Genomic DNA, 144179 nt, shown 5'->3' with positions numbered 1-144179 from the left:
GAGCCGGCGTACAGCTTCTGGGTCATGTGGCCAGCATGACTAAGCTGCTTCTGGTGAAGCAGAGCAGCACACGGAAATGCCGTTTTATCTACTTGCACTTTGATGTGCTTTCGAATTGCTAGGTTGGCAGGAGCAGGGACCGAGCAAAGGGAGCTCACCCCAGCACAGGGATTCGAACCGCCAACCTTCTGATTGGCAAGTCCTAGGTTCTGTGGTTTAACCCACAGCCCCACCCGCACTGTGGGTTAAACCACAAACTTACGTAAGTTAAGGCAAACTTACGACTCCCAAATATTCCCACTCAGCCCTGCACAAGTCAGCTAGCAGAGCTTTCTCTGCCACAGGATGGTCAGGGTGGGATGCTGAAAATATGAAGATGGATGTATCAGAGGCTGGAGCCAGCCTTATAAGGTGAAGCACCAGACCTGACATGATTTGGGCCTTGCAAATCTTACTCAATTCTCTTGGGGGCAGATTTTCCCTATCCACATCAACAGGAATAGTCTTCTTCAGAAATAAAATGTAATAAAATATATGGAACTGCGAATGAATCAGACTCACAGGGCTCTGAATAGCCAAACCTCGGCTGTGACTTCATTCGTTTTGCCATTGCCTTAAAGCATTCCATTCTCATAGGGCCAAAGGTGACATTCCCAACAAACTCCACAATGAATCCACACTTCTAAGAAATCAAAAAGGCTAAAAGGGAAAAGAAGTGTCCTTTTCTTGATTTGTGAAAACATTTTGTTTGGTTTCAATATTATGTTTCCTTGGAGAAATGTTGGCACCACTTGAAATAAGAAATGTTAATTAATGAAGGAGGCACTTAATTTAGGCTTAATAGGATAATCCTTTGCTGTGTTACATAAATGCTAATTGAATACTAAGAACATATTAGTGGAGAATTAGCCGCTATGAAACAGAGGCACATTTTTATGGCATTGTTTTTAGTGACTGTGGCAGTCTGACATCTTGCCTCTGATGAAAGCTAAGAGGGGATGTCCACACTCTTCCTTCTCAGGTAAAAGGGGGAGGGGGAATCGAGAATGGTTGGAGCTATTTCTAGGGCCACAACATTTACTTGCAGGTTTTCCAAATTATTAAAAAGAGTCCCTGATTAATTGGACACCCTTGTAGAAATGGAATCCCTCTTCACTCTCCCACCTTCTGAAATGGCACCTTGCCTTGGCTTTCCCCAATCCTGCACTTGGGCAACAAAACAGAGAGAAAGAGTAACAAGCAACTCAGAGCTCTCCTGTGTTGTCTGCCTGCAGGGACAGCCCAAGATATTTTGATGCCAGAGGGAAAATGGAAGATGGCCGTCTCCCACAAGTCAAGTACTCAAGACCAGGCTATCCTTTTGGAATCTGAGGCAAAAAAAATCCCACAAACACCCTTTTCCCTCTGGGGCAGTAAAAATACAACAACAATATTTTAAATAATTGACAACGTATTGGTCTTTCATCATATTAGCCCTTCAAGGTATGACATCACACCAGGCTCTTCTGAGCAGGCTATAAGGCTGAAATTCTGCAAATTTTGTTGGGAGTACAGTGGTACCTCAGGTTACATACACATCAGGTTACAGACTCCACTAACCCAGAAACGGGTTAAGAACTTTGCTTCAGGATGAGAACAGAAATAGTGCTCTGGTGGCACAGCAGCAGCGGGAGGCCCCATTAGCTAAAGTGGTGCTTCAGGTTAAGAACAGTTTCAGGTTAAGAACGGATGTCCAGAATGAATTAAGTGCTTAACTCGAGGTCCCACTGTACCATCAAGATCTGTGGGGTGTATTCCTAATCAGCTTGATACAGAAAGTGTCTCCCCCCCCCTTTCCAGCTGCTTATGCATATATGTACAAATTTAATTGATTGATTAATTGACTGAGGCTCTCAATCCGCTACAGGTGTTATACTGATATTGAAAATGAACATGTCTGAACATGTCAGTGGTGGAGAGAGCTGGGAGAAGCATTTGTAAGTTTGCACCCTTTGTTTCCATCCCTGTCACCCTCCATGAGTTGGAGGACAAATTTCTGAAGCTTAGTGCCTCCTGTACTCAGAAAGCTCCCCAGGGATTGGAATGGTGCAAGGAATTTCTACTAGTCCTGAAGGCTCTCAGATTCACAAATAAGGATTTGCGGGGAGGGCAGCAGTTTCAGTTCAGTTCACATTTAAAGGCAACCTTACCCAATTTGCACTTTCTGAAACAAGATACCAATGAAAGCCATCCTTTGGAATTCCCCATTTCTGAATTTTGCAGTTCAGTTCTTCAGTCAAGTAATGTGTACAAAAAAGCAGATGCCGGTGTGCATTAAAATTCATATATTGGTGAGGGGGGAACCATACAAAATTGCATTATATTAGGAAAGCATGCTTTGGAAAACAATTGTGCACCTTCGGAAATAGTGGTGGATTTTTGTACTTAAAAAAATGAATTGCAAACCGACGTGGAAATCTGGAGAGCTGAACTTAAGAATGGAAAGAGTGACAAACTGAGAGAAAAGGATGCAGATATGACAGAGGGCAGAGCTTACTGCACTTGCTCCTGCTCAAATGTTGGTTTTACTCATAGGTAGAATCTTGAAGATGACTAAAGAGATGATTCCAAGGGAAGTGGCTTCCCCTCCCCCTACAGTTTCCAATAGGATTTCCTCAGGACACTGTTTTACAATTTATGCATCAGATTTTAAAATATGCAAAATAAATAAATAAAAGGATGTAGACCTTCAAGTTTCTAGACAAGAGCCAGCCATAAATTAAATGATGGTAAGGGGGGGGGTGAATATCTCTGAGGGCAAGTTATCTCCTAATTACTTCGTGCTGGTTTTCATACACCATCCTGCACAGAAGTTGGTATTGGCTGATGCTGAGACCAAGATCGTTAGGTGAGATGGATGAGGCTTTGACCCTGTCTGGCATTTCCTGTGCTTCCAACACTATGCAATAAACTGGGTCCCTGTATCTTACCCCTCCCACCCCCATCTACCACCTTATATTAGTATGAGATTTATTGCCACTTGCTGAATTACATTGCTGCAGAACCCAAGAGATAAAACCCTCAAATTACTCACAGCGCAACTTGTTTTCAAGAAATAATTACTGTGTTTCCAAACATGGAGTAATTCTTCACTAGGGGAAATTTAGGCTTGAATGATACCTTTTTTCCCAGTGATTTAGGCTATGTAATAAAATAATTACATAATTAGTGCCACATTATTTGAGCACTCAGTCTCTGCCTCTCAGTTTTCTCCATCCCACTCCTCCTTTCTGCCTTGCGGGCAGTTATCTGTCATTTGTATAATGTATTTACTGCTACCACAAGCAGTGGACCAAAGGATGCCTTCAAAGCAGGACTTTGGGAGAGATGTCCAGGACCACCTGCAGCAAAATGAGTAAGAAGTCTCCTAATTGCTGCAGGACATATTGAAATAAGGGGCATAACACACATGACCATCTAAGGAAGGAGAGCTTACAACCATGAAGTCCAGTGTCTAAATTACCCAACAGCAACACTGCAGTAGAGTGTGGCTTTCTTTATGTTTGTATTTATAAAAAAATATTCATGTACCACCCTTTTATATAAATACCAAACATACAAAACCATATGAAAATTAAAATCAGGCATCAATTAACTACTGGGGGAAGATGTATTCTCAATCACCTGCAAAAGCCTGATGGAATCAACAAGGTTTCAGTAGGTGTTTAAAGTTTAATACAGAAAGCACTTGCTGAAACTCTATTGGCCGAGTACTCCACAAGACTGGACCAATGATACTAAAAGCTCAGTTCCTTGCTGTTTGGTGAGCCTTGCCAATTTGGGAAACAACTAATGATGCTCCTGAAGATGATCTCAGTGATCAGGCTGGGATATAAGGATTCAGATTTTCCTCGGTTTTCTTAAACTGGTTGGTTTATTAAGTGAAGTTTTGCTGCTGGCAGCAGTTTGATTGCCTTCTAAAGTTCTGTTACACCTTCAACGGTGCATTTCCCTGCAACTCTGAGCAAGTCCTGAGTTGAGAATGGCTGGCCTATGTAGAACCTTCTAACATTTCCTGTGATGAATGGTAGATCCTGTTTCACTTGGGTTGTGAACTGATTTTGCTCATGAGCAGGGTTTAATGCTCAGTGTTTAAAATAAAAAACCAGAAGCCTTTTTATTGCGTATAGTGGGTAGAGAGATACCCAGACAAGATATAAAAAAAATTCTTATATGCAACAACTGTGGCAAGAATTTTGTTAGCCCAACGATGGAAACAACAGGAGTTAGCAACCAAAGAAGAGTAGCAGATGAAGCTGGTGGACTTTGCAGAACTGGTGAAACTGACGGGAAGAATCCAGAACCAGCGAGACCAAGCATTCCAAAAGGACTGGAACAAATTTATATTATATTTGAAAGACAACTGTAAGCAATTAACACAATTAGCAGGGTTATCTGAAGATTTGTAAGATGAAATTGCTACCTATTCAGGTTGAGTAATATCATACTTTAGGTAATGATATAACAAAGATAGGAAAAGAAGAGAAATGTAAAGATGTAAAGTTTAATTTTGTAAACCATCTGACGGGTGGGAGGGAAGTTGTTAGGCTCAGTTGAGCCAAAGAGATAAAATAAGAAAGTACGAGGTTACATAATGTGATTATATGTAAAACCAGGGGTAGGCAACCTAAGACCCGTGGGTCAGATGTGGCCCAATTGCCTCTCAATCCAGCCCATAGACGGTCCAGGAATCAGTGTGTTTTTACATCAGTAGAATGTGTCCTTTTATTTAAAACACATCTCTGGGTTATTTGTGGGGCCTGCCTGGTGTTTTTACATAAGTAGAATTTGTGCTTTTATTTAAAATGCAACTCTGGGTTCTTTGTGGGGCATAGGAATTCGTTCATTCCCCCCCCCCAAAAAAATATAGTCTGGCCCACCACATGGTCTGAGGGGTGTAACGGCCCATGGCTGAAAAAGGTTGCTGACCCCTGTGTAAAACCAATAAAAATCATTTATAAAAAAAGAATGATGCTCAGTGTTTCGTGCAATTTCATTCCAGCTACTACAACCTCATGATGAAAGTACGAAAGTGGTGTAATTCTGTAGCTGAAATTTCTCCTCTGCATGGTGGTTGCTTCTCCACTGCTCACTGCCGACTTGCCGGGTTGCTATACCTCAAAGATGTTTGTTTTCTCTATCCCTCCATTTTGGTACCACTTTGCTGGTATTTTATTCATGGAAACAAATGGTTCAGTAGAATGCCATAATTAATGCTGAACTGGTTTCAAAACAAGCAACATGTTAAGTTGGACATCCAGGCTAAGTCATACTTCAAGTAGGTCCATTGAAATCAATGTGACTCAATAGACATGGCTAACTTAAGTCACATTTGTTTCAATGGGTTTCCTCTAAGTATGTCTGGTATGGTTTCGAATTGGATGGGGGGCTCGTGCATTGAGATTCCTGCATTGCAGGGCGTTGGACTAGATGACTCTTAGGGTATCTTCAAACTTGACAATTCTATGATTCTATGAATACATTTGGATCCAACCCACAACTTTTCTAATTAAAACATGTTCTTTTGGGCAATCTGTCTATTTAAATAGAGGTTAGCAAGAGTTTCAGTCTTTTAAATAAAGTTGGATAATGAATCGTTCCAGTTTTAAAATAAAATAAATATCATGAAGACAGAGTTTTCTGGGTCTTCTCCTACACCCTTACATCTCATTCAAATGTTATTAGTGATGCTGCTGAAGTTCAGCAAAAATGGGCATGGAATACAAATTTACTCAGCTCGTAAAACGTTGGTGTATTCCAAAAGAAGCTAGCTCCCTTGCCCCTGGTGAAAATGGTCTTCTGCTAGTAATTTGAGCTGAGAATATGATAGGCTTATGTGCCTGTTTTGCACTCAAGTAAGTGCTCATAAGGGCAACTGCCATGTTGACAATCGGTGCGTGTTCACTGATTGCTGAAATTGACTTGAACTTCTTTTAATGGGTCTATGCTTTACAGAATGGTACCCTTGTCCTGGAGTCTTGGCTCAATTTGGCTGGGGATTTCCAAGTTAGAAAAACTCAGGCATACTGCAAAGATGGGGCATACATTATGCAAATGTGACCTTTTTTTAATAATAAAAAAGGAGCCTGACTGTTTGGAGTGATGGGAAAGACCCCATGAATCATATCTTTTCTAAGGGGGAGGGGCAGATAGCTTGCATCATGAATAATTAACCAATTAAAAAAAAACCCACACACAACCAAATAAATCGATTAGAAAATGTTTGCTGGGCAACCAAAGTAACCTCCCACACACTGTCATATGGGAAGCATCACTCAAACAAATGTAACGGCAGCAACCTATCAAATTTTAAAATCCCATCTTTTGTGACATCTCTTCTCTTCTGTTACACCTTTCTGAAGGATTACATTCCATAGGACGAGTGCAGAATGCACCTATCACCCACCTAGAGTTGGGGAAGAAATCTGATTTGCTTAGCATTTAAAGTCAAATTAATGAAATTCGCACTTTCCAAAATAAGATGAGAACTAAAACAGAGCTATCGTTTGAAATTTCCACTTATCTGAATTTTTCAATGTGCTTCTCCAACCAACCAATGTTTACAAAATTACATACATTAGTTTGAAGTGTGCATGAAATGAATATATTAGTGAAATAAAATATTTTGAACTGCATTCTATTAGGATAAAATGCTTGAACAAATATGTACATTATTTAAGTCTACGTATAAAAATGTGTTTATTAGAAGAAATTTGCACTAGAATGCTGAAGAATTTTCATGAGGATTTTAAAAAAATGTAATTTTGAAAATTCCTACAGAAATGTGGAGAACTGAATTTAAGATAGGAAAACTGAAATTGACAGGTCATTTGTGAATCCCTCATTTGACTTCAGCAGACTCCTTTGGAGAGGAAGTCTGGATAGCAGCCAGCAGGAGGCAGTATTTGTGCCTTTCAATGAATCATTGGGGAGCCCCAGCATTTAATGTTCCAGGGAAGCAAGTACATTTTAGGGGTGAGCACAAGATTGCTCACCCACTTTTATCTACCTTCATATTTACTTTCCTCACTGCTTGCAGCCCTAAACACTTTTGTTTTCCTGTAAAGTAAAATTCCAATCCTTTTAACCTTTTTTGAGGATCCACTCCAATATACTGTATTTTTTGCTCTATAAGACTCACTTTTTCCCTCCTAAAAAGGAAGGGGAAATGTGTGTGCGTCTTATGGGGCGAATGCAGGCTGTGCAGCTATCCCAGAAGCCAGAACAGCAAGAGGAATTGCTGCTTTCGCTGCACAGCAATCCCTCTTGCTGTTCTGGCTTCTGAGATTCGGAATATTTTTTTTCTTGTTTTCCTCCTCCAAAAACTAGGTGCGTCTTATGGTCTGGTGCGTCTTATAGATTGAAAAATACGGTAACTCCTGTACTCAGTCCGTTTGTAATGACTGTATATGTGGCAGGATTTTAACTATAGACCAAGCCACTGGCAGGCAGAGTTTTGAATGAGAACTGATGGGCAAGCCCTGCCTTCCTATAGCACAGCAAACACTCCCGAATTTGGACAAGTAATAAAGATGTAGGGAGGCCAGGAAGAATAGGTGAGATGGACCCAATAGGAAGAACATCAGCCTGGAGACATTCTTGACATGTCAAGCAAGATTTCTCAGTTTGATTGTCATTTTGCAATGAAAAGATTGGTAGTGTTTTGCAATGTTAATTCCATGTGACAAGTTCTTTTTTGGCATCCATTTCCCTGACAAAATAGATAAAGGCTGCTTATTGCGACCAACCATTTGATTAGGAGACCAGAAATAATGAGGCAAGACACAAGGTATGGGGTAAAACTAAGGCCACTTTATTCAAGTAACATAGGAACATCATCAACTTATGCAACTGCAGAGTGGGTAAACGAAAACCGTGTGCAGGAAAGATTCTAAGCTCTGCCAGGCTCCTAAGCCCATTGAATGGGTGAGTCTACCCTGCAGGGAGTAAAGTTAGCCCTAAATTCCAACTACGGTATTTTCCCATGCCCCACCCTTAAGGTGAGGATGGAAGTCTTCTTTTGCCTAGGGCTGCAAAATCCCAGTTGAGTGGCACGGCCTTACCTCACGAATTATCAATACCCTGGGTTATGGTTTGCAGAGTTCACTGCACCTGTCTCTGGCATCACCACTCACCTCATCTTATCATTGGAATGTTATTTATTTTTAAATAAAAATGTATTGCAACCTCTCAAATATACATTATTCAAAAGCAGACCCAAAGCCGGGGTGGGGGCAGGGTTAGTTATCAGAGATTAAGAAAGCAGTCTAATCAAAAGTGAATCCCGCTTATTTGATGGGTCTTACAGCCAAGTAATCATGCAGAACTGGCAAAATGATTTGGTGAAACGAAGTTGGGAGGAACCATTTCACAAAACTATTACTCTTTGAATCACTGGGTCAATTCCATGCATTATTGATCAAATCACTGCTTCTCCCCAACTCTAGTGTGACTCAACCACAACTCTGCAATAGCAGCAAAGCCCACTTGATAGATATTCTGTTTCTGAAACAACAGGACACTTAGCACAGGATTGGAGGATCTGTCAATCTGGGTTCTCCCCGTTTCTAATTTTTCCAATTTTAAATTCAGTTCTCCACATTTTGAAACAATTTGATTTAAAAAATAATAATTAAGAATGATCCTTATGAAAAATTATTTGGGGGCAAATTTATCCTCTTAGACATATTTTTGTATGCAGTTTAGATTAATGGACACATTGTTGCAAGCAATTTTCTTTAATATAATGCACTTTTATGTTAATTTGACTAGTATCATTTTCGTACACACTTGCCTATAATGTGCATTTTTGTAACCATTGTTTTGTTGAAGTACTGCACTGCAAAATTCAGATAAGTTTGAAGGAAAGCTGTGTTTCAGTTCACATATTGCTTCAGAAAGTGCAAATTTGATAGATTCTGCTTTAAATGTACGCCGAATCAAATTCCTCCTCCATCCCTACTACGGTTAATGGACTGGGGTCTGGGAGATTCTGGAGCACTCCTTTTTCTGCATGTCCAGGATCTGCCTCAAACCTTAACCATTTGCCTCTGTCACTTAAATATAATCAAGGTGATTTATGCAGCAGAGCAGAGGGAGGTTATTTAGGCTGTTGTTTTAAAAACAGGTGCTGGGAAACTGGAGGGGAACCTAGGAGGAAATGGAGACATATTTCATTTGTAATTCAGATCTTGCCACCTGGGAGAGTTTAGGTGACAGGCATAGACTGAGGTAATTAATCTCCTGGGCTGGGAGATGAGGACAAGAGCAGTGGTATTTTTATGCATTGGTTTTGCCAAAAGTTTAGTCTTTCTTGGCTGACATGTTACCTCTATGCTGATCAAGATCACAAATAGCATCAGAAGCTGCAAAGATTGACAGCAGTAAGAAGTGATTCATTGATTTGTTAGGGACTGCGATGATGGTCTAATTTGACAGCATGCATAATGCAGCATCTAAGGATTTTTGCATTTGTGCTGATGAACCAGGCTGTGAAGTCTGCCCACCATTCTAATTTTGTCCAGCCTTTCCGGAGAATACAGACTCAACATGGTTTGGGTTTCTCCCCTGCCGTGTACATGCTTGTATCTTTATTAACAGAGAATATAGAAATTTAGCTTAATCAGGAGACCAAAGCCCATGGTGTCCTCAAATTCTTCCAGGGACTGAAGCAGCTGGAGTACCATCACCAACTCCCATGTTACAGATGAGACTTTCAACATTATTGTTGGCCAAAACCTTTGCAACTGGACAAGGCCAGAAAGGCTCAGCATTCATTCCAAATGCTTTGATAAGGGCACTGGTTTGTTCTCCATGATGGTGACCTCACCACAGGGTGATGGGTGGTGGTAGTCACCAGCTGAGAATTGGACTTAGCTTTGGCTGAAAGATGGAGAGCCTCATATGCCTCATATGCCACTGAGGGAGATTTGAAAAAGGTGTGACAACTAGAACACTGTCCAGCCCTGTCTCTCCACAATTACTATCCCTTTGTTTCAGCCCTGCTTTGGCCACTGTCTGAGGGCTAGGAATTGAGTGCATGAAGGGCTGACCATACCAAATCTCATCTGGGAGAATATTCTTTCCTGATTGCAAAGCAGTTAACCCCTAGCCTGAACCTGAGAATAACCCATCTACTGAATCACCCTTACATGATCCAAGAATGATTTTTTGCTTTCTTTGCAGGAATCTCACACTGAGGGCTCAGGGTTATCTTTTGATTAGTCAGTGCACTGACGTCTTTTCTTCTCCTTTCATCCAGCTGATGGCTCCCTAGCCAAGCACAGTTACTGAGGCTGATGAACTGAGGCTATCCAGTTCATCTTGCATCATGTTGTGATCCTTCTTCATATTAACAACAGAAGCAACTGTTGCTCAGTAGGCCTGAATGCAGGAAACCAAGGTGGGATAGAAAGTGACTTTCATGTGTGTTAGACTTACTCCCTCTGGCTGTGGGGATCTTTTGTTCCTGAGCAAATAGATGAACAGATGTACTTTTATGTTGTGAACCACCCTGAGATCTATGGGTATAGGGTGGTATACAAACTTATTAAATGATGATGATGATGATGATGATGAGGGGGACTTGGAGAGCCATATTTGAGCAGATTTATGAGGAAACAGGATTCCACATCTTACTTAGAGCAAGAGTCCTGGAATGCTGCACAATTCCCTTCTACAATAACTTACGTTGTCAGACTATCTGAAGCATTCAAAGAGCAGAGTTGCCGCAATCATTAGGAAATCTCACAGAGAAAATAATAGAATCATAAAGCTGTGAAGAGGATGACTGAAAATGACAGTATTGGGTTCTCTTTGGCCACATTCACACTATGCATTTAAAGCAGTATCATCAACAGTCATAGCTTCCCCCAAATAATTCTGGGAACTATCATTTGTTAAGCGTGTTGAGCATAGGATATCTATATCCCTCTCAAAGAACTACAATTCCCAGAGTTCCGTGGCAAAAGGGATTTATAATAAACACAACTAATGGGCCTACTCTAAGTAAAATTTAGTTGGCTACATCCCACTCATTTCCTGCAACTTTTTTGTGTCCTTATTATCTAGAGGTCTCTCTCTCTCTCTCTCTCTCTCTCTCACACACACACACACACACACACACAGAGAGAGAGAGAGAGAGAGAGAGCTTACCCTGTTTCCTTGCAGTTTTAATTAAACAGGACAGGAACATTGAAACCAATTCTTGGTAATGAGAAATCAATATCCTAGTACTGGCATTTTGGCAGCTACAGCAAATAGAGTATATATCCATGGTTTTAAGAGGATGAAAATACAAAATAGCAAGGAAGGCTCAATTTCTTAAATATCAAGCCCAGCAGCCTGCCTCTCCGCTCCCACCAGCAATAGATGCCGGAACAAAAAAAAAACCCTGATGTTAGAACAAAAGAATTCAAGTGGAGATGCATGAAATGGAGGATAGGCTGCATAGTTAGATAGATAAGGACAACAAACAGCTATGACTATGAATGAATTAGAAGTGTTTTCCATTCCATTCATTCATGCATGCATGCATGCATTCATTCATTCATTCATTATATCCTACCTTTATTCCATTCATCTCTAGGTGGCATACCTGGTTCTTCCCTTACCCTTTTATGCCCACAACAACCCTATAAGATAGGTTAGGATGAGAGAAAGTGACTGGCTGCAGGTCAGCAGAATGAACTTCATGGCTAACAGGAATTTGAAGGTAGGAATTGATTTAGACACTAGGAGAGGACATATGGTTTGATTATTATCCTTCCTTGCAGTCTGCCCCACTGTGATGAGATTATCATGTTTCAACTTCCATTATAGTATTTTTTAAAATAAAATTTCAACTAAACATATGAATTATATTCAAATTGTACGCAAATCCATCTCCTTTTCCATGATGCCCTTCCCCTTTTATTTTTGGCATCGTAAATTGTCATCCTAATCCAGGCATTTGATTTCGGGGTCCCTGAGCATCGATTCATAATAATCCTGTTGCTCCTGAATCCCAGGGAAACTCTCACTTGCTAAACATAAAGGGAAATAATATGCTCGAAGAGCTTTGCCGATGCCCAGACAAAGGATAAGGAAGATGTCAGGTAAGGCCAGTTTTGTTGAGTGGTCTCAGGAGGGAAGAGGATGTAGGCAGCAGTAATGGAAAGTGAAAGGCAAACAAATCCCAAAGCAGGCCCGGTGGAGCCATAAATATCAGGGATGGTTGGGTGACCAGGCAGAGATTTGGGGATCGTTCAAAAAGCAATTAAATGCTGTCCTGGGGGAACCAGTGCATCAGAAAGAATGAGACACTTTGGACCTTTTCTAGTTCCTGCTATCTTTAATAATCTTCCAGGAGTGTGTCCCAGCCAGCAGCTGGCCTCCAGGAGTTTTCAAAGAAGTAGGGCAGTTAGAAGACAGGAATGGAAGGGGGAAGAAAAGGGCAGGAGTAGTCTGTTTCGATAGAACGTAGGGTGGCATGAAGCAAGTTGCGTATAGAGGTTGATTCAGGTGAAGTCAAGTTTTTATTTTGAAGGCAGGTGCTTGTCATAGGAGCAGAGGAAGTCGTCTCATACCTCCAATCCTCCAGTCTGGGTTTCTTTCTGTTTTTATTGCGCTACAGCTCAAGTGCGCCCCTACATACATCAATAACGCAGTAACATTTGTGAAGCGTTGCAGGCCAATTAATAAAGCAGAATGGTGAGTGGATGGTCCATACAAACCCCCCACTAAGGCACTATTATAGCATCAATGGCATGTTGCAGAATATTGTACATACATGAGGAAAGCCCAGTCTGAAGGGGCCCACACATAGGCAAGCTTTCTGACTTTGAACTGTTTAGTCTGATCACAGAATTTACATTCCATAGTGCAGAATTTGGGGGGTTTTTTAAATTAAAAACAGAGAGCTATTTTGAACAGACTTAGCTCAGTGTGTCCACAAGGCTAATTGTTCATCAGCTTCTCGCATGTATTATACTTATAATTAATCAGGCAGCTGCTACTGGCATCAAGCAGGAACCGGGAGCACTTTGTGTGCTCTAACCTTGAAGAAGAAAAATGTTGATGCTATACTTTTGTAAGCAGGGACAAAGAGAACAACACAGCCTATATTGACCCAGCAAGAGCAACAAAGACAGTGCAGCAAGGTCAACCTGCAGCTCATTGAAACTACCCAATCCCCTGAAGCGGGAGAGAGATGATTAGGTGTGCTCTGTGCCTCTGCATGTGAATAGGGGGATTAGGTGCTCCTAGATGAAGCTAGTGATGTCATCCAACTTCATAATTACTTGGGTTGGAATACAAATTTGTCCAGCTTGTAATGCTCAACTATTTCTCCCCAAATCCGTCTTTGGCTTGGAATGTAAAACAACATTTTGTAAGATTCTGCACATGCATGGCCAAGATTAAGCTGATCTAGTGCCCAAGGACAGCTGTTGTATCAGTGTGTGCACAAAAGGTCTTTGATGTTCAACCCTTACTTTCACTGAAATTATCCCTGGTAATTACACACCAGCTGCATTATGGGTTCCTGTGCAGAGGTTCTTTAACGCTAAACCCCTTATTCTTATAGGAATATAGAAACCTGCCTTATATCAGCCAGATCATTGGCCCATCTAGCACAGGATAGTATAAAACTCTGACTGGCAAGTGACTCCCCAGGCTTTCAGACAGGAATCTTTCCTGGTCATATGTGATTGCTCTAAAATGGTGAACTATTGATTTTTTTAAAGGATATGTGGGATTTTGATAACATGGTAAAATGTCTAGTGCCTTTCAGTGGAACCTTCCTTAGGGACACATGAATTCAAAGTATTGAGCACTAGTAAGCGATACCTACATACCTTTTCCAGCACCATTTTGAGGCCTGCTTTTATTCTCTTTGCTGTGGTGGCTTCTAAAACTTAACATAATTTGCTGGTGCACCATCCATTCCTGGCAATCCATTTCCAGAGACAGGAATCTGTTTGGAACGCAAGCAGAATAGCGCATCCTCATCAAAATTCTGCAAATAGCAGGTTAATATCTCCCCAGCATTAAGAACATAAGAAAAGTCTTGCAGGGTCTGGCCAAAGGCCCATTAGGGCCCAAAATTCTGTTCTCACAGTAGTCAACTAGATCAGTGTTTCCCAACCTTGTGCCTCCAGCTGTTTTTGGCCTACAATTCCCATCATCCCTTGCCACTGGCCTTGCTAGTCAGGGATGATGGGAGTTGTAGTTCAAAAACAGCTGGAGGCACAAGGTTGGGAAACACTGAACTAGATGCCTATAGGAAGTCCAAATAGGATCAGAGGGCCATAGCACTCTCCCCACTTGTGATTCTCAGAATCTGGTATTCAGAGGCACACCAACTCTGACAGTAGAGGTAGAACATAGCCATCATGGCTAATAGCTATAGATAGTCTTGTCCTCTTCTACAACCATTCAAGTTGGTCGCCATCTCTATGTCTTTTGGAAGAAAATTTCATCATTTTATTATACAGTGGTACCTCGGGTTACATACGCTTCAGGTTACATACGCTTCAGGTTACAGACTCCACTAACCCAGATATAGTACCTCGGGTTAAGAACTTTGCTTCAGGATGAGAACAGAAATCGTGCGGCAGCGCGGCGGCAGCAGGAGGCCCCATTAGCTAAAGTGGTGCTTCAGGTTAAGAACAGTTTCAAGTTAAGAATGGACTTCCAGGATGGATTAAGTTCTTAACCCGAGGTACCACTGTACTCTTTATGAAGAAGTGCTTTGTTATGTCTGCCTTGAATCTTTTAACATTCAGCTTCTTTGGATGGCCCCGAGTTGCCAGTATTACGAGAGAGGAAGAAAATTACCAACTAGGGTTCTTGTACTACAAAACTGTTCAAATCAGACAGAGGTCCTGAACAGCTCTGAGAGATGGTGAGAAGATGCAGGCATTGATTCCCAGATTGTTGAAACCCCCAGCAAGGGGTTCTGAAGCAACTCTGCTAGAGCCTTCAGATGCAGGCTCATTTATATGCACATGTAAGGATCTTGATTTGCCATTGCAGCTGCCACTACAGGGATCTGAGCATCTGGTTCTTGGCAGGTTTGAGTCCTATTACTCTGGCCTTATAGTGATTGATATTCAAAATTAATCGGAAGATGGAATGTGCTGGGCTAGCAGGAACAGAAATGTCTTGAAACATCATTCTCTTGTATTTGCATATAGAAGTCAGAGATCATAAGGGGATTATCTTTCGTCCCATTCTTGAAGGGTCTTTCAGAATTCTTTGTAAAGGTCAGCCAAGGGTCATTTAATTCAACTCTCTACTGCAAGAAAAAGCCATCTACTCCACCCAGGAGCAATGGGGATGCCTTATATGACTCAGAACCTTAGTCCATCTGTCTCAATGTTGTCTGGCTGTGATTATCTGGGGTTTTCAGATAAGATTACTTCCCATATGTACCTGGAGATATTGGGGACTGAACCTGGGACATTCTGCGTGCAAAGATTTAGGCCTGAACAGCCTGTACAGCAGACGAAATTCCTCTCGGAATAAGGACCAGAACCACCAAGAAGAAGATGGTAGGGAATTGTAATAACATCATTGGCTTCCAAGATTTGGGGCCAGAACTTCAAACCAAGTTAAACATCTTTGCATACAATAATATTTTACTCCTCAACCCATAGGCTGATGCAACATTCACACTTATCCTTGCCCATAAACAGCATTGCCAGTAAGTTATTTTCCACATTAAAGGGAAATCTTCTGCTTGGCTGTCCTTTGCAGTGAGGAGATATGGGTGAGGAGCCAAGCTTTTGGCACCTGTTCTGACCATTATTTTCCTTCTTTGGTAGAAAATTGTTTTGAAAATCTCCTGGAAGGTAAAACAATAATTATTCATTTCATAAAAAGCAGCTCTGTGACATTGGATCTCCAAATCTTGTTATGAAATTAAGCTCTTAAGACTGACATCTTTCACAACACAAATCTCAGAGGGATGTAATTGGATTCAGAAATGTATTCACTTACGAAGCAGACATACACACCCCGCCTTCTCCCTCCATTCTTTGATTCCTCTAGCAAGGATTCAGCACTGTTCTTATTTGCCTTTCTAATGACCGCTGCACTTCGCCTTCCCGCTTCCTTGTCATCAGACCAAGACATTCACTTGTATTGCTGCCCTCTGGGGAGTCCTGGGGCTTAGTTTCAAGGTGTAGTCAAAATAGGTATGGACACACACAAGCTGTGTTACTTGGGATCAGCAATTTGCATTGTAACAAAGGAAGTTGTATCTTTACAATTTGCATTTAAATAAGCTGCAATTCATAGCCATGCACATTTGCAAGGCTCCACTACGCTTTACCTGGATAAATGAAAAGGATCTAGGGAGCTGTCAGCAATGCAATGGAAAGTGTGAAGAAAGGCTGAGGCTGTAACTCAGTGGAGCTCAGTCCCTGACATCTCTATAGAGAGAGCAGGGGACGAAAAAGATGCTGGAGGGCTGATGCTAGTTAGAGGAAGGCAGTACTGGGTTTGATGGACAAATAGTTCATCTCTGATCTGATCTAAGCAGCTTCCTGTGTGACATTTATTTATAAAACTCTTTGCACAAGTATAATGTACTCGTAAAATGGGTCCTGTTTGGACACAGAGACTGGGATCCAAATATCTACTTTAGAAAGGGTTGTGAACACCCAGAAGGACTTTTGACTTTTCTCAGGGTGGTACTGATGGACTCTGGCTCTTCTTTCAAAATGTCCCTGCACTGAAGGCCTGTGGCTCTCGTTCCTCTAAGCCTCAGTTTTCCCTTAAAGAAAGCACCATACAAACCCACCATTCTCAATTCCATGACTCTCAGGCTGGTTTAATGTCTAATATGATTCACAGAGCCCTGGCAGCTTTTCCAATAGCCTGGAGTGTTTTTCATTCTCTGCCTTATGCCACATTTTGACTCCACCACTGAGGACCCTGCAGAATTCCTTCTGGGCTCCAGTCATATCTGTTTGCTAGGCATGGATGGACCAGCCTATTTTCAATCCAGGTTATTTTAGCGTGTCCATAATCACAGGTACGCTTTCAATTACAATTATTATTTTAAACTGCACAGAAATTTGTTCATGTTTTTCTATGCATTGTCCACTAAAATACACAGTTTTCTATGCATTTTTCTATACAGTTTTAGCAGACATGCAAGAGGGAGGGGGATATCCCATTGTGTAAGTGGAAATCCTTATACTGATTGGATGCGTCACTTAGCACTACTCTGGATACAACCCATCATTGCAAAGCAATTTTCCCCAATATAATACATTTTTGTATATTATTTCCACAAATATATGCATTTTAATGCACACTTTACCATAATATATGCATTTTTATAACACATTTCTTGGGTAAATAACTGCATCGCAAAATTCAGAGAAGTATGAATATTGGAGGGTGGATGTGTTTTTGGTTTGTGTATTGTTGTAGAAAGCGCAAATTATGTAGGTTTGCCTTTAAGTGTGAACTGAATTAGCTTTCTCCCCCATCCCTGCAGGTAACACCAAGGGGAAACTTGCTAACCGTTGCAAGTTTAAATATAAGTTTTCTATTAGAAATGGAAGACAGCAATGAAAGGTTTGTGGTGGTACACTTTGCACATGCACAGTTACCTAGTGCACACACAAGAGATTGACACCTGTCTATCTGAACTACTACTAATAAAATAATAATAGTAACAACAGCAACTAGTGGAAGCCCATAGGAGACTACAAACATTTCACAGGATGTACTGTAACTGATATGGCCTTCCAATATGCCTTTTCCATCAAGTCTTCTCCCAGGTTTCTATGGAGATTCCCAGCTTTGATGCAACTTTTAACCAGCTGCACAGAGGCGAGGAAAGGATATATTTAAAATACAGCCCCCAGAAGGGCATTGGAATTACCATACTGGTCCAGCCTAGCTCAGCATCCTGTCTGGCAAGAACCAGATGCCCCAGGAAGGTTTACAAGCAGATGACAATGGTAACAAGGCAAGCTGCCTTTTTGCCAGCAGCATAGAGGGAAATGAAAATAATTAAAAGTAAAGATGGAAAATGATTCACCAGAGAGATGTTTGAGCCAATAATTAAGAAATAAGAATTAGCACCAGTAGTAACAAAAAAATAAAGTTGTTGGCAAGCTCATAGAGCTTTAAATTGCAAATGGTTTAGCATGCTCATTATATGAGTATTTCCATGATTTCATATTAAAACAATACTTCAAACTCTGGATAGATGTAATAATTTGAAGCAAACTGAAGACTCTGTCAAGCCCTGAACTTTCATCACTTGCTAGGCTGGAGCATCTTTGTGACAACTCCTACCCTGATTTAGCAGTCTTTTGCTAATTTCTTCATTATTTCTTCCTCTGAGCTTAAAGCAACAACACTCCCCTCTCCACACACCCCAGTCTTTCAGCGACAAAGGGACCACACAGCCAGAAGAGTCCCTGAGAGCATTTCCACTTCCTTAATGCTAATTTAAAACATTTACATTCTTGTCTCACAGTATGGTCATTAAAAATTCCTTCCAGTAGCACCTTAAAGACCAACTAAGTTAGTTCTTGGTATGAGCTTTCGTGTGCATGCACACTTCTTCAGATACTGAGAACATGTACTCAGTGAGCTTGAGAAGGGGTTCTGTGTGCATATCAATGTGCATGCAGTTAGCTCCTCCTTGTAAGAGGTGTTTCTGAATAGCCCAGGATGCTCCCTCAGGTATGCATGCCAATGGTGGAGGTCATGGATGCTGAGTACAGTCCTGCTCCCCTCCTCAATGTGTGAATGGCGTTCACTTGGGAGGAAATTAAAGGAAACCCACATGATCCAACATCATGTAGTCCAGCAACACCTGGGGAGCCTAGAATTCAAGGCAGGCAGTATTAGAAGATGCAGAAAACCAGAGCTGTAACTGGAGATGGAAGCAACCTCAAGCCTTCACTCAATAGATATGAATTTGAGGCATGCACATCCCAGCCAAAATCCAAATATCCATTTGAGCTCTGGTACCTGGTACCTGGGACGCGGGTGGCGCTGTGGATTAAAGCCTCAGCGCATAGGGCTTGCCGATCGAAAGGTTGGCGGTTCGAATCCCCGTGGCGGGGTGCGCTCCCGTTGCTCGGTCCCAGTGACTGCCAACCTAGCAGTTTGAAAGTACCCCCAGGTGCAAGTAGATAAATAGGGACCGCTTACTGGCGGGAAGGTAAACGGCGTTTCCGTGTGCTGCGCTGGCTCACCAGATGCAGCTTTGTCACGCTGGCCACGTGACCCGGAAGTGTCTCCGGACAGCGCTGGCCCCTGGCCTCTTAAGTGAGATGGGCGCACAACCCCAGAGTCTGTCAAGACTGGCCCGTACGGGCAGGAGTACCTTTACCTTTACCTGGTATCTTTACAGACCCCTACATACTTTGCAGATCAAAAGTGCTTTGGCTCTAGGGTGCTCATAGCCTCTGGCTGACACACCTCTGGCTGCTGCACAATAAATAACTCCTTCCAGCAGATCTGTCTTTTCTATAGAGATTAATTTATTATTAGGGTAGGGTGGAGTGCAATTGTTTTAATGAAACGTTTTGGCTGGCTGCACACCAAATGTATTCATCTAATAGTGCTATTATTCCTTCTGTGCAGCAAGCCAATTTTTCCATTGTTTCTTATATTTTGCTGCATTTGGAAGCTTCGTCCTCACTTTTCATTTCACACAAAATGGGGTTCCTAATTTGAAACACAAATTCAAATGAATATGTGCTGGCTGGGTGGAGTTCCTCCTCGTCCCATAATCAGCATCCATTCTGGTTTGTATCACCCATATGTTGTGCAGAAACAGGGTTCTAGAATCAACAAACAAGATTCTTTGAGAAAGGGCCAGAGCTCAATGGTGGAGCACGTGTTCTGCATGCTAAAAGACCCACCCAACGGGGGGGGGGGGGATCTCTATCTGAAATCATGGAGAGCTGTGTGCAGACAATTATATACCCCTGGACTTTGTTCTCCATTATATAAGTCCTATTCATTTCTGCACACTTTCACTGCAAGCACATTATCATGGAGTTTAAGTGCTCTGTTCCTACTCAGTTTTAACTAGGAATGCCTGTGATTCATCATTAACAGCATCAGGCTGCACACCTCACCCAAAATTCTTAATCCAAGAAGCTGTTACTAATACATAAAGATAGCCATAAGCATTGAATGGGAGTCAAAATGAACTCCTCTGCCCCGCAAGCTGTTACAAGAAGGTGGTGCTTGATTCCTCAAGACTGTACACTTTCAAAGAAAGAAAGAAAATAATCAGGACTACATTTCATATCGCTAGCTAGAATGTTCATACAAAAGGCTTACATATTCAAGCACACAAACTTCTGCAGAGATGTCTGCATGATGGATTGTAGGACCACACACATTTACCTTGAACTTTTGCCTACCTCTCCTGCATACTGTCTCATTTTTTAACTTTTCTGAAGGTGACATTTTTAAATAGTTTTTCAGCTCTGAAACCATGCCCATTACCTTCTACCACACATTAAGTGACAAAATTGCATCCACTTGCAGTATCATCACTATCCACCAAACACAACGAGCATCATAGAATCACAGAACTGTTGGAAGGGACCCTGAAGATCATCTAGTCCAAACCCCTGCAATGCAAGATTATGCAGCTGTCCCATACAGGATAAACCTGTGACCTTGGCATTATCACCACCATGCTCTGACCAACTGAGCTATCTCAGAAGCATTTACACTTCTCAGCTTATCAGTGATAGCTCCCCTACTGTAGAGTAGTAACAAAAAAAGTGGACTTTCAGTCTGGTTTTGACCTATTTTGAGTTTGCAGACTTTAGACTTCAAAACTCAAGAGAGGTCAAAACGAGACTGAATTCAAATGAATGTAGCTAGAAATTATTGCTGTGTCTTTATTGCAGTTTTGGGCATTGCAAAAGTAACTTGTCTTTAAGAACCCAGGTCTAGTAGGTTAATCTCAAAAATGGCCTCCCTTCACCCAACACGAGCTCAAGAGAAACCTATAGCACAAGTCAATGCAGTTAAAAAAATATACTTCCCTCATTCTCCCCTCCCAGAAAGCAGATTACTTATGTCAGGAAGACAGAATGGGAAAAGCCTTCTAACAAAATCATGGACGAACTAGCAGTAGGTGACAAGTAATTAAGGAACAGAAAAATGTATAGGAAACTCATTTGGATGAGCGCTGGCTGATTAATATAGTCACAACATTTATTTTCTTTATTTATGACATGCTGCTGCAGTAGGTTCATGTGCAATACCCCCGTATACTAAACTGCTGGTGACATACAAGGGGAATGAGGAACCCTGAAAGAAATCAAGCTGAATTATGTGGTTGTTATTCAGTCCCTCCATCACAGCTCCTGTGTTTAGTTCTTCTATATAAAATGATACTGCAGCTAAGAAGCCTGTAAATATCAGCTAGCTAATGACATGCAAGAAGCTAGGAGACAATCCGTCATATTTCGTCATGAGCCATCCATCAGTTTTAAATGGCTTGAAGACGGGTGTCAATTACCAGTTACTACAAATGGCCCCTAAAAGTGATCAGAATTAGGGCTTCATTGTGCACAGTGCTGTATAAATAATATCAATCATTCAAATTTAAATCTATCAAGTAAAGTAATGCTAGTCCTGCCAATTACCTGGAAGCCTGACAATCTTTTCAAATCAAAGAAATTAACTCTGATCTGTGGCCCTTCCCAGTAAGAATACCACCTCATGCCATATCAGCTACATGAGCAAGTTGATTGTGCCTTGGGTTTGTGTGCTTACAAGGGTAATATTGACGAAATTTGGTGCCCTCCTAAATATAATAAATGAGATGATGATGATGATTATTATTATTATTATTATTTTGTGCCCCCTCAGCTTGATACCCTGTTTATATGTTCAGATTACTGCTATATTTATTCTGTCTTGTTATTATTATTACAGTGGAACTCTGCATAATGGCTGCAAGGGCAGGCTTGGTAGAACAAGCCTTTCTCTGAAATTCAGGATGCAACACAATCTAGGGCTAAGCCAATATCACAGGCATCAACTCCTAGGGGCTCAGGTCCCTTTATTCCCCCAATACAATATTTGGAGGGGCAGATCCCCCCCCCCAAAGTTGATGGGCATTGCTGCCTTTTTTTCTTTTCCATGTTTGAACTCTGTTTCCCAACAAGCCCTGTAAAAGGACTTGTAAATGGGCTGCTGCATGGCAAGAGTTTGGGCAGACACCTCCACCATTATTTCTCAAGGCCCTTGTGAATGGAGTTAGAAGGGGCATGTGCGCTAGGAGGGGCGGAGCAAGCAGAGGAAATCCCAGCACCTCAATTTCCAAACAGGAAAAGGAAACTGAGATTTGCATTCTTAGCATTTTTACTTGGTATTATAGGCGAGGATATAAATAGACAAGATGTTAAATTGTTATTATATGCAACAACAGCGGCAAGAGTATTATTAGCCTAGAGATGGAAGCAAGAAGAAATTCTGACAGAAGAAGAATGGCAGACAAAATTAATGGACTACGCAGAACTAGATAAAATGACAGGAAGGATCCGAAACCTGTGGGACCAGAGATTTGCAGAAGATTGGAAAAAATATACGAACTATTTGAAGAGCAACTGTAATCAACAAATTACGTTAGTAGGACTACAGGAAGTTTTGTAAGGAGAAATATATGAAATATTGCAAAATAGAGAAAGAAGAGAGATTAATTATGAGATTTAAAGGTAATAGTGAGAGTAAGAGATGTATATTAAGTGATTATATTGGAAAATTTTCAGATGTGATTGATGGAAGTCCAAAAAATATTGTATAAGAAGTAAAAGTATGTTTAATTATTTGAAAATGATATGTTAAAAAACTAATAAAAAATTATATATAAAAAAAGAGATTTGCATTCTTTGGCTACTTCTGCAAAGTGTGTGTGTGTGTGTGTGTGTGTGTGCTTGTGTGTGTGTTGCACAGTCCCATCTGCAGGCTTCTCTCCATTAAATCCTTCCTAGACTTGCAATTTCAGCCACATGCCGTAAGAGCCAGGGTAGGTGTGGGGGGAACATTGTCCAGAGCTTCTCTATTTACTTTCAGGTTTCTTTTCTGCCATCCCATCCTCCCTTCCATATCACCACCCTAGTCTGTCCTCTCCCCCCAAAAAATCTTCTTCCCCTGGCCAGTATGCACCCCACTTTTTGCTGCTCCATTTGCAGCTGGCAAAATAGGTGGTGACAGTTTTTCACAGGTGGGTGGTGTGCAAAATGAGTTGGCACATTTGTTGGCAGTGGTAGTGGCTACAGGGCTCATCCTGCGGACTACCAGCCCCACCACCATTCCCATCCCCACACAGTTTCCTCTCCGAGTCACACTCCATGGCGTCATTCTGGGGTGGCCGCTATGCAGGTGGAAACAGGAAGTGTGTCACCACTCATTGCTGTGAAGCAGGCAGTGGCAAGAGGCAAACCCCTGGGCTGGTTTTATCCCTGATTTCACTCCACAAGTTCGTCTCCCCCAAATTCAAGCTACAAGTTCTCATGAGAGAACTTTCAATTCAGCCTTAACTAGAGCTTCAATAAATTTGCTCTCAGGAGTGCCGCTTTGCAAACTTTGCCATTGAATATTCTGCAGCAATCCTTTGAATGGCAGAATATCTTCCTAGAACAATTGGTATCCACCTAATGGTATCCAATGACATTTTATATCTAACCAATGATATTTTGGTAGCATTTGATAGCTGATATACAATGGCGTTTCATATTTGACAGTCCTAAGAGTGTATATGCAATCATGTGAAACAATATTTGACAATCTTGAGAATGTATATATGCAGTGGCATGGAAATAATCTTTATACAGTCTACTTTAGGAAACACTTACCATGTCAGCATCAGCCTAGGAAATTATCTGTGTCTGCTATGGGAAGAATTCTAATACTACAGTTGAATTTTTCATATTAAAAATACAGATGTGGCTCAGAAATTTTTCATTCAGAAATGCCTGGTGAAATTGGAATATCCAGAAACTTTCAAATATTTTTAGCTCTGTTATGAATTAATTGCTTTGGAATCTGGAGCTGTGTGGGCTCCACTCTTTGATTCCCTCTGAATTTATTGTTTTGCAAGTTCTCAACATATCACATGAAGCTTCATGGGTGACACTAGGTACAGCAGGGCCACCAACTGTACAGGGCTCTGGGTGCAGAGCACCCACACTGCAGGACCCCCTATGCAACTTCCAGTGCCTCACAAAGCACCAGAAGTCATGTCTGAGGCCTCACGAGGCCTCAGAGATGTTGTCCGAGGCCTTACAAGACCTTGGAACCTGACTTCCAGTGGCACCAGAAATCAGGTTCTGAGGCCAGGGAATGCATGCTGAGCACCCATAACCTGAGGCCCAAGTCGGCTCCCCTGAGGGACAGTGATACAGTATGTATTTTTTCCCAACTTGTTAAGCCCCCACATTAACACTAATCTGAGGTTTAATACCTGATTTATAAAGACCTGCTGAGTTGCCATGTATAACTGACCACTGCTGGATTTAAGGATCTTCATAGTTCAAAACACATTATCAGCATTTTACATTAATCCAGGAGTCTAGCTTGCATATAGAATCCCCAGGGCGACACTAGACTTTCCAGTGTTTTGAGAAAGACCAGGTAGGGATGCTTTTGCTAATTTAAAGAAAGCAGCATGCTTTAACCCATACAGCAGACCAAGTGCCACGATGCAAGGTCAAACAGAGAAAACAGGCTTTGAACCCTGGATTTTCTAGGAGCTGAGATGGAACTCAAGAATTTTCAGTCAGTGACACACTGGTTATGAAATGCCTTCCCCAAAGACTTTTGCCTTGTGCCTAAATTCCAGTCTTTTCAGACCACTGAAAAGTTTTCAGCAAGCAAAAGCATTTTCATTTACCTGGGCACGTTAACTTCTTGTAAATCCTAGCAGTTGAGTGGTATTCAATTAAGTTTTACTCATAAGTTACTGGACCTAACCCCTGGGGTACTGGGAGTGATTTATCAGTATCTGTGTAATAATTACTGGTGGTTTTTAAGGAAGGCTACAAGGAGATTGGTGGTGGCCCTTATTAGAAGTTGGATTAATATGCAAATTTATATTTCTCCTAAGGTTCAGGGCCATTTGGTTGTAAAAACATGAGTTGGACTCATGACCCTGATTAAAATGTATTGGAAAAATTAATAGGCCAAACTCTCATCTGGAAAATGTCATCTATTATGGCAAGAGATGGCATCAGTGGCATTCTACCACAAATGAATCTCATCTCTGTTGCTCTCCCAATCCTTGTAACATTGAACGTCTTGCAAAAGCTTAAGGGGCAGTGCAAATTAGGTTTCTGCCTGTGCCTGAGCATCGTAATACAAGTCCCACTGCAAGGGGAAAGTAGCAAGTAGAGCCGACAGTCTAAGTTTGAGCTGCAGCATTGCTCACAAGGTCCCTCCAGATCTGAGCTCAGCAGGAGGCATGAGGATGTCAGCTGCCAGCCCATCTGGCAATGCAGCTGGTGGCTGGGGGGCGTCGGGATTAAAACACACAAACAGCTAGAAATAGAATCGAAAATCGAAAAGATTCAGAAGAGTCTCGCTGTCTGAGGGGGCAGGAGGAAGCACTAGGAAGGCACAAATGGTGCGTGACTGGGAGAAGTCCTTGTTTCACTAGAACAGGTAGATCCCCACTTAGCTAAGTATGGTGTCAAATTATCACAGAGTATGGCTTGTGAGACCGCCTTATCTTTTCTGCACCCAGTAGAGGAGGTAGTTTCTCCTGCAAGTTCAAAGATCTCACATACCTCATATGTTGTTCTGAGAGGCTTTCCTAGCTGAATAGATAGGTCTTTACCACTAGTTCAGGTTTTAGTCCCTTTTTAATTGCATTTAATTTTATTATATATACTTCAGCAACATCTGGAGGGCCAACATCTGGTCTACACCCTTTGAGCTATAGTATGCTCAAGATAAATAATGTCATTGTGTGGGCTATGATCTCCTGTCCATTTACATCTTGTAGGGCAATTAAGAGCAGCTCTGAACCCATCCATTGAGGCATGCAAGGCAATCCACTTCTCCAGGTTCAGAGACAGGCACAGCTACTCCTAAGCAGGAAGCCTGGGCTGAGCTTCCCCCTCCTTCCGTCTCCCAGGAGGCCATATCCTGACAAGCATGAGCAGCCCAGTTTATAGAAACTCACCAGATGCATTCTGTTTACATTGAATGCCATTCTGCACAGACTCCTCCAAACCTCTGCTGAGTGATTGAAATAACCAGGTCTATGAAGGCAACCTGCAAAATGCCAGCCATGTACATTCTCAGTCTGTTTCTCCTTTCCTCCAGGATGTCACTGGAGATCCAAAGGCCCAGCACTTCAAGGGGCTTGTGTCAAATTACCATGACAGTGTGTGTGACAAGGGTGCTTGCTAAGAAGGGTCTCTTTCTGCAGAGCTCAGACGGAACATGGCAGGCAACAGCCCTGTCAAAGCACTTGGGATTAAAACCTGTCATACCTGGGCTTTGACATTTCTATTTCGTGCCGATTTCTGTATTCCCAGTCTCTTCACCAGTGAGCTGATGACTCCATTCTTTTATTTTTTTAAAAATGTTTCCTCCTCTGCTTCTGTGACAGTTCCCGGATCGGGATAACCTAGCCAGAGTGATCCAAGCTCTTCTTGTCTCATAGGTACATTACTGTAATGTGCTCCAGGCTGGACTGCCTTTGAAGACTGTTCTGCTAGTGCAGAATTCTGCTGCATGATTATTGATTGACTATATAAGATCAGTTTTGCAGGATCTGCACCGGTTGCCTGCTTGTTACCAGGGCCAATTTAAGGTTTTGGTCTTTGCAGCCCTTGATGGTTTGGAACCCAGTTTTCTGCTCAAAGCACCTTCTCCCATATTCTCCAGTCCTGAATTGCTGCCTTGGAGCTCAGCTGACTCTGCTCTTGGGTTTGGCCCTTTGATCGGCATCTGCCTGATTTGCCTGTGACCACATGCTGCTTGTTTGCCCATTCCAATACTGAGCCCCAGTTGCATCCTCTCTAGAAGTTGGGCAAGGTCCGCCACATTTTTCCTACAGCTGCAATCTTCCATACTGCTTGGCAGGATGACATTTGCAGACAGTTTACTCTGGAGTGAGACAGCTGATCCCTGAGGCATATGTCTGTCTTCTATGGGCTCTTCCTGCCAAATGGTACAGAAGATTTTGGCACACAACAGGTACAGGCATGTCATAAAAGCCCTATGTGGCTGAGGACCCTTGTACTTTCAGGACCACCTCTCCTGGTATGTCCCGCAGAGGACCCTAAGGCCCATGAATAATAGTAGCTTAAGAGTCCCAGGCCCCAAAGAAGCCAGATTATCCTTCACCAGGGCCAGGGTTTTCTCAGTGATGGCTCCGACCTGGTGGAATGTTCTGTCCCACAAGACTAGGGCCCTGCAGGACTTGAATTCCTTCTGCAGGGCCTGTAAGACAGAGCTATTCTGCCTGGCCTTCAATTTGAATTAGCCTGACCCTCCATTCCCTTTTCCCTTTCCTTTTTTTATGAAGAAACCCTACTGGGACCCCACATTTAAATTCTTCCCTGGTCTCCTTGCTGGCCCTAGTAGGACCAACTTGGCTAGTTAGCCCTGGTGATCGTTTGATGTTTACTGACTGGGTTCTCCCCCCAAAAAAATGACCCTGAATTTTGAATTTTATTGACATTGATATTGCATTTATGTTGTATTTTGTGCTGTTTTTGTGCTGTTTTTAAATCACATATTAATCAATGTTTTATATTTGCTGTTAGCTGCCCTGAGCCGGCTTTTTAAACCGGGAAGGGTGGGGTATAAATAAAAAATTATTTATTTCTTTATTTCGTCATAAAATCAGGAGGATTGAACACACGTTATAGCTCTTCCCAAGTGATTATCAGAACCTTTCTATGCAGTTGCACCTACTTTGTAGTTGAGACAGATCTAGAGAAGAGGAAAATTGTCTTCAACCTAGACAGAGCATTTCAGAGGACCATCTGTCTATCACAAGTGACTTTACAGTGGCCATGTGCCCTACTTTACAGAATCTTCAGTTTGAAGGTTTGGCTGGTCCAAGTCCACTTTAGAGATAAAGAACCATGAGATGGGAAAGTGTTCTCAGTAATGAGCAACTAGTCACAGTCTTTCCCACCATGGTGAGATGTGTTTGCTTAAATGTTAGTAATTATTTCTACATAACTACATATAAATTAGCACATGTAAAGTTTATGCAAATCTGCATCCACCTTTGACCGCTTTCTTGTGATGCATTTCCATTATATTGTATTATAATTGCTATTACTATTAGAGTATATTAACTCAGTGGTGAACTACCATTTGGTATATAATTTAGTCCAGTCACATTTCTCATTCTGTTAGTATAACATGGGTGGGGTAGATCTCCACAATGCTTGAATACGTACAGTCATCTTTCACTTGGCTCTCATTCTTGCATATTCATGCCATATGCAGAGTTTGGGGCTGCAAGGTTTCTGTGGGGAATCCCGTGGTGAGATGCCGGTTGCCATTCATCATATTGAGTACCACTTATCTTCTGAAGTCATGTGTCTCCCTTTTAATAAGTCTTCACCGCTCAGGCATGTTGCAAATAGCTCCCTTGCTACTGAAGCATTATCCTTCCTAATGAGCAGGGGAACACCAGAGAAGAGAATGACCCATTTTTCTCTGTCACTGCTGGTAGATCGGGACATGCCAATTTGGTAAACATTTTAATAAATTGATTCAATTTGGTGTGCAGAAAAGAGGTGGGGGATCTAAAGAAGCCAGTGGGAGAATAAAAGGGGGGGGGGGGAATCATATGAAATGTTTCTGGAAAAACTGGTAGATGCTGAATCAGTACATTATAGTGGTTGCCATTCAATCTGAGAGTGAAGACAGACATAGCATTCAATGCATGCTAAATGTGGAACATTCAACAAATCAAGAGGCATTTGTGGGTTGGTTTTGGGGGGTGGGGTGGGGGAATGTTCAAACCACTTCCACCACACTTAGAATGACTGTCCTCACCTAGAGAAGGGGTCTGCAACATAGTACCCATGGATGCACATGAGCCAATGCATTTCCTGCTACCCACTGGGTTCCCCCTCCCCTGTTCCTCCCCCTCCACTGAAATTATGCATGAAAGAAGCCTACTGTAGCCAATCAAATGGTTTTTTCCTGCAGGGGAGAAGAGTAAGTGTGCATGTGTGCAAGGTTGCAAAGTGTACATGCACGTGTGGCTGTGGATTGTGCATGGTGTCTGCAACAGTTTCTTCGGTTTGCTAGCAGGTCCCTGAGAGGTTGCAAATTTCTGGCCTAGAGTATAAATAAATCAGTAGAATAAAATGATGGATGAATTACCCTTTCAATTCCTTGTTTCTCAAAGGACTATAAAAGGTGGAGACATGAGGAGGGCAGGTGCTGGTATTTATTCTCATCCTAATTGAAGCTACATTGTTTTGGTAGTTGCATTGGCTTTCTATTCCCATGCTATTGGCTTCAACACTATTTGAATGCAACATTGAATTACACCAGCTGAGGACCTGGCTTAGTGACGTGAGGTAGAAAACATGAATTGCTACATATGTGCTCTCTCTAGAGCAGAAATCGGCTCATTTTCCCCACTAAACACACACACCCCAAACCAGTCTTTATCATTTAAATGCATTTCTGACAACCCTGTTCAACATAAACACTTTTTAGGAGCTTAAAATTGGCAAACATCTGCAGGCTTCCAAGGGGAACTTGTTATGGCAAGGTTGTTGATGGCTCACTTGGGGTTTTTTGTTGGGTTAGCCAAGAAAATAAAAGGACAAAAATGTGGATAGAAGGAGCAAAGAGTTAGGCAAAACTGGACTGTGCTGTATTGACTAGATTGACCGTGGACATTTTTCAGGGACAGAAAATTATACTGTCAGTCACAGAAGGGAAGATATACAAATGGGCTTAAAAGTAAAGGTTTTGTCTTTCATTCTTTTCACATCCACAATAGCCACCTTGCCTATCCAAGGAGATCCTGCCTTCTCACAAGTGACAGGCTGAAAAGTATCCAATAGTCCTTTTCTCTTACACTCCACTAGAAGCTTATATTGTAAATAGTGATGGGCAAATCTGTCAGTTTTGTCCCCCAGAGCCCAAAGAGGACACTCACACACAGTGAGTCAAAAGTTCAGGGGGAAAGGGCTCCAAAATTGTGTGCGGGAGCTCTTGCAGCTGCTGCGCTACCCCGCTCAACAGCTGTGGGGTGGGAAGTTGTATGTACTGCAGCAAGCTTGCCACTTACGCACATTTCACTTATAAGCACACAGGCCTGAAATATAACCCCCATGTTAGTGGGGAGTTGCCTGTAATTTTTATTGCTGCTACTACTACTACCACTACTATTATTACTATTGACAGATGAGATAATAGTAAAGATGATGGTTATGTGCCTGTCCTGCAGGGCAGCAAAGCAGAGTTTTCCACAGATGTTGGTGGAGGAGATATCTGTCTACCTGGGGAAAGCCCCAGGCCTGCAACAAACTAATATACATTCTAAAAAGAGAGCCAGTGTGGTGTAGTGGTTAAGAGCGGTAGTCTCATAATCTGGGGAACCGGGTTCGCATCTCCGCTCCTCCACATGCAGCTGCTGGGTGACCTTGGGCCAGTCACACTTCTTTGAAGTCTCTCAGGCCCACTCACCTCACAGAGTGTTTGTTGTGGGGGAGGAAGGGAAAGGAGAATGTTAGCCGCTTTGAGACTCCTTAAAGGGACTGAAAGGCGGGGTATCAAATCCAAACTCCTCTTCTTCTTCTTCTTCTTCTTCTTCTTCTTCTTCTTCTTCTTCAAAGGAGAAGAAATAATTTCAAAATGCAAACACTAAGGACCATTCCATCCTCATGCTGCTAGGGAACTGTAGGATGATGCCTTATACTGTGTCTGACTGTTGGGTCCATCTAGTTCAATATTGTCTACACTGGCTGGCAGCAGCTCTCCAGGGTCTCAGACAGGGGTCTCTTTCAGCCCCACCAGGAGATGCCAGGGACCTTCTGCATGTAAGGGTACTGGACAATGACACTTCCCCTTCAGTGTGCAAGTCTGTCATTTGCTTCTCTTGCCCAAAAGGCCTCGTGGATAAAGGGAAACGTGGTTTTAGGGGTGTGTGCAAGATTAACAGTGTATGATCCCAGCCCCAATTCTACTCCCAGCTCCAGAATTACAACATGGTGCCTGCACCTTTCACACTTGAAAGTGTCCTCTGTGGTTCTCAGTAGGGATCAGAGGAAAATGCTTCTTTCAATCAAAATTAACCTCTCCTGCATATGACTATATACACTACAAAGGGGAAGAGCCTGTGACAGCTTAATGGATCCTAAAGGAGAAGAAATTGGAACTAGGGATGTAAGACGTGAGTCGTCAATGATGTTCCTTTAGTTTAATACCAAGCACAGTATTTGGCTGCTTTTATTCAATCAAATAGGCTGGGCAAATATTAGATCCTCATTTGAAGTGGGAAATACAGTACAGTAAGATGTACACGATATTTTTTTTAAAAAAATGCTCTGTTTTGCAACTGTACAGACATGCCATCACCATGGGTATGGCCCTGAGTATAAAAGACTAAATACTCCATCTAGAAGGAAGGGGAAATCAAATGAATGGAAGAGCGATGGAGAAGAACACAAAATGGTGAAGTGATGAAAATAAAAGCTGTGATTGAAACCACACATGGACAACAGTGGGACCAATTACAAGGAACCACAATTAGGAAGATTCAACCTGTGTATGCAAATATTCAGCTAGGGACTCTGAGGGTCCATTTGAGAATTCTGATTCAGCATGCATAGCACATGAATTAAAAGACCCCTGGAAGCAAAGGAGAAAAAAATAATATGAGAATACCTTCACTAACTGGTCTTGTTTCTGCATTAAAAACCAATTAGAGCAAAGACATTGCTATGGCTGAAGTTAATGCCAACGGGCACCAGTGCTAAAAACATTGTCAGTTTCAGAAATTCGTAACTTAGCCATATCATTTTGCTCCAGGCTACATCATCTATCTCATTGTTCAGAGTCTCAGCTTCAGATAGCATTCTCCGTGTCCTCCCCCCCCCCCCCCGCAAAGAGAACGTTTGCATCGGATAGAGGCCTCCGTGTTTGAGAGGCAAGGCTTTTCACACTATATAGATGGGAGAATGGGATTCAGTTCATGAGGACCAGAAAATTAAATAACAGTAGTGGGAAAGAACCTGGATGAACAGTTCACATTTGCTGCTTTTTCAGGGTTATCCAGATATGCACTCATTAGAGCAGACACAGACTTTCATGAATATTTGAAATTCTGAAAATTCAAATTCAGAATTCCATATTGGCATCTCTTTGCTTTGGATTGGCATCAAACATGAAATCTCATTAGCTGGCAACTGCCAGACATTAGATGCCTTTACATGACATCTATCTAATGCTGTCAGATGCTAAAAAAATAAATAGCAATCCCTGTGAACTGTCAAATATTGGGGGAAAATATTAAAAAATATTGCATGTCCACTATCAAATGTGATGTAATGATTTCAAATTATTTTCCAGGGTGGGTTTTTTATGTTTTTGGGTTTTTTGAAGCTTATTAAGAGATTCTCACTAAGAAGCCGTGTAATGGCAGGTAAGCTTCCCTGAAAACCTGTTTACCAACCAATAATAGTGATCATCCTCTGCATGTTCAGCCCAGGGAGAATGTTAGGTGCACCCAAGGTTGTATCCAATATAGCACTAAGTAAGGTGTCCCATCAGTGCAAGTGTTTCTGCTTGTGCAACAAGACTCCTCCCCCTGAACTCCCTAAATCTGTTCTAGGGATTCCGCCAGGGAGACTTGGGGTGTATTTGGGGGAAGAGAGAGAGGAAATCCCATTGTGCAAGTCCTTGCACTAATGAGGTGCTATTGTTGGGTGCCACCCTCAGTTCACAATGGGATGCCTAATCACGAACTGAGCATGTAACCTGGAGCAATATTTAAGGCATGGACGGAGAAATCTGTGGCCCTTCATGTATTGCTGGATTTATTATTATTATTATTATTATTATTATTATTATTATTATTACCCCACCCATCTGGCTGTGTTTCCCCAGCCACTCTGGGTGGCTCCCAACCAAATGTTAAAAACACAATAAAGCATTAAACTTTAAAAACTTCCCTAAACAGGGCTGCCTTAAGATGTCTTTTAAAAGTAAGATAGTTGCTTATTTCCTTGACATCTGATGGGAGGGCGTTCCACAGGGCAGGTGCCACTACCAAGAAGGCCCTCTACCTGGTTTCCTGTAGCTTCACTTCTCGCAGTGAGGGAACTGCCAGAAGGCCCTTGTTGCTGGATCTCAGTGTTCAGGCTGAACGATGGAGGTGGAGACGCTCCTTCAGGTACTCAGGACCGAGGTCGTTTAGGACCTTAAAGGTCAGCACCAACACTTTGAACTCCCATCATACCTGGTCATTGACAATGCTGTCTAAGGTTGATGGGAGCTGGAATCCAACAACATCTGGAAGAGCAGAAGTTCTGTATCCCTGACATAAATGTTCTGTGACAGATGTGCAAGAACTCCTTGGGAAATGAGACAGAAAGTATTTCTAAAGAATATTTGAGATTTTTGTGTCAAACCTTCAATGCTAAATACCATTGCTTGCCAATTAGCAAAACATTATCAAATATCAATTACGGTATGATGATGCCAGCACTGAGCATCAGGCAAGACACATACATAGAAGATGAGGAGCCAGACATATCCATGGGACATGCATCACCAGCAGAAGAGCAATACCCAGTTCCTGAAACTTAACCTCAAGCTGAAGCTCCCACAGCCCCCTGCCCCCCCAAAAAAACACTCTCTCACACACAATTGGGACCTCCAGAGGCAGGTTTTGTTGGTTCAAGGGGAAAAAAATGGTATAAGAGGAGAATTCCCTGGGTGTATATATCCAGGTTTGGGGCAAGAAACCTTTGATAAGAAAAAGCTAGTACAGATTTAAAATCACAAAATATGCAGCAAAGTAAAGATGGAAATATAGACTGTAAAACCTCAAAAATGTCTTCTTAAAAGGTTTCCTTCTCAAGTTTCACACTTCCTCTAGCACGGGGGGGGGGGGGTATGTTTGGTAAGTTAAACATGTTTTACCTACAAACTCTCCAAAGGTCAGATTCATGTGCTTTTCCATACATCATTTTGAAAAAGTTGCACAGGCAGTAAAACTTGTCTTAGTTACAAAGTGGTGATGGTTCACCAACAGCATACAAATCAGTATGACTAACCTGATCCAAAACACACACACACCCCACTCACACATGAAAACAAAGCTCACCACAGCCAATCACAAACAAACAACCACACCGTAGGCCAACCCCAACCTCTCTCACCATCAAAGGAACAAAAGTGAACAGCAGAGAACCTGCACAAGCGACGCTGACACAAAACCCCACATATATTAAGTAAAATAGAAACATCGCCACCTGATCTCACCCCCACTCACCTTTCCCCCCTCCACCTCTTTCCCCCTTTTCTTCCTAATGTCTCAACAAATGAAACTGATCTATAAAAAATGTTACTTGGAAAAAAAGAGAAATTGCTTTTGTAAACAAAGAAAATCTCTAATAAAAATACATTTTTTAAAAAAAGTGGTGATGGTTCCTAAGTTATTGGTGTAGGGAGTCAAGAATAGCTTGTGCTGTCTGAACTGGAGCAACTAGCTGAAACCTCTTTACATGCTGAGCTTCTGAGACAGACTAGAGGGTGAACAATAGGTTGATTACCCATTTCCTCCCAGGGTAAGGGAAATGGACATAGCCAAGCTTGGCAGGACAATTTACTCTATGGTACTGTTATGAGTTGGGGGGGGGGCAGACCCAGCCCCAGTCTCTACATTCAGTCACCTATTTTTCATGGCACCATCAAAAACCCCAGACATCCCTTGATGTTCTCCTCACCATTGAGAACAAAAGATATCTGTGGAAGTATAGTGCTAGCCAACCAAGGAAACTGTATCCCCATTCAGTATAGATTTTCATCTAGTATCATCTGGCATTCAGAGAAAGCTACCCATTGTTAGTGAACTCTGAACATGTTCCTAAAGCATTAGCAAGCTTCCTGTTGCAGCATTTTCCAAGCTCGACATCCACACAGATTATTGAGAACTGTGCTTAAACCACCAATCAGCAATCCTGAACAACTGGTTGTAAAGCTCTTTAATTCAGATAATTATGACCTTTCTGTTTGATCAGCTATTGAAACAGAGATGTCATCTGATCCAAGAACACTGGAAACAAAAGAAAACTTCTGGATCTTGACATCTTACATTACATGGTCTCAGCCTGGAGGACAACACCTGACATCAATCAGCTATGGTAAATGCGATACTTCTTAATATCTCAATCTCAATGTTCTAGAATTGCCACCTTGGACACAGCACCCTTTGATTCACATCAGAGAAGCTGAAGAACATGAAAGCCTGCCTCTCTCTCTCTCTCTCTCTCTCTCTCTCTCTCTGTGTGTGTGTGTGTGTGTGTAACAGCAGCATGAGCTGCTTGAGAATCAGGTGTCAAGCAAAGATTTCTCTCTGCTGTTACCACCACCTTTATTCCAGCTTGCCCTCCTGTGAATGTAAAGGGACTGACACTCCTAAGCTTTTCAGGTTTTAACTCTGAGTGGTTAAGTTTCTAAGAGCTGCCATTTCCAGAGAAAGAATGCAGTCAGTGTTACCAATTTAACAATTTGTCCCAGATCAGCACTCCTGTAAAATGCAGCACTTAAAGTCCAATTGTGCTAAGTATACATTTATTAAAGAAAGACTATCAGAATCAAGGAGGTGAGAAAAGAGAGAACCACCATTAGTTACTAAAGAAGGAAGTATGGAAGTCAATCTCACATTGTTGTTGAAGTTGTGCTGCATCCTATCATAAGGCAATGCCCCTTGGCTTTGAACAGATAACCAGCCTATAAAGAACTCTGCCATACAGGTGGCAAGTGAATAAGAGGTTTTAAAACACCAGGAAATACCAGTCACTTTCTTTAGATGATTGGAGGGTCTGTGTCGGTTCATTTGGAGAGAGGCAGGCCTTGAGATACACCTGTTCAGTAATAATAATAATAATAATAATAATAATAATAATAATAATAATAATAATAATAATACTGGAGCAGCTTGCAGATCACTAGAAAGACAGTCTCTGTCATCAGGCTTTCAAATGAGAATGGAAAGGCATGGCACAAAAGTAAAATGGATTGGGAAGGAAGAGGAATTAAGCAGTGGTAATCCTTAGTTGCAAGTTTTTCTCATGAACAGCTGAGGTAGAAAACTTCAAAGACAGGAGGTGCCAAAAGTTGCTTGTCTCTCAGTTGCTCTGTACCCAACACATTTGCATTAGTTTGTTACCCCCAGGTTGATTTGCTTCCTCTCGGACTTGTGACTTGGCTTTCTTGTTTGAGTGAACCAGAACCAATATTAGTTGGTGCTCCAACTCCATGACTCTCTGCTGTGGTCCATGGTCAAATCTCACTTGGGCACTTGAGGCAGAAAGGGGTGTATCACACAGCTGAAGAATGTAGAGACAGAGAGAGTCCTCTAATTTAGTACTGTCACTGCAATCATCTTTTTTACCTACAGGAAAAATCATTTTTATTGCACTGATTTCCTGCCTTTCTCCTTATGGTAGTGTGCCGATGTTCTCACGTCCAGACACTGACCAGATCTGGACCTGCTTAGCTACATCAATATTGCTGCATCTTGTGCCTAATTTCAGATAATGCCTAAGGATCACATTTTGCTTCTGAGTTGTGCATTCCCTGCCTGTGAAACAAAGTGGGACTCTAAGAAGCTTACCTTTATAGTCCTCATGATGCAAGGAATAGCTGTTTATTTAGTCCACTGAATGCCTCTAGGCAAAGCCCACCAAAGCACAATCACCCTGACCATGAATTCAGCTGCTGACAACAGATGAAATGAATGAAGGCTCACTCCATTTTGGAAGTTCTTTTAAGATACAATTACCAGTTGTCTAGTTGTTTTGCTACTATGCAGACACTTCATGCCAGGAAATAGGTAGTTTTAAATTGTGTGTGCAACTGAAAGAAGTTGACACAGGCAATTAAACCGTGGCCAGTTTCCTTCCTCCTTTCCTCACTTCCCCCACCTGTGCCATGAGATCATGGTACTCTGTAAGGGATGTGTGTGACTCACAATGCCCTATTGCCAGCCTAGCAGTACACCTTTAAATTCTGTGATGGAGATAGCTTGCAACCCACTCCTAGCTCCTGGTGCATTCAGTAGGCATAATCCCATTGACGTCAGCAATGGGAACGGGATACAATGCAGCCGATACAAGCCAACTGGTGCTTTCTAAACTATAAGTAAATAATAAATAGGGGCTATCACTAGTCTGAGTTTCCCAATACCATGTAGATAATATTGCTGAATGCTCAGACTGTTTGTCTGACCCTGGCAGAGTTGCTCATTTAGCTGCTATGTTTTATTCATGTGTTTATTTATACATTTATGCTCCCCAGGATAGTGTCTCTGAGATACATGTCTCATTTCCATGCATGGGGACGAGGAGGGGAGCCATCAGACAGCCACTCTCAACCAACAAACTTCAGAGTCATACGGATACGATAATGCAATCGGGCACAGTGTCAGTTCATTTCACGCTGATGAGATTTGTTTAAGAGGAAGCATGCAACACTAGTTAGAACACCAAGCGGTGCTGCTGGTGTTTTGAACAAAGTGGAGCTCATTCCATGGACCCTAGGGCTGCAGACTTATCCAAAACAAGCCCTCCAAAATCCTACCCAGCGTTTCATTTCAAGACCAATAGCCTAAGAGAGACTTTCCTTGTCCATTCTATAATGCGCTTATTTAGTTGGGTTGATCCCATAGATTCCAAGATGGGATTTGGGGAGTCCTTGAATTCCAAGGATGGGTAACCCAGAGCCAGAAGGGTATTTCAAAGGCTATATCTTGGGCTGAAAAGAAAATCACCACTGACATGGAAAATGGGGATGTTTTGGTGAAGAAACAAAAGTGAAGGGGAAAGCCACTAAAAGCTTTTCAATCTTTCAGGCCAAAGCTTCCTTGACATGTTTTGATAAGCCCTTCCCTAAACTGCAGAAAACACAGAAAGCATTTTACCTTTCTTAATATGCTCAGGAGAGTGTGGTCAGTTCTTAATGTCACTTCTAGTGCTTATAACAAGTTTAAATATATTGCAGGTATGAGCAGCAAATGTCAACTTCCCCTTTTTAACTGAAAGGTTTTGAAACCACCTAATTGATCCACACATCATTAAAACAAAGAAACCCTAAAACCATGGTGTCCAGGCACTGATAGAACTCTTCAAAGATTGTTCAACATGGGCTGTAGACTTCTTATTTAAGCAGTTCCAAATATCCCTTAATAAGGTCACTAGTCCAAGACACAACCCCTCTGCCTACAAAGGCCTAGTGCAACACTGCAGGAAATTAACCAACAGCATCACAAAAAGTAAGGCAGGTGGAGAGCACTGGTGGAGGAACAGGGGTGTGGAGGGAGCAGACTACCCCTGGCACCACTATTCTGGTAGGGTGCCATCACGGCACCACCACCCCGACATGCGCAGAGCACCCCCTGTGCGTTGGGCACCACGCCCCCACAGTTGGTGCACCACGCCCCCAAAATGCGCTCCATGCCCCTGCAGAAGGCACGCCGCCATGCTCTTGCGGGCAGCGTACCACGCCCCTGGGATACGTGCCATGCCCCCGACTGCTCTCCGCCCCCAGTAGCGGAGCATGCAGTGGGTGGAGAGGTCAAAGAATAATTCTGTTGTGAGCAATGACTTCAGGAGAAGCAAAGCAAGGCTATCCTGAACAGCTCCATGTAATGTACAGACTGGAGACCTCAGGAGAGCAGGATACAGATGCTACTTCAAACTGAGCAATACATAGTAACTGCAGCTTGGTCTCAATACGAAGAAGGGGAGACTATGGTTGCACTAGGGCTTCTGAGCTGGAATTCCCAGTCAGAGGAGAGCAATACAACATTCTCAGGTCATAAGAGTATTGGCACCACAGGCTCTTTTTGAGAAAGTGCTTGCAGGTGCTTCTGGGGCTGACCCTGAGGGCAATTCCTTCTCCCACTCTGAATCTCCAGGCTCATCTCCTGAAGAAGTTGAGTCTCAGACCAGGATTGTGGTACAATAAAGAGTTGATAGAAGGGAAATACAATATGGACATCAGATTCACAAGTAGAAATAGAGCACTAATCAGGACAGAGTACAAAATAAGGTGAATCAACAAGCTGTTTGTTGTACATTCAGGTACAAACTATGACCCCTTCCAAAAAAGATCTGGTGCAGTATCCTTACAAAATCAAGTAGTTGTTACTTTTAATAATAGTTAAGGACCACTACATATTTCATGCTGTAAACACTGCTTATCATTACTTGGAGAGGGAAGATGCCATCAGTCTGAGCATGTATGTGTGTGATACCTATGGTGGGAAACATGCTGATATTATGCACAGATATTTTGTTTTTACATGCACAGCAAAGCCTTTTTTAAAAAAATGCTGACAGGCCTTTGCAGTTGTTTAAAATTTTCTTGAGTATCCATTCATTGTAATTATTATTCTGTATTGTTTTCTGTGGCTTGTATGACCTTCCAGTTTAAGCAGAAGCTGGAGAGCCACCTATCAGGGTTGCTGGAGTAGTGTATTTCCTGCACTGAGAACTCTATGATTCTATGAAACTCTCTTGAATATCTAATACCCCCAGATTTTTACAAGATGATGGAGGATAGATACCTGTGGTATGCCCTGGCTACTATGAAGTGGCTCCTGCCAGGAGCTCTGCCAACACTTGAAGCATTGTCATTCTCCTTTCTGTAAAATGGGATTAAGTGCTTTCTTGTGGTTTACAAAGTACAGTGGTACCTCAGGTTACAGATGCTTCAGGTTGCAGACTCCACTAACCCAGAAATAGTACCTCGGGTTAAGAACTTTGCTTCAGGATGAGAACAGAAATCGTGCTGGGGCAGCAGGAGGCCCCATTAGCTAAAGTGGTGCTTCAGGTTAAGAACAGTTTTAGGTTAAGAACGGACCTCCGGAACGAATTAAGTTCTTAACCCGAGGTACCACTGTAGTGATGTAAATATTACAAGAATACATGCAGTTCACTTGGTCTGCAGTCCTACATATAGTTGAGCAGGTGCTAAAGGGGTCCTTTTAAGTAAGGGGGGGAGGAACCTGCACCCTGTTGCTGAATCCCAACTCCCATCAGCCCCAGCTGGTCAGGAGGCTGATGCGAGCTGTAATTCAGAAGCATCTAGAAGGCCACAAGTTCCCCACTCTGTTTTCGAGTTGTGAGTAGGTCAATTGTATTTGGTCTGCTTTTGGCCATGTGACCTCCTAATTGCCAAAGTAGCGGTAACTTATCCATAAAAAGAAAATAGCAATGCAGGACATCTAAGTGGAATGACCTGCTTTCCCACTTTATTGGGAGTGAGCAGAACCTGCTCCCTGATTACTGCTGACATTCCAGAGGAGTAAAGCTATCACAAGGAGCAAGGAGGTCTTCTCTCTGCCGCTGTGCCATTTGCAGACCTCCACATCGCCATTCCCAACGTGAAGCCTCTACAGGCACCACGCAGCCCAGCTATAATGAAGTGATCTAAGAGCTGACACTGGTAGCATTTTGCTAGCCCACAGCAGAGCCCTTTTGCCCCTGGGAAGTGCCATCTAATTACCAGGATAGAAGTGGGAAGCAAACTGCCTTCTTCGTAGGTTAATAATATTTGGTGACTTCATTATTTCTTGGGAGATCAATGAGATTTTGCAGAATGGGAGAAGAATCGTAAGAGGGGAAATGTGTGACACATTTTCAAAAACTAGCTCTGCAAAGGAGCAAATGCCTCATCTGCTTTACTGTCACAACCAGTCTGTGAAACAAGAGGGGTCATAGACACTGGCTACCATTGGCTTAGCTTCTCTGATGTCAGAGAGAAACTCTGCAGCCTCCTTGGTCTAAGCTGCTCTCCGCCATGGGGTGGGAGGCCTGAGGAGACCTTATAACTTAAATTCAAAGGTACACCAGCAACTTTTTAGCAAATTAAACCATATCATTATTGCCTACAGACCATGAATTTCCAGGTGACTCCTTGTGTGTGCAAATCAGCTGAGTGGTTTCAATGTCTTTTATTAAAACCAAGCAGGCAGATTACACATGCTGCTTATGTATGTGATGGGAACAAGAACAGCTTTGGCACAGAAACAGTGTTTTTAAGTGCTTTTGCTGAACACTTTCCTGCCTAAATTATATAGCTTGGTAGGAAGAATAATTGCAATGTTTTTGAGTGGTATAATTTAGAACGATGAAATGGAAAAGTTTCAGTCGCAGGTGCTGTACCACAATACATTGTGCAAAACTAGGACAGACTCTCACCAAATATCATCAATGCTCACAAACTAGAAGTTTCAAAGGGAAGACACACATCTCTCTCTCTCTCTCTCTCTCTCTCTCTTTCTCACAAACAAACACAAAGTAAGAAGAACAAAACTGCACTTCACAGGGTATGAGAGGATTTTTTAAAAGGCCTTTCCTGAATAAAAATGTCAGTGATGTGGAAATGTGAGGAATTTATTGAACTGTCAGGCAGCAGAAACAATTCCCTGTAAATGATATGACAAAGAGTAAAAGAGAGAGCAGGCACGATGCTATACAACTCACTGCAGTGGCCCCACAAAATTGACTGGGATAAACAACAATTCTCTGAATACATTTGAACTCTGAAGGGTTACAATCATCCAGATGTGCCCTGCTAGACTCTCCTCAGGCTACACACCTGCCCAGAGGCCACATATTATTTGAGTGTGTCTGCATGTCTGGAAGTGGTTCTTGAAGTGTGATAATGCCTCTAGATAGCTTGGAAGTGTGGTGGTGGTGGTGTCTGTCTGTCTGTCTGTCTGTCTGTCTGTGTCTGTGTAGAAATGAAGATCATGCAAGTCTCCCCCTTCCAAATTTAGTTTGGATTGATGTAGACCAGATCAGACTCAATTTGCACCCTAAATCCAAATCAAGATTTCAAAATCTGAATCCTTGGTCTTCTCATTTATGCACTGGGAAACCAAAAGGGTCATAGACTTTTTTTCCCTCACATAGGTAAATGAAATCTGGGGACATGATAGCTGCTCAAGAGGGGATTAACCCTGCCACAGGTCAGATAGGTAGTTCCATAGGGCGTTGTACTAGCCACATTTAACGTCTGTAATTTTCAAAAGCGTTATTTACTAGAAGACTGTGGACTGCTGCTTGTGCCCTGCTTGTGCTCAATGTACTCACAAGACTCACACACACACACACACACACACACACACACCAAGGTACAGTGGTACCTCAGGTTAAGAACTTAATTCATTCTGGAGGTGCATTCTTAACCTGAAACTGTTCTTAACCTGAAGCACCACTTTAGCTAATGGTGCCTCCTGCTGCTGCCGCGCTGCCGGAGCACGATTTCTGTTCTCATCCTGAAGCAAAGTTCTTAACCTGAGGTACTATTTCTGGGTTAGCGGAGTCTGTAACCTGAAGCGTATGTAACCTGAAGCATCTGTAACCCGAGGTACCACTGTAGTAACAAAGGCAGAAATGCAAGAATTCTGAATTCAAGATTTAGTCAAATTGGATCACAGCACTAGAAAAAAGCTTGTTCCTTTTGCATGGCTAAAATATAACCTATTGCTTGAAGGGAAGAGTTAAATTCATTACTCTACCAATGTTTTCAACTGCTCTATGGCCCCCAGAAACTTGCCCACAAGAGAATGTGGCCCTTCAGCTGAAAAAAGTGCCACCTCAAAATTCCTAATTTTCACTGCAGCTCCCTCCTTGCTTTGTTTGTTTGTTTGTTTGTTTGTTTGTTTTTGTTTGTTTGTTTGTTTTTACCACCAGGTTGGGATCTGCTTTCCTTTTGGGTGAAGACAAAGGCAAAGTAGGTGTTGAACAGTTCTGCCTCCTCTCTCTCACCCAATAGCATCTATTCATCTTCTCCATGCAGAGGACCTATCACTTGCTTGTTCTTCAATGAACCACAGAAAATGGTGGCTCATTGTACAAGTACCACCAAATTCAAACAGTAACCTCCAAGGGGCAGCTGGGTTTGTTGGCTGTGACAAAAAACATCACCACTTTAATGGCTTAGTGCATTTGTTGTGGCATAAGCTTTCCTGGACTACAGTCAATTAGGCATTCCTCCCTTGTTTTATTCATAGCAAGGAAACCTGAACCCAATCATATACAAACACAAATAGCACTACTATGTATACTTGGCCCAGGGAAATGGAGTTTTCCTAGTGACTTCCCTAAAATACCCATTGGTGGGTGGGAAGCATTACCTCAACACTTGTACTTTTGTGTGTGGCCATTTCCCACAATTTGGGCATATCACTAAGTGAAAATAACCTTTTTTTTTGTGCCACACTAGATTATTTTCTGGAATATCTTTCCTTCACAACTGCCAGTCAAAATCTAAGTTAGGTTTTATCAACTAATTAGAATTAAAATGTGAAGTTTTTGATCTTTATCTGTGAGGGTTGTCACAATGATTCCCATTACACAGATGGGGAGTGGAGACTGGGAACCTGGGGCCACAGAGTGAATCCACAACAGAGTCAGGCTTGATGAATCCTTTTGAGATCCAAGTTCAGATTTTTATCCACTTTGCTATACTTCGGCGAGCCCAATGTTTCTCCAAAATGCATTTCACACATGGCCAAGTAAGAGTTATGATAATCTGGCCAGGGGAAAAGTTTTTGTCATCATTAGTGATTTTGACCCAATGGGCCGTTAGAGCATAGAATGAGTTTTATGGACCTAAATTGGAGGAATTTGTGGTTGGAAAGGCAATGAGATTTAATGAGGATAAAGTACTAAATCCCTGTACTGGAAATAAAATTCACAACCACAGATGTGAAGTGAAGAACCACAATGTGCCCAGGAGCAGAACAGAAGACAGACGTAGGCCTACTACCTATTGAAAAATTCAGTACAATCATTTGATTATGTTGCAGTGCCTAAGAGGTAAACACAGTCTTGGGATATATAACTAGAGGCATCGTATCTACAAGCTGTAATCCAACTCTTGTTAAACCTCTTCCAAAATAATGTTTATAGTGTGAGACACAACTCTAAACAAAAGGAAGAGGCGGGAGAGCAGGCGAGAGACTGGTGGCTGAGTGAACAGGTCAGAGTGACAAGAATTGTGTGATATTATTGGGAAAGGCTATCAAATAAAGAGACTGAGGGACGCTGAACATGTACACAATGGGGGGGAAATGGCTAGGAGGGAAATAGGCTGTAGCCTATAAATACAGAGATTCATTGCATTGAGAAGAGGGTGAGAAATGGTCTTGTTACTTAACAATGTAGAGCCTAGGAATGACGCAGTTAAAATGGAACAAGGTGCAAGGGGACATTTTAAAGAGTGAAAAAAAGTAGATTTGTAGAATGGTCAAGACAGAACCAGAACTGAGAGATGCAAGAAGGTCCTGAAATCATTCCGTGTATGTCTTGGCAAATATACGGTATATGGCAGATGGTCAACGCTACTGGATCATGCAAGCAAGGCTCTTGGAGCAGTAAGGGTGATTCTGGTCCTGCTCTGAATGGGCTGCCAACAGGCGGTGCTGTGTTTGATATACAGTCTGTGTTTGATATACAGTATTTCATGGATGGGGAAGTGTATCTAACCATAGAGAGTCAGATCCTTATGTCCCTAAACCCTTTGGGCCAGATTTGACAGATGAGCCACCCACCTGTAATCATCAGATATCTCATTTTCACCCATGCAGTTTGAAATTAAGAAGTGAAGCCCTGACCATCAACTGACCACCAGGGCCCCCATCCCACCCCACCCCATCCCATCCCATCAGGGGCTTCCCTTAAGGGTTCTTGGAGAGGGGTGCTTCCTCTCCAGAAGCCCAGCTCGTGGGCTAACGGGCCACAGCAACCCCTCCTAGTGACTGATTGGGGTCCACTGGTAGTGGTTTGCACCACAGGGGACCCCAAACATTGGTCAAACCCAGCTATCAATCAGCCATGTTGGTTTATCAATCAAAAAAACACATTGCGTGTGAAGACCCCCAAAACCACCCCCAAAATAAATTAATTTTGACCGCGACTTTATTGATTACAGCATGTGAGTGGTTGCTTAGGCATTGGTTCCAGACTACCTGAACCTGCACAGTGGCAGGAACAGGACTGACAAGTGGACGCCACCAGAGGTCAGTAAGAGAAAGCATCCTGGGGGAGCGAGAAGCTGGCTTCGATCTCACAGCTCACCCCAGATGCTCCCAGGGGCTCTGGCATGGCCCTGGCCCCTTGACAGGGTTTGGACAAAAGCAAGGCAAGCCCCTGAATTCCTTTAGTAGAATTCTCTAGCAGCAATGGAGGGGCAGGCACAGCCAACCACCTCCCCTGCACAAAACATTGAACCAATGACTATTGGCCAACCTTACAAATTTGTGACAAATTGCTACACGGTAGGCAAAAAACCAATGGCACCAGCCAATCAACCAAATGGCAAAATTCCTACCGGGCCTGTGCTCCAAACCCCTAGACAGGCATAGCAAGGCCAAAGAACAGCCCCAAATATAGGGTGGGAGGGTGGGTGATCCGATACATGTCGCAGAGAAGAGAAAGCTCCCAGCAAAGCGCAGCAGCTTAAATAGCCCCTCGGTAGCCAATAAATGACCTAACAGGCCAAATTTCTGCCTCAGCAACCGAGGGGCAACCAATAGGGTGTTGTGGCTATCCAAATGGTCCCACCCCACAACACGGAGGCAGTTTAGGTGATCTCACCGCAACACATGCCCTCCATGATGGAGGACACGATCTTCCATAATGCAAGAGATAATGCAGTGTGGAAGTAATGTTAGAATCTGGAATAGAAACACCAGCATTATAATCAGGAAAACTAATACAATGAAATCCACTTCTGAATGTGCCCAATTTCCATGTATATTTTTGTTCCTTTGTACATTACTCATAGAACGCCAGTTATGGAACTGTTAGATCCTTACATGAAGGAGGGCTGTTATCTCCTAACACATTGGTTCATGTTGACACAAATCAGGCAATTGTTTTAGCACACCAAGACAAGTCTTTCTTTGTGGATATTTGCCACAGCATGGTAAATTAGTGCAGCATGATGGACATCACTCAGTCCATGTGGCATGCCATTGGTGTACCATGCAGTGCTCCTAACATGCAAATGGGTCTTTGATATTAGGGTTTGAATGGGCTGAGTCATTCCCAGGCTGTGCACAGAAGCTGGTAACACTTCAGAACGCTAATAGAGATCCTAGCCAAGATGCTATGCAGTGCTCTCTGATGGTGCTGGTAAGAGATTAGAAGATGGCAATTTTGTGTTAATTGATACCCTATTTGGTACCTGGCACTCTGAAGGAATGTGCATGGGGGTAATGACCCAGGCTATGTAAACAAGCTTAATCTATTATGTTATTATAAGAAATGTGGATAGCAATTACTTACAATTAATCAAGGTGATCAGTCATTCAGAGGACTTGCCTCAACTCTAAAGCATTAGAGACAAGCCGTGACTCATGTCTCACACTCTGTCCAAGTAGCTATTACCTGTTAGTGAACACCAGCCTCCCTTCAGCCACCATTTTCCCCTTTTGCTATTAAGGAACCATAAAGGCTTGTTCAGTGGGGATCCATTTACTCTGGAAAGGAGGAGGGTGGCAGGAACAGAAGGGAATGGATGCTGGCGGGAGGCAGGAGGGGGGATACCTGATGACTAAATGATTGAGTTGCCTTTTACCTGCAGTGAGCTTGTTCTGCAGGCAGCATGGGCTAAGTACCCTCTTAATGAAAGAAGTCTGTTAATGAGGACCATACATCTTGGGAAGGATTGCAGGAGCCAGTAGGATGAAATTGCTTGCTGGCCTGATCTGGGGGAGAAGTGGGGATCATAAATCAGGTCAATGAATCTGACTCTTCTTTCCCATCCCCTGCAGGGTCTCCTTAGGACACTGAGTGCTCCACCAGCCTTTTCTAAAGTGCTAGGGATAATTCCTTTCTTGCAGGGTGGCTGGGAGGCCAGCATGCCATGAAGTCGAGCTTTAAGCAGGATGCCCAAGGTTGAAAGCAAACTTTGCACAACTTTGGAATTCATCAGACCTTTAGTATTCAAAATCTGGCTTTTCAAATTGAGAAATCGATCAGGAAATTTGAAAGAGGGAGATGATAGAAAAAACTGAAATCTTGACACTGTTTCACTTTAAGGCAAGGATGTTACATAAGAAGATTCCCTCCCATGTCATACCTTGCAAGTGTTTTATTTGACATCCCGTTTCTTATTGTGAGAGAACGGCAGCCATTTTGGTGGTCGTGATCTTGTGCGATTTCGTGGTCAAATTCCCTCCTGGGGGGAAAAAATTCTGGGTAGGGGGAAGCTTGGCACAAAATCACAACAAGATCACTGCAACCAAAATGACTGGTGTGCTGTTGCAATAAGAAACAGGAAGATGGCATGCAGGAAGATGGAGTCCCGGATTTTGGCTTCAAAGTGTTGGAGGGTATGCCATGTGCAGAAAAAAATAATGTGACTAACATTTGAATTGCAGGAGGACTGCCAGCTTTTCAGTCCAAGATTTTTCCTCTTCCTCTTGCAGTTGTGAGGCCATTTCTAGCCTCAGCGTAGGACTAGTAGGGCTATCTTGAAGTGCAGATTAGGCATACTCAGGGCTGTTTCCTTGAAAACCACACCCACACAGCCTTAATTAGGCCCCAATACTGTATTTGTCTTACCTAATCAGCCTTCCCTGATCAGCTGTTTGATCATTTTTATTGGCTGAATTTTTATTTCACTGAACTGCCTATTTGTGTAAGTGCCTTCCAGATGTTGCTAGATTACAACTCCCATCCTTCGGTGACCCTTTGTCATGTTGGCTAGGGCTGGTGGGATGTGGTGTCCAACAACATCTGGAGAGGGAGCAATGTTGGCTCCATACCTATCATCTGTCTAGGTGACCTGGGGAGGGAGCTTGTTAGTGCAGTGGTGGCTATCTTTTAAATTTTCCTCTGCCACTGAAGCCCATGAGAGTGAGATTTATTCTACCAGTTCCATGGTTGCTATATGTGCCATGGATCAAACATGTATAGAATATGGCATAAGGGTGTTCCAGTCCATGCAGTGCACGTCTTCCTCACTTTTGACTGTCATATCTTCCATTGGCATATCTGACGTGCTCTGCCAATCTGTTTTTCATGACAGAGGTGTGACTAGTTTTCTACGGGCATAGCAGAGCTTCCTACAAATTCCACAGCCCCTCAGCCAGTGTATCTTGAGTATAGGATTGTGCCCTTAATTACCATATTCAAATTATAGCCTGGCTGGGGATTCTTGTTATCTTGTCCCTCTCTAAGAAAAGAATTAAATTTAGCCAGCAGAGAAGAGCTTTTTTAAAAAGAAAATCAGCCCCAAATATCTCTTATTCAATTAGAATCCTATTGATTTTGCAGCCATCTGAAGGCGGATTGATCAAAAACTTAAACAGATGCTCTCTCGGGCTAGACGTTCAATTAATACACATAAATGGACAGCGGAGATGCAATTTTCAGAGCAAGTCAAGCACAAGATCAATTCCATTTTGTCCATAACAAAATGCTTGAAGATGGGGTTTTTCCCCTGTTCCTTGTGGAAGGAGCATCAGTGGAAGGCAATGAGCACACGGATCACTTACTAAACCTCCAGTGCAAGGAATTTGCTCCCCATTGTGTATATAACACCTTTCTCATACCAGGGTTCTGTCATGGACTGGGCAGAATCTTGGTGGTACAGCACTTGTATTGCACACAAAAGGAAATGTGGGGGGAGGGGGTTAGCCCCTGGCATCTCTTCAGAAGATTGGGAAGAGTCCTTGTCCTAAGCTCTGGACAGATCCTGCCAATCAGTACAGACATTATTGAGCTAGATGAACCAATAGCCTGATGCAGCACTATTCAGCTTCCTATGTTAGAAGGGAATGCTTCTGACCACATGCAAAGTTACTTTCCTTCCAAACTGATTAAGCTTTCCATGCCAGGATCATAAAGTACCAGACAGGAGCAGCAGCACTTCCTGATTTTGCCTTGGGCTAGCTTGGCAATTTTCAAACTTTCTATCACAGGAAACCTTTTCTTGCCTGCTGAGGAACCCCCTGAGCATATACCACAGAATCCCTCCATGTTCCAGAGATTTCTGGGATATATTCCAGGGTACATGCTCATTTCATGCTGGGCACTGGCCATTTTAACTAGCCCTCTCCATTTCACAGCATCATACCAGAGAATGTCCAGAAACTCTCCTCTGTGGGTGTGCAACGCAGAGGAAGGTGGGTAGTGACAAGCAGACTACCTTTCAGCCAGAAAAGCTTGTCTTCCATTACTAACCTCAGTGAAGAAGTCCTAATACCAGTGCCAGTCAAAGACTTCCAGCCGCCTGAGGTGGCCCAGTCAGGGCCACTCACCACTGCATCCCCAAATCCCCATCCTTGGGTTTTCACCCAAGTGGTGGCTGCACAGGTGAACCTACAAGCTCTCAACATGCAAGGCCTCATTCTGATCTCTTCATCCCTTCACATTGAGGTATTGGAATGACTGGGGCAAAATGGCCTCAGAGAGCCCTGTGAAAACCCAATCAGCTGCTTTACTGTGATGAAAAGCACTATCTAAAGTTTGAAGTTTTTCAGTGGTGGCATGGGAGTACTCTGGGACCACATGCTCCATAATGCTTCACTCTGAGGAAGGACTATTCCTTCAATAAATTGGGGCAGTAGGGCAGGCACAGTTAGACAGTAGTGGGCTGGGAGCACAATCTGCAACTCCTCCTGGTCTACCACCTGTCTCAACCCATTGAGAGTTGGTGACATGGAGATCTTTACAAAGTCAATTTAGATTAATTAATCTCTGTGTTAGGCACCTCAGGCTGATAAACCTTTCATGAGCAAAAATGACTTTTCTTCAGTAGTTTAACTTGGTTACATGGCACTAATTCTTAACCCATTAAAAGAGTATCCACATGGGAGTTTAAGATTAGCAAGTCTTCACTGACGAGTTATGAATGAGCTCATTACTGCAGAAAGCCTAACACACGGAGGACTTTTTTTTTTTAAGCATAGTGAGATATACAATTCTCTTTGGCTGTAACCCTTGCAGAACTTACAAAAGTGTCCTGGAAAACAGAGCTACATATTTGATAGTTGCCCACCAAGCTACTCTCATTCCCATAGGTGAAATCAGGATAGAAAAATAAATAAATTCTAAGTCCAGAATTTACTTAGAATTTCCCCAAAGCCAAGTGTTTTGTCTTTAGTGTTCTAACTGGGGTTAGCAGTTTGCTTATATAGCCAACTACATTATTTGAGAATGGCTATTACTGTTACTTAAGTGCTTTTGCTAAAAATCAGGATTCACTTGAATGAGTCTCCAAGTATGACTGAAATAAGTATATTATCCTCAGAAACATTGTGAAAGACTTGAGATTTGCCATTCAGTTCTGCAGGCTCAAAAGACTTTATTCTGATTTCATTTAACAAGGTATAAAGCTCAGTGTAACTGCAGAGGTTTAAATAAGATTATTGTTTATTTACACTGAACTCAACCAGCCTATAGAGGTTTGGCTAAACCTTCAGATTTCTTAAAGCACATTTTAAGTGGAAGCTTGATATTATAATGTCAATTCAATAAGCATCTGTTGTGGATCCTAGTTCTATTCTGTGATTCAAAGCAATGCTCTCCGGGTTACAATCGTCAGTTCCAGCAACCTTGATCAAAAGTCCAGATATGAACCATTAACATGTGACTCTATGAATTCAAAAGTAGAAACACTGAAATCATCTAACCTATCTTCCAGAAATGCTGTGAAGAGATCAGCAAGACACATAACCATTCACAAAGGGACCAAGAACTCTAGAAATGGTGGAAGTTGCAGAATACTTCATTTAGAGGATTCCTAGCTAGGCAGCCAGATAATGCACTGGGGGAGGGGAAGTGTTCGAGACTATGCAGGATGTCACTGTTGCTGATTTAAGAGGAATGATACAACATTTTGGCTCTCAGTTGCATGCTGCAATCAGTTTTTTAAAACAACAACAACAGTAGCTTGCTGCCTTCCAAATGATGGTTATAACTCCCATCAGTTCCTGTTAGCATGGCCAATGCTCAGATATGATGGGTTGAGGTCCAGTGACATCCAAAGAGCACAGCATTGGCTACTCCTGTTTTAAAGTCTGTTTTAAGTCTCAGAAAGCTTTGCATTGCAAGGAAGCCCTATGCAGATGTCATGTTCCTAGTCAATAAGGAAGGGCCTGCTTCGTTGGTTCTGTAATTGTTTGTTTGTTTCCTCATATTTCTATCTGGGTTCCAATGGGAACACAAGGAAGCTAACAATTCAAAATGTCATAATCATAAGCCACAACAAAATATAGCTAAAGCGTCACATCAAATTTGTTGGGATGATTTTCGATGAGTTTTTAGATAGTTCTTATTTTTGAATGTGTCTTACGAGTCTTCCTTGTTATAAACCACACTGGGATTGATTTTAATGAAGAGTGGGCTAAAAAAGTGACTCAAACAAAGAAATCCAAATAAAGAACTACAGTAAAACAATAATGGCAGGATTATTGGTTACATCCTAAAGGCCTGTACAAAGAGGTTTTTTTTTTTTACTTTGTGAATAAATTTGCCCAACTGCATCATTATTTGGAAAGAAGTCTCATATTGAGGGAGCTGCCACCAAGAATACTCCATCTTGCATTGCCACTCAGCTAACAGAAGTTAATGCTGAGATAGGTAGCATGGCATTTCCAGCTGATCTTAATAGCTGAATCAAACAATGATGTATAAGATAGTGCAGGTACCTGGGACCCAAGTCATTCAGGGCTTCCTACACTAGTACCAACACCTAGAATTGAAACTGTACTAGGGTGGCCAGACCTCCAGATCTGACCTGAAATCTCCAGGTGTGCCTAGGCCCCTCCAGGGCTTGAATCTCTAGCTGGGTGAGAGTGCCTTTAATGATAATGATTATTAATAATAAACAAACAAACAAACAATATTAAGGAGACTGTCCCTGCAACTTGCAAGCTTCAGTTTGGCAGGAGCTTGGAGTAAATTGCAACATAAACATTCGGGGTGAGAGGGTCTGTCCTTCTTCACTTTTCTTTCCCAATTAACCTGTCTCCAGGACTCGCCTTCATGTCATCACTGGGGCCCAGCCCTGGGTCTCAGGTTTGGGCCCTGAAATCTCAGGGGCTTCAATGCTCCTGACCCGGCAAGCCTAGCTTGTTCAAAGACTTGAGGGTTTGAATAATGACTCCTGCTTGCTGCCACACATAGCAGCAGCATTCTGCACCAGCTGCAGCTTACAGTGCATCTTCAAGGATAGCCCCATGCAGAGTTAATTGCAGTAATCTTATATAGCAGGTCATTAGCACAGAGGTAACAGAGGCTGAGCTGTCCCAATCCAGGAATAGCCATAGGTTGACACAGACAGTCCTGGTCACCGAAGCCACTTGGGCCTCCAGCAGCAGTTCAGAATTGAGGAACTCCCTGGTGTTACAAACAAAGTCCTTAAAGAGGAGTGCTACTCCATTCAGAGCATGCCACCTCCCTAATTCCAGAACCTGGTAACTGCCAACCCAAAGAACCTCCATTGTATTCAAACTCACCTCCATTTATTGCCATTCATGCAGTCAGTCACTGACTCCAGATGCTGGCATTACCTCTTCACACATTGAGCTTCTCAGGTGGACTGAGGTACAACAATAGGCTTGAATACCCAGTTCCTACCAAGGTAAGGGGCCTTGCTAAGCCTGGCAGGACAGCTTACTTTACTGTATTAACCCTTTCATGCATTAATTAGACTTAAGCCTGTTGGTTATATGAGGCTAATTAGCCCACATATATCAGGGACAATATGTCCCACAATGCTATTCTTTGATAGTAGTCCTGTAGACAGGAACAGAACCATTGTAAAACAGTGCCCCCCCAACTTCAACCCTGCTGATGGGCAGACTGATAGCACTGACTGGAATGAGGAGTAGACAAATCAGTCTATTTTTGGTCTATGCCACTCTTGTATGTGTTCACCCATTGGACTGTTCCATCCTGTTTTTGCTTTAATCAGCAAAAAAGACAGTTTTAAAGCCACAAACAAGTTTACATATAAATGCATACTTTTAAATATATTTTATTGCCAAATGTACATCTTTGAACACATATTATTTGAAAATACAAATTTTTATTTTTATTTTATTGTCTAGCTAAGAACTGCATCAAAACACTGAAGAAGTGTGAAAGCCGGTGGATAGATAAGGTTTTGATATGCACATTACTCTGGAAGAGATATTTCTCAGTCTGCATCTGTACTGGAAATGTTTTTAAGGTGCTTTTATCATTTTTATAATTTGTTGTTTGCCACCCTGGGCTGCTTTGGGAGGAAAGGATAGAAATACAATAAAGGAGGCATGGATTAGGTCAGTAAGTATCAGAATTTACAAAGAGCAAATTCCTCAAGCTTCTCTATCTGGAAGATGCTGCATAGAATCAACTGGTAGACATCATATGCACATTGAGCCCCTGAAAAAGAGACAGGGGTCATCATCATCCGGGGTAGTTGTGCCCCTGCTGTCTCATCCACTGCATTCTTGATGAGATCATCTTTGGCTGTGAGAAAGGAACTGGGGGTTTTCTGTTAAGTGTCTTAGAGGACTGCTGGGAAACAAGGAAGCACTGCTTGCAAGCCAATACTGCAGATGAATCAGGCGAGCAGATGGATCCTTTATTTCATTACTGCCCTGACCATGGCATTTGTGTTCATTCCACAAAGGCCTGCCAGTGCCAAGCGTGGGTGGGGAGGCATGTGCTTCAAAGAATGAAGCCGTAATTAGTGGTGGATCATTGCAAACACTGGGACAGAGAGGCTTTCCCTGTTTGTTTTATACCTTCCAAATGTTCTCATTATATATGTTTTAAAGCATTTAATCCCGGTTCTCTTCCTTCCGGCACACTGCAGGAATGAGATTTTTGTTTTTCATGTAAGCCAGGCTTCTGGCAGAACAGAGGCAGCAAAGCTTAGAGCCACTCACAGAGGGGGCTGAGATTTAGGAAGTGTCAGGGACCAACTAGACATGCATCAGCTTGGGAGTGGGTGGGTGATAATTAAGGGGATCAAACATGGCACGGATAATGAATTTAACCCTCTCTTCCCTTGCTTTGGTCCTGAGCAAAACCCTTTCCTCTGAAGCTAGTATTTGCACTGGGAGAAAACCTGTCGTTCATGCCAATGAAGGATTTCAGACAAAAGCAAATAACCTGCTTTTGAAGAGGGATTTTCCTCAGGACCACTGCAGGGGAGGAACGTGTTAAATTCCCTGCAGGGGAGAGCATCACAACTGGGGGCTGTGCATACAGAAAAGGCCCTCTCATGTTATATCTAACCTAGCACCAGCCCATAATGGGACACAGAAAAGAGACTTTCCATCAGAAAGTGCAGGCAAGATAACATGAGAGGTGACAGTTGTTTAGGTACTCTAAGCTCAAGACATTCAGGGCTATACAGGTATTAAACAGCTCTTTGAACAGTGTCCAAAAGCATACAAGGAACCAGTGGAGATGTTCGAAAGTGGGCAAAGTACAGTCGTCCCTTGGATCTCGAATGCCTTGGCTCCCAAACAAATCAGCTCCTGAACAATCAAAACCCAGAAGTGAGTGTTCCAGTTTTCAAATGTTCTTTTGAAAACCAAATGTCTGACAGGGCTTCCGAATGGCTGCAGGAGCTTCCTGCAGCCAATAAGAAGCCACGCTTTGGTTTCCAAATGTTTTGGAAGTCAAATGGACTTCCAGAATGGATCCCTTTCAACTTCCAAAGTACAAATGTATGCTCAGAAAACTATGTGCTGGTGAGCACCCTGGTGCTGCATTCTGGATCTAAAGAAAGCTCAAAATATTTTTCAAAGGCAGCCCCATGTAGGGACTTCACAGTAACCCAGGCTCAATGCAACCAAGACACGTGTCACTGTGGCTGTAACATATATGGAGTATTGTAGTTTTTGACAAGACTGCAAATCACCAATTTACCTCTGAGGAGGGGAGAACCACACTCTACTCATAGAGAGGGCATGCCAATGACTTGTGCTTTTGTAAAAACGTTCTGGACATTCATTCATTCATTCATTTAATATAATGCCCTTCATCTGAGGATGGAGTTAATACAAACAGTTCACATTCAGTCGATGCCTAGAAAGATACCTGCACTCATTGAAAAATTCACCCAGATTGCAGCAGTGTTCATGAATCCGTTTTCCTCATTTGATAGAGAATCTCCCCGTAAAGCAATTATCTGAGGAATAGAACCCAAAGTACTTTTAGAGCTGCTAACTCCTTTTTGGTGTTCAACTTTCTTTCTTGGGAGAATTTTATCTGACTGCCCAGCATGCAACTTAATAGGCCAAGAGGAGATAAATAGATAGACATGGTTCCTATCTCCTTACTCATCTCTATTGTGTAATAATGTTAAAGGAAGATAAATTATTGAATGGATGAAATATTTTACATCCCTCCAGACTGCAATAAAAAAACATCTTTAATTAAAATGAGGAAAGAACAGGGAAGAAAATTTGATAAAAGTGGGACCCAAAGAAAAAAAAAGGTCTCCTCCCACAATGATATTTCTTTCTCTTCTCCCACCTTTCCCTTGGGGAATAGCAGAGCAATGATATATATATGTATCCTTAGCGATCAGCATGAATAATTGCAGCAGCAACAGAGATGAACAATTCAATTTTAAATTGAGAACTGGTCAACGCTGAGGAGTTTTAATAACTCCCTTCATCATAACAGGGATCGTCAAGCTGGGAAAAATCCTCTGTCGGTGTTAAGCCAATATTCCATAGCAGCTGGGTTTTTTGCCCCCAGTAGTACAATTTGTAATTTAATGTGATTCTGTGCTAATAAAGTAATATACTTTTTTTTTTTAATCAAATAGGCACAGTTTGTTATTAAAGGGTCTGTTAGTAAAGGTTGCTCTCTGGCTGTGTAAGATGGAGAAGGCAGCTTCACATTATCAGAGGATGTGGCAAGAATTCCTTCCTAGAGGCACACTGGGCCCTCTGCATTTGAATACACAGACATCTTCAGAGTCCTCATCTTGTGTGGATTGCTAGTGCTTGATCTGCTGCTTTGGATATGTGATTCTGAATGGCCTTGATTGTGATGCCATGTCTGGATATAATGACCCCTCTATGATAAGAGCAGGAGCCATTAGGATGGACTCATTCATGAAACAAGGTGTGCTTGTACTCCAAGTTCCTGGACTGGAACACCAAAGTCTATCAACTCAGTACTTTCTCATTCTCAATCAATTGTTCTCTTTCAGATTCATAACCTTCTTCTGTCTGGAAGTTATCAGAGATGTCAAGAGAGAGTTAATTATTTTTTCAGTTGTGTTATGTCAAAACCACCACACACAAATATAAAAGATTATTTAGCATAAAAAGGGCTATATGTCATTTATGCATTATTTCTATCATGCACAAATATAGATGTACACTGCTTGCAAACATTCTTATATGTGAATGTTTGGCTCAACAAATAGGGCAAAAAACTCTCCCTTAAATTCCTCCTTTGCACCCAAATGTAGGGCTATGAACCTGGCAGTCTGATCCTTAACATGCCTAAGAGTTCTACTAAAGGCCCCCTCTGGACTGGTCTTTTATTGCAGATGTAGCCTTGACACAATTATAGTGCATTACCAGCAAATTTATTCTGCTTTAGATGCTCCCCCTGTTCTGCACAGCTACTCCAATGCTACCACATTATTGGTGTCAGGAGGGCCTACAGCACAACAAAAGCATGTGTGTTTATGAGAGGAATAAACCAGAACATTTATAATAATAATAATAATGATAAAGTTTCAGGATTTCAGCAGGAAGTTGTAGGGTGTGCACTAATTGGAAATGAAGCAGTGTGACCACCCCAAAACCTTTGCAGTATCAAAAGTTGGATTGTGTGTTACATTCTGAAAGCACTGTGAGCACAAATCAATATGAATGGCTAATAAAAAGGATGTCTGGAGGGGCCCTAAATTCAATGGAACACCCTTGAGAGAATTGACAAAAGAGCTCTACTTGTCATGCACTTTTCCAGTGCTGGAGCCCACAAGGGAAAGCAGTAAGGCAAGGCAAGTCAATGAGTGCTGGCCCACAGCTCTGAGTGGGTAACTTGCTCCACAAAAGTTTGGAGTAGATTGAGACCTTTTATGCTTCCATATCAAAAATACTTCATCCAGGCTTCATGCCCTTGAGAAAACTTCAGAGCACTGACTAAAAGGCCAACCACTGGCCTGAAGATGGGCACTTCTGCTTCATTCCATAGCCTACCACTTGGTGCTGCCCAACTGGTGATATGCTATGGGAGGTATCCAGTTCTTCAGGCTCAATGGAAGGTGTCCATGGTGGTCCAGGCTCTGGCCCTATAGTCCTCAGTGTAATGGGAGTTTCCCCTGGGCATTCTTGTCCAAATGCTTCAGACACAGTCGTCTCCCTGTCTTCTACAGTCACCTCTGAGCCCAGACTCAGACCCTCCCCTCCCAATCTTGTGTCCCTGCAGCCCTCTAATTCTGTGTCCAGATCACTACTGGGTACAAGGGTGGTGGCACAATTTCTAACTGGTCAGTGGAATCTAATTGTTGCCCCTGTACTCACAAAAGGGGTTGTGATCCAGAAGAAGTGTTTGCAATGGAAGGGGAGGGGATGTGGTTTCTGCCAGTTCCCTTCCCCTGCTTTGAAACTTGTGGGACCCTTATGCCACCGTGTTCTATAGGGTCACCCAGCTTTCTGGAGCTTTTTTTTGGGGGGGGGATGCTGCAGATGATAAGGAATTGCCAAAAATGGTCTCTCCTCTTGCATAAGGAGGCATTTCCGTTGGATCAATAGCTTTTCAATGAGTACAAAGACACAGATTGGATCCCACCCATTGTAACTGCATTTGTATCTCTATCTAATAAATGTATCTTATTAAGCAACCTTTTTGTTATAGGGACCCCCTCTTTTAGACCACTCTTTAGGTTTTTTTACTTAGTTAGTTACCTCTTTTTCTACTGTATTTATAGAAGTCCATCTACTAATATTGTTCTCCTGGCTGTTCTTGAGCAACCTTTAGTTCTCAAGTATGATTCCTTTGCGACCCAGTGTCCCAACTATCTAGACACCATGCATACAAATCAAGCTTATGGAACTGAAAATATTTGCATGCAAAATCTGCATCTAAAATTTTGAATAATACCAATGGTGCGTTTTAATCTTCAAAATATACATTTCAATCATCAGGTTTTAGCAAATGAGTCTAATGTTTGGGGCAAAGCTTGATATTTAGTCAGTCTCAATGGCAGAGCAGAAAACGTAATAGAAATTATAATTTTGCACCAAGTTTGAGGAGAGGGGATGTCACTCCTGACTTTTAACTATGCCTACCTGTGCTCTAAGATCATTGTCAGATGCTCTCCTCCAGGTGTCCTTGCCTTCTGAACTTAGATAGATGGTGATTGGGGAGCGGGTTCTTTCAGTGGCAGCATCCCTCTCTCTTTACTGCATTCTGTAGGAATATGGTGCTTATTACCATATTGTTCTCAGCCCTTTTTAAGTTAGCTGGGTTGGTTTTATTGCATAGGCTGTGTTTATTGTTTTTCTGCTGTTTTCAGTCAGTTGTTTTAACTATGCTGTTTGTAAATTGCTTTCTTTGACTGTAAGCCTTCTTGATGTCTATGAAAGCAGAATTCATTTTGGGTGAGAATCAAAAGGAGATGGACGAGTGTGCAGTTCCAAGAGATATGGCTCAAGTGTCATAAGCTGTTTTGTACAGCCATTGTTCTATCTATGCAGCAGAAGTTCTTCTCTATAAGTTGTTCTGGATAGGGTCTTTCGGGTACATTGGATGTCACTTTATGTCAAAGCATCACAAGGCTCTGCAAAAAGCATTGGAATGTTATTCTGCACTCTTCACTATATTGGGACATCAGGGGAAATAAACAGAAGCCTATGGGTGGCTGGGAGCAGGGCAGCTTCCCTTTGCTTTTTCCTTAGTCTAAAAACAAGCAATCTGATGTTGCCACTTTTAGAACTCTCCTGGGCCTTCAAGCATTGCTGCATTTTATAGCACATGACACCTGCCGTTCAAAAGCCTATGAGCACATGGCCCTGTGTGACAAGTTGATTCTGGCACAAAGCTGAAAGAGGCCTTAAGCGGAAGGTGAGTGGGAAAAGACATTGCCAGCCTTCAGAGCGAATTTTTCCCTTGGGCTCTGGTTCCCCTTGGACTTTGGGGGGCGGGGGAGAGAGAGAGCGCGCATTAACTTGATGGCACAAAGTCTCTTCATCTCAATGTACAATATTGCTGATGTTCACGTGGAAAACCGTCATTGACCCTTTGGACCAGATCTCTTCCAAATCTTATTGCCCTTTTTAGCATTGCTGGAGAAGATTGTCTGAAGAGTAGAGTAGCCATCATCACCTGCAGCGCCTCTTTTATTTTTATTTATTACATGTATATACAGTGGTACCTCGGGTTACATACACTTCAGGTTACATACGCTTCAGGTTACAGACTCCGCTAACCCAGAAATAGTACCTCGGGTTAAGAACTTTGCTTCAGGATGAGAACAGAAATCGTGCTCCAGCAGCGCAGCAGCAGCAGGAGGCCCCATTAGCTAAAGTGGTGCTTCAGGTTAAGAACAGTTTCAGGTTAAGAACAGACCTCCGGAATGAATTGCGTAAGTACTTAACCCAAGGTACCACTTGCCATCCTTTATCCACAGATCTTGTGGTCAGATTACCAGGAGTTCAGAATGGTGAGAAATCACATTTGACCTCTTCTTTCCATCCCAACCTATTCCAGGGGTGGGAAACCTGTTTGCCAGAGGATGTTGGACTGCAGTTCCCATCAGCCCTGGTCAGTATGGTCAGTGGTCAGGGATGATGGGAAATGTAATATTTAACAGCCAGAACTCCCCAAACATGTCCTTTTCTATTGATATCTACCAACCGGGGCTGGGGCGGGGGGAGAATCTAACTAGGCCTGCTTTAACAGCAACTTGATCTGCAGAAATCAGCAGGTGAAGCTATTTACAGCCTGGAAATAAACATTATTACCTGAAAATGCCTGCACATTTGGCTGTTCCTAAAGGTATAACCACAGCGACCAATTGAAAAAGTCAGCAGCCCTACCCTATTCATGGGAGCTGAAATACTTTTTAAAAAATCTGGCTTTTTTGACAGTAAATTTTGGGAGGGGGGAAGTGATTTATATGTCTAATTGGGTTTTTATTTGCATTTTAAATCACGCTCTTCTGCTAAACTAATGGACCCCCTATTTATAGATGACTCCAACATAAAGTGACTGCTAATTACTACAATTAATATAGCGTTAAAGGCTTGCCAGCCAACTCCACTGCAACTTGTATCGCCTACTCATTTTCAATTAAGGCACATTGACAAGTAAAATACGCAGTTATTAAGAGCAGAACTCTGTTGTGTAATTACATTTTGCTAAGGTCATTAATCTGCTGCAATACCAAGTTTTCCACCAAATGCATTTGGGGGTGGAGGGGCTTTGTGGGGAGATGCCAAAGAGAGCAAGGGTTGTTCCAGGTACTGCACTGGATGTTATGGGCCTGGGATTCAATTGAAGTAGAGAGTTTAGCAGTTTTCTGGGGGTCTCTGGAGGTATCCAGAGAGCTAAAATTGCCACCATTTCCCTAATACTGTGGCTTTAATGAACATATGGCTTGCAGAAATCCAATGGATCCAGCTTTTTACAATACTGCATCTCCATGAGAGAGAAAGCTTCACAGGTGAATTTTTGACAGTTTTGTAGTTGTTAGATATACAGCTTCTAGAGAGTGTTTCTATTGGACCTACAACAACCACCTGTCCATACATGCACACCAATGTTGCTGGCTTGAAACAGTGGATAAGAGGGGATGACAAATGGTGGGTGATACTTTCTCTATGGCCACTTTCATTCTTTTCTCCACACCCCACTGTAAGCACACATCCAGAGCCCCATCTGGGGGGAGTTGCAAGAGATAATCGGCTGATAGGAAAAGAGTTAAACACTTCTTACCACTCACCAATTTTTCAGTGCAAGCTACTCCTTAAACCACCATTTGCATGTGATTACTTGAATTCCACTTTCCCCAGACCTGACCAAACATGGAGTTCCAGTCTCAGAAAGACAACAATGGGATTTTACTTTAAACTCAAGATTTTGTGGTACCATTAATAGGAGCAAAAGGGTAATTCCATATACATTATACATGTATTAACATGGTAGAATCAGTGGTGTAGCGTGGGTTGCCAGGGGCCAGGGCCACGTGGAGGGGATAGGTGAGAGGGAAGAAAACAGAAGGAGTATGCATGCACATTCAACTGCCTAATGTGTTGTAGTTTCATTGCTGAGCAACAACATGCAGAACTCAGTGGGGTGAGAGGCCACCCAACCAGAAGAGTCTCTGAGGTGTACTTGCTTGGAGGCAGAGTCAGCATCCGAAGTCAGGTCCAGTCCTAGGGCAGGGCAAACAGCAATCTGCATGATCAGATGGTCCAGGGGTCAGGGAATCCGAGTATCATGCAGTCAGGGGTCAGGGGTCAAGATGAGCAGGATGCAGCAAGGTTGGGCCATCTAATTACTGCTGGAAGCTCTGCTTAAGGAGGCTGAAACCAGCTGGTTCTCATCAGTGCCTTCTCCTCTGTGTCCTTGAAGGCTGATTAGCTGCAGGTGGAGTCACTCACCCTTTTCCCCCTTCAGGCTGCTGTTCAGCAGGTGAAGATGACTCCTGGCGCATGTCAGAATGGTGTCCATTGTCACCCAGGAGATCACAGCCACAGAGATAAGAAAAGAAGATTAATTCCATTGTTTGGAGAGGTCACTTCCTGGTTCACATAGAGCCCAGTGACGGGAATGTGAAGGCAGCACCTGGTGTTGAAATTTTGCGCCCCTAACAATTTTGCCTCATGCAGCTAGCAAAATACTTCAAGCAACCTTAAAATGGAAGAAATTACTCACCATCCCTTCTCCTCAGATAACTTGGACCAGAGGATTGCCCACTGTGATATCAAGCATTCATTCAGATTCAAATGTGTGACATTTCAATGCACATAACCAAATCCAATCTACCTTAGGGGCACTCATTTCTCTCCCTCAAACCCCCACCCCCGGCCTGCTCCCCACCTTCCTCAGCTTGGTTTGCTCGATGCCATGGCCCGGTGCATTGTGGGTACTCCCTTCCCCGGGTTCTGCCTCAACATCCTACTCAGGAGCCTCTTGCCCCTTGGTTCCCCTGCAGCCACCGCCATCACGGGAGAATGCAAGGTGCCCCAGCTGCTGTCTCTGAGAGGCAAGTGCAAAAGTTGAGCTGAGGCCCCGCGTGCATTCTCTCTCCCTCAGCCTGATGAAGCTTGTCTCTCGCCTCAGCTGCTGCCACCTGAAATGCACGCTGACCTCTTTTGGCAAATTGGCCTTCTTTTGGAGCTTATTTTCATCACTTTGGGGGCTTTTTTAAAAAAAGAAGAAGTAGGGGGCATTGCCATACGTCCAAGTTTTCCCAGACATTTTGCCACGAACTGGAAATTCCCCCTGGACATGATTTCCAAAGTCAAAATCCCGGATATGTCCAGGAAACTCTGGACGTATGGCAGCCCTAGTCTCAGGTGCCAAAATGTCTTAGTTCATTATACAGCATTCAGCAAATGATGCTGACTCACCTCTTCACTCTAACTTTTGACACTTGAGATGTATATTTTTAGGGCCCACACTGCTTCTGTAATTTTAAACTGTTTTTAATATTGTGCTTTTAGTGTTGTGGCCCAACCCATGACAAAGTGTAGGTAATAAACTACAAGAACAACAACAACAGCAACAACAACAGCCAGATAATAATTTGTTAGCCAGCTGATGGATTCTACCTCTAAACACATGCAGGGAGTCAACCCAATGAAGCTAATAGTTGCCATGAAGAATGAAAACGTCTTTTGAGACAGGAATCTGTCATGCCTACTTGCCATCAGGATCTTGCTAAGCGTATCTGGGCATTATCAGCTGGGTATTTGCCAGAAATACAAGGAAACCGTGCAAAATCATGTTTTAGCCACTGCTGCTAGGCTTCATCAGAGGAGAAGGAGAGGTACAAAAAGAAGATTCTTGGAGAGTTAGCCTTAAAAAACAAACAAGAAACAAGCAAATAAACACCCAAAGCAGCAAAGAAGCAATGAATCCCAGTTGCCTTGAGCTGCAGCCAGTGAAATCATGTGCGAAATATCACAACGTTAGGGCACAAGCAGTGACAAGGTGTAGTGCTGTGAGTATAATGAAGACAGACATGGGTCTTTAACACATTCCGACTGACACTTTGACTGTTTCAGATTTAGCACTGGGATGGTAGCGGGAGTCAGGTGATTGCCAGAGTTACTTCTTATCCAGGGTCAAGCACAAATTAGCACTCTGCCCTCTAGCTATGGGATAGGTACCTTTGAAGCACAACAGAATTCACAAACTACTGGAGTCTGGAGGACTCCATGCGCAGAGCACAAAAGCTTTTAAAATAGTCTACATGGGTATGTATTGCTCTTTGTTCTCGATCCCCCTTGAGAAATGATACTTCATAGCTTTTGCTCACTGCAAAATAAATGATTTGAAGCTACCGTCCTCACTCAATATTCCTCATGTTAGTGTCCCCTTGCCATTGGCTCAAAGCTTACCATCTCAAAAGAGAGTGGCATCTATGGAGACAAGTGGTGAAATGAAGAAATGATACTTGGTGAAAGCACTGGAGGTGAGGTTCAATGGTCATCTCAGTATAAAATGAGGAAATTCCCAGTGAATTGTAAATGTGTGCTCAAGTAAGTTTTAAATAGTACTTGTACATTTCATAGTGATTCATACACAAGCAGGAGACACCACATATAAAGATGTTCCTGAGAACCTGTATTGGCTGCTGATTCTGACAACCATTACTCTTTCCAGCCCTCCTTTTCCTGATGAGCAGTGCTTTTTCCCCCTGGGGGTACACAGGGGTACGCATACCCCTAAACATTTTGTGAATCTAAGTTTGGCCTCATTGAGGGGCAGTATTTCAATATGAGTAGGAAAATGAGAGTACACCTAAATATTTTTAGGGGGGGGAGCACTGGCAATGAGAGAACTGCCCCTGCTTTCCACTAACCTACTAAAGAAGCCTTGCTTATTCTTGCAGAAACAGAGAGAGAGGGAGAGAGGGAGGGAGGAAGAGAGGGAGAGAGAGAGGGAGAGAGAGGGGGGAAGGAAGGAAGGAAGGAAGGAAGGAAGGAAGGAAGGAAGGAAGGAAGGAAGGAAGGAAGGAAGGAAGGAAGGAAGGAAGCTAGCTCTCTTTCCTGATTTATCCTGCAATCACTGGCTTCCTCCTGCTCTTCCCACTGATCTCTACTAGAGAAAAAAGGGTATCTGCAAGAAAAAAGCAAGGCCAGTGTAATAGCAAGTAGCATAGAAAGAAGCCAGTTCGCTTCCTTGTTGCCGAAAATCTGCAGCAAGGAAAGAGCAGAAGCACTATGGCCACAGGTGCCTGCCATGGGTTTCAGAACTGGTAACCACTACAAGCACTTGGGGACTTCTTTACAAAAGTTGAGTGGGGAGGGTAACATGTGAATCAATCAACAGTGCTGTCCTTTTATTGAAATAAAATTACTGACTGTGGGATTGGGTTTGTCAACTGTCTGATGGGCTGAACCAATCAGTATTGTTCACCCCCATGCTATTCAGCACAAGGCTAGAAAGCTTGAAGAAATCCTGAAAACAACAGGATATAATATGGAATACTTCTACAGTGGTACCTCCAGTTAAGAATTTAATTCGTTCTGGAGGTCCATTCTTAACCTGAAACTGTTCTTAACCTGAAGCACCACTTTAGCTAATGAGGCCTCCTGCTGCCGCTGTGCTGCTGCTGTGCGATTTCTGTTCTCATCCTGAAGCAAAGTTCTTAACCCGAAGTACTATATCTGGGTTAGCGGAGTCTGTAACCTGCCTGAAGCCTATGTAACCTGAAGTGTATGTAAACCGAGGTACCACTGTAATGGTAGCAGCAAAGCCCTGAGATTCCATGTGGGAGGAGAAAATAATATTTCCCAGGAATCCCTTCTCTCCCACTTAACTACCAGAAGATGAACAATGTCATTTAAATATTTTAAGATGTTTAACGATTAAGCTTTAAAGTTATTCTATCTGCTGTCTGCTAGTGACATGGAAGGTGTTCAGAGCTGGACCTTGGGCACTTTGTACTGCCTTCATGCATTGCCGCTTATGTTGTGTCATGATATTTTAACCCAGTTAAAGGCTATTCTTGTTCTCCCTTTGGGAAGCCCACTTAGCCTTGATGACTTGCTCCTACTTGATTTCACACTTCCATCTAACACTCACTCTTCAAGAACTAGGTCCTTGAGCTGCTTCTTTGTCATTTTTTCCCCTAACAAAAGAATCATTTCACAGCTTGCACGTTGTTTGTACTTAAAACTAAATCAATTTACTTGAGATTCCTGCAGGGGGTTGGACTAGATAAGTCTTGGGGTCCCTTCAAACTCTACAGTTCTATGATTCTATGAGCATATCTTTCATATAGCACTTTAAAATGTTTTCATGCAGATACTATTTTCCGACTTCTCCTCCGGTTCACTGTGAGTAGAATATGTTCCCCCTAAGCAACCAGAGAGGCTTTGAGAAGCCCCTAAAGCAGCTGCATGAGATCTCTGCCACACATCCTGTATAATACAGAAGTGTCCTGTCTTTCAGTGTAAAATGCTATGTCCTCTTTTGATTAAATACAGGCATAGGAGGCAACTCCTAGGCACCAAGGTCCCTTCAGCTTCCATGTGCAGGGATTCTAAATTCTCCAAGATAAACGAGACGTAAAGCTCTGTAAGTTTCAGTTTTAAACACTAAATTAATATAGGGAAGTAAACTGGGAACCAATGAAGGTATCATAGCTAATGTTACGTGCTGCCAACACACTTGCCACCTTTTGAACAAACAGCAGTTCCAAACTCCTCAATTTGCAGGTGCTGCTTTTTGTGTTTCCCTCCCATAAAGGTGCTTTAATGCTATGCTTTGAAATGCTCTTTTATGACCAATTAAGAGAAAAAGCCATGGTTCCATCAGGAGAGAATGAACATTTAAAAACAAATTCCCTAGCAATCTGCTCCCAAACCCACACAGCCGACTACAGAAATATAAAGATACACATTGTCAGTGTAAAGTGGGAAATTCATAGCTGAGGCTATTGCGGCCTGCATTTCAGCATAGAGAATTCCAAGCAGACAGCCAGAACACAAACAGGCATTGCACAGGGGGATTAGTCATATCTTCTAGCAGTAGCTCATGTTGGAATCAGACCCACCAAAGAAGCAGAGTTAAGCTGGATAGCTGAGTTGGTTAGAGCATGGTGCTAATAACGCCAAGGTTGCAGGTTCAATCCCCATATGGGACAGCTGCATATTCCTGCATGGCAGGACCAGATGATCCTCGGGGTCTCTTCCAACTCTACATTTCTGTGATTCAGCAATTCTATGATTAGGGGAGAAAGAAGGGAATAGAAAGAGCATGAATGATAGTTTCCCTTGTGGGTGGTATCTGGAGCAGTTAGATTTAGAACAAAGAGGATGATTCCAAGTGAGCACTGAGCTCGAATCCTTCCTTCCCCTTAGCAGTAGAAGAATCAGATCAGTATGTAACTTCCCATCAGTTCCTGGTGAGTCCTAATTTACATGTCAAAGCTGGATGAAAAGGGTTCCATGCTGTGGCCATCTGCATGCCATAAAGTATCTTTAGGGTCCCAGCAGTGCATCCACCCAGAATACAGATCATTGGCTTGCTAATACATTACAGTGGTACCTCAGGTTAAGTACTTAATTCGTTCTGGAGGTCCGTACTTAACCTGAAACTGTTATTAACCTGAAGCACCACTTTAGCTAATGGGGCCTCCTGCTGCCACCGCACCACCGCCACGCGATTTCTGTTCTCATCCTGGGGCAAAGTTCTTAACCTGAAGCACTATTTCTGGGTTAGCGGAGTCTGTAACCTGAAGCGTATGTAACCTGAGGTACCACTGTACATGCACCTGATCATTCCTGTACAATATGTCATTTGTACAAGATGGCAGCTGTAGGAAACAAGTATACTGTTGTGAATTAGGGCAGGGCCAGGCTGTATGCCAGAGACCCTTTCCTGGATCCAGCAGGGATTCCATTGCTGGAATAGACAGGCCAGCTCCTTTGTGAACTAATGGTCCCTTAAGTATGGGCCATTAGGGTAACAAAGGAAGTGGCTTTGCATCAGATAGCAAATGGGTGGGAACAACAAGGGTCAGAGCTGAAGTGTGTGTGTGTGTGTGTGTGTGAGAGAGAGAGAGAGAGAGAGAGAGAGAGAGAGAGAGAGAGAGAGGCAGGCAGGCAGCAGCTGGAAAGACAGAGCCATGCTTGATTTTTGTTTGAATCCAAGGCTGTGGCTATGGGAGAAGCAAGACCTTCTGAATTGTTTATGCTTTGAGTCCCTCCACTATAGTCTCACGTTGTATATATGTGTAAATAAACCATATATAATGAAGACACCACAGCCTCTGCTGTCCTTCATTCCAAGGAAAACAAACCCTGGGTAAGAACCTAGAACCCCAGAATTTCTCACTGCTTGGAGATTGGAGTGACATGCAACAATATGTGGTCTCTAATCCTGTTTAAGACCGTGCACATGCTCCCATTTGCTCTCCAGTGCACTCCTACCACAGGTATTGGAAGTAGTGCACAATCCACATCTGTCCTGTTGTTTCTTAGGCAATGCTACATTCTTCAAACCAGCAACAATATGAATTAAGAAAAAGAATCATTTGGCTGTCTTTTAAGCTGGCAATGCATGCACAGCCTAAATCAGGCCCTGGTGGGAAGTGGGGACATTCTTTCCAGGGGTTACCCCAAAAGCCATTGTCCTTGAGACATCTTCTGCACAATTCACAGGTTGTGAATTGTAGTGAGCAAGGGACAGGACTTGTTTTTGTTTGTTAAACAACAGCAACAGGAAAGGCTGTTCCTCCTTGCAATATATAATTCAGAGGACTGTATATTATCTACCCAAGGCTACAATGCATTATGAATTGGGTGAAGAAGAGAGGGTGCAATGTCCAGCGTTAATCATTCTTGGGAAGGTTCATATCTTATGGATTTCCTTCTTGGCATCCTTCCTGCTGCAGTAGCTTTCTTGGACACATTTGCACTCAGAGCTGTAGGCAAGGATCGCTAAGCAACAGGCTGAGGCAAACATGGCATCCTAGTTGAGAAAGTCTTGCTGTTAATTGGATGAAGGGGGCAGAGGAGGAAGCAGAATAGGAAAGGTTCGGACTACGTGAGATGGAAGCCAGGTCAGAAGGGGAAAATAAGCAAGCAACAACCTGTAACATCCAATTTGGAAAATATAACTGCAGGGCCTTCAGAGTTGACCAGGAAAGGTGAAGAAGCCACGTAAACAGCCCAGCTATGACCCTGAATTATAAGGGTGCTGTTTGCCATTGCTTTGCCCTGACTACAGCCAAGTGCATCTTTTCTTTCCCTAGTGACCTATCCAGCCAGAAGGTTTCTGCTGAAAATATATATTTTTTTACAACAACATGTATTGCAGAGCAAGGTTTTCATATGGCTTTACACCATTTCCAAAAGATTTCAAGATGTGTGCTAATAAAATCAATAATCATTTTTTTAATTAATTAGGGCCAAATTAGACAATACATTAGCTTTATATATGTGACATTAAATGTGTGGGGGGGGGGGTGTCATACAAATTGTCAATGCAGAGATCCCATCTCACTCAGGACCCTAGTATATGGGGGTAGCTGGGGTTAAATCTTTCCCTTGCTTTGTCTTAAATTCAGATTGTTGGGGCATAGTGGCAATTTGCAAAGGGAGAAAATAGCTCCCATTGAATGAAAAGCTTTTCGACCAGAGAAACTGAATTCCAGCATTCTGCTATCATGCCACAAACCCTAAGAAGGAAAAACCACAGACATCAATGGAGAGCACATAGACAGCAGACTAGGCAGGCGCACAGGTTACCAGGCCATAGCCTTCTGCCCTAGAGTGTGATGTATCGTATTTCTGTTTAAATTATAGTAATTATATCTAAATCCGCATCTATATGTATATGTTGGCATATGCCAATTCCATGCAAATCTGTGTCCTCATTTGCCTCTTATTTGAGGTGATACACCACTAACCCCTCCATGGAAATTTGTGTCCCCCTGTAGGTAGCCCACCCATTGCCTTAAGCATTTTGGCCCCACCATGCCCAATACAGTCAAAGCAATATTATGCTACTTCAAACAGTCAAGGCTTCCCCCAAAGAATCCTGGGAACTGTAGTTTATTACAGGTGCTGAGAGCTGTTAGGAGACCCCATTCCCCTCACAGCTACAATTCCCAGAGTTCCCAGAGTTATACTGCCCTGGAAATTATAGCTCTGTGAGGTAAATAGGGGAAATGTTATATATTCAGCAGAGGAGGGAGAGATAAGACCAGTGATTTCCTAGGTAGTTTTATAAAGGAAAGAAGTTAATACTGAGGCTGCAATCCTATACTCCTTTTACCTGAGACCAAGCACCCATTGAACTCTGTTGGACTTATTTCTTAGTAGGCACAATAGGATTGTGCTGACAATTATTCTAGAGGCATGGAACATATTGTTAACTAATGAACATGCCTTTCTCCTTTCTGCTTCTTTACTTTTCCACCCACTTTCTCCAACAGTACTTAAGAAGATATTTATGACCTATTCCTGAGATATTTCTTTTTGCCCACCAGATTACAACTTTCTCTTGCCCTCTTTTTCTTTATCTCTTCCTCTTTCTTGGGGCTCAGATTCATGACTTGATTGGCACTAAAGTTTTGTGAACTTCAAGGCACTGAAGAAGATGAAGTAGCAATTCGCCAGGAAATTAGTACCAGGGACCATTTCTGTCCCTGCTCCATTTGACAGAAGAAGCTCAAGGGTGACGTATAATTGCATTTTTAAAGGAGCAAACTTCCTCATTCATCTTCTTCCCTTCCTTCCTTTCTCAGTGTGATCCCTAAGCCAGTTAAACTGAAGCACATTAATTAAATCCTACCTAACTCATTTAAGTTCAACAGAATTGAATGGGCAGCTTCCATTGAAACATTCCAGCTTAACGGTAATGCACCAAGCTCTCTCTTCCTCTCTCATTTACTGCCTTCCAATCCTTCAGCTTTCCTCCATTAATCTTTTTTCTTTCTCTGTGCTATTTGAACATTTCCCCCAATAGCTCTTAAAAGTGGTGACAAGTTAAAAGCTGGAATGACGTGCCAGTTTTTAAACCAGGGTTGCAGGTGACAGTCTTAAGAATTTGCAAAGCAACGATCAATTTAGAACAGGAACCACTTCCCTCAAATTTGTGATGATGGCAAAATTGGTGATACATTCACCCCAAGTGCCATATCACTATTCTGCACATCAGTTTTATAAACTTCCACTTAGATGTTTGATTTGGTATACATGGTGCAGGGCTGGCATTTGGGTTCTGTATGTAACTGCACATTTTGGTGACTGTCTACAACTGTTCCTGCCAGTTATAAACCATTTATTTGGCTCTAGTATCAGAATTGCCTGCTTAGCCACTAGAGATAAGTGCTGATATATGGTGTACCTTCTTAAGATGAATAATAGATTCAGGCTTAATCATATGAAAGAACGACCCCTTCTCAGGCAGCTCTTGAAGAGGGAATGGTTGCCATTTGCAGAGAGCATGACTGAAAAGCTTATAGTAGTATAGCTGCTGATGTAATTGGATTGTCAACTGGGGGTGATGGTGGGGGATTACATAGCTTAAAAAACCACACACACAATATTGCAGCAATCTTAATTGGCAAGTATATCCATCTCATCCAAGAACTCCTGGAACAAGGTGACCACTTGCTCAAGAACCTTGCCTAGAAAGAGGACTTCATTAGAAGAGTTTGGAAGAGTTTGGATTTGATATCCCGCCTTTCACTGCCCTTCAGGAGTCTCAAAGCGGCTAACAATCTCCTTTCCCTTCCTCCCCCACAACAAACACTCTGTGAGGTGAGTGGGGCTGAGAGACTTCAAAGAAGTGTGACTGACCCAAGGTCACCCAGCAGCTGCATGTGGAGGAGCGGAGACGCGAACCCGGTTACCCAGATTATGTGACTACCGCTCTTAACCACTACACCACACTGGCTCTCAATAGTTTGCCATTTGCTTGACTGTGGGAAACTGTGGTTTGTGTAGGTTCAATGAAAATCTGGACGAGCTTCTTTTCTTTCCTTTTTCTTTTTTTGGCCATAGTTTTGCACAAAGTTGTTGAGGTTTTTTGTGAAATAATAATAATAAAAATCTACACTACCGACATGGGCTGCCATATGACTGGATTTTCCTGAACATTTCAGCAGTTTTCGCTGTTTAAGAGGACTGAATACCGTCTATATCCGGGAAATTACGGGTATACAGAAACCCTAGGTTTGTGCCCCTCAACCAGGATCAAACCATGCTTTGGGATCCTGATATGTGGCCAAACTATAGTTTGAGGAAATGGCAAACTACAGCTGGCCATTAAACTGGAAGTGGAAACTTTTAATCTCCACAACTTCCCTTTACAAACAAGGGAAGAAGGAATGTGCAAGCTCAGGGCTGGCCACTGCTCCTACCCTATCCTCCATGCTGTGGTTACAGAATCATCTGAATGAAGCCACTGGGTTCCTGGCAGGACTGGAATGAACCTGCTCCACTTGCACTTCCTTATCTCCCAAGCCATTTTAGCAGTTCCTGTGCCTCATTGTACAATACCTTATTTGCAATAACTTTTACAGCGCAGGGGTCTCAACGTCAGGAATGCATTTCACTTTTTTTTTTTTACAACATTTTCAGCAAAAGAAGAGGTGGAGACAGCCTTCTATGTTTGGGAATTTGATGGCCTGCAAAGTGCAGCTGAGGAGCTTTTGAAATATACATATCACAAGAGTGAGCGCAGAAGATAATTAAAAATGGCAGCCAAAGTCCAAATTCTGTTTGCAGTAAATACATAAACCAGTTAAAATAAATTGATTAGCAAAGGATATCCTCTTAACACTCTTTAAACTCAAACATCTGTTCTAAATAAATAATGCAGGCGGTAGATATTAATTAGAAAGATTGGAGATCCGTGGGAGGAAAGGCTGCTCCGAAATTCCACTGAGGGGCCTCTGTCTGCCAAGAAAGCAGGGCTGGAGGACTCTGCACAGATGAAGGAACAAGCATAGGTTTCCTCTGCCTCTCTGCACATACGTACATGCCTATGGGTCATAGTCAGGCAAGATCATACTTGTATACATAGTCATTCACATATAAAATTTCAAGTGTGTCCTCAGTGCCAGATATGTATGAGATTTTAGCCCTGTATTTCCGCATAAATCTCCACAAACTAGCAGGCCCAACATAAGCCATTCAGCAGAATACATACAGATGCATCCACAAGTTATTTATTTACATTAGGAGTGGGGAACTTCAGTCCAAATGCATGGCTGGATACCGTTCCATCTGGCCCCCAGGACTCTCCCCCAGGCCACAATCCACCACTACCACCTGTCACCAAGCCACTCACATCACTGGCCTTGCTCTCCACTGTCCTCAAGAATTCTGCATGGCTGGATAATACCTTGGCCTCTGATAATACCTCTTGCTTGCATTCATGGATGATAAATTGCTGTGTGAGAGTCTGGGTACAAATTAGCCTACTGCACTAATACCCCACCCATTTTTGCATCTGGCCCTGCCAACCACTGGCCTGTAGCCCCTGGAAGGCTGCCCACAAGGGAATCCAGCCCTTTGGCTAATATACCGTGGGTTTCCCAGCTCTGATTTACATAGTCACAAGCCCAAAACTATGCACACATGTTTCCAGTTACACACAAGATTCATGAAGTTTTGTGTTTCCTCAAGCCCTACTTTACAAAGCAACTTCTCTTGTTAAATTATGTAGGCATGTGCACATTTCCTCAGAGAGAATTTAGAAATGCTTTTTTTTCCCCTGCACATAACTTTAATGTTCATAGCTTCACATCTGACACATTTTAAGGAGGCTGATCTAAGTCAATTACTACTACTACTACTACTACTACCAATAACTAATAGTTTATCTAACACTGGTGAAATGATAGGTATTCTTCTGAACCTAGAATGACATAAGCCCTGTTTAGGTGTTTGAAATTTTCAGTCTTGAACAGAGCTGTGGTGCCTGAAAGAGGACTGTCAGTGAAGGGTTAGCAGTCTACATTAGCTGAAGAATAAAACTAGAATGGAAGAAGTGATCCTCTAAAATATGTAACACTAAAATATTAAATAAAGGGGATTCAGAGGAAAAGCAGGAAATCACAGGCCTGTTAGATTACTGTCTGGAATGAGAAACTAGTGGAAAGCATTATTAAAGAATTACCAAGCATACAGAAGAACAAGTCTTGCTGAAGCAGAGCCAGCATGGCTTCTGCAAGGCTAAGTCCTGTGTTCTTTGAGAGTGTCACCAAGCGATGACAGTGTATGTAGACTTTCAAAAGAAAATTGAGAAGTCCCTCACCAAAGACAAAGCTAAGCAATCTTGTCCTCTTATGGATCAATAACTGGTCAAGGAACATGAAACATAGGTCAGGATAGTTCTCCCAAAAATTGGTATTGGGACTTGTGCTTTTTAACTCATTCATAAATGATTGGAAGTTAGGAGTGAGCAGTGAGATTGCCAGGTTTGCTGAGGACACCCAGTTGTTCAAGGTATCATCAGGCTTCTAGATTGTTGTACATTTGTGTGGATTTCTCATACATTCAGGCAGATACGAGCATATGCGCTTTGTTGGAAGTGACCACTGTCACATTTCTTTCGGACTGTAAGGTGGAATCTACACACATATTTAAAAGAAATGCTGTGAAAATGTGTTTTATTAACGTTTTGAAAAATACATTGAATTTGGCATAGCTCACTGTCGCCATCTAGTGTCACAGTTGTATATTGCACTTTACAACATATTTAAAACATTTTATTTGCAGCTGTATAACTGAGTCCTAAGTGAAATGCTGGGAGTGACTTCTGCCTCTCAGCAAGCCACTGATGAGTAGAATTGTTACCATCATTTTTCCCATTTCCACAATCTATTTTCCTTATGGTAAAGATTTTAAAAATTAGCCTTTGCTGATTGCAGAACTTGGGTGGACGTGCCTTATGCGAGCAGGGGAAAGATGTCAGGGTTTGTGCTCATAGATGGCAATGACAGAAGCCAGATAATAAGCACGGCTATTAGAAGACAGTTTGGCAACAGCCCAGGCTGAAGAACCTATAGAAGGGAAGAAATGTTCCTGAAATTAAATGAACATATCGGTCAGTCACAGTGATTTAATCAGAGCTAACAGCTGAATTGCACGATCCATTTGGGCATTCTCTAATACTTAATAGCAAGGCGTCAAAAAACAAAATCATCCTTCAAATGTATGGAGGTGCCAGCTGGAGTCACGTCAAGAACTCAACTAGGAAACAAGCCTGAGCTACAGCTAGTGAACTGCATGCTGAATAGCTCTGAAACCTAAGCAACGTTGTCCATGTTGACCTTGTATCACCATTGTGCTGCTCCTTAGGCAGCCAACGTGGGCCAGAAATCTCTGAAACCAGCTCCTGTGTTAAACGCTTGTCAGCCATGCATGAACAGAGATCACATCCTATGCAGGCCATAGACCTTCGAGTTCATTCACTTCAACACAAGGTGGCGTATCATGTGTCCTACTTTATTTTAAGGACTGTAAGAGGTCAGTCCATTAGTTGAAGGCCTTCACTACTTTAAGAGCTGATTGGTCCAAATCTAAGGTCAAGATAAATAACAAGAAAAAGGAAGAGCAGGAGCCTAGAATTCACCCATAACCAGTTGTTATATCTCTTATTATGCGGTGACACCGTGTGTTGATTTGCAGTTACAAGTCACAGCAGTTGTAACGTGTGTGTCCATGTATTTCACATCACTGGTGCAACCATCTCTCCCACATAGTGCCATCCACTACGGCAGTTCACATACAAATCAACAACAGACGTTTCCTGGATTAGAAGGAGCAACAACATGATCCAACTCAATCAGTGTTGTCCTCATCTGTGGCCAATTCCAAACCATCTCTACTTCACATGGAGATTTTCACAAGCCCCCTGCCCCCTCAGCAGGCTGGCATTTTTGTTGTTACAGTAAAATAGCTGGCAATTATTGCAATCTTAATCAGGCATTTTATGATCCTCCATCAAGTTGTATCAAATGAAATATTCTCCCTCCTTGTTTTTCTGGATGTTGCAGCTGCGGATCTTCCTCTTCAGAGAGTAATATGGTCTCCAGTAGCCTCTGGAAGAGACAGCAAAGGAAGTGGGGTGAACTTTTTGAAAGCCAAGCCCATTGAAAATGCAGAAATAATGGGAACTAGGGACTCACGAGAAAGACAAGCAAGGGAGGCAAATCAGAAATGCAGCACTTGGCTTGCATTAAGGTCGACTCTCTGACAAATGCCTTGCTCTTTGTGTCTCAGCAAAGACTAGGCTTTGGGGATGATTCCTTTATGAATATACAGCCTCTGGAACTAGAGGTAATATTGCACCATTGATAGCCTTTTCTTCTATGCATTTGTCTAATCCTCCTTTTAAGCAATCCAGATTGGTGGCCATATCTTGCGGTAGCAAACTCCATAATTTAACAATGCGCTGTGTGAAAAAGCTCTTCCTTTTGTCTGTTCTTGAACTCATAGGATTGGATTGGATTTTGTCTGGAGAGAGCAATTGAGTGTGAGAGGGGAAACTTAACCAATGCTGTAGTCCATATATTTAAAAAACAGCTCAAAAGGCAAGCCAAAAGCCTAGCATTCCAACTTTCATTGTCTGAAGAGCCTTGTAAACACAGAGACTCTAGTAAAATTAAACAGCTGCCTGGGATGGTTGCACACTGAACAAGCTAGGAAGGAAGGAAGGAAGGAAGGAAGGAAGGAAGGAAGGAAGGAAGGAAGGAAGGAACAATGTTTGCCAAGGGGTCTCTGCAGCATGACTTTAAAATGAAAGGAAACACCAAACAGGTCTCTCTGTAAGAAGTGTGGGAGCTTGCTCTAAGAAACATTTAATAAAGCAACATTTGAAAAAATCAGTGGATTGAATAAGATTCTCTGTCCTTTCTCTCATCTTGCTAATGCCTCTGAAGAAGAAAAGGTCCCAAGGTACCATGTAGCTCTCCAAAACAGACTAAGGCTAACTTTGAAAATAAATAATTAGATTCCCTTCCACTTATTTCTTTTTATTATTTTTTAGTGACCATAAGAATATTTTATTTTTGATCTCTTCACATCATTCCAGTATTTTCTGCAGATAACCTGTAAAATCTATTGGATTATGTCCAAGGAAGTCCTGCTCAGAGTAGACCAATTGAAATTAATGAATTCCTATGTTAGTAATTTCAATGGATATACTCTGAGTAGGCCTAGCATTCGACAGAGCCTCTAATTTCCTTTAGTGTGTGAGAAAAGCACATGATTTGCATCAATGGCTCATCGTTTCCGAGCACAATTCAAAGTGCTGGTGTTGACCTTTAAAGCCCTAAACGGCCTCGGCCCAGTATACCTAAAGGAGCGTCTCCGCCCCCATCGTTCTGCCTGGACGCTGAGGTCCAGCGCCGAGGGCCTTCTGGCGGTTCCCTCATTGCGAGAAGCAAAGCTACAGGGAACCAGGCAGAGGGCCTTTTCGGTAGTGGCGCCCGCCCTGTGGAACGCCCTCCCATCAGATGTCAAAACGATAAACAACTACCTGACATTCAGAAGACATCTTAAGGCAGCCCTGTTCAGGGAAGTTTTTAATGTATGATATTTTAGTGTTTTTTGGTTTCTATGGAAGCCGCCCAGAGTGGCTGGGGAAACCCAGCCAGATGGGCAGGGTATAAATAATAAATTATAATTATTATTATTATTATTATCCTCACATTCACTTATCCCACCTAGAAAGAATGGGTCTGAAAGGCTTTCACTTGTCCTTTGCTTTCCAGGCAAGGATCTGAGAAGTTTTCTCTTTGCCTCACAGCTTTCCCCATGATAACCCACTCTTTGCCACTGAATCAAAATAAATGTTAATCTGTGGGAAACCCAACTGCCATTTGCCCCAACTCAGTGGTAAAGAGTGGATTTCCCTGGAGGAAAGAAGAAGTATGGACAAGCCCTAAGACCCAGCTTTGAATCCTGGCATCTCAGGCTAAAAGGATCATGTGGTGGAAATAGATCTCTGTCTGAGATCCTGGAGAGCTGTTGCCAGACAAAATAGACAATGCTAGTAGGCTAGATGGTTGAATAGTCCAACCTGATCAGCTTCCTATGGTTCTTAAGATGGATCACAAATATTGTCCCCATATTGCAAATGTGTGCGGGGGATGGGGTGGGGTGGGGAGCTTGCCAAAGGCCATTTACGATGTCCAGGAGAGAGATTAATTTCAAACTGAGAACAGATCAGTCTTTTAACTTCTGCAGCAGCAATCTCTTTTTTGGAAGCCAGTTTCCCCAATATAGGATGCATTTTTTAATGTACCTACTCATGAAAATATGCATCATTATGCACACTTTTCCCAAACACACGCACACTTTTGCATGCATTTTTTTTTTTTTTTTTTTTGTTGGAGAACTGCATCGCAAAATTTGGAGAAATGTGAATTTCCAAGAATAGCTGTGTTTCAGTTCATGTGTTGTTCATGTGTGAATTTGGTAGGCTTGCATGCAAACCAAATCAAATATCTTCTTATGCCCTACAGTGTGCCCACAGCCACCAATCTTTGTTGTCTCACATGTTCTAGAGAGTTTAATAATGTCATTAAATACAGGAGGCGATCATTGGTTTAAATCAAGCTTTGTGTACAAGGATGGATCTCACACAGCAAATTAGCTGTGACAAACTCTGAGACCCACTCGCAAGCCTTGGTCCTGAGTGCATCCATCCTGCCTTCTCTTCCTGCCAGCGCTTTTGTACCTTGACACATTTAAGTGCAGCTCATTTTGATGCAGCCAATCCTGGCCTTGCAGCTTGTCCCACAGGGATGCTGTTCTTGAATCGAGCACAAGAGTTGCTTGTTAATTAGCGCTCCTTTGCCGAAGAGCACTTGCTCAAGTGCTCCAATAACATACAGTGCCTGCCTCTTAACTACCTGCGAGTAATCACAGAGTCACTAATAAAAGAGAGAGAGGGAGGGCAAGCAAAGAACAAGCCCCTTGCTGCATTGTTAGCAATAATTTTCTTGGTTGTTAACCTGCTCCGACATGTTAATTTTTCACTTGCAGCAGCAGCACTTGCTAGAGAGAAAGAGTGTTCTGTGTTTGTTTGTTTGTTTGTTTGTTTGTTTGTTTGTGTGTGTGTGTGTTCTACTCCATAGAAGTATAAACTACCACAAAATGTTGCAGCGTATATTCTCTTCTAATAGGAGTGCTCATTGTGCAGGGTTCTGGCCAACCATTCCTTATGAACAGGGCACTCCTTCTCCGTGCCTCCAGTTTTCCATTTTCCTTTCCCAAGTGATACTCAACATTTCATGGCTACTGAGCCTGCTCAATCTTAGGGGTGGGAGAAACTGGTTTCTCTGAATTTCTCGTTTTACAAGCTTAAGTTCAGTCCTCCACACTTCCATGTAAGTTTGCGAACTTGCAAAAGAGCTAAAATCTGCATGAAAATTCACCAGCATTTTAGTGCAAAGGCCTCCTAATGCATGCACATTTTAACTAATATATGCATTTTTGCAAAACAATTTCCCCGAAGATAATGCATTTTTGTACTGTATTTTCACTAATGCATGCATTTCTATGGGCACTTTACCCCAATTTATACATTTTTGTGGAAGTGAGAGCTGGACCATAAAGAAGGCTGAGTGCTGAAGAATTGATGCTTTTGAATTATGGTGCTGGAGGAGACTCTTGAGAGTCCCATTAACTGCAAGAAGATCAAACTTATCCATTCTTAAGGAAATCAGCCCTGAGTGCTCACTGGAAGGACAGATTGTGAAGCTGAGGCTCAAATACTTTGGCCACCTCATGAAAAGAGAAGACTCCCTGGAAAAGACCCTGATGTTGGGAAAGATGGAGGGCACAAGGAGAAGGGGACAACAGAGGACGAGATGGCTGGACAGTGTTCTCGAAGCTACCAGCATGAGTTTGACCAAACTGCGGGAGGCAGTGGAAGACAGGAGTGCCTGGCGTGCTCTGGTCCATGGGGTCACGAAGAGTCGGACACGACTAAACGACTAAACGACAACAATACAGTGATACCTCAGGTTACATACGCTTCAGGTTACATACGCTTCAGGTTACAGACTCCGCTAACCCAGAAATAGTGCTTCAGGTTAAGAACTTTGCTTCAGGATGAGAACAGAAATCATGCTCTGGCGGCGCGGCAGCAGCAGGAGGCCCCATTAGCTAAAGTGGTGCTTCAGGTTAAGAACAGTTTCAGGTTAAGAACGGACCTCCAGAACGAATTAAGTACTTAACCTGAGGTACCACTGTACATTTTTGTGCCCATAAATTGACAAGGGAACAGCATTTGCAAAATTCAGAGTACTGTGAATTTCAAATGATGTGTTTCACTTCACAAATGGTTTTAGAAAGTGCAGATTAGGTTGATTCAACTTTAAATGTGAAGTGAATCAAATTTCTCCCCAATTCCTAGCCCACATAGGCCTGTTTGGGGGTGGGGGTTCCCCTCTTAGTGGGGTGTTGTTTTTAATCATTCTGAAAACCTTGGGAATCTCCCAGGCACTTCAGTCTTTTGCTCCCCGTTCTCAGTGGCTCATATTTGCTTGATTTCTGTCCCCACTCCGCTATGAAGTCATACCTGTCAAACTGCTGGTAATACTGAGGAAATCTCCACCCAAACCTCACCTTGCCACGGAATGTCTGTCTGGATTTGTTTGTTGAGGCACTTAGCGCCTGCTTTGATTTCAGAAACAGCAGCATCCCCTACTTGCTGTTTGCTTATATACAGCAGCAGCCGCCCAATAATATTTCATGTTATCACCAAGGTTATAGGTGAGAATATCTGTAGAAGTGGAGGAAGTGGAGGGAGAAGGTGGTGCAAAGTCAAGACAAATCAGTTTTGAAAATTCAGTATTATGCTATAACGGATCAGCATCACGCTGGACTGGATATGAAACATTGAATGAGAATACTGGCCTTTGTTCCAAGCAGCAGATAAACTAAGCAGCAAACAAAACGTTACACACAAAATGGGTGTAATGATGTCCCGAGGGACATTTTTGTGCAGTAACCCAGCTTCAGGAAGCTGGGGGGGGGGGGGGGAGTTGCTGTTAAGATCTGCTAAGATGTGTATGCAAGACCCTTTCTTTGTTCACCATTCTTACAACTCCAGATTTGAACATGCTTCCTTCCACCTTTGCATGGCTTTTACGACTGCAAACATAGGTGCCAGCTCCCTGGTGCCCTGGGTGCCCAAGCACCCACAAAATTCCCCATGAAGGGACTGGGCACCCACAAATTTTGGTGCCAGGGGCAAGCACGCTGCATAGCACCCACGTCCCCAGGCAACCACAGTCATGGGGCCAAGCTGACACTCCTGACTGCAGATGTGGAAAACATCTGGGGAGAAAACTTGAGGCATAGAAATAGTGTGTGCAGAAAGGGTTAAGCACACTCCCCTTGCTTCTTCTCTACTTAAAACAACAACTGTACAGCCTCCTGGATCTGACTTCTAAGAAAACAAAATGTCTATTGGGACATTGTTATACAGTATACGCATTTGCCTTTAAGCATATAGCTTGCCCATAAATATTGCATCCAAATAGAGTTTGCAGCCATCAGAATTATTTATTCATTCATTTCAAAGCGGTTTACAATCTACATTAAAACATAAAACAATCCAGAATAAAACATTACAGTCAAGTATGAAGTATACATTCAAAGCAACTTAATTAACAGGAACCTAAAACAGTATCTTAAAGATTTCAGAACAAAGTATACACAGAAGGTCAACTGCATTATGCACATTTAAGAAAACATTATGAAAGGAAGCCAAACATAAAATGCACATTTAAAATGGGATAATTAGCATGAGAATAAAACATTATCATAAGCATAGAACACATATGCTTGCTATTTCTGCCAATGGTGGTTCATGGCAGGTGGAAGCTCAGGCTCAATGACCCTGGTCTGCACTAAGAGACAACCAATATGGTCTCTGGTCTCTTTAAGAGCCTCAGCTTTTGTAGCTGGGGTCAATCAGGGTCCCACCCTCCCAGGCTAGGTGGGAAAGGCCTCCAAGGAAGGGAGCAGATCTTCCAGGACTCCCAGTCAAGCTGGTCAGAATTAGAGCTGCTTCAGAACTTCCTGTCTCCACCACCCAGACTATAGGATACTACATTCTCTGTTGATCTACATGGCTGTTAGAGAAAAAAGCAGGAATGCTGCAGGTAAGGCAGACATCCAGGTAAACATGCAGTGGTGTCAGAAGTGTGAGATAGCACATGAAGGTTGGTGGGGATGAGTGCCCTAGCTCTGACCCCTTCTGTCATGCTACAAGGCCCATCCGTGTCACCCTTCCAGTTTTTGAGGAAAGGCATCAGCAGTGGGGAAACTGCTGTACAGTGGTACCTCAGGTTAAGTACTTAATTCGTTCCGGAGGAAACTGTTCTTAACCTGAAGCACCACTTTAGCTAATGGGGCCTCCTGCTGCTGCCGTGCCGCTGGAGCACGATTTCTGTTCTCATCCTGAAGCAAAGTTCTTAAGCCAAAGCACTATTTCTGGGTTAGCGGAGTCTGTAACCTGAAGCGTATGTAACCCAAGGTACCACTGTACTCACAAAGGCTTTCCTTACAATTTTAAACCCTGATCCTACAGAGTTCTAGATCATGCACTCATGCAGGGAGCCTACATGAGTGCAGCAGACTCCCCACTACAGACATGTAGAGGGAAGCAACAGAAGAGAAATAGCAACGGATGAGAAATAGCTAGTGCCCTTGGCCACACCCATCCCCTCGTTGCATGCAGGGTAGAACACTTGGAAAGGTTTCAAGAGTGAAACAGTTCTCTGAAAGAGCAGGTGGTGTAGGTTATTCACACCACTGCTTGCGCAGTATGGTTCTTTGGAGAAGAGGCCATAGCTCAGTAACAAAGCACATTCATTCCATGCATAAGGTCCCAGGTTCAATTCCTGACACCTGCAGTTAAAACGAACCAACAGCAGTTGATGGGTAAATGCTGTCAGGCAGAGACCCTAGAGAGCTGCTGCCTGTCCGAGTCAACATTAATGGGTGAGATGGACTGACAGTCTGTCACGCTAGAAGGCAATTTCCTGTGTTCTTCTGCTGCTCGGGGAAATAGTTTTGTGTGCATTATATTTACTGTAAACCATCTAGGGGCATGGTTTCATATCCTAATAACTAGTGTTGTGCCAAAGTTCTGGAAAGTTTGATTTTAAAATTAAAAAGCGGGCAAAATATCTTAGTGGTGTTCTAGCTGGAGGTACAACTAGGTTTTTGTGCCTGGGTGCTCCAACCCTAGGAATTTAGTGTGGAATTGCCACACTTTCTTCAAGGAACCTTTTGTAGAACATCCACATGATTCTATCATCCAGTCATCATCCAGTATTTTCCCTGTGCTACTTCTACCTTTTCTTATACAGTGGTACCTCAGGTTACATACGCTTCAGGTTACAGACTCCACTATCCCAGAAATAGTACCTCGGGTTAAGAACTTTGCTTCAAGATGAGAGCAGAAATCGTGCAGCGGTGGTGCGGCAGCAGCAGGAGGTCCCATTAGCTAAAGTGGTGCTTCAGGTTAAGAACAATTTCAGGTTAAGAACGGACCTCCGGAACAAATTAAGTACTTAACCCGAGGTACCACTGTACCACAGAAAGTCTGAAAAATAGTAGAGTTATCTCTGCAGGTATAGATGCCTATAACACTACCATATTTTTAAAGGGATGAGGTTTTGATGAGGGTAGTGACATATCAGGAATGTAAATCTCGCAGTTCAGCACACATTCATTATAACAGTTTTGGTGGATACCATTCTATGATCCTTAAAAATAATAATCAATTTTTCATTATTATTGAAACATTTTTTTCTGGCTCTAATTGTACAGAGTACTACAGCACCGTAACTCTAGTGTTGCATAGTGTTATAGCACTGTAACACAATTGTAATATGATATTATACCACTATGCTTTAATTTCATTGAACAAAACAACCAGAAAGTGTTTTAGTGATAATTAAGCCCTGATATACTGCTTCTTCGGTGACATTTTTAGGCCTTCTTCTCTCTTCGTTTTGTTATCCCAGCCTATCAGGCAATTACGTGGTGAACACGATTACATTATGCCACTACATATTGATCAGATTTAGCTACGTGATTAACTCATCAAGAGTAAACAAAGCCCCCAGACTGCCTTCACTTTGAATAGTGATGAAGGGAATGTGAATCTGTTGTCCAGGCAACACAAAGAGACTTTTTAGTACATCAGTTCAACTCTAGCGATGCATCTGTGTATGACCTGTTGGGGCAGGATGTGTATGGAAATGTATATTCTTATTCACAATAAGTGACTGCATGGGGGAAGACAACATCAGCCAGCTGCCACCCTTCTCCCCAGCACCTGCCCCCTTTGTAAAGTTCTGGACCCTTTTGCAAAGAAGTGCAATTAATCACCTCCAAGGGGGTGCATTTCACAGAGAAGCAAAAATGTTCATGAAACTTGTTCCCTCTTCCAGTTCAGCACTACTGATAGCACACCAATTGATTCACACTGCTGACTTTCTCCGTGGGCTTGCAAAGAAACGTACGTGTGTGATGGTGGTGTAAAGGACTGCCTGAATTTCAGCTGCTACAGTAAATAATATCCCTGTGCTGCAAACACAACCATGTGGGGTGTGAACCTGTGCAACACCTGAAAATGCATCCAAGATGGATTTTGCCATTTGTTTTCTGAGCAGCTGAATTGTGTGTATCATATGAGAGAGCTCTGTGAAAACTGCTGGTGCTGCTGCTTTAACAGCCTTTACTGTCAGAATTTGCATTCTGAAGCAAAATAAATAATAGCAATGCTAAAGAGGAAATGGGAGTGTTTTGTTTGTTGGTTTTTCTAAACTTCTGAAGCACCTCTAAACCTGTAGTAAAAGTAAAGCTGTTCAGTAAAAGGGCAGTGGGAATACTGTACAAGATTAGGTTTGTGTGGTACAATGTTAAAATCTGATGCTCCACTGGGCTGCAGATATTTCTTCCCAATTTGGAATTTTCATTCCTCTTAGCCTTTGACTTGTGGAGTCCAAGAACTTGCCTGCAGCATAGTTGTTCCAACAAACCTGTTTTCCAAATATATATATTTTCTTGCATTGCAGAGGGATTCGGCTAGATGAGTCTTTGGGTCCCTTCCAACTCTACAGTGCGCTCTCTCTCTCTCTCTCTCTCTCTCTCTCTCTCTATCTCATTCGTGTGTGTGTGTGTGTGTGTGAGGGAGAGAGAGAGAGAGACAGAGAGAGAGAGAGAGAGAGAGAGAGAGAGAGACAGAGACAGAGACAGAGACAGACAAACAGACATGGCTTTGGATACCTTACACACCAACACATCAACTTAGGTTTAATACTGTGCCGAATATAATGACCTTAAGTGGTTCTTAAACATTTTCTTCTGAGAAAAGCTTCCATATTGTTTTGCTAACCATTTACCAGGTCAACTGTGTTACGAATAAAGTGCAAGAATGTAATTTACTAAAAAGACTTGATGTCGATCATCACTATAGGGGGGTGATCAATTCAGGCTGATCTTCATTCAGAAAGCTAAGGATGTGACCTTTACAGCTCCCTTAGCAATTCTTTTGCTTATGTAATGACAAACTGTATCTATTCACCAAGGAAACAACACTGTGGGATTAAATCACGACTAATATGAGGTTGGCCAAGAAGAGTTTTAAGAGAAAGCAGCTGCTTAAATCTCCAGCAAGATTTTTCACTCACAGAATGTTCAGAATCAAATCAGAATCCCTGCCCTGAGGTAGACCCTCTGTGTTTTGTCTGTTGATTACTCATTCATGCCCTGCACAGGTGTTGGTAACGTCACAGGTGTATTATAAAGCTACATGGTAGAGCTCTTCGTGAAGACTTGCTGCAGAGTATCCCCCAGTCCAAATGGGGGATTCTGGAGCAGCGTTGTGGCACCTTTGAGCAAATGCTTGCAAATGGGACCTGGGCAAACAACCCAATCCCACAAGACCTCTCCATCCACTACTGGCTTTGTGCTTTCCACAAAATCATCCAGAAACTTAGCCCATTCTTGCTGTAGAGCAAATGTTTTCCCCAAGAGTAGGAATGAGGTTAAAATGGGGCAGGAGTGAGGTTTCCCTAGCACTGCTGTCTATTAGAATTAGCAAAGGAATAGAAGGAATTGGTGCTGTGAAGTAATTAAAAGCATTGTTGTCGCTGCTAATATTACTCTGAGCATTTAACATTTTATTAGTGTCAATGCTATGTGAGGCACTGTGCAAAATACAAGGAGACAAGTCAGAGAGCTTAAAATCCATGTAAGCAAATCGCTAAAGGCTGATCTACTGCATGTTTAGTAAAATAATAACACTCTTCCTTGGATTGTTCTACTCCGGTATGTATGTAAGTATGTACTGCATTTGTTTCTCACCTCTTCATCTAAGGAACTCAAGGTGGCCTGCACTGTAACAGAGATTCGAGAAAGAAAGCTGAGATTCTGACATGCCTCCGTTTACAAAGACTTTAAGGTCTTTTGGAATTGTGCCCCTAATTTGCATGGCTTATGTTTAGTTTGTTACTTCCCACAGCAACTTCTAGGCATCTGTAGAATTTAGTGTTTAAAAGGCACAAACAGAAGAGGAGGGAAGAAGAAAAGACCCTGAGCCAAACCTATTGAAACACAATGTCTCCATCTGGCAAACCACACAGTGAGGGAAGGCTGCTGAAGATACCATGGACTAAGGAGAGAGACGTTCCTTGTTGTATAACTCTGTATTGATAGTCATGGAGCCAGAAGTGTCAGAGTAAACAGTCTAGAGCAGATTAATAAATATGGTGATGCTGTAAGAAAAATCCTATGTGAATACATCTACTTACATGAGGAAATGCTGGCATTGTCAATTATTGAGAGTGCAGTACTCTGCATGGCGATTCAGAAGCAAGCTTGGTTGTGTTCCATGGAGCTTACTCCCAGGCAAGTGTGCACAGGCTTGTAACCCAAGGATGTTTTCACAAGAGATACTTGAGATATATATATATAACACATTGCTCTCCATTATCTCTTTCTTTCACCTTTCAATCACACAAGCTATATTCCCATTATTTCACCTTCTACCAAAAATATCTCCTAATTATTTGAGCAACTGCATTTTTGTTTTTTGTAAATGAAAATATTGTAGTGATATAATGCTGCTTCTGCCAACAGATGCTTTGAAAGTTTTGGCGCTCGATTTAGGGAGCATAATATCAGCAGCAGAGCACAGGCTAGTGCCTCCTGGTGGAGCACAGGGTGAAGCTGAGAGAGTGGGCAGCAGGATTGCCCTGACTCTCCTCTCTCTGCCCCCAGGTCAGGCTTGACCCGGGAGTGGAGCTGCAACTGGCAGCATTGGGCCGATTCAGGCTCTGATGAGAGTGTCTGTCGGGCCCCTAAAGAAAAAATGTGCCCGGGGCCACACACCCCATGCTATGCCACTGCATAATAACTTGGTAAATATTTTTGTAACACACCCATTTCAGAGAGAAATGAAATTCAAGTGAAAAAATATGATGTAATAATGAATCATAAATAAAACATTTGCATTTATTGGACTTGGCATGTGTGTTGACTAGGGATGGGAGGATCTGTCAGTTTTCGATTCTGTCAGTTTCTTATGTTTCCAATCTTAAGTTCAGTTTTCCACATTTCCATATCAGTTTGTGGGTTGTTGTTTTTTTGGGGAGGGTGTATGTGTTTTGAAATCCTTGTGAAGAATCATCAACATTTTAACGTGCATTTATCCTAATATACACATTTTTGTATGCAATTTCCACAAATATAATGCATTTTTATGCTATTTCACTAATATATGCATTTTTACATCCACTTTACCCTCATGTCTGCATTTTGTTAGCTAGTTAGCTGGAGAGATGCCCTGCATAATTGAGAAGTGAATATTGAAGGATGGCTGTTTTGGTTCTTGTGTTGTTTCAGAAAGTGTGAATGGGTAAATTCAGCTTTAAGTGTGAGCTGAATCGATTTCCCCACTCCACCCCTACTGTTGACAGAATCTCACAAACGTCTCTGTGCTAGAGCTTCATAACCCTTGTGGTTTTCCAGACGATTGATGTAATTCATGTAGTAAGTCCAACCAAATCATTGTGTCTGCAATATATGGTGCTGTTGTTTTAAAGCAAGCTTCTACAGGGCCTCTAAGAAAGATATTTAAGTCACATGGCTGAATGCAGTCTGAGTCTGGCGGAATCTAGTTTTATCTCTTATGACATTGCAGTTGCCTGAACTTCATCTGAATTGGAATTATTTCTAAGGTGCTTTGCCACCTGTCCTAGGAGGGATAGGTGATGTAAAGGATTCTCAGATTGCTGGTTTTGGGGGACTTCAACATTTATGCTGAGGTGACTGGTTCTGGGGTAGCTCAGAACTTTATGGCTGCCATGATGATCATGGGGCTGTCCCAACATGTCAACGCATGTGGCAGGTCACACTATCAACCTTGCTTTCTCAACTAGGGAAGGAAGAGGGTGATATGAGAGTGGGGAATCAGTCCCTTATCACGGTCAGATCACTTCCTGTTGAGATTTAGGCTTTCAGTACCTTTTTGCTCCGCAGAGGCAGGGTACCTTTTAGGTTGGTCCACCCTCAGATGCTGATGGATACAATGGGTTTCCAGACAGTTCTGGGGGATTTCCCAGCTGATATAACTGGCACCCTGACAAAACCCTGGTCTGGAACATCTAAATGGCTTGGGCCATTGACACGATGACTCCTAAGTGCCCTCTCTTGCTTTGTGGAGCCCAAAGCTTAGGTTGAGGAAACATGCTGGTAGACAGCTCAAACAGGAATGGAGGGAAACTTCAGGAGAATGCAGTCAAACACTGGTGTGGGTTCATCACCAAGCCCACCTAGTGTCAGTGAAGGCATCAAAGAAGGCATACTTTACTGCTGGCATTGCAACCTCGAGCTGTCTGGCAGAGCTTCTATGTCCTTTCAAATATGTTTGTGGGAGTTATTGGTTTGTTTTTGTTTTTATTATGTATTTTGCATTCCCATTTTGTATTGTTATGTTGTGAACTGCCCTGTGATCTTTGGATGAAGGGCGGTATACAAATTGGAAGAGGAAGAGGAAGAAGAAGGAAAAACTGTCACTATTTCTCAGGGGTAGACACTGCCTATATTGGGGGGGGCTCATCTGTTTTTATTTTTTGTGTGAGCTGCTAGGCTTATTGTTTTCCAGAGATCGGCACCCTTCTCAGAATATCTGTTTGCTCCTCCAAATTGAGGTCTGTCCTCCGTAAATGAGGACACACATTGTTCCCAAAGGATTCTTAAGAGTACCACTCATTTCTTTTGTTTGACAGTGTTCCCAGCAAGCCCTCCGTCTCCACAGTTTCCATCAGGCAAGCTTTGGGGTAAATTAAACATCGGAGCCCTCTTGCAAGATTTTATCTGTGCTACTTTCCCTAGACAAGGGCTTGGGAATGGGGAGCGGGAGGGTGGCCAGCAAAACAATGAAGTTGTTTGGAGCCCCATTGGGAACAGCTCTGTATGCCTGGCCCCAAAAACTGAATTCACGCTGTAAGGAACAATGGGAGAAACACAGCTATTACCAAGCAATCAGAAAAAAAGTCATGATGACCCACCAAGGACACACTGAGAAGGATATGGGCAATGGGAGAAATTAATGGCCTGAAACCAGCATGGCAACAAACTGTAGGAAACTAGGTGGTGATGTGCTATGCTCTGAGCTTTCACCCTGCATCACTTAAGGCTGTCTTAAGCATATGCGGCACCAGGGTGCAAAGATTCGCCTGGTACACACACACACCCAAGTTGCCCAGTCCCAGGCACGCAGGAGGGCAAAGACGGATGGACTCCTCAGAGTCTTGCTGGCTCGTTCGCCCCCGAACACATGGCGCAGAGCCAACTGCAGCAGAAGAGCCCACCGCGGCACTCCAACCAATGGGAGGGCTCTTCCCCGGACTCAGCTCTTGGGCCCTGGACTCTTGGCCTCGTGCCCCTGAGAGCCCGGCGCCTGGGTGCCCCACACCCCTAGCACCTATGGGTAAGACGGCCCTGACTTAAGCTGAAATGGGGGGGGGATGATTCGGACAAGGGCCAAACCTCAATAGCTTGCTGTTTCTAGAAGTAGGTAAGACAGGTAAGAGAAAGCACATCTTCATGCTGAACATAATTAAACTATGGAACTTACTCCCATGGGAGGCAATGATGGCCACCAACTTGGATGGCTTTGAATGAGGATTAGACAAACTCAGGGAGGACAAGGCTATCAATGGCTACTAGCTATGCTGACTATGCTCTGCCTCCTCAGTTGGAGGCAGAAATGCTTCTGAATGCAAGTTGCGGGAAACCACAGGAGGGAGATTTTGCTCTTGTGCTCAAATTCTGCTTGCTGGTTCCCCACAGGCACTTGGGACAAGTGTCCAGAGCTTCACACAGCACCATGGGTGGGGAAAGCAAACTCTGCAGAGTTGGCTTCTCACACTTCTAAATAATCAAAGGAATACACACTACCATCCGTAGAGGGAGGCCCTGGCTCCCTCTATTAAATCCATCACACTCAGAGTGTAACATTGCTTAATTGCATCACCGTGTTTTGGGGCACTGGGTTGCGGAGGATGCCCCTTCATGCAGCAGAAAGCGGGTGGAGGTGTCATCGAAGACATTTCCACAGAGAAGGCGTTGCCAACCTTCTCAGACTGGTAGGCTCATTTGCAAACCAAAGAAACTGTTGTGGGCAAATGCGCACCCGCAGCAACCAAGCACTCCCTGCAACCTATTCGATTGACACTTCTTTCAAGTCTAATTTCAGGAGGGGGGGTACCCTGCGGGCACCAGGAGAGGCTTTTGCAGTCCCATGAACACCATTTGGTGACCCCTGGAGAGAATAAAAAAGAGACCATTTTACCTTCACCATTTTACAGACAGATATAGGGACACATTTCGATACCACTAGGACCATTGCCCGAGGGACACAGGTGGCACTGTGGGTAAAAGCCTTAGCGCCTAGGACTTGCCGATTGAAAGGTCGGTGGTTTGAATCCCCGCGGCGGGGTGCGCTCCCGTCGTTCGGTCCCAGCGCCTGCCAACCCAGCAGTTCGAAAGCACCTCCGGGTGCAAGTAGATAAATAGGGACCGCTTACCAACGGGAAGGTAAACGCTGTTCTGTGTGCTGCGCTGGCTCGCCAGATGCAGCTTGTCATGCTGGCCACGTGACCCGGAAGTGTCTGTGGACAGCGCTGGCTCCCGGCCTATAGAGTGAGATGAGCACACAACCCTAGAGTCTGTCAAGACTCGCCCGTACGGGCAGGGGTACCTTTACCTTTACCTTTAGGACCATTGCCCAGACCCCTTTGTTGTTCTACATTGCTGGAGGCTTGACTCTGCCTTTTGTTTATTGTATTCCTTCACTCTACAAGTGCCTATTCTTTACCAGTTTAAAAGCTGGAAGGGTGTGTGTTTGGTTGGTTAAAGATTATCTTTTTTTGTATTGGAACTCCTTTTATGTATACATAAAGTGCTGGTTCCCTTTATTGCCAGGATAATAAAAGGCAATCTGCTCATTGCTCAAATAACACTGGGCAGAAATGAAAAACAACTGGAAATAAAAGTTTAAGGATGAAGTTTGGCTCCAGCCCATAATGATTAGGTTCTAGATTTAACCCTATAGTGGTCAGACTAGTACAAGCATAGGCAAACTTGGCTCTCCAGATGTTTTGGGACTACAACTCCCACCACCCCTAGCTAACAGAACCAGTGGTCAGGGATGATGGGAGCTGTAGTCCCAAAACATCTAGAAGGCCAAGTTTGCCTATGCCTGGACTAGTACATATATGTTGGGAAATTTTAATTGTCCTGCAGCTGTAGTATTTTATCAACAGTTCAAAATGTTTCCATTAGCAGTTGGAATGTGTTAATTGGAGCAGGCTGTGTTCTTCATAGGAATGCTAGGCCTACTCAGGGTAGACCCACTGAAATAATCGTGACTAATTTAGTAGCTGCATGTGTAAGAGGAGGGTAGCACCTCTGGCGGGGGACACGCCATTCTCTTTCTGTGGCAGTTTGTCCACCTCTGGTCTCCATCCTGCACTTAGCTCTCACCTGCAGTACCTAGAAGCTGTTACCATGTGACATCAGCCACACCCTGTGAATGGCTTCAACTGGCCAGTTACACCAAGTGAAAGGAGCCAATGGTTCTCAAATCCTCAGTGAGTTAGGGACTTCCCATGCACGTGAAGACAGGCTCTGGCAGATTGAGCGGACACCAACAGTGGGTCCAACGATCAAGGAGGCAGTTTCTGCATGTGATGTAAAGGGAAGTGAGAGACTGATGGGGTTGTCAAGCTGGGAAGGTAGCCCATGTAGGAGAAGCAAAACTCTGATCCTGAACTTCTGCTGCCTTGCAGAAAGGCTTGAGAAAGGCTTCAGGAATACAGTGGTACCTCGCAAGACGAATGCCTCGCAAGACAAAAAACTAGCTAGACGAAAGGGTTTTTGGTTTTTTGAGCTGCTTCGCAAGACGATTTTCCCTATGGGCTTGCTTCGCAAGACGGAAACGTCTTGCAAGTTTGTTTCCTTTTTCTTAACACCGTTAATACAGTTGCGACTTGACTTCGATGAGCAACTCATAGAACGCGGTGTGGTAGCCTTTTTTGAGGTTTTTAAAGACTTTGGTCATTTTTGAAGCTTTTCCAAAACTTTCCTGACACCGTGCTTTGCAAGACGAAAAAAATCGCAAGACGACAAAACTCGCGGAACGAATTAATTTCGTCTTGCGAGGCACCACTGTACAGCCTGAGGAAAAACCCATACCCACTGCCTTGCAGGACCTCTCCAGGAAAAGAAAAGGCTAAGGAGTAAACCCTACACAAATCCAGAGTGGAGTCTCTATGATGGTTGTATGATGTCTTGTATACCTTCTCCTTACAACTCCTGCAGCCAAGCTGGTGCCAAACATATTGCTTTTCTTTCCTTTGGACCACATCAGCGAGGCTAAGAGGGAGGTCTTGTCATCTGGGCAGCCCAGGACCTCCATATACATTGCCCAGGCTTGCGCCCCAGGGAGGTCACTCCAGTGCTGCTAATGCAGTGGTTTGACTTCACCCCTCGAGGTGCACTCCATTGTCTCTTGAGACAGGTGGATGTCAGCAAACTTGAGTAGGACTTAGCTGAATACAATCCTTAGTATCATATTGCTATTAGAGAGGATTCATCATAGCACTAAAGATATAGTTCTGTTGGGCAAAGAAAATCTCCCCTCACCTCCCCCTGCATGCTAGTCCATCTGGAGCAGATTGGCAGGGGGCAGAGGGAAGAGATGGGGGAAAGCCCTGTTGCACTGGCTTCTGCTAATAAATCCATCCCTCTGCTTCCCACTCCACCTAGCGTGGTCATGTGTCTTACTTTACAAAAAAAACCCACAAAAAGTCCTCTGTTGAAAGACATCCTTTATTTGAAGATCTGTGCTGTCCAAGTCTAGTTTAATGATGGTGAAGAAGAAAGTTTGCCCCTGAACAGCAGACCAGATAGACACATAGTTCACACTATGATTGCATGCATTGTATTATTGTTTAAATTATAATAAACATTTCTAGATTTGCATCTTATGCAAATCTTATGCAAATTTCTGTCTCTGTGGGGTTTTTTTTTGGGGGGGGGGTGAAGCATAACCATGCTTGAGAAAGGGAAAACAACAACACAATCTTCTGAGAAAGCAAATAGCAATCCAAATTCAGTTTCATTATGAAAAATGGGGGCACTACAAGACTTTGTACTAGGCCTTGTTTTTGAAGCTGTCTGCTTATACTCCTTGCACTGACATCACTGCTGAGCAACTAGAACAGTCGTCCCCATACTGTGTTAGCTGTATGCTTGGAGGCGTCAGAGCACAGTAGATGTTTGTGAAAAGCCAGTAATGGCAGACTGCCTTGGGCCCCTAAATTCCTCAAAAGATGGCCTATTCCATTATGTTCCATCAATCAAAAGCCCCTTTGCACCAATGCCTGGTGTTTGTCCACAGCATCTAGCGACAGTAATTATAGCCATAATAACATCCCCAGATAATAGGTAGGTGCCATATAGTGGATAAAGGCAGTGATCATTGCCTGCAGTATAATGATAGAGGTTGGGAACTCCATGTTCCCTTCAACAATGTCTAGTTTGGCCCTGATAGACAAGGAAAGTATGGAATGGAGCTCGATTACACAGGAGGATGTGATCCTAATCGGGCAGATGCCCATAATGTGTATATGGATGTTACAACTGACTGAGAAAATGAATATTCTCTTTGACAAGCATTGCAAAAATAAGCAGAGACATCTTTGGAAAAAACAGGTTCCCATGTCTTTGTTGTTGCTGTTGTTTTGTTTTTTTTAGAAAATCTAAAAACCCCACTTGTCTTTTTGTTCTGCAAGGTATTTTCGGCGCTTGATTTCCAGCACAGTAGTTTTATGGAAAACTAAAAGTTTGCATCAAGCATTTCTCATATTGCAGGGGAAATGAACATTCTGTTCCATTCAAAAGCTTTCTTTTTTATATAAAAAAGGGGGAATCATGTTTTCTTCTTGACAAAAGCATTCCAACCACTGTCTTTTTAAATTCTCTGTACAAAGGCAGCTAGAGAAAACTCTATCTCCACTTAATTTCATAGTCATTGTGGCTGTGCACTGAGCTCTGGCACATTTATTTTCAAAATACCGCTTGAAGAGCCAGGGTAGTGGCTTTTTTCAAAGGCAAAGGGAATGGGCTCCATATTTTTCTTCTACCTGGTTCACTAGGTAGCTGAGCAGCTTAGTTAATTAATGCCTGTAAGGCACTCAAGATTCCCTGATGAAAGGTGCTAATGAAGTGCAAAATATTAATTACTGTTGTTAATAGTGGGCCAAAGTCTGAAGCTATTAATTAGTTTATCTGCAGACATCCCCCACTCCAAAAATAAAAAATAATAAAAAATAATCATTGACTTCAATGAGTCAAGAATCTCTGACATTTTCATGCCCACAAACTATTATTTCACTAGTACTTCTAGGCTGGAAATAGGAAAGCAACTACTTTAGAATATCCACAGCATTAACACTGTTCCACTTGACCTTTGCTGAGAGCCCTCTTCTATTAAGCAATCTAATCTGCCTGGTTTCTCAGCAGGCAAATTAGAGCAGCCATCAGTGTAAATGTAGAGTATGGTTAACGTTCACTTTTGCTTCTCAGTGACCATAATGTCAGAGGTGAAAAGTCTTGATATGTGTGATGGGGGAGGGGAAAAACTTTTTTGATATATGTTGATACCTTGATCTATCTAAAAGTTCAAGACTGATTCCAAGGTTACCATGAAATCACGCTAGTTATATGCTGGAAAACGGTTTTTGTGTCAGGACTGGGTGGGTAGGTGGATGGCGAAAGTGTCTCACATTTATTAGCTCTGCAATCACAATAGAATGGACAAATGTCCAATTAAGAGGTGACCATTATACCTGATCGGTATACCTGAAGGAGTGTCTCCACCCCCATTTTTCTGCCCAGACACTGAGGTCCAGTGCAGAGGGCCTTCTGGCGGTTCCCTTGCTGCGAGAAGCAAAGTTGCGGGGAACCAGGCAGAGGGCATTCTTGGTAGTGGCGCCCACCATGTGGAAAGCCCTCCCAGCAGATGTCAAAGAAATAAACAACTATTGGACTTTCAGAAGACATCTGAAGGCAGCCCTGTTTAGAGAAGCTTTTAATACTGGTTGAATCATTGTTTTTTAATGTTCTTCTGGAAACCGCCCAGAGTGGCTGGGGAAACCTAGCCAGATGGGTGGGGTATAAATAATAAATTAATAATAATAATAATAATAATAATAATAATAATAATAATAATAATAACCATTAAGCAGAGAAGTGCCGCTGCAAGATCACGGCCATTTGGCACAAGGTCTGACCCCAAATAGGCATGACCCTGCCTAAAATCTGCACAGATGTTGGTGCTGCTTCTCTGCAGACAGCAGATGGGGCATGGTGCATGATGCATGGTGCATGGCGGTAGCAAAACAGGTGATGGCAGCAGGAACAGATAGGTGGTGGCAGGAGGACAAAGCCACCAGGACAAAGTGGCACATCTCGTTTCATCTCAAGTGGTGAAATGGGACTCACTGCCCCTGCTGATGGCACTACCATCAAGATCTCCCCAGCAGCTCTCAAGTCACAAGCTGGTTGGTATATACAGTGGCTGTCTCTCCAGTAACTTGGCCCCCACCTATATATGGGTTTATACGTCAGAACTAAAACAATGAATTTAACTCGGTAGCTAATTGGCAGCCACTGCAAATGCTTCAGCTGCATTTTGCAATTGTTGCAGCTTCCAGACTGTCTCCTAGGACAGCCCCACTTTGAGTGCATTGCAGTAATCCATATGGTAATTTACTAGAGCATGGAACACAATGACCCAGTTTTCCCTGTCCAGGAACAGCCATCTGAATCTGGAAATAGACACTTGGGCCTCCAGCAACAAGGTGGAATCCAGGAACACTTCCAGGCTACAGACCTGATCCTTCAGGTCGAGTGCAACCCCATCTAGAATAGCTTTTGCACCTAATTCCCAGATACATCAATCCACCATGCCTCCATCTTGCCAGGATTCAACTTCAGTTTGTTGACCCTCACCCATCCCATTATCACCTCCAGACTCTGATCCAGTACCTGCGTGGTGTCACCTGCTTCTGATGACGTGGACAAATACTGACAACACCTTGCCACAAAATTCCTGATGGTGATCACTCCCAACAACTTTAAGCAGACATTAAAAATGGGTTTCCCACATGGTTGGTTGGTCATCTGTATGAGTAACCTGTGGCTGACAGAGTTGAGGAAAGGAGACATGTCCCTGCACTATAAAGTTTCATGGCTATGTGGTAAGGCAGGGTATAAATTTAAGTAAATGGATTAAAGAAATCACTTCTGTTCCAGTCGCTGAAGCCTCCAAATCAGAGTGTCATGACTTTCTGATCCTCAGACATCATAGTTAAGTCACAGCTCCACCTCTGAAGCCTCCAGGGAAACATCCAGAGCATGGGGAAGGCACAGTCGTGAAGAAGCATCATAATGAGAGAGGTCAAAGGAGACAACTATCTTCTTTATATCTCTCAGTCGATTAAGAGATTGTTCCTAAAACACCAGGGGAGAATGAAAACATATATCACCTGAATCGGCCGGGGACAGGCAATAAAACAAAAATAAAAAGGGAATATAATTTATGAGGCACAGTAAAAAATATCCTGGGAACTGGGTTATGGAGAAGAATTCATTCAATCTGATTCAGTGCATCATTTAAAAATGATGAAGTATATTACAGACCTTCCTTATAGTTGAAAAAATGAGGGAGGGAATCTGTTTTCCCCACCCACTCAGGGCTTTTTCAGTCACAGGCCACTTTGCCCACTGAAACATTGCAATGAAGAAGCAAAGTTCATTGTTTCTAATATCCTTTCCAAATGTTGGTGTTTTTTCAGAAGGTGAAAGCGCAGTTGTTACTATTAGACATTATGGGTGATGCAGCCAATATCCCCCCAGCCAATCATCAATTCCTGTGAAGTCTCATTTTCCCAGCACTAAAATTGGCAACACCCTCTGCAACTGCAACTTCCCCCCAAATTGACTCTGGGGGACAGAGGCACCATCTTCTGAAAAACATTGAGGGGGCCCAATGCAACCTTCTCACATCGTGCAAATGACATCATGCAATGCCCTGATGTCGCTCCACGACCAGCTCTGTGTTTAGCCTCAACAATGGGAGGGGGCGACCCACAGGTTGTGGGAGCCCACAGAGCCTCAGCCCCAAGGAGCTGGCACCTATACTGGGGAATCCCCAGAACAGTCCATGTGGGCAGGAGAGGTAGATTGTTCCATCTGGCAAGCTGCAATGCTTGTGCAGAGGGAACAGTATAATATTGAATTCCACCCATTGTAACCTTTATTTGTAGAGGATCTCCTCCAGCTTCATAACCATTTTAGTTGCCCTTTTCTGCGCATGTCTCCCAGTTGCCTGAATCCACCGTGAAGTGCTTCAAAAAAATAAAGAATCTAGCTTGACCAGAGACTGCAGAGGGGGAAAGTGTTGCATGCATGTGTATAGACACAAAGGGGGTAACAATAGCTCCATAATACAATCTTCAAGCTTCTAAACATCACTGTCTCTGTGTACATGACATAGAACTCCACTGTCCATGCATCAATTTCCTAAGAATAACAGCAGAGATGGGGGAGAAGGAGGCATACATAGGTGTGTGGAGAAAATGAGACACATATCTCAGCCAAGGGAAGGCTAACTGAAATATAAATATGACGGTGAAGAGGTCTGGGACATGGACCCGCTCCATGCTCCCTTGAAAGAGGTCTCTGGAGAAGCTCTGACCTTGTGCACATGAAAGAGAAATGGTTCTTTGTAGGAAGTTTCTCCCTCTTTAAGATCTGGATGGAGTGCCCACCCCAACTGCCAGCTCAGCTCCCTTTCCCTGCCCAGCAGGTAATTAAACCTTTTATTCCAAGTCTTGAGGCATCAAACATGCCCATCAAAGGGTGAACCCCTGGCAAGCAGGTTAACTGGCTTTATAAAGACCATGAGAGGAATGGGACTGGGATGCTCCCAGAGCAGTTCTCACAAGAAAGTTTACTTTCAGTGGGTGAAATTCAATGTCACACTCTTCCAGCTGTTTCATTTGAACAATCATTTCAGCAAGTCATATGGAACAATCTAATCCCCCCGCCGCCCCATCTCCTTCTGCTGGTGCCACCACAACTCATTTTGCCATCTGCAAATGGAGTGGCAAATGATGGAAAGCATGCAGAGAAAGGCCATTGTGGCCCCCCCAAAGAGGCCGTAATCTGAACACATAAACACACAAGCCCAATGCACAACCAAAGCCATTGATTTCAACCAGCTCCTGTAGCTGACATGGAATGAGGTGGTATTCTTAGTGGGAATGGCCTTAGATTAATGTTTGAGCACATGCCTCACATGCCAAAATGGTCCCAGGTTCATTTTTTACATATACAAGTAAAGATGGGAAAGACACGCTGTCTGAATCCCTCAAGATAGATAGTACTGAGCTAGATGGTCTAATGGTCTTGTGAGTATAAGGCAGCTTCCCATATTCCATCAGAACTTGTGCACAATATAGGAGGTGGAGAAGGTCTCAACCAGCAAATGGATGCCTTTTAGGACTTGAGAGACTGAAGGGCGTATAGTTTACAGCAGGAGTGACTAAGCTGTGGACCTCCACCTCGAACTCTCATCAGACCCAGCTGGAATGGCCAATGGCCAGAGATGAGAGATGTAGTCCAACAACATCTGGAGGGCCACACATTAGCCACCCCTGTTGATGCCATAATAAAATGTGTTGGTCTTTCTTGGTCTTTGTTGTTTTTGCTGCCACAATCCAGCATGGCCACCCTTCTGGCAATTGCTCAAAAATATATAATGTGTGGATTGGCCTATGGTTCTGGGATTCAAAGCGTCAGACGGCTCATTCTTGTAAGGAACATCTATCAGCTTCTTTGTGAACGACAGCAGATTTGTTTTAAAGGTCTCAGAACCTTAAAGTTTTCCTAATTGAAAAAAAGTCCTACGGTGCCCTCATCCCTTGCCCTTTGCACATTGGATACAACAGAGCAGATGCAGGCATTACCTTACACCAGGAAATTAAAATCAGATAAGAGGCCAGGTCCCTACTCGCTGCCCTGTGGAGTTTGATCTTTCACCAAGAATTCATATTAGAGAGGAGATGATGAGATCTCGTGTTATTGCTTGTAACAAAGCACCGCAAAGGTCATGAGCTGTCTAATACAGAGAAGTTGATCTGTATGTGCCTCTGAGACACTCCTAGATTGACTTACTGCAATGCCTTGTTTGTCAAGGTATCTGGAAATTTAGCAGTATTTGCCAACCTGTTTGGAATACAAAAGACTCAATGGATTTGACAAACTCTTAAGGAATTCATCATCTGTTCTTTTCCTGTTTTCATTAACAATCAATCCCCTTTGCATGTAAATCCCACTTGGGTGGTTTGAACATAAACAGTAAGACTTTGAACAGAAGCCTTCACAAGCCAAAGTGTCCTGTTCAAGCACAGTAGGAAGAAGTTTTTGTTGTACTGCAATCCTCCCACCCACCCCCCAAAAACCACACTAGTCTCAGCAGAAATTTTCAACTTTCACTAGATTGTTTTGACCATGATCATTAAGAAATTTCAAAACATTCATAGGACATTTCTGTGTTTTTGTGATAGTTTAGAACAGTTATCAATAAAAGAGAATCCAAGTGGGAAACTATTTTAAGGATTTTATTTATTTATTGTTTCTTTAAAAAAAACTTCATTTGAAACCAATGTCTCAGAAAGTACAGTTGCAGGGTTTTAATATGCAGAGATATGTTTTATTCTAATTCATAAGGTGAGCCTTCACCAAACTAGTACACTCTAGATATTTTGGACTACAACTCCCACCATCCCTGACCATTTGCCATGCTGGCTGTAGATTATAGGAGTTGGAGTTCAACAAGATATGGATAACATCAAGTTGGGAAAGGCTTCATAAGACTGCCTGTTAAGCACAATATCATTGGAAGATGATCCACATTTAGGAACTGTGGTACTTACTTATGAATTGGCATGTACAGAATGGCACTGTTGACAATACATACTGAGGATTTCCCTTGCAAGTGTCAGGCCCTGGTTGGCATGAAACACTCTAAGCTCCTGCCAAACTCAGCCTGATAGTACTTTTCTGTGGCTTGTTCAGCTTCAAGTCTTTTCTGTCTTTCAGTGCCTTCCAACTCTTTCCCTACACCTTGCCTGGATGAAAACTCAAAGCATTGTACAGAGCTCCAAAGAACTGATAAGAAGCACATCCATTGCTTAGCTTCCTTAATTTATTCTTTGCAAAGCTCATTTTGATTTTGGCTTGATTCTCTTTTACTCTGATTACAGATTTCTTAAGTTGTGGCCTGGATGCTGTGTGTTTTTGATACAATTTGTGAATGGCATTTCCATACTGGAAAGCATTTTATTCAGCAGTCTCTTCTACTGCCAAGCTATCCCATCCACTGGGAAGTTTTCCTGGGCAAGCTTCATTGAAATGGATGGGATCCATGCAAAAACACCACAAATCCAGCTCACAATGAGCAGCAAGATATGAAAAGTGGGTACGTTGGTACCATTTTGCTCATAGTGGATCCCTCAGATCAGTAGTTTGCTGGACATAGACACAGATCGGGCTAATAAAGAAGGTTACGATGATGATGATGATGATGATGATGATGATGATGATGATAATAATAATAATAATAATAATAATAATAATAATAATAATAATTTATTATTTGTACCCCACCCATCTGGCTGGGTTTCCCCAGCCACTCTGGGCGGCTTCCATAGAAACCAAAGATACAGTAAAATATCACAGATTAAAAACTTCCCTGAACAGGGCTGCCTTAAGATGTCTTCTGAATGTCAGGTAGTTATTTATCGCTTTGACATCTGATGGGAGGGTGTTCCACAGGGCGGGCGCCACTACCGAGAAGGCCCTCTGCCTGGTTCCCTGTAGCTTTGCTTCTCGCAATGAGGGAACCGCCAGAAGGCCCTCGGCGCTGGACCTCAGTGTCCGGGCAGAACGATTGGGGTGGAGACGCTCCTTCAGGTATACTGGGCCAAGGCCGTTTAGGGCTTTAAAGGTCAACACCAGCACTTTGAATTGTGCTCAGAAACGTACTGGGAGCCAATGTAGGTCTTTTAAGACCGGTGTTATGTGGTCTCGGCGGCCGCCCCCAGTCACCAGTCTAGCTGCCGCATTCTGGATTAGTTGTAGTTTATATGATAGTTTATAAAGCAAGTTCAGGGAAGCAAGCACGTGAGCTCTACTGCAAAAGAAGGGATCAGGAGAGTTTTGGTGCCTGGTTTGATACACCATTGTTATTCTCTCCAGGACTAAGCTAATCACTGGGCATATCTAAGTACTTCCCTCTTTCAGCAGCAGCATAAAATCAGAATTGGGTACCTGGCACAGGGCATGGCACCCTGTCAAACTTGGCTTTCATTTAAAAGAGGGAGGGAAGTCTCTAGTCCATGCATGACTAACCTTTTACCTTTCAGATGTTGCTAGAGTGCAACTCCCATCATCCCGGGACCAGTAGTCATGCTGGCTGGGGTTGATGGGAATCCAGCAACATCTGGTGAGATAGAAGTTCCACATTCCTGCTGTAGTCCTCTTGCTTATAGGGAATCCTTGGAATCATAAAACTGTGGGCCTTCTAAGACATTTAGTCCAATTCCTGCTCAATGCATGGAACCCTGATATAGCGTATCCATAAGAACATAGGAAGAGCCTGCTGGAAACAAGCCTGTGGCCCATCTAGATGAGCATCATGTTCTCATAGTGGCCAACCATGGGAAGCCAACAAACAGGATCTGAGCGTAACAGCATTCGCCCCTCCCACAACTGGTTTTCAGAAGCATGCTGCCTCTGACAGCGGAGGCAGAACATAGCAATTAGGGTTAGCAGCCATTAATAGTCTTCTCCTCCGTGAATTTGTGTAATGCACTTTTAAAGCCATAGGTATGTCACCTCACGCAATAAAGTACAGAAATTCTTCTTCTTGCCATTTCCGCAAAAGAGCACCTGGGACACAAATGTAAGACAATGTTACTGACATATTCAAGATGCAACTGCCTCAAATGTTATCTCAGTCTTTCCATTTAACTGTCTAGTAACATGCCCTTAATTATCTGTCAAGTCCGGCTCCACTTTGGGCAGGCAGCACCTGTCAAATCCATCTCTGCAATATGAATCGTGCCAACATGTCAGGGTGTCTGATCGCACCTCTTGACAGTTGCTGAAGGCACAAAGATCAAACCTTCAGTTCAAGCAACAGGGAAATATCACAGTTGCAGGTTTCACAGGGGCTAAATGAACTCAGCCTTTGGCAAGCCTTCTGCTCTCTATGCACTGGATTGCACCAGACATTACAGAGTGGTTTGGGTTAGCAAACATCTCTCTTCTGAATGCCAACAATTTATTCAGGCAATGGATGTAATGGGGAATAACCAGAAAATATGAGGGACAATGGTCCAGATTTGGTTTTTTAAAGTTATTTTTAATGTTCCTAAAATTATAAGCTTGAAGAATTTTGAAGATCAGGGACTGACCTAAGCCATTTTGCTGCCTGAAGTGAAGGACAAGATGGTGCCCCCTCTGTTGCATGTACAAAAGCAGACTGGACTGGAAGATGAATCTTATTTCAACACCAGCAATAGGCAAGCTCACCTGAGGGCAGCAGACTCACACTGATGATGCAGTGCAGACCTTGTTGTACACATAGCTTTGTCCTCCAGCATCTGCTAGTCCTGAAACATTTGTAGGAACTGCACTTTCCTGTTGCTATTTGTCTGGACTGGTTATTCTGAACAAATGATTTCTTAACAAGTTTTTGTCGTTCTTTTATACACATAATTGAAGAGTGATAAAAAGCTGGGTCTTCCCCACTACATGAATACACATTACACAGTAATATACAGAAAAAAGAAGCAAATCCTTCGTGGCAGTTGGTAGTGTGAGTATGGAACCAGGGGACCATTCTCAAGTTCTCTTAACAACCTTCGCTACTGTGTCACAGTCAGGAGTGTGGAAAGACTATTTCCCCACCATTTTAATCCTTCCTTATTGGTGAAGCGTGGCTTCCAATCCACTTTAGTGGCTTTTAACAGGCGGTTGTAATTATTCCCAACTCACACAAACTGCAAAAGTGTGATTTTGTGTAAATGATGCATAGATTGGAATGGATTTCCAATTGAACCATGCTTGAGGAAATAGGGAAGGGGGGAAAGATGTGTTGGTATGTAATATGTAGGCTTTTCAACCCTGTTCTGTTATACATCCCTTAATTTATTTATATTTACTATTAGGAAGTCAACACTGTAAAATTTTCACAATAACGTGGCTGCACCCAGCAGTTCAGTGGTGCTCTTAAGGGATTCTGCCCTTAGGAATGCTGATCAACAGAAATCCTCTGTCAATTTGGAATGCAGTGTGATCAATGTGCTGATGAAACCCACATCTATTTCCCCCTGCCCCACTCCCATCAATTCCATGATTTAGTCCGTGTAGAAAGACTGAACTGAAATCACCTCTAGCCATTTTTCTGCCCCATTGGCAGAAGATGAGATTGAGGACGTATTTTGATTATTTGAAGCAAGGTGTATATGTGGCTGAATTTACCCATAGTGGTAGTAGAATCCGTCGTAAAGTTGTCAACCACCATTTTCCCTTACAGGTTCCCTGAGCCCGGCCTTGGCTGGGGAGGGTGGGGAATAAATAAAAATTATTATTATTATTGTTGTTGTTGTTGTTGTTGTTGTTGTTGTTGTTGTATTATTAACACATCCATGTCAGTGCATAACATCATTCTGGGGAGATGTCTGGATAAAAGGGGGGCATTTTCCAACATCTTCCACTAAGGGAAGCAACACCATTGTGCAACTGGTGTTGGTGAACAAAGGTGAGCTAGGTTTCAGGATCCATCGTCCCCAAACTCACCACCATCAAATTTCCCAGGAACGGCTTCTACTGGCCAGGTGAGAGTCGCCAATATATTTCAAACCTTCGGTGAGTTAGGGTCTTACCCTGCATGCAAAGACAGGCTCTGTCAGATTGTGCAGACAAGACCAATAGTGAATCCACAGGGACAGAAGATCCCAATGTAGATCTCTCTCCCCCCCCCCCATTCCTGATTTAGCTCTTCACTCACCCCATCTTCTCCAGTGAGGAGGGAGGTATCACTCTGTGGTTTGCCTCAGGTCCCAAAATTTATTGGGCCAGCCCTGGAGAGGATATTACTTCCAGTGCAAGTTCTTCTGTATGTGTTCCTTGTTTGCTTGCAGACCCAATTCAAAGTAGTGCTGATTACCTTTAAAAGCCTTTCAGTGCAGACAGGGAACCTATGACCCTTCAGATTCCAGCTTTCATCAATCCCAGCCACCATGGCCTATAGGAAGGGATGATAGGAGCTGGAGTCCAACAACATCTGGAGGGCCACAGTTTCTCCATTTCTGCCTTACATGTTTCATACCTTCAGGACTACATCCTCCAGAGTCAGGATTGTAAGGGCACAGGATTGCACCTCCTCCATTGTGATCCCCACATTTTGGGAATAATTGCCTCCTTATTGACTTTTTAGTAGCTAATGAAAATAAAATTTTGGAAAGCATTTTATACTGGTTAAGAGCATATGGTGCTCATTCTTCTTTTATCTCTCTCTCTCTCTCTCATTCTTGTACTTTTAAATTGTTCAACAGATATTTTAATGGATATTTTTGTGCCTTTTAAAATGTACCTTGTATTTTTATGGTTGCGTCTTACAACTATGGTTCAGATTATTGTATTGTGTTTCATTGTTATCTCATGCATGTTGCACACTACTTTAAGTGCCACTTCTTCGCTGTGAATTGCAACTAAATTTGACAAAATAAACACATAAATGTGTCTCTGTGTGTCCTCCCTACTTCCAGCTCATCCTTTCTTGGGAATTCCAAAAATCCCCAGCAGCAATGTCTCAGAAGAGTTTGTGATGTCTTCTCTAATGTGGTGCTTTCCAGATGTTAGGGAATACAACAGTGACCATTGGCTATGCCGGCTGCAGCTGATAGGAGTTGGAATTGAACAACATCTGGAGGATACTAAGTAATAGAATGCTGGTTTGGGGGATATAACAAATTATATATTCATTCCTTGAAAGTGCATTTGCTGAAAAACCTTTTCAAACAGACAAAATTAAGACCATTCCAGTGTCTTCATTACTGCATTTAATTAAGCAGATGTTTTCCTTAGTTTTGACATCTGGAGATTCCCATGTGATTTACATTTCTACTGTGAAATTGTATACAGATGGGGGAAAAAACCTGAATGTACCCTCCCACCTCTCAGGCAATTGATGATATTTCCTCTATATAAACTAAGCTCTTAATAACTGCTCATTCTACCCTCCGCCTTTACTGTTAACTTCCAATTTTTCCTTGCATGCTTCCAAATGAGTTTTGTAATGAATTCATAAATGTAAATAAGAATCCTTACAATGAAAGATTAGGCAATTGGAAAATGATTTAATTTTTCATCATTCTGGATTATAGAGTGCAGATATTTATATCAATTGAATGTGCACTTTTAAAGCAAATTTTGCAAGTTGGGTGTTTTTCTTAATCTGCTCCTTCTAGTCTCCTGAATACGTGATGAGAGTCTCAGTCATAAATGTAAAGTGCATGTGTTCTGTTTTGTATGTACCAAATGATTCATCTTTGATTAGCCATTCTATCACTAATTCAAGAGTTAATTAATACAGGATATATTAAATCATGTCATATCAAGTTTTGCACAGTAACCCATAACTCAGAAATTATTATTCACTTTTTCAGCTAATAGCCTCATAATGAAGTTTTATACCAACTAATGAACAGGCCTTATACTGTCAGAGCCGTAGTGCTATTTAAAGAAAATGCTGCTTATGAGGCTGTAACCCTTGTAATGGTTTGTAACCAGCTAGATTACTGGCCTGGGTTTCATTTAGAACTCATATTAACCCCTGCTTTAACTCAAATGCACTGGCTCAATTCAAGGTGCTCACATTAGTGTTTAAAGCCCTGAATGACTTAGGTCCCAAATATCTAAAGGATAATCTCCTTCTCTACAGACTACTTCAGGTGTTAAGATTGGCAGTGGGGACTCTCTAGGTAGTTCTGCCACCCTCAGAATTGTGTACAAATTGACACAATTTGGTTCAGGGTTCAGACAAATCAGTTGCGCAGTCCCATTGTGGACCTCCTTCTCTGCCCATGAAGAGTGAAGTCCAAGGCCAGAAAAGGAGATCCACCAGTGGAGACCTCCTTATTGTGATGGCAGAAAGCTATTCCACCACCACCCCTCTGCTGTTGATAGTCCAATGATGAAGGGGGTGAAAAGGGGTGTGTTGGGAGAAGATTGGGGGAGGCTTTGTAGCCACACAATTCAAAGCTCTCCTTTGCTTCTGCCATATCTCTGAACAGAAAGAACAACTACACCAGTCCTGGAGCTAGCACATACCTGTCAACTGCCCTGTTTTAAGCAGGACATCCCGGAATCACAGAAGCCAATCCTGGCTTCCATTTGATTCCCAGGTGTCCTGCTCTTTTGGTCTGGTGCTCTAGCGCAAGTCCTTGTTCAGAGCACTGGACCAAAAGACTCTCACTTTGGCACTTGTGGGGAGGGTCGCACCAGAGTGCTGAAGGTTCAGGGCTCAGGCATCACCCTGCTCATGAGCACCAGAGTGCTTTTCAGTCTGGTGCTCTGGGTTCATCAATAGGGTCAAAGGTCAAGCACTCTGGCGTAACCCTCTGATGAGCCCAGTGCACCATGATGCAATCTTGCTCTCTCTCTCACCCCCAAAAAGCACTCTAGGACATATATTTGCCCCACCAACCCCCAGCTTTTTTAGCTAAATATCAAACTGAACTCTGTCCCCCCCCCCCCTATTTCCAGCTGGGTTGCATCTTGGGCAGCACCAAGGAAGATCTGTGTCTGCTTGAAGAACAACTCATAACTCTGAGTGGTGTAGGTGACCTCATTAACATAAGTAAACATCCTGAAATTCTATCCAAAGACCTACGAGTCGTAAAACCTAGCCTCCCCCACCTCACCTTTGCAATGGAAAAATACAAGCCCTCATTATGTGTTCATGCATTTTTCACAGTAATTTAAAATACAATTACCATTATACACCATTTGATGTAACATTAAATAACTCCAGCAATCCAGGCATAAATGGCTTTGGAAGCAAGCAAACAGGAAGAACACATTTTTAACTTTTCAACTTGACTTCTAATGGGTAACACTGCAACAGGGGAAACTATTTAAATCAAAATGCATACCACTCATAGATTATTATTATTATTTTAGTTCATAATAACTTCACTTGCTGATAACTCTTCTGGTTTTCGTGTAGGCCATTTAATTCCAGACTTCCTTGAAACAAAACAAAATGGTGATACTTATGGGAAACATCATGCAAACCTCAGCTTTCAAATTTATCATAGAAGTTTTACCCCTCACAACTTAAAAAGGCAACTTGAAAGTACTGTAGGTGTGTGGGTTGAACAGAGCAAACAAACTTGACAAGCATTCAATCATATCCCATCAGTGCTAATTCCTCACAATTTTTAGCTTTGTAAAGAAATCAGTGGGACAATGACTGTCCTAGAACTTATCTGTCCTTCCAACAACAGAATCTATTCTTTCAGGGCAAACAGTCGCCCTTATTCCCCATAGAAACCAGTTAAACACAGAGGAACTCCATGTACTCCCAAAATGAGCCATTAAACAGATCCTGCTAACAGGTGTTCTTTTAGAAAGGCCTCCTAAGCTTTTAGAAACAAGGGGGGAGGGAGTGATTGCCTTTAATCACACACAAAAAAGCATATTCATTTTCACAGCAGGATGGCAGGCTGCCTGGTCCAAAATGCTACTAGGGACGCATGTGTTTCTACAGTCACGGTTACAGCACGGCCAAGGGAAAAGCAAAATCCATCCTTTCCCCTGCCTGCAATTTCTTAATCTAGTTTGGAATCTTTTATTACCCCTGACTCCATCCCATTTCCATTTGTTTCTCTTTCCATCACCCTTTCTGCTTGCCAATTAAATTATGCACCCAAACCCATTGTTTTTACTGGCAGAAGAATGACCTTCTAGTATGTGCAGTTTTCCATGTAAGTCCCTTGTTGTTTCTAAATAATGTATTGCATGATATGACAACATTAATTGTAGCTTGGACTCCTTGGCCCCTGTTCACAGAGCTAAGAGAAGCTGGTTCTTTATCTATTTCTGCTGTTTCTATTGTCAAGGATCTGGCTTGTTTTAATATTTGGGTGGCTAGGAAGGCAAGTGGGTAGAATGAAAACCCATTTTTCTCCTTCATGTCTTAGTTCTAGAGTTCCTTTTAATTAAAACATAATTATTTGAAAGACTAAGCAAAGGGGGTTCTGGGGTTGGCCCAACCCACCACCACCATCATGCCACATTCCACTGACATCCATGCATCCAATGAACAATGTAAGGAGTGGTGCCCACATACAGATATATGTTGGTAGAGCTCCATCCACATGAGAAGGAATACTTCCCAATCAGGGTCCCTCCTCACATTAAGGCACTCTACCTACATGTGTCTGTATAAAGCACCTTCTAACATCCATTGAACATGCAGAAGTTAGCCCTGGAGATAGGTGGGACAAGCTTGTGCAGTGGTGGGAGGAGATGAACCATGCAGCTCTGCCCATGTGTTATTTCAATGCATGGGGGCATTTGCATGGACCCCCTTAACAGAGATGCACATTTATCTGCACAATCCATGAGTCTAATGCAGTCATACAGTTCTCCATGAGATCTTTACACATGTATTTGAACTTCATGGCAGAAATTCTGTTGGTTAAAGATCTAACCCAGCTGGAATTCATATTGGAGCTACAGCTTCCACAGTAGTTAGAATCATTTCCAGAATGGGCCCTGGATCTTCTGCTTCCCGTCAGGTTCTGAACAGATCCTGGAAATACATGGAAGTACAGAAAGAGGGAATGTAAATAAATGGACTTGACATGACATGTGACTTGACAGTTGTCGCTGGCTGGACTGCACTCACTTCCCACATCAACAATATCACCATCCATTGATGTCCTTGAGGACTTGATGATGAGAAAAGGTCTAGTATGGCCCAATGAAGCTTCCTCAGACTACACTAAAATTCTTCTCATCTGTTTTAAGCTATAATGACCCCAAAGCTATCTAGGTTCAGTCAGAGGCTGCAAATTCTCTCATTATGGAGTCAGACCAGGTTTAAATCTCTGACACTGAACATCAGGAGATGATTGCACCTGAGGCTGACAGATAGGAGCCCTCAGAAGAACCTCCCATACCAACATGGCCTGTGGGACCAGAGCAAGGACCCTCACAGACACTTTCCCCTGCGCCCAAGTAACCCAGTGCCTCCCCTCATACCTCACTGGTCCAGAGGCACAGGGAGTGCACCAGGAGGGAGGTGATGGAACAGAGGAGATAGTCTGGGGCAGATGCTTAATGAGTCACAGTCCAGTCTCAACCTTGTTGGAGCAAGCTGCTCACTTGGAGCTATCCGTGGTCCTGCAACCTCTGACCTGCATTGCTGGTTCATTTTATGGGATCTGGCATTGGAGAAGAATATGACACAAAGTTCCTGGTGCACAAAGGGGATAGCAATACTACCATCTCTTTGGCGTGTTGAAGACCTTTGAGCATTTGCAGAGAGGCCTACCTATGCAGACCTCTCTGTGATGTGATTAGGATGCCAGATTAAGAGTGGGGAGACCCCAAACTGAATCCCCACTCAGCCATGAAGTTCACTGGGATGATCTTCAGCCAGTCACTATATCAGCTTAACCTACCCGACAAGATTGTTGTGAGAATAAAAGATGGGGAAAAAACTATGTATGCTGCTTTGAACTCACTGGAAGAAAGATATAAATTAAATATACAAATGGAGTGGTCTGGCATTTATTCAAAATACTGCAAACCATTTGGAGTTTGGGTGGCATGGAAAGGCTTAATTCCATATTCCATCAAAAGTATTTGAACCCACACACCTCTAGTTATTTCATGTTGCTGAAGTCCACTCCTATGAATGGATTTCCATAATCATTCATTGTCCACATTTTAATACAGTTCTGGGCTTCCACCCTCCACTGCTTTTTCAATTGTTTGCTCCATCATGAGCTCCTGGAGGCTTTGCCAATTTGGAGTCTTAAAGCTTTGTAATATATACATAGTAGCTCTTGCATGTGCCTATTTTGCTTGGGGTCACCCCTGCACCATGGGAGCTATAATCTTAAAACTGTGGAAACTGTCATTCAAGTAAATTGGATAATAAATGTTCACATTTTAAATGGGTCTTTGCCCATAAAGATTATCATGGGATTCAGCAAGATTGCAGGAGGTGGTTCTGTGTGAAAAGGATGAGCCACTCAAGAAGATGTAGTATGCTCCTTGCTATGGTGCTGAAAACATTAGAGTATAGCCTGGGAGCACATGGGATACGATGAAAGCAGAGCTGATTTTGGCCAGTATTCCTGAAATGGCAGACTTGCTGTTTCACCTTACCAAAACTGCACATTTTGCCTCTGAATAGCTGAGCTGAACAGACAGGAAATACTCCCATCACCAGGGTGGGGTGAGAATTGAATTCAGCATACCTTTGTGGCATTAACAACTTGGGAGCAGGATATATAAGGGACCGCCTCACCCAATATATCCCTGCCTAGCAACTGCACTCCTCAGATGAGGCACTGCTGAGAGAACTACCGTATATGCCTCAGGGGAGCACTTAGCCTATACTGGAAACTGGGCTTTTAGTGTTGCAGCTTCAGCTCTCTGGAATCATTTGTCAGCCAAAATCAGACAAGCACCTAGTGTCGTGATATTTGGGTGCCTACTGCAGACATTTTTGTTTAGGGCAGCTTTCCTGAGGTTTGACCCTGTCATTCATGAAAATCGGTTTTACTGTTTGTAGGGATGGTTGTATTGTTTTGAGAATTAGTTGAATGTTTTTTTAATTGTTTTTAGTGTTTGTGTTTTACCCACATGTACTCTTACAAGCTTGCCTGACTATTAAGATCAGTCTCGGGGGGGGGGGGGGAGGGACCAGTTAGATGGGTAGTCCCAGAACTTTGGAACCGCTTACTCTTCAAACATAGAACAATAATAATTAATTAAATGCAAACTGGAGTGTTGTTGTTTTTTTAAGTTCATCTAGTTTCCCAACAATTAGCAGTGATCTGGCAGTGATGGCTGGATCGCCACTAGTTGTTAAGAGACTATGAGGATTTTTGTCCCAGTTTTTATTTAATTATCGCACTGTGCTTGAAGAATTGTGGCTGCCACTGGTTTAATTAATGATTTTAATTGATGTTTTTTATCGTAACAGTTATTATTTTTATATGTTTCTAAAGCTTATATAAATTGCTTTCTGGGGGCAATGGGCCCTGAAAGGTGAGTTATAAATCCTTGAATAATAAATAACTAAATAAACCATTTGTCTCCCTTTCCCCCTCCCAGCTATTCTAGATGCTTGTGCTGGTCTTATTTAGGCAATGGGAGAGAAATGTGGCTCCATTCACATTTGAATATGAAACAACCTAATTCACACTTCCCATAAAAATATGTGAACCAAGACATGGCTATTCTTCAAAATGCTCCAGATTTGACTGTGCAAACTCAAAAATGAGTAGAACAATGTATATATTAAAGGAAAGTGTGCCTATCATGCATTTAATAGTAAAAATAGCATACAAAGATGCATTATATTAGAAAAAAGTGCTTGCAAAATGTTTATATCGGGCACAACTGCATACACTGAAATACTGACAATTTTTCATGAGAATTTTTTTTAAAGTCCTACAAAATAATGTGGAAATGTGATGAACTGAGTGTAGACTGGAAAATATAGACACTAAGAGAAACCAAACTCAATAGATCTGCCAATCCCTAGCCTTGCTGCACTCCAAGGGGCCTCAGCAGCTCACTTTAAATATAATTAGAGATTGTGGGGGGCAAAATCTTATCATCATTTTTTTTTTGTATGCTGTCTTCCCCCCGAAAAAAAATCAAATTCCAAGGAGCTTATGAGAACAATACACCACAAAATTGTGATTGCAAGAACAATTTCATAAGAACTGCAACAATAAAGCAGAAATACATAGCAAATGCATTCCAGGAAGCTAAATGGCAGCTGGCTCCCTCATCTCTTCTCTAAAGTGGTACTTACCTACATCTACTGCTTTATATTTGGTATTCCTCTTTAATGCTGGGGCACCTATGAGATTCTATTTCTCCAAGCACAGCAGAGTCTGACTTGATGTTGAAGCCACATAGGTAGTAATGCTCTTGCCAGAGTCGTCATTCCATCAGCGCTGGTGTGGCAGTCCATTGAACACATTGCTCACATCGGTGCCAGCTTGCTAGGCAAAGCAGAGGTGCACAAAGGCCAACAAGTTGTATATGTGATAGTCAATAAGCACCAAGCGGATGACCTGAGCACAGTGCTGCCACAGCTGTGCAAGAGGGACCCACCTAGAAAAGGGACACATGGTCAGGCAGTTAGGCAGCCCACAATTCCAGCTCCTACTGCAGATCACAGGGCACCATGACAGAGGTAAAGCAGTGGGTGAAGAAAATAATTGGTTGAGCATAAACTTTGCTGCCTTCAGAAGGACGCTGCCAGTTCAACTCCACTGACTTGAAAGGGGTTGTCCTTCTTGATTCCAGTCTAAGCAAAACACGGTTTTGTTCATTTCTATCTGGACATTAGAAGCTGTATGTCAGGTTCCCAGGTTCCCAGCTTGATAACACAGTAAGCGTAGATAATTAAAAAGGAGAATTTATTGCAAAAACAAACAGATAGCTCCGGATGGCTCTAACAAAGTCTCTGGCACAATTACTCAAAATGACCCTTCTGAAGACCCCTTCCAGCACCTCCAGCAGATATTGAACTTATGACCTTTACGTCTTTTGTTTTGCTTCCTATCTAGCAACCCTCCCATTCACCAACTCCTTGGACTGATTGGATCAGCTCCAACCTCTTCCGGTTCTGAGAGGCTGTCTCTGAGTTTCTTTCTGCAGTTGGCTGTAAACCTTTGCTTGGAGCTGGCTCATTCCTGACACTGTATTTTAGTGAATCAACTCGCTGGTCTCTGGAATAAGCCTTTCCGATTGAGATCCTTTAACATGTCGTTCTATGGATTAAATGTGGGACTTTTTGTGGTCAAACCACATGCTCTGAGCCATGACATCTCTCCCTATGACACCCACACTGCAAGATCTCTATGGTTCTTTTTGGTCTGACACATTGGCTTAGAGGCCTACGGCAATCATGCTAATAGAAAATCAGCCCATCCACACTTTTATTTGTCCTGTGATTTCAAGTCACATGTCCAAAAGAGGGGAGAAATTTTGTGTGTGTGTGTGTGTGTGTGTGTGTGTGTGTGTGTGTGTCCCACCATCTTCCCTAGGAAAACTTGTTGTTTGCTGCTGAATGGGAGTAAACATCAGTCCACAGAAAACCCAGCAGCAGGTTTTCACAAGGAAAATGGTAGGATAAAAGAAAAACCTCTCAGACCCATGACTTAAAAGCACTTGAAATCATGGAACAAATGAAAGTGTGGATGAGCCTTAACAGAGAGACTGCTAATCTCTTCAGATGTTTTAGCATCACTGGAGCAAGTGGCACAGACTGTAACAGAGTGGTTCTGCTGCTAATCAGATTGAGTTGTTGGAGGAGGAGGAAGGCAAGCTCCTTGTGGATGTATGAACTGCCCTCATATGGGATGGGTTCTCTTCGCTTCCCCCCCCCCCCCCCCGCATCCATCCTCTAACAGTCAATCATCTCAATCAATGAAACTGAAGCTGAAAACAAATGACTTTGTTGCAATCAAAGGTTATTCATCAGTTAAGGATTTGGAAAGCTTTGTCATGTTAAAACCAAAATTAAGTCATGATCAAAGGCAGAACATTTTGATTGTATACCAATATACCACACACTGGCTGTGGACTAATATGCTGACAAATATCAGATCTGATCCTATCTGAATCTAGGAAGAGGAAATAGAGCAAAGAAAGTGAAAATCAAATCTCTTCTCTGTATTATATCCTTTTGGGGATTATTGCTGAGAATTATTTCATTTCTCTGTAGAAAAACAGCATGCAGTCTAAATAAGTCCAGAGGGAAAGATGTATCTGTCAGCTAACTAAAGACCTAGATTTTGATTGATTAAAAGTAACATTACATTTGCATATTAGCACAGCTTCAGTATAAGTGTCCTCCCAAAAACATAGTTTTTCCCCAAGGATGAGATGACTTTCTATTTAATAAGCAAACACTCACTGTTAAAAGGAAAAACCATCTTTAACATTTTTGTAAATCACTTCAGGATGTTTAAAAAACCCTCTGTACAAAAATATAAAATGAAACATAACAAGTATTGATAAAAAGTTAAAATAGGTACTTAAAATATTCAAAATATTATTAAAATCAGCAGTACTTAAAAGAAATAAAACAAATGTAACTTCTACATGTCTGTATAGAATTGCCTAAACATAAATCTTTGAAGTAGGTGCTGAAAAGAGTATAGTGAAGGCTTAAGGTGATCTCACAAGTTGGTCTAGTATTGAACAGATTAAAGCTCAATGCGCGTTTGTACAGAGTAACAGACACAATTCTATATTGTGATTTTAATTTGACTTATTGCAGTTTACAATGGGAAGCAATGCCCACGAGGGAGTTGATTTCTCATATATGGTCCCATAGGTGGGGCTCTGGATATGCAGAACAAACCATGAAGGTAAGGCCTACCCATCTGTGGATCTGTTTGGAGCAGGCATGGCCAAACTTGGCCCTCCAGCTGTTTTGGGACTACAATTCCTGTCATCCTATTTCCCATCTGTTTTGGGACTACAATTCCCATCAACAGGACCACTGGTCCTGTTAGCTAGGGATGGTGGGAGTTGTAGTCCCAAAACAGCTGGAGGGCCAAGTTTGGCCATGCCTGGCACCTCTGTGGGATTTTCCTTTCAGGTGCTTCAGCCAGACATAAATTAGACCCAGTTGCGCATTAAAGCCTTCCTGCTGGAGACTGCTCACAAGGCACCTACATATTCTCACATTTTATTGGCCTGACTCTAGCCAGAATATATTTGATATCCCTGTTACTGTACACACAGGCAAATATCATTCTTGTTAACAATTACGCACCACTACTAGTAAAACTGTGCAGTAAACCTACAGGCACTGTGAGCTGTTCTCTAGTCAGGGATTTGCTGAAGTTATAGGCATTGGCACAGATACACTCTCCTGCTGCTTAATACCCCATTAGAAATTCTCCAGCTGCTTCTGGTTATATATACAATTTTAAAAGTAGCTTGGCCAGATTAAAAGGGCAGACGGCCTGTCCATGCCATCTTGTGGGCATTCACCCAACTCGTGAAAGGTGCTTGTTCTGAATTGATCAGATCCCCATGTAATGGAAAGTGTGAGAACTTTAACTTTAGTTTCTTATTAGAAAAGCATTGCTAGGGACCATGCTGTCCTGTTACTCAAAACTTCCCTTTGTCTTTGATATGGCTTAGGAAAAAAATGCAAAGAATGCTAATCAGCAGGCAATCAAAGCAGACCATCTCAGTCTTTAGAATGATCATTTCACATTCATTAGCAAGATGGTTATATTCTTTATTTGTGAACAGAGTAAAGCTCGGTTTTTGGATACCAATGGGTACAAAACATATTAAGGGGCCATTGGGAACAGGGCTAGTCCTCTCCCTCCAGTGACACTGAAGGCAACAATGATATCCTCCAGCCAACATCTGATCCTCTCAGTTTTACACATGCTGAATAGGACACCTTGATAGGCCAGGGTTCTTGTCCCAATGGAAGAAGCTTTGCACACAGAGAAGAAGCTTCCATCAGCTGAGACGTTACCATCACATATCAGTGTTAAAGGAGTCTGGTGTATGTACAAATGTGTGCATATCATGAGAAATTCTTACCCAAATGCTAAACACTTTTCATGAGAAATTAAAACAAAAGAAAACAGAAATTGATGTGGTAATGTGGAGAACTAAACTAAAGACTGGACAAATGAGAAACTGAGAGGAAGCCATCCCTAAATTCACCATCCCTAAATCGGCATTCTAGTCCAGTTGTTGTCCAGAGAGCCACAAATTCACCACTCCTGTCCTTAAGGGGTTTAATAAAACTCCCTGGCCTTTTTTTCACTCACACACATTATTTGGAAACAAACATATGCACTCTCTCTGCAGCTAGAAACTTAAGTACACCATTAATAGCAGCCGTTCACCATATATGCACCAAGAAATGTTTATAAACAGGATAGTTCTTCAGCCCGGGCAGGAAAAACAGATCTATTCAAAACTTTCTATTCACACACTTTCTCAGCAATCCAACTCTACACAATACTTAACATGAGTGTCGAGTAATCAAGCACTGAGGCAGATTTCCCCAAGGAGGAGGCTTCTCTGATCCCATCGCCCAAGGCCCCAGCTGACATTAGCCAACCAAACTGTTCAGATGTATTTCCTGCCACTGTAATTCCCTTTCCCCTTCTCTCCCTCTCTTTTGCTCTCTCCCTCTCTCAATCGCTCTTGTGCGCGCCTTTGTTTATTTGTGTGTTGATGTATCTATTGATTTATTGATTGCCGCCAGCTGCGCTTCATTCCTGGTTCTGCTCGCTCTGCTTGCCTTTGACTGCAGAGAGCAAAGCAGACTCAACCAGCCGTGACCTCACCCGGTGTCTAAAGAGACCTGCTCAATCGCATGCAGCTCTTCAGCAGTTCCTCATTGAGCCATGGAAGGAGCATGGAAATGCAGTCAGATCCAGCAGCTGTTTGCAGAGAAGAGAAAGACTGGGAGACCCAACTCAGCAGACTAAACCTTCCCATGAATGGTTTGCACTTTTACTGTATATACAAGCAGACGCCTATGCACAGAGACCAGGTGCATCTAAATCCCATGGATCACAAGCGAGTTTTAGCAGAGCAAAGTTAGAAATCCATATACACTAGGGACATGCATTATGAGTTGTTTTTTTCATAATACAGAAAGAGGCAACGGACAGAAATACTACAGGTGAAGCTTTCCCTCCTGTTTTGCTTGATAGAATTCTGCTTTCTACTCTGCTCTCAAGGCACAGGAGCCTTGTCCGAAAATCATGCTGGCGCCCTATCTCCAAATTTAGCTTGGCAAAGGGCCTGTTCTTTAAACCAGCTGTGTCCAAATCTTGGTCTTCCCTGCCTCACAGTCAAGGATATATTCTACCAGCAACAGACTTTCCATGCCCTATGGCAGAGATGATTTAATAGAGATGAGCCGGCATTTGCATAAATGTTATTAAGAAGTTGCCAGAGCCCATTCGTCTTTGCAAACCTCAGCCATCCGCATCGTGTTTGTCAACTGACAATCTCATAATTCTTGCAGTCCATTTCTAATTCCAGAAATGGCTTTCAGGTATAATACCGAAGCTGCTGAAAATCTGCCTTCTGAAATTTAAAGATTGGAACTATTATGGAAACCTATGATATTGCGGGGGGAGGGGGTGGATGCCGGGGGGGGGGGACCAATTGTGCCAGCTGATGGAAAATGTTTTTGAGATGTGCAGGAAATGCAGAGAGGGGCTGGCAGTTTCAAGGCTTCAGCAGGCTACCTGTGCAGCTGCTTCTCTGCCATGATCCAAGTTAGGCAGAGGATTCCCAAACCCTGCCCTAGATGGAGCTGCTCCACTTTTCTCAAGAAGAATGCTGCTGTAACTGGATCTGCACAAACTGCCATGCACCCTAATAATCACTGCAACATACATCTATGGGAACCATGAAGAAGTCATTAAAACCATTTATGACTCCCTGCTGGAGATTGTAGTATTCAGAAATACTTAATATTGTTGCCTTCCCTGTTCCAAAATTATTGTTATGATTATTCATTGCATTTCTATACTGCACTATATTTTTAAGGGGGACGCAAGTGACGCTGTGGTCTAAACCACTGAGCTTCTTGGGCTTGCTGATTGGAAGGTTGGTGGTTCGAATCCCCACAACAGAGTGAGCTCCCTTTGCTCTGCCCAGGTCCTGCCAATCTAGCAGTTTGAAAGCAAGCCAGTGCAAGTAGAGGGATGAGGCGCTGGCAGGCGAGCTGGCAATACAGTGCTACCTTAGTTCTCAAACGCCTTGGTACTCAAACAACTTGAAACCCAAACACTGCAAACCCAGAAGTAAGTGTTCTGGTTTGTGAACTTTTTTCAGAAGTCGAACATGCTCCGTTTTGAGTGTCACACTTCTGTTTTGAGTGTTACGCCGAGGTCTGTCTGTTTTTGCTATTTATTTTGCATTTTCGTTTTTGCGGCTCCTTTTTGTTTAGTTTTTGTGACTGATTGTGTGACTACATTGTTACTGATTGACTGATTGTGTGACTACATTGTTTCTTGCTTTCATTTTATGGATCAATGGTCTTGTTAGGCAGTAAAATTCATGTTAAATTGCTGTTTTGGGGGTTGTTTTTAAAAGTCGGGAACGGATTAATCCATTTTGCGTTACTTTCTATGGGAAAGCGCGCCTTGGTTTTGGAACGGACTTCCAGAATGGATTAAGTTTGAGAATCAAGGTGCCGCTGTACTGGATTCGCTCTGCTGGTACATTTGCACCATGCCAGTCTTGCTACCTTCTCACCCTCCTGGCGAATAGCTACAACTCATATGTCAGGAGGTCAGTTAAATGCCTCTGTCCCACCATGCTATCAGCTGCTGATTATAAATGCACTTGAAAAAGAAAACTACCTACACACCTAGGGCAAAAGACACACATAAAACTGAAAGAACCAGCATTACTCAAATCCTGTAGCACCCTATCATGTTAAATAGGTAGCAAGAGCAATACCCTTCCTGGGACAGAATAAAACTCAACAATCCAGGGAGGCTCATTTGGCTTTCTGCTGTATTTGTTTTAGGCAACCTTCATGGCAAAGGCAGCAGCAGCAAATATCAGAATTGTTGAATCCCATTATTACAGATCATATCACAATGCAAATGAACCACTATAGGGGAGCCTATTTATAGATTTCTTCTCTATTTGTTTTACACAAAGAAAGGCAAAAAATGTAAAAGATATCTAAGACTCAATTATTTTTAAGATAGGGTACTTTGATATATTGTTTTAATTTTGTCACCGTGTGTGTGTGTGTGTGTGTGTGTGTGGCCCAGTGTGCTTCTTAGCTTATCAGACTTCCTCAACCCACGAAGTCCCTGTGTGATATTAGGCAAGTTGTAGATTTTGACCAAATAGAACCAATAGACTAGAACTCCGTGACTCAAATCCCCGTGAAGGCCTCAGTTCAAGGGAGCCATAAATATAAAAATATGGGTTAACTGTGATCCTGCTTTCAGTTCTCTTTGAACCTGCAAAAGTTTCGGGCCAGACATACTGCTTTGTTTCCAAAGATGTCCTGTAGATGTCAATTATGCAGTAACATTGCAGAATAATTACAGTGGAATAATGTGTGGACTGTCCAGTATAAATTCACCACTAATGTTCTATTATTTAATCAATGTCATGTTGCAGAACACACACACACACACACAACACACAACACACAACACACCATCTGGTTTAAATTGTTTCTATTAAAGATTGTCTTAGTTTGCAAAAGTACATATATTGCCCCTATTTTCAGATCATAGAATCCTTTCTACAGATCAGTTAGATTCAATGTTATATATTGTATATATTCTATATTATTATAGAATGTGGATTGAGAAGAGGGGGTATCTGTGGCCTGTGGGGAATCTTAAGGGCTCGACAGAGAGACCTGGAGGGTTGCGTTCAGCTCCAAGCATCAGGTTCTTCACCCCTGGCAAACCTTAACAGTGGGAATGGGGCAAAAATAATCAGAGCCGACTGGGGACACATTGCTGTCAGAAACAAATGGCATATCTCATGCACACCTACTAGCCCCAACACTTTAGAAAGTCTTTCCACACCATTCAGTATCTGACACCAAATTCCTGCTTTCAGTTTTCCCTCCCTCATGATGGTGCCTGAGGTAAGATGTTTATGGTTCTGCATGGTAGGGCCAACCCTAAGATAAAAACAAAATAAGCAGTTTTTACAGCTTATGCAATACAGCACATTCCTAGCCTTCTGCCACAGCAGTCTTATGAAGGTCTTTAGGACAGTTGGAAAGGGAAGGGAAAGGAAAGGTGACACATTTAGCCTACTAGTATGCTATGGTTTTGCTGCTTTATGGAAGGTGACAGAGATTTAAATTCATACCCCACCTTTCTGCACAATGGTGTCCAAGTCAGATAAATACAAAATAAAATGCACAACATATACAACACACAACATAAAATACACAAAAGGAATCCTCACTGGAATAGTTATAGACCCCAAACACACACACGCAATGTAGTTGTCTAACCCTCAGTAGCAGAGTGATTCATTTATTTATGCTGGACTTGGGGTGAGGTTGGATTGAGAACCGCTGAACCAGCCTTCTGCTGGTTGCAGAACATGCAGTTGGACAGGAGACATGCTGGTGGGGTCACCACTAGGATTGACCAGTGGAAAGCCCCAAAGTAGGGTGTTGCAGCTAAAGGTGAGCCAACTGGGCAGGACCCACTGGATCTCGAGTCAGTTACACTGCCATCTCTAGGGTTGGTACAAGGATTTGGCCCGATCATCTCCCCACCACTTTGCAATGCCCCACCCACAGGAAGTGGTGGTTTGGATTATTCTGGCTTATTCTGGCTATTTCTTCTTGTTGCTGAACATAAACAAAATCAAAACTGAACTTGTATGTGATTTGAGTTCCAGACTCCCTCCCTCCAAATGCACACTGCACTTATGAAAAAGAAAAAGGGAGCGGGATTCTCCTATGAAAACAAAAATGCATTTCTTCTTCTCCGTCCCTCCCCATTCCAATATGTTGTCGGCTTCTAAAAACTGACAGTTCTCTTTTTGCTTCCTTCAACTAGCTAAGCTCAAAATGAATTTCCGATGCTCAAATAACCTAAACAGATTTTTTGCTATCACGGCAACACCATAAGTTCCCATGGCAATGAAGGAACATTTTCGCTGTTCTAATATGCACATTCTATATATTAGGCTGGCAAGCGTGAATAAATTCCAGGACAGGAACGCCCAGGTAGCCTGCAGGTTCAGTCTACAGAAACTTGGCAAAACATTAGCTAAAGCTATTATGAGGTAGTGGACATTTTAGATAGGGAAGGAAATGGCAAGTAGTAAATTTTAGAGATCCCTGCTGGATTAGCAATATAATGCTGCCTGTTGGAGCTGCGCAATGTTCCTACCTTACAAAAGATGGAGAGTACATGCAAGTTTAAGATGGCCAGCAAGACTACATTGGGGGGGGCAGATAGGAAGGGATACCTGGGATATGCATCCCTTACTTTAGAAGCTAACAGATTATGTATTTCAGTTATTCATATGCCACTCACTCACCAAAGTTTATAAATGCGGTACATAAAAATTACGAAAAGCATACAGCTGATAAAATCAATTAACATTAATCATAAACTGAAAATCTCCTTAAAATTCTGCCTGGGATAGTAAGGCATTTGTCAGGCACCTGAAGGTCAACATGACATTCAACTGGGCCTGTCTGACATTCAGCCTGTCTGACATTCAGCTTAGTCTATCAGCCAAGAGGGTGTTCCACAGATTCAAGCCCACAATACTGAATGCACAGCTTCTGGTGGATGTGGGGCCATGCATCTGAGCCATGGGGGACCACATACAGAGAATCCTCTCAAGATCTCAGTGATAAGGCGTAGATATAAGGCAGTCCTTAAAGCAGGCATAGGCAAACTCAGCCCTCCAGATGTTTTGAGACTACAATTCCCATCATCCCTGACCACTGGTCCTGTTAGCTAGGAATGATGGGGGTTGTAGTCCCAAAACATCTGCAGGGCCAGTTTGCCTATACCTGCCTTAAAGTACCCTGGACCCAAGTTGTTAAAGGCCTTGTAAATCCATACAAGAACACTGAACTTGGCCTAGTGGCTTTGAAGTACTATGTGCTGGCAATAGTCTGTCCCCATCAACAATCTAGCCACAGCATTTTGCACTAGCTGGTGCTTCTGGACCAGGACCACATAAAGCACACTTCAATAATCAAACTGAGTTTACCAGCACATGAATCACTGTGGCCAGCAATTGGCTTTGTAGGTCCCCTCAACCTTCTGCAATCCAGGATTTTTGTCCCAATCCAGTACAGTGGTACCTCTGGTTAAGAACTTAATTCGTTTCGAAGGTCCGTTCGTAACCTGAAACTGTTCTTAACCTGAGGTACCACTTTAGCTAATGGGGCCTCCCGCTGCTGCCGCGCCACCACCACACGATTTCTGTTCTCATCCTGAGGTAAAGTTCTTAACCCGAGGTACAACTTCCAGGTTAGCGGAGTCTGTAACCTGAAGCGTTTGTAACCCAAAGCGCTTGTAATCCGAGGTACCACAGTAATTATGCTCATCATGCTCTTTGACACAGTACAAGGTATCAGGACGCACCTCTGCTATGGATACAGTGCAGCAGTCTTACTTTTGTTGCCAACTTCAGGTCTGAACTGTAACTTGCAGATGGGGAAGCTTGCATGAAATGTTTTTGAGGGCCATCCGCTGCCATTTATTTCACTATGCTCTTTCCTAGGCCTGCACAACTTACAACGAAGCCAAATGCAGGAACGCAAGGGGCCGCTTTATCCTGAGTCAGACCATAAGTCCATGTTGCTTGTACTGTCAAACCTAAATGTCAGATTCCGGACAAGGTTTCAGGCAGGGAGCATTCCCAGTTCTGTCTGGAGAAGCTGGGGGCTGAACCAGGGACTTTCCGCAAGCAACGCAGATGCTCTGCCACTGAGCTATGGCCCTTCCCCATCAATCAGGTGGCCAAGCAAAAGCACATAATATTTTCATTTTGCAGTCCAGGATAGAAGAATGGGGATGAAGCTCTACAAGCCATAGTACAAGAGACGCTGACTGATTTGGCTTGATGGCTTGCAAGTTCTCTGGGCTTGGCCCTTGCTGTCCTCCTGGACACTATAAAATCATGTTAATGGAGAATCTCTTGTCAGAGTCATATTTCATCCACAAATGTTTAATTAAGGGACTGTGAGACCCTTATGCCCACCCACTGGCTTCAGGACCTTAACCTTAAATTAAATTCAGCCTCTGCCTATGAGTTTTGCATCTTGTCACCAGCAAAAGTCAGTGTAAAAAGTGTCAGTTGAAGATGGAAGATGCTGGCAGTAACAGATGTGGGGCTTGCCACTGCAATATTTTTTAAGCAGTTTTCGGACGGTTACTGATGATGCTCTTGATGTTATGCTGTTGTTTCCTGGTAATTACAATCTCAGTTGTAAGCTGCCATGGATATTTCATAGAAAGGCAGGTTATAAATCCTGCTAATAAATAAGCCATAAATATTTCTAGCTGGAGCTCTACATAGTGACAGCACTGGGCAGTCATAGAGCTACATTCCAGAAAGCACAAGTCAAAGATCTGGACAAAATAACTATGTTTGACCAAGTCACTTTTGCAGTTGTCATAAGGGCAAGACAAAAATGCTCCACAAAGAATGGTATAAACTTCAGGGGTGGGTGAATGCTTATAAACTGGAGGGTGGGTGCTCTTGCCTTTAAATATTAGGTGGGTGGAAAATATTTTTTCCTTTCCTTTCAATTTCCAAGCTTTTTAGATGGTGTTCCCCACGATACGCGATTACACATATACTTGTGGTACCCAGGAACGTAACCCTACACAAGTGGGGAGATGCCTGTATTGTTGATGGGATGTTATTCTATGGGATGTTGAAATCACCCCATAGAATTGGAGCAAACGATGCTCTGCTCGCATTCACTGACTGAACTGTCACCACAGTAAAGTCACAATTTTATCCTCAAAATATTTTGCAAACTCATCAGTGTTGGTTTAAACTCACTGCACTGGCTCATAGCCACTGTGAGTTTTCCAGCACTTACATCCAGCCATCTCCCAATTTGCAAGTTGTAGAACTGACAGCTCCTGGCAACATGATAGCATTAGCAATTTCTGCATCAGGTCTAAGCCTCTAAGGTAGTTGCTGATTCATAGAGGCAAATCATCTCTGTATGATCCCACCCAATCAACCAAGCTCACACAGGGAAGTGTGTTGTGCAAACTGGTACCCCACAGAAAAAACACACACACACTGGGGGTTAAAGCAAGCTGCTCCCCCAGTCCCGATCTTTGTCATCCTGTTCACAGGCTCTTGAGCTGAACATCCATGATTTCAAGGACTAAAACAAGTGATTACAAAATTGAAACTATAAAGAGAATCCAAAAGTTACAACCACTTAGTCCATGTTCCTTTTCTCTTTATAGTTCTGGAACAATAAAGGAAAATGACATGGGATTCTAGTTCTTTTGTGGAACAGGGGTCCCCACACTGTGATGGGCTTCATTCAGGTTGTCCATGGCATGACTGTGAGGAATACTTATAATCTGAATTTAACTTGTAATACAATAAAATAAAATACAACATAAGAAATAAATGAAGCAATAAAAATACAATTAAAACCATACAGCATCTAGCACAGTGCATTATAGTTGATACAACAGGCAGGAAAATCATCAAGTGGTCTGCCAAGAAGTTTGGTGCCCACTGCTGCAAAACTCTTTTTCTATATAGATGGAGAAGTTTTCAGAAAGGGCTCAGTGCCTGGCAGCTTCCATATGACACTAAATCCCTTGCCCAAAAGGGAGCTCAGCAGTTGAAAAATTCAGCCCCAAAGCACTTTTCAATATCTGTTTGAGCGTTTGCAAGACTGCCAGCCTAACCCCTGAAATACACCACCACAAACCAAGAATATTGCTTGGGGGAACAGTTGCCTCTAATTGTTACAGAAGTTTAGAAAATAAGAAGCAACAAAGAAATAAAAACCGAAGATAATTAAGTACATAATTGTAAACACACAACTCCTTAATTAAGCTTTTCCTCTTTAAACCTGACAGAATCTGCTTACAAGGTGATAGCACAGGGGGGAGTTTGGCATATGGCAAGCCATCTGCAGACTGAATGTGCCTTCTATGGAAGTGAAGAAAACACACACACACACACACACAACTTTCCAGTACACAAAAGCATAAATTGCTTAAATGTAGTGGCACAGTGATTTGTCTTCATCCTCTGAAGAGGAATGATTTGATGCAACATCAGCCAGATAAAAGAATGTCAGAAAGAGCTAAGATGCATATTATGGTAATCTCATAGATGTTCCTCTCTTGTTGCAGCTGCACTTCACAACTTCCTTATGGAGACAAAGGAAATTAGCTTCCCCACCTTTGTTGTACTATTAATTAGACTGTGCAACTCACCGCTGGACAAGACAGATGCAGGCAATAATTTAACAAAGTTTCTTAAAGGAGCTTTGACACTTGTGAGATTATGAGCCCCATTCATTCCGAGGTTGTTGATTATTCAGGTGGGCTGTGATTGAATATCAGGCTCTCCAAGTTATCTGAGGTAAAGTGCTTCTAGCTGCTTGCAAAAAGGGAAAGGCCACATTTCACAATCAAGTGGCTTCGAAGTTGAAAAATGCTAAATAGCTAAAACAGATTAGCTGAATTAGAAGAATACAGAAAGGGGAAAGGGACAGCAATACCAGAATCCCCTAGAATATATGTAGATGTGCAAATAGGTGCATGGTAGAGGATAGGCACAAATCCTGACCTTCTTCAGGTAGAAGATACCCAGTTGAGAGGGTTGTGAACCACCCTTCACAGTAGAGTAAAGCTGTCCAGATCTCTCTTTAGCATTCAGCTCAGACACAGATCAGTGAAGTTAACTTGTCTGTTGTGCCCCTGCAAAATAAACCAGTTGGAAGAAATGAGACTTCAGGACATTGATTCCTAAGCTGAATATAGCTGCCTGTTGTAGCTCAGCAAATTAATGACACTGTTATCATAAAGATGCAGCAATAACTTTCTTATTTAGGGCATGTTCTGTATCTATAGAATTATTTCTTCTTATATTTCAGATATCCCTGTACTGAAGACACAGTTCACATCCCCAGAGATTGAAAGTATTGCTGAGACAAATAGTGCTTCAGTTTTTAAGGTGATGGATGTCCTGAATATGAGTGAGAAGAGAGGAAAGCATCGCTATTTATGACCCAGCAATGCTCCAAAGAGTTATAGAAACCCTATTTTTAGCTAAGGAATGTGACCTTTTCTATATGTTCAGTGCTCCAATTCAAGACTATCAAGACTAAGAAAGGGGACAAAACCAAGGAGATGAAGAAGGAAAAGAACAAGCAGTGATCGCTCCACAGGGAGAAACTTCCTGAGCAAAGTGAATGTAGACTTTTATCTTTGAGACCTCTGGAATTTGGGGCACAAAAATACCAGATGGTGAATTGTTAACTCCTTTTATCCTATGCAGTGGCCAGGAAAAGACATGTTTATAACAGAGCTTCATGAACTAATTTGACTAATTCCCCTTTGTGAGGAAACTGCAAAGAAAATAGAGGGCTTAACAGTAGAGCTGTGCCCCAAATTCAACCTAGGCCCCAATCCCAAGCCAAATTGGGTCTCTTTGAATCAGATTAAGGCACCTCCAAACTGCTAAAAGTTCAGTTGATGGCACACAGCCTCCCAGGGCCGTCAGGCAGGAAAGAGAAGCATGATTGAGATGAAGGCAGAGGAACCATGAAAAGGAGACATCTTCACAGTGCCTGCATTTTCATGGGAGAAGGTTTCTCAACCAGGCCTCTTTTCCCCGTGTCTCACCTTCTTCCTGCCACTTCCTACCTCTTCCTTCTTATCTGATCCTGCATAGTTCGCTCCTTCACCAGCAGCTTCCTTTGCACGCAGGGAAGTTGCTTGCGGAGAAGCAGTAGCTAGCACTTTGCAGGACTGGATCCTCCCATTTAACAGCTGTGGGAGCGCCTGATCCTGCACAGTCCCAGTGCACCACCAGCCCCAACCTTTGTTAAACCCTACTTTAACTGTATGCTAAAATAGAGTTTTTCAACCCTTAGCTCTGCCCACTGATTGCTTCAAGCACAGATCCAAGGTGGGGCAGGTGGCCCCCAGGGTAGCACAAGGTAAATTGGCCTGATCCAGAGGCCACAGGTTGGGGTGATCCATGTACAGCCCTACAACATAGCATAAGTGAAAAATGGGTCAGAGTTACACCTACTGTGTAAACTCTACATTTTACACAGTAAAGCAAAGAACTTGGGGCATGATCCAGCAAAAGTTGTGTACTAAGTTTCTCTCCTTTTGAAATGAGTGGGATCTAATGTTGCTTAATTCTGCTGGATTAGGGGCCATTACAAAATTATGTATAGTATGGGCCCAATGAAAGAAAGACTAAATTGAATAAATTCTAATTTTGAATGATTATACTGTACATGGTATTCCAGAATGACTAACTTATGTGCTCCTACAAACCTTAGAAGCCTCAAACCTGATAACTTTCAGGTATAAGGGAGAAGCAGGTTTGTCTGAATCGAATTTAATCTTGCCCACTGGAAGGTCTCACAACATTGAACTTCAGCAATAAACAACGCCAAAGTAAAGATGAAATATGTTTGCAACTACTCTGTATTGTAACTTCAGGACCATGTGAATGAAAACACATCATTCCTGAACTTTTCACCCTGAAAAAGAGAACATAAAATTCCCACACAAGTGATCACTACTGCAATGAGAATTTATTATGTTACCATCTCACAACGTCCCCATAACAAGGCCTTTGTGGGTATGTTACAAATGACTGGTTATACCCTTTTATCAGCCTCTTTCTACAAACTATTGTATTAACCAAGCAGACTGGTGCTAGAAATTCTGAGATTCCTCAGAAGATGCAAGTCCCCGCCAGAAATGGCCAATTTCCTAATTTAAGGTGGATGACAATATTTGACAGACAAGGTCCACATTCACAGTGAAATTGTAAAGATAATAGTATGTCAGGAATTTTCACTGAGACATGTTAAGCAAATTATATCCTGTGCTTAAGAAGGTGTGCTCTGCCATGGGTTCTGTTCAGGGCGGTATAAGTCTTTCAAGTTGTTTTCTAGGCATGATCAGGAAACCTCTTAACGTCCCTATGAAGCAAAACAGAATCCTAAACAGAATCCAAAGCAAAACAGAATCAGAAAAGCTAGAGAGACTTCATTTAGGAGAACTGAATGAGGGCTTGAGTATAGTAGAGTTGACCATGGGTCTTGCCTCAGCTGAGGAGCAGAAGGGCAGAGAGGTCCCTGAGGAAAACCTCCAAGCCTGAGCTGAGCAGTAGGAAATGATTACCTACTACTCCAACACCCAGTGACTCTCCAGTAAGGATGGGGGAGAAATTTGATTCTGTTTACATTTACAGGTAGACCTACATAATTCACACTTTCTGAAACAATATGAGAATGGAAACAGAGTCATCCTATGAAATCTGCACTTCTCCAAATTTTCCCATGGTTTTCCATTCAAGTGATGTGTTCCAACATGCATATACTGTAGTAATCAAAAGGTAAAAATTGCAAACTGCTATGGAAATATGGAGAACTGAACTTTGGGCTGGGGGAAAAATGGGAACCTGAAAAATCAAAATCGACATTCACCCCCCACAAATAGAAAGCTTGGTTTGGGCACTGGGAGAGAAGGTGGTGAGTTCTAAATATATTATTCCCTGTTCCCATCACCACCTTTCCATCTCCCTCTCCCTTCCTTCCCTCCACTTTCTGCAGCATTGAATCCCTATTATTTGTTATTTGTTTGTTTATTATTATATTTCTAGCCTGCTCTTCATCAGTTAACAATCCCAGGGTGGGTTACCAAATAGAAAGATAAAACCATGCAATCACAGATAAATAAACACCAAAAGGCTGATAAAGTATAAAAATTTAAATCAACATGTATATCTCTAAATTTCTTTAAATTACTCATGACGATCCTATCACTGAACAATTTAACAGTCCATCAAAATCCTGCAAAGGACTGGACAAAAAGGTATGTTTTCAGTTGGCACTAAAAAGTCAACAACATCAGTGCCAGCCATACTTCAGAGAGAAGGGCATTCCACATGTGGGGAGCCACTACAAAGAAGGTCCTCAGCCACATCACTGCAAAATCACCCCACCCAAGAAATATAGTCTGAAGTTTTATGCAAAATCATCTGGATATTATACAGTGAAATATCTGTACAGCGTTGGTTTTATACCACAGTTCTTAATTTTTCTTCAATTATTATACTGTTGTTCTTGAATTTTAATGATTTTACAGAAGTTGCTTTGAAAGGGCTGTGCCCTAAAAGGCAGCCTAAAATGCATTTTTAGGCTATCTTTATTTAAAACAATCAATAGAACAGGGGTCAGCAAACTTTTTCAGCAGGAGGCCGGTCCACTGTCCCTCAGACCTTGTGGGGAGCTGGTCTATATTTTTTTTTGGGGGGGGAGAAGAAGAACGAATTCCTATGCCCCATAAATAACCCAGAGATGCATTTTAAATAAAAGGACACATTCTATTCATGTAAATACATGCTGATTCCCGGACCATCCACGGGCCGGATTTAGAAGGTGATTGTGCCGGATCTGGCCCCTGGGCCTTAGATTGCCTACCCATGCAATAGAATATATAAATATAAACAAATCCACACCAAGGCACCCATTAGTGCCCCCTGGTGTGAGTTAAAAGTTGGAGAGTTGCCTAGAAAGAGTCTGCAGTGGCAAAGTGGGACAACTCTCCAAAGGCAATGCTAACAGAATGACAGCTCCTATTGGAACAGAATCAGAATTCTTTTCTCAGATACACATTTAAAAAATAAAAATGCATAGCAGTGTATCTTGGGACCAGATATCCACAGCTTGGGAGCAGTTTACTTGAAGGACTACCTTACCCCATATATGACTGCTTTGATTTGTGGCACTGGCACTTTTACAAGTGTCACATAATGTTCATTCTGCGCTCACAAGGCATCCATCTTTAACAGAGCAATCCTAAGTAAGCCAGCAAAAGTTATGCCAGCATAAGTCACCCCTATTCCAAACTCCATTCAGGAGGGATTTGATTACACTACCCTTTTCACCAGCTAAGTCTGACTGGGCTGCTAGATCATGTGACTGAACTGAAAGGGATTTGGAATCTTACCTTGTCCTATCTCACCACATTGCACTACATCCCCAGAACGCCCCATTTGGGGGACTGGCATGTATTGTAGCTGGCTTTTGCCAGCATTTGAAAAAATTGATGTTATTCACATTTAGATCATTCCATCCTGCTTATAAATAAAAGTCTGTTTTTTGTGACTATTTTGTGATTGTGTGATATATAAAGATTGCTAGATAAATACCTATCCATTTAACCTGCTTTCCAGAAATCCTTCCCTTGTCAGCAATGTCAGGTCAATACAGTAATGGGCAGGTGTGCTACTATTTGTCAGATCCTGTGCATTGCTGAATCTAGACTGTCAACAGAAATAGCACCACATGAATTGTTATGGGATGCTGGGCACAAACTTTCCCCAAAACATCATATTGCTTTTTCAGCCATGGCAGGCAATCAACTTCCCAGTGCTAACCACTACAGGCAGACCACTGGCAACATATCTCCCACTTTGTTACATCTGCCACCACTCATGCCCAGGTGGCCTAAGCCAGGACAAGTGAGCTTCGCATGGTTTGCAATTTATTTAACCAGAATTACGGGGTCTATCAGCTGCATTGCCAGTCTCCTGCCAGACAAGCATCAATCCATCTCCCTTTCCTTATCTCCTATTAACATAAATCCTGGAGCGTAATTCAAGTGGTCTAGGTAGCTTTGTGAGGAAGTGTATCTCCCTGGGCAGTACAGAAATCCAGTCAAGCCCAAGCATTAAATTAATTGAGTTCTATTACAGAAGAATAAATGGGGGAAATGGGGGCAACAGTCTCTGCAGTACAGTAAAAGAAAATAAATCTGTTTCCTGGTCTACTTCAATCTCTACTGAACAGTCTAATATACATGGGGAAATATTAAAGGTTTTCTGCTACCTAATCAGGAAGGTCAGAAGTGGCAGTTGAGGGACTGACCAACAGTAGGATGGGTTGCTTTCCGGGGCTAAGCACAAGTGAAGCACAAGTAAAAGGAAGGGGGGGGAGAGAGAGAGAGAGAGAGAGAGAGAGAGAGAGAGAGAGAGAGAGAGAGATGTGATTAGTACTGGGAATTACCCAGAGAAGCTGAGAAGTAGGCCGGTAGGAGGCTGATCCTGACCTTCCAGAAGGGACGGAAGGATCTGTTCGTTTAGGTTCTCTCAGTTTCTTATTTTCCCCATCTTAATTTATTTTATTTCTCCACGTTTCTGCAGCAATTTGTGAATTATTTATTTTTAAAACCAATCTTGATGAAAATTCATCAGAATTTTAATTACGTTTCTCCTAATGAACACACTTGTATGCAGTTGCGAGTAATGTACACATTTGTGAGCAATTGTCCTTAATATAATGCATTTTTGTGTGCATTTTCCCCACTAAAATATTCATTTTTATGCACACTTTCTCTAAATGTATGCATTTTTCTAAACACCGTTTGGAGAACCAATTGCAAAATTCAGACAACTGCAAATTTCAAAAGACAACTGTGTTTCAATTCATGTACAGTGGAACCTTGGGTTATGTACCGTCCTCCTTATGAACGCTTTGGGTTACGAGCTCCGCTAACCTGCAAGTTGTTGTTCCAGGTAGAAAACTTTGCCCTGGGAAGTCCCACTGCGGTGGAAGGCCCCATTAGCGAAAGCGTGCCTCAGGTTAAGAACGGTTTCGGGCTAAGAACGGACCTCCGGAATGAATTAAGTTCATAAACAGAGGTACCACTATATTTCAGAAAATATGAATCTGACAGACTTTCCTTTAAATGAGAACTGGACATTTCTTCCACATCCTAATCTGCCAGATATAGCTGTGGATTTAATGGGATGTTGAGGGATTCGATGCGCAGCTTTTAGGAATTCAGTCAAAGGCATGAGATTTCTGAAAGTGGCAGGTCTTCTGAGTGCAGGTCCACATCACCGCTTCACTTGCCTATTCAGCCTATTCCTGCTAGTGCTTACTTGCAGAAGAAAAACACTGCTCACTGTAGGTGGTGCGAAGTACGATAGTGCATGAACGTTACATTCATAGCCAATGCAACATAATAGGCCTGTCAAGTTAGGCCTAGGATTCCTGCTCAGCCATGCAGTTCCCTAGGGCGACACTGCCATGCTCCTTCATTCCAGTCTTATTTCACAGGTGGAGCTCTGAAAGTAAAAAGGGATTAACTTCCATGTAGTTCACCCTTGGTTCTATAGAAATAAGGAAAATAAAGTTCAGCAGTGCATTGGAGAAGAGAATGTGACCTGTCATCTGTTCCAAGAGAGACCCGTTTTCTACTTTCATCTGCTAACTTCAAGGGAAGTAATAGTGCCACTGTATTCTGCTCTGGTCAGACCTCACCTGGAGTACTGTGTCCAGTTCTGGGCACCACAGTTCAAGAAGGACACTGACAAACTGGAACGTGTCCAGAGGAGGGCAACCAAAATGGTCAAAGGCCTGGAAACGATGCCTTATGAGGAACGGCTAAGGGAGCTGGGCATGTTTAGCCTGGAGAAGAGGAGGTTAAGGGGTGATATGATAGCCATGTTCAAATATATAAAAGGATGTCATATAGAGGAGGGAGAAAGGTTGTTTTCTGCTGCTCCAGAGAAGCGGACACGGAGCAATGGATCCAAACTACAAGAAAGAAGATTCCACCTAAACATTAGGAAGAACTTCCTGACAGTAAGAGCTGTTCGACAGTGGAATTTGCTGCCAAGGAGTGTGGTAGAGTCTCCTTCTTTGGAGGTCTTTAAGCAGAGGCTTGACAACCATATGTCAGGACTCTGATGGTGTTTCCTGCTTGGCAGGGGGTTGGACTCGATGGCCCTTGTGGTCTATTCCAACTCTATGATTCTATGATTCTAACTTTGGAGGATCAGTCCCACTTTTAGCAGCATCCCACCCTCTTTTTGTCAGGCTACTGAGGAATTCACAGTCATTCTCATTACTCTGCCAATGCCTTGCACTCGTGACACAGCAACTAATAAAAAACTAATGTGATAGTGTTTGCTTTTTTTGCTGCTGACATTTTTGTGCTCTTGGCTTATCAGACTTATTTGCTTTATGCTTATTGACTCAATCAGGTGCTTCTCTTTCCTTCTCAAGACTCCAAATAGCAGCTTCATTCTAATCTCCCAACAGCCGTCATCATTTCTAGTGCACAAGAGCCTTCCTTGGCTCCAGAGGCAGATGGGGGGGAAATGAATTTGCTATAGGAGTACGTGGTGTGCCTTCATGAAGAGCACGGATGGGGAGAAATTGGAAGCTATATAATCCACACTCTGCAAAACAATATGCAAACCAAAACACCTCTCCAAATTTTGCAATGCTATTCTGTAAGCTGAGTAACATGTACAAAATGCCTCTACTACTAGAGGAAAGTGTGTAAGTAATTGAAAACTGCATTATATTAGGGGAAAGTGCTTGCAAAAATGTATATATTAGGAGAAATTTACACTTAAATGCTGATTTATTTTCATAAGAACTTAAAAAAAAAATCACAAACAGATGTGGAGACTGAAGATTGGGAAAAATAATAACTGAAATTGGCATTTTGGCCTGTTCCTAGTGAGCAGGGGTTGTGCTAAAATTGCCATTTTCATAGTTTTCCAACTTTTTGCAGAATTTTTTAAAAAGTAAATCTATTTTCTTCAAAGCAGGGGAGGGGGCTTGATTCAGGAAGTTTCTTCTGAGTTTGATTCTGGAGAGAAGATGGTACACGTACCTCTAAAGTTGTGAGTGCACCTCCGTAGCAGGCTCACGGCTCAGTTGGGCAGTCTGTCTGAACTCTTAGTTTCTGTTTAGAAACTATGTTTCTAGCTCTTGGGTCAGTAAGTGCAATCAAGGTGACAAAAAAAGCATGTTGTAATCCAGCCTCAGTTCAGGAATGGGTGCAACAAGCGAAATCTTAATGCAGATAAGATGGGGACATGCTAGTTAGGAGTTATAATGGTGTGGGAGTCCATTATACCACCTGTTCTAGCTTAGACTGCACTCCACACACAGCCATCACACGAAGAAGCAGGTGTACAGTTTGGCAGAATTCCTTGACCTGATGCTTTCCTTAAATATTCAGATGATGGTGGGTGGCAACAAGTGCCTTTTCACCAGCTTCTGCAACCAGCATGGAGGAGTGATGTGGCAGAGCTGCCCTCCTGACAGCAGCTTCACAGCTGCTTACCTGGACAAAGTAGAAAAGGACAGCAGTGAGAACAGAGCTGTGGGGGACACAGCACCTGAGCCAATCCAGCACTGCTGCTGGTGCATAGTCTCCAACTGCCAGGACTGTCACACACAAAAACCTTAAGCCGTCACGGCTTCTCACTTTGTCGTGCAGAGTCCCAGATTCCATCTTTGCTGATGTATGCTGACAGGAAATGGCTTCACGTGGGGGGAAGTGGGGGGAAGAGGAAGTTGTTGACTGAGGTTGCCTTCTCCTTCTCCTCCTTCAGCCATGCTGAATAAAAATGAGAAGGAGGAAGTGAGCCAGGTCAGGCTTATAAGAGAAGGTGGCGGCTGGAGGAGACCCTGAGCAGGAGCAGGCCCCAGGGTGTGGAGGGGTGTGGAGGGGTGGGGAGTGTGTAGCTGGCAGGATGCAGGCAGGCCTGAGGGAGGCTAGAGTTTGAGGGGGAGCAAGGAGGTTATGGGGGTCAAGGATTGGCACTGGAGCTAGCTGGGCTTTGCGGGGGGGGGGTATCTGTATCATGAAAGACTTTAATAAAAATCTTAATGTGCAAAAGAAAAAAAAAGAAGAGCCCACCCCAGCAGTGATAGTGATGTAGAACAGAATGTCCTTATTTTCATCTGAGGAATGTTGGAGGGTATGTGGGTGTACTTGTACAGCTCTAATAGCACCACTGACTTGTTAGGGACTGTGCAGAAAAGGAATGGTGGAGACTGCCTCCCCAGCCTGACCCTTCCAGAGAAGAAGACAGTTCAGAATCGTCATGGGAGAGGAGGAAGAAGAAGCACCAAAAGGGCAACAGAGGATGGACACGGTGTCTTTAGAAAGCATTCCAGACCCCCTCCCAGAACCCAGCAAGCATTGAAAGTAGGAGAGCAAAGAGCTCAAAGGCTGAGGGCACTTCTCAGCACCTGTAGTGATGATGCACGAAGGGAGAGAGGGAGGGGGTGGAGACCCACTCGAAGCAATGCCCTTATTCCAAGAGGCGACATTTCCAAGCCTTTCTCTGTGAATATTGGATAAAAAGCTGTTGGTAAGAACTTTTCCTTGTCTTATCCATTCCTGGCTACCTGCCGTGGGGGTTGGAGCCACTGCCGGAGTCACTGACATGACTATTCAAAGGCATTTGTTGACTCAGGTTGGATTCTACTTAAACAGTACACACATTACGTAGCAGTACAAAACAAAGGAAAGACAGAATTGTGCCCTGCCCTTCAAATTATTCTGAACATATCAGCATTTAATTTGTTCTGAGATGGTCTTGGACTGTGTGGTGTGAGCAGTTTTGCATACAAACCTGTGAGGAAATCCCATTAAACCACATCTGCTGTCTTGCTTTTACTGTCTCTTTGATTCTATGCCAGGGATAGGGAACCTGTGGCCCAGTTCATCTTGGTCCTACGTACTGATTCTTCAGTGGAAAAGGAAAAAAGCAGGTGCTCCTTTACTCACAACTATTCTTGTGGGAAATGAGTATGCATTTCAGAGTCAGTTTCATTGCATCTGCATCTGCGTACAGGAGAAGGATGCCAGCTTTGTCTGCTATTTTTTCATTGGCCATGGATATTGCTTTTCCTGAAGACTGCAGTTTTCACAGATGTCAAAATCAAGGTTGACAGTCAGAATGGTTTCACGGTGGTAGGATTGTTTCAAATGCTTCTCAATTGTATAATTTGGGTAAATAGTTCCACGATGTTTTGCTGTGGGCTGCAGTTTAGTAACAGTTGTAAACTTGAAACATGTTCCACACCTGAAGGAGTGTCAGACTTTTTGATGAAAATGTTCACATCATCATCTTTTGGACCGTGCTTGATTAACTTGGAAACTGTTTTCGTAACACCCTTACACCCTCAGGCTCCATCCAACCCTGTTGACCTGGACATAGGGCCTTCAGCATCCCTGGCAGTGTGAGCTTCCCAATCTCTGCTGCTTGCTGATGGGAGCAGGAACATATGAGAGTGTTGGGGTGCAACAACAGGCTTTGCACAGGCACATTCCTGAAGTTTATCAAGCAGGTGAGAACAGAGCTGCAAATACTGTATTGGCAAGTGGTGCATAAGGTACATTGGCCAGCATAGCTGCTATAGGTGGTGGTAAACTGTTGGAGTAACCAGCATGAGCAGGGAATTTAGCTTCACACCAGTAGTTTGGGATTGATCCCCCCCCCCTTCATTCTGGTGCAAAGCAGTACAACAATAGACTTGGCAAAATGAACTTTTAGGTTGGAAGGATATGCAAAAGATTAGCAATTGAGGTGACCAAACTGAACATATGGATTAAAATAAACATTTTTTCCCCTTTTGTCCCCATCTAAACATCCCTACAGACACAAATCTTGTACTTATCCTGAAAAGCAATAAACTCTTTTTGAAGGAAAGTAGTGTGGTTTAGGGCAGGCTCCATCTCATGTGACAGAAACAGCTATAGTTTGTGTGTAGACTATGTAGAAAAACAAGTACTCAATTTCCATTGATTCATGAATAAAATGCTGTGAGCAAACAGGCATGAGTCAGTTTACACATACTTATTGAGTGGCACGGCTATCATTGGTTCCTTGGACACATTTCCTAAATGTATAATGTCCCCAAAAGGAAGCAAAACTTAGAGAGACGTTGTAGAGATAAAGGTAAAGGTAAAGGTACCCCTGCCCATACGGGCCAGTCGTGTCCGACTCTAGGGTTGTGCGCCCATCTCACTCTAGAGGCCGGGGGCCAGCGCTGTCTGGAGACACTTCCAGGTCACGTGGCCAGCGTGATGAAGCTGCTCTGGCGAGCCGGCACCAGCGCAGCACACGGAAACGCCGTTTACCTTCCCGCTAGAAAGCGGTACCTATTTATCTACTTGCACTTTAGGGGTGCTTTCAAACTGCTAGGTGGGCAGGAGCTGGGACCGAAAGACGGGAGCTCATCCCGCCACGGGGATTTGAACCGCTGACCATGCGATCGGCAAGCCCTAGGCACTGAGGTTTTACCCACAGCGCCACCCGCGTCCCTTGTAGAGATAGAGAGTGTCTATCTCCATCATTTCCCCTTCCAGACCAACAAATGCATGGACCTTGTTCTCTCGATCCCCTCCCTCTTCCTCTTGCATTCTGGTAAGATGAAAGTCAGCAACTGATGAGGAAGATAATCACAGCTACTGCCTCTCTTCACACATTCCTTTTTGCATATGGCAAATGCTTTTATGACGAATAATTTCTCTAGCACGTCTAAATTTTGCAAGATGCTTTATGGTGATTATCTCGTGTATCCTCGCAGCAGCACTATGGTGTGATTGTTGATATTCTCACCTTATAAATAGGAGAATGAGAGAGAGAGAGACTTGCCCAAGGCTATGCAGAGAGTTTCTTGGTGTTTTTTTCTGGATTCAGATCTCTGCCAGCTCCGTATACTGTCCCGTAGACTGCTCTGCTAGCGCCAGTGTCCCATGTCACTCAGTTAACAGCAGCATAACTGCGCAGTCCTAGCAGAACCACTACGACCTCTATTTTCCCTCAGGTAAAGACACGCACCCCCATCTTCCTTGATTGCTGCTTAGCAGTGACAGCAGGAAAACGCTGCCTCTTGCTTCCCACACCAGTAACGGAAAATACACGCTAGGTTCGCAGCATAGCAATGCAGAACTGCTCAGAGCTTTCAAAGGGATTTCCATTTGTGTACTGCCTGCTCCCAGTTCAGTCCTCCTTCAGAAATGAGCACAGCAATTAATAAATCACTTCACACCTCCTTCCTTTTCTTGCTTTTGACACTCCACACAGTTCTCCAGCAACAGCCTCCCGGAGGCCAGAAGAAGCAAGCATCCCACCACCTGCATGTAAATTAATTACCTTTAGCTTCCGCTCTCTCCCCTTTGCCATTGGCTGTCTTACCAGGAATAGTGGCCAGCTATACTTAGAGCAAGGGACGTGGGTGGCGCTGTGGGTTAAACCACAGAGCCTAGGGCTTTCTGATCAGAAGGCCGGTGGTTCGAATCCCCATGACAGAGTGAGCTCCCATTGCTCAGTCCCTGCTCCTGCCAACCTAGCAGTTTGAAAGCACGTCAAAGTGCAAGTAGTTAAATAGGTACCGCTCCGGCAGGAAGGTAAACGGCGTTTCCGTGCGCTGCTCTGGTTCGCCAGAAGCAGCTTAGTCATGCTGGCCACATGACCCGGAAGCTGTACGCCGGCTCCCTCGGCCAATAAAGCGAGATGAGCGCTGCAACCCCAGAGTCGGCCACGACTGGACCTAATGGTCAGGGGTCCCTTTACCCTTCTTATACTTAGAGCAAGATTCATCTTTCTGCTTTATAAACATGCTTTATAGACGTGTGTACACAGGCCACCAATTTGTGCACCCGTCACTTATCCCTTTTTTGCCCCAGAATTGCATCTTACTCAGCCTTTTCTATCAGTTCTCCATTGTTCTCTCACAAGCCCTCTTCAGCACTGAGCCAAAGGCCTGTCTAGCCCTGCCTCCTGTTCTCATAGTGACCAACCAGATGTCTAACGGGGCATCTGAACATGACAGCAACAGCACTCTACCCAGCTGTGATTCCCAGCACCTCATATTCAGAAGCATTTGGCCTTCAGCAGTTGGAGGAGGGCATAGACCTCATATAGTCATTGATAGCTCTATCCTTCGTGAATTTGTCCGACTCTCTTTGAATGCCATCCATGTTGCTGGCCACCCCTACGCCTTGTAGGAGTAAATTCCGTAACTTACCTACACACGGCCTGACATCTGTGTTAAAGCCTCACATGGTGGTGGGAGGAAAGTGAGGATGAGCCCATTGACTGTGCCCCTTCCATCGCATCTACATTTCCAGCTTCAATGCTTTTCACAAGCTAGAAACTTCTGCAGCCTACTTGTGTAGGCTCCCCATGCGAATTAGAAGCCTGGAATAAGTTCCTTTCCGCAACACATAGAAGGTGATTCACAAGTTCTGTTCCCAATATACAGAAGGCTATGAAGCTAATGACAGGGAGGGGGTGGGCTTATTTGTGCTCCTCTACATGCAAGCAATGGTAATTGGGGTGTTGAGTAGAATGACTTACCGAGGGCTACAGTTTTTACCCCCTTCCTTCTCTTCTCCCGCATAAACACCCCCCCCCCCTTACCAGTGGCGGAGGAGGAGAGAGCGAGCCACCCCAGGTGCCAGCCTGGGGGGGTGACATCACCATGGGTGGGCACCTCCCCCTTGGGATGCTCACACATGCAGCGTGCCACGCCCCCACTGCCCCAGGTACTGAAGCCCCTTCCTCCACGACTGCCTCTTACAACTACTCAAATTGACTGCACTGCCCAGGTTCTCCATCTCATGCCCCATTCTTTCTGTCTTTGCTCCCCTCGTGTTCTTTCCTTAGTACAGCAGTATGCAGTTTGGTTTATTGGTCAGTAATATTGTAAGACATATATCAGATGCATTTGCTCACCCGCCCCCCTCCAGCAATCCATAGTAGGGTTCCCTGTGCTCCAGGGACATGTTATTTAGTGCACAGAGGATATATAAATGACAATAACTGAAAACAGAGAGAGAATCTTAGGTTTTTCTATTAAAATTATGGGCATAACACTATTAAGAACATGATTCAGAGTTTATGAACACATTATTTATATTGATTTATCCCCAGAGCCGTCAAGACTCCTTGAACATAATTAGGCTTGACACATCCAATGCTGGAATTAAATGTTGATATCATATAATGAAAATTACATGCTTTGGATTTTCTGTGCTGCGGCAAAGCACTAAAACAAATACCAACATCTGCATAGTATGCCCTGCATGGCCTATTAATTAGGTACTGCAACCAATCAAACCATTTATGGCAGAGACAGGAAGGGCCTGTCTGATTCCCAAGAAAGGGAATGTCTGGAGGGAGAGTGGAAACACAAAGCATCATAAAAGGAAAGGTGATGCTCATAGCAAATGGACATGGACTTAATATTGTTTCATAAAAGGTCACATTCCTATAACCCAAGATCTGTTCTGTCCCACCTGTTTCTAATTTCCTCTCCTACAATTTGTATATACAGTCTTTATACAATCACCCTGTTCCAGCAAAAAAAAGATCCCCAATCCATGTGATGGTTGTGGACCCGTGGCAGGGTTCACCTAAGGAGTCTCAGGAGGATCAGAAGAATGAGGGGATCAGGCAAGCTGCCATGCTGGAACTGTTGGGATGTTCACCATAGCACAACATTGAATTCCACCCTTTTATGTTAATTCAGACCTTCACAGAATCTCATGGATACATCTGTGGGATGGAACTACTAGGATGTGGGATGGAACTACTGAGAGCCACTCAACATATTTAACATATGTCTTTGAAGGAGAGAAGGCTCCTTACAGTTTTCTTCTCCTGTTGGTGAACAGAACACTTCTTCTTTCTGCTACAGAAAAGCTGCACCTATTCTGAACACATACATACTCTTTACAATTATTCTGTTTATCTTGGTAACATTTTGTGGCCATGAGTTGCATCCATTACTAGTATCTGGTATCACTGCACAATTCTGTGCATTTTACTCCTCCTACCAGTTAACGGTGCCATTTTCTTATGAAAGCCGAAAAAGAAAGAGCTCTTTTGCAAGAAGAAGCTCATTTATAATAACATGTGGCCCATCAGTCCTTTCTCCCATACCATTTAAGGATGACACATTCAAATCTCTTTGATTTCTTGCATCCCAACCTCCCCCCAGATTCTTTAATCTATGGACTCATCCTTCTTTGAAGAAAATACTGCTTGTCTCCTCATCTTCTTTGAATAGTGTCTTCAATAGTGTCACGATCTCTCCTTTATAGTTTAATTGTTTCATTACATTTCTTCATGATTACATGATATTTAACACAAGAAATGCACCACAGAGGGGAAAGGTACATTCTATAATAGCCCGGAGCCAAGAATATGAAGCACCAGATATCACAGCAGATTTATCTCATGCGCTTTCCCTATTGGAGCTATATTTACTTGACTGAATTTTAGATGTTTCTCCTTGGGGAGCATTAATCTCATAGATCTATGGAGTGGAGCCATATAATATTAACTGTCATGTAACATGGTGGATCTACTGCATAGGGATGCTAAGTTGCTCATTGATAAAGCCCCGGTCTGTTATTTGGGATACACAAGGAGATTGTCATCTCAGCAATATTAATGTCTTGCCTATCACCTTAAATCCCAGTAGCCATCTTACATTAGCATAACTCAACTCTCCTATCTGTGCGGCATTTCCTAATGGAGATTATGCCACAGCAAAGTCCTGTACCGGCTCGGCAACAGCGCTGCAGGGTACATCTGTATGGCGGCAGTATGAAAACGAATTAACTTATGGTCTGTGTTATCTAGCCTTGGTGTGCAGAATTTCTTTCAGCTGGCCTAGTATCTCGCCATCAGAGCATTTTAGAAATGCATTTCTCCTCAAAGCTTCCTCCAACAAAGGCTCAGGGATGTTTAAGGTGCATCCACATCACAGATTTCGATATGAGATCAGTTTAGAATGGCAGTGCTAATGTGAAAGGAGCAAAACATGTCTAATGAGAGTCCCTCACCCAAAGCACTTCGGAAACCAGAAACTTCTGTATGCTGCATGACCAGTGCTCATATCTAGCTTTGATGGGCACAGGTTTGGATTTAAGGGATGGTGGCTGCCTGGGGTGCCAGGCTTGAGGTGCCTGTTATAATCCCCAACAGCTTTCCCCAATCTGGTGCCCTCCAGATGGGTTCCATTGCAACTCCCACCAGCTCCAACCAACTTGGCCACAGTGGGGTGCAGTAATGCTTCCGAATACCAGTTGCTGGAAGCCACAGGAGGAGAGAGTGCTCTTGTGCCCATGGGCATCTGGTTGGCAACTGTGAGAGCAGAATGCTGGACTTAATTAGCCATTGGCCCGACCCAGCAATCTCTTTTTATTTTCTTGTAGAAGTTGTCAGGCACAACATCTAGAGGGCCCTAGGTTGGGGAAGCCCGGATTATAGTAGCTACTCAACAAGCTGAAATATATAGTACAAATAGTTAACCTTCCCCAGGAAAATTGGCAACACTGGCAACAGCAGCCAAATGGAAGACTGAACTGGGACTTACATTGCAGGACTGGCTTGCCAGAGTCTGGAAGATAACTTTATTGGAGAGGTTAGATGGAGGTTTAGAGGTCAGGTTAAGAAAAATAAGTTTTAAAGTACTTGGTTTATGTTTCTATTAAAATAAAAAAAATTCCTTCCAGGAGCACCTTAGAGACCAACTAAGTGCATGCACACAAAAGCTCATACCAATAACAAACTTAGTTGGTCTCTAAGGTGCTACTGGAAGGAATTTTTTTTATTTTGTTTTGACTACGGCAGACCAACACGGCTACCAACCTGTAACTAGAACTATGTTTCTATTAATAAATCTGCCTTCCTAATCAAACTACCTGTGACACATGTATTGTTATCGAGAGTTCTGATCCATGGATAAGCTGTAACCCTGTACAGTGGTACCCCGCAAGACGAACGCCTCGCAAGACGGAAAACCCACTAGACGAAAGGGTTTTCCGTTTTGGAGGCGCTTCGCAAGACGAAGTTCCCTATGGGCTTCCTTCGCAAGACGAAAGCCCATAGGGAAATCTCCGGGACAGCGGGGAAGCGCCTCCGCTGTCGCCCGCCAGCATTTTAAAAAGCCCCGGGACAGCGGGGGACTTCTCCGCTGTCCGGGGCGATCTTAAAATGCTGGCGTGCGGGAGCGAAGCCTCCGCTGTCGCCCGCCAGCATTTTAAAAAGCCCCGGGACAGCGGGGAACTTCTCCGCTGTCGGGGCGATCTTAAAATGCTGGCGTGCGGGAGCGAAGCCTCCGCTGTCGCCCGCCAGCATTTTAAAAAGCCCCGGGACAGCGGGGGACTTCTCCGCTGTCTGGGGCGATCTTAAAATGCTGGCGTGCGGGAGCGAAGCCTCCGCTGTCGCCCGCCAGCATTTTAAAAAGCCCCGGGACAGCGGGGAACTTCTCCGCTGTCGGGGCGATCTTAAAATGCTGGCGTGCGGGAGCGAAGCCTCCGCTGTCGCACGCAAGCATTTTAAAAAGCCCCGGGACAGCGGGGGACTTCTCCGCTGTCCGGGGCGATCTTAAAATGCTGGCGGGCGGGAGCGAAGCCTCCGCTGTCGCCCGCCAGCATTTTAAAAAGCCCCAGGACAGCGGGGGACTTCTCCGCTGTCGGGGCGATCTTAAAATGCTGGCGGGTGGGAGCGAAGCCTCCGCTGTCGCCCGCCAGCATTTTAAAAAGCCCCGGGACAGCGGGGGACTTCTCCGCTGTCCGGGGCGATCTTAAAATGCTGGCGTGCGGGAGCGAAGCCTCCGCTGTCGCCCGCCAGCATTTTAAAAAGCCCCGGGACAGCGGGGGACTTCTCCGCTGTTCCGGGGCAATTTAAAAGCCCCGGACCATGCCCTGATGCCGGGCGGCGGACGGGAATGCCTCCCCCCGCCGCCCGCCATCGGGACCATGCCCTGATGCCGGTGGACGGGCGGGAACGCCTCCCCCTGCCGCCCGCCATCGGGACCATGCCCCGATGCCGGGGGCGGGGCCGCGAAGCCTGGGCGCGCTGATCTCGGCGTGCCCAGGCTTCGGCATGCCGGCAACTCTCCGCAAGCTGCGGCAGCGCTGCCGCTGCTTGCGGAGAGGTCCGCAAACCCTGGGCGGACATCTTTTGAAGGCGGGGGGGAGCAAAGACTTTTGCCCCCCGCCAGCCTTCAGAAGAGGTCCTGGACCTCTTCTGAAGGCCAGCGGGGGGCAAAAGTCTTTGCTCCCCCCTGCCTGCCTTCCCGGGAGAGCGGAGAAACGCAGCACGTTTCTCCGCTGTCCCGGAGGGCTTTTGAATGCAGGCGGGGGGAGCAAAGACTTCCCCCCCCCCAGCCTTCAGAAGAGGTCGGGGGACACACTGTCCCCGGACCTGGTCTGAA

Source organism: Podarcis muralis, chromosome 5, assembly GCF_964188315.1.
Source record: "Podarcis muralis chromosome 5, rPodMur119.hap1.1, whole genome shotgun sequence".
In the NCBI taxonomy this organism is placed as follows: domain Eukaryota; kingdom Metazoa; phylum Chordata; class Lepidosauria; order Squamata; family Lacertidae; genus Podarcis; species Podarcis muralis.
Note: the sequence above shows the minus strand (reverse complement) of the source record.